Raw genomic sequence first — 116329 nt, 5'->3', positions numbered from 1 at the left:
ATACTAACACTTTTGGGTGCCACGGTATAATTCAAAACTTTTATAAATATTTAATGCGAGTAGCAACACAGTTTCGTTATATCGCTGAGTATTCTGATTAAATTTGAAATATACGAGTATATATCTTACGCTTTAGCAGAGTGGCAATTCAAAGCTGTCAGATCGCGTTTTTAATCAGAAGTTCGTTCAATTCGAGTAAAATAGATGTATACTGAATTGTTTGGAAGGGAAGAAGTGGACGTCGATCTTTCCCAGTACCCAGAAAAGAATTGTAAAAAGTTTGATGCCGATAGCTATAGTAGTGACTGAATGTATCGCGAGCAAAGACACAGACAGTCTTCTTTATATACAGGACGTACCGTAAATGTTGCGACAAACTTCTAGGGGGTAGGGCACATCATAAGGATTAAGAATTGCACAGGAACCCATGCCCGGAAATGTCAGGGGTAAGTGGTAGCAGAGGTAGAAGATGGGAAAAGAAACAAGAGTGATTAATTTGAAACAGTGATTGGACATGAATACTAATGGTGTACGACAGCTTGAATGTTACAACAGATGCTTGAAGTTTGCCCCATCAGACGCAATCATGCCTGACACCGACAGACCATTTATTGCCGGACATGTTCAAACACACCGGGAGTTTCTTTGATTGTAGCGAGTCTGGCCACGAGATCCATTTCAGACATAACAGGATCGTGATACACGACACTTTTGATGGCTTTCCTCAAAAAGAAATGAAGGCTCGATAAATCCGGTGAGCGTGGGAGCCAAGGAACTGGTCCACCACGCCCAATCCAATCCTCTATATTTTCAATGAAGAAAGTGTGTGTGTGTATGATTATGGCAAAGCCTCGAGGACTATCTGCCTAAGGCGAGGAATGCCTTCGTGGAGGACTTTCTAAGGGAAACTGGCTTGTATACACGTTACACATGGGGAAAACCACGAAAACGCCCATGTAGCCAGCCCGTTCGCGGGATTCGAACCTCGGACCGAACTACCAGTGTTCAGCGACTTTACCGCTCGGCCGCTGGTGGGCTTCAATGAAGAAAGATGAAATATATTTACTAAATCCTGTGTATAAAATACCACATTTTCTAACATACAGAATAAAATTAACTTTTAGTAGACAATTCATAACTGAGGAAATGGTGCCCCTTCGTTTCGGAAATGAAAAGTTTATCGTTCAGTTAGGAGCAAACTTGATATAAAATTGATAGATTTTTAATACTACTCCCGAGAAAAAGAAAAAGAAAGATTGCTGCGAAGAACATTTATAAAAGTAGTTTTAAGTGATGAGATGGATATTAACAGCATAGCAAATTTCTTTTTCAAAATGTCACAAAGTGAAGAATTTAAAAAAGATCAATTAAGTATATTTTAGCAATGAACCACCTCAACCTCAGGTGGTTAGTTTCTTAAGACAAAGCGATTAAAGATTTGTGAAAGTTTCAATGTAAACTGAGTCTTTTTGTGCTATACATGAGAAATAGGCAAATCATTGCATATCATTTTTTACTCTTAATTAAATAAAAATCTAATAAAGTTCCCCAATTAATACTTGAAATTTCACGAAAACTTTCAGTATCTTTAAATTGTAATTATTTAGCGCAACCTATATTACTGTTTATTTTTCAGGAATACATTAAATTTTATTACACATATCTCCAGATCCAGATCACATATCACATATATCCAGCTTTAGACATTTAAAATTAATCATTGTAAATAACTATGTAACTATTTAAGATTAATCATTGGAAATATTAAGGGTCTATACAACCCACAAGAAATTTATAAAAATAGTTAAGCGGTCAATTCATTCCAACAATAAAGAAAATTTGTTTAAAATTGGTCATATTCAGTTATAGGTGTTTTGCTTCTGATGTTAATGAGCAAGCGGAAGCACAAAAAAGTGCACTTTTATCTAATATTTTATTTAAGGAATTCATTTAAACAATAGAAATATTTTTAACTACCGACTGACCAGACGACCAATGGCTAAACCTGAGGAAATAGGATGGTTTTTCACGGATTCTATTTTTGTCTGCTGCATGAGCTGGCTAAATTGGATTTTGTCAAGTTTGTATCTTAAAGTCTAGTGTACTTGCAAAATTATGCACGTTGAAATTATTGTACACATACATAACAGAAACATAATTTAATTTTTTGCGTGTATTAAAAACAATGAAAGTAATTTACATTCAGTTTATACACACTTTTGCTTAAGAATTCTGTTGCATGTTAAAATGATTTTAAATTACTTTACTGGGAAAATATAACGAATAAAAATCTACACACTCTGAAAAGGAAAAAGTTCAAATATACATATACGACTACTTACACATAGCTTTTTAAGCAGCATATACTTCCCTTTAAGTAAATGTGTCAATATTAATTTATTAATTAAATTATTTATCTATTAAATGTGCCTGAATATGAAGAAATGTAGCTATTAAATGTAGTGTATAATGACCTTTAATTGTAAACTTAATTAAAAATATTGTTGTTAGATGCATTTATAAACTGTAAAGCAATCTAATAAAAAGGCGGGAAAGCATAGCATATGAGATGTGTACAGTTGTCAAATAGAATCTTTAGGATCTGTATAGATGAGTAGAAAGATAAGAATAAGCTTTTGGGTAAGTATTAAAAGAAGCCTTACCTTATATTTTCCTCTGCAAGTTTCAAAAAATAATAAATATTTTACATATCTCCTCCCTCAATTCTCACTGAAAGAAAATTACAGGAAAATCAGAAATCTACATCAATATTTAACACATTTAATTATTAAAATAAAATGTGCTCTAGTTTAAAAAATAAACCAAAGATAGCTTTAATCACAGAGTGAATATGACTTTTGATTTAAAACATGCCTCTAAAAAGCTAAAGATCATTTGATATTTGAGTGAAAGAACCTCTGTAAGTGGAAAAAAATAATATGCGATTTTAATGTTAATAATGCAGTGAACTTTAATTTTTATTAACTTTAATCGTTAATCAAATAAAATTAAACCAATTTACTATTACTTTTAATGTAATTAACGAACACCTTAATTTGGATTAAAAACTATATTAAGAATAGGAAAAGCAATAACCTTTAATTTCGTATAGAATATAAAATAAAATTAATGAATTTAGAAATTAAACAAATAAAATAAATTATAAAATAAGTGTTTTTATTTAAAACTCATAAATAATTATTCAACTCAAGGGAGTAATATAATTTATCATATACTTTAATGCGAACCAAATAATAAATAATTATCTTTAAGAAATTCAAAGACAATTTATAACACAAATAATGAAAGCGTTTGACAATGCAATTCGATTAAAAGATCCCATTATTTAGACGCTTATACTTTTATAAGTCGAACGTAAAATTGTGCCCACCAGCGGCCGAGCCGCTGAACACTGGTAGTTCGTTCCGGGGTTCGAGTCTCGGCGAACGGGCTGGCTGCATGGGCGTTTTCGTGGTTTTCCCCATGTGTAACGTGGATACGAGCCAGTTTCCCTTAAAAAGACCTCCACGGGGCATCCCTCCCCTTCCGTGTAGTGCCTAGGGCGGAGCACGTAATAAATAAATAAAGAACGTAAAATTGTAGATCACTGCTGAAAGAGAATTATTTAAACTTCTGTTGTGTGTAAACTGTAAACTTCTATGTGATAAATTATTTCTTTTTTAGGTTATTTAACTGATAGGTTTAAATAAAGATTTATCTAATAAAGTTTTATCAGCGTTTTTTAAAAAACTTTCATGTTTTTAATCTCAATGACACTTTATCAATCAAATTATTCAATCGAAAAAATCATTTTCAGGAATGAATAATTGCTCTTTCAACAATTCTGTTATATTAAAGATGGAAAAAATCCACATTTTTGCCAAAAAATCAGATATTACGCAAAAATTCTCATATAAACTTCATCTGAAAGATTTTTCATCTCTATCGAATGGCACAAACAGTAAAATTCTAAAAGATTTAGTTAGTTCTTTAAACGATGCTACATGCAAAAAATCTTTTCAAAATTAAATTTAAAAACATCTCAATCAAATTTTTAAAAGTCGCTTTACCAATTGTGTTTTCAACCACAATGAATGGGCGTACAAAATTTGAGCTCAGCAGCTTCATCAGGAGGCGATAGTTAAATATTCGGCGGCAGTATTTTGACCTATAATGATAAACACTGTGAAAGAGTTAAATAATAACATATTAAAACTTGGCTACTTTTTAAAATTTCTAGTAGAAAGTCGAGTAATTAATGTTAATTTTTTTTTTTTTTTTTTTTTTTTCGTGTGGCGTTGTTGTTTTGTAACTTATATCACTTGTTTGATAGTAACGCAAGAACAAGCCCACAAAGTTCATCGTGGCAAGGAGAGCAAGATTGCAACTATAGTTGAAAAGAGCCTTGAGCACCATGAAGGTGACAGTGCGACTTCGCCCAAATAAGACCCCCCCCTTTTGATCAAAAGTACCCCGGGGGGCAGGTCCGAGAGACTAGCACCCCTTTTCCCTTACCACAAACCTCTCAAGAGATTGTATTTAGAGTCCTCCCATGCTTCGAAGACACTATACATTTACAAGCATCCATGTCCTCTTCTGGATTCGAACCCTGGGCCTTCGGCACCCCAATAAGCTGCCCTAACTACTAAACCATCTGGGCGGCTTTTTTTTTTTTTTTATCATTCTTGTTTTAATAAAGAGTGGCTATTTTGATTTATTATTTTTGAATTTTTTTTTTATAACAGGCGCATTTTCTGATGTTAGGATTTAATGTCTCGTAAAAGAATATTGTGTGTCAAAATAAAACAAACAGCTTTTAAAATAAAATGCTTAAATGTATTATGTAATTAAAATGTATATAAACTTATGAAAATTTAAAAATAAAAAATGGCAAGCCAAATTGTACTGCAAATAATCTTAAACGCTAACCAGTCGTTAAGTTTCCATATTTCGAGATTAAAAAAAAAAAAGGAAATGAATGCTATATACAAAATATATAAAGACACGTCGGAAAAAGAAATACTTATTAAATTATTATTATAAGAAGACTTTTAAACTCAGTTTCTTCATAAAAAAGCGAAAAAAATAAAGAAAGAAAGGAAATGCAATTAACATTAGAAAAATCCACACGAAGAGACCGGAAAATAAAAAATGCGACGTAAGAACTTCAGACGTTACGGATGAAAAACCACAATTTCCTAGTCTGTTTAAAATCTGCAACACGTGTTTAAAAAATTCAGAACAGTTTCCCGTTAATATCTTTTTATCATTTTTGTTTTAAAAACGAGATAAAAAATTAGCTTTGTATCTGATCTGTAAAAATGTAAAGTGGTAAGAGCAAATACATTTTTAGCTTTGAAATTTTCAGATAATTTCCATCAAATGACGGGAAAAATCGAGAGACTTTCAAAAAATCAGGAAGTGCATTATAATTTTGATTTAAAAGATTTTTTTCTACTCTATCCAATGGTGTAGATGGTAAAAATCTATAAGCTTTGTTGTTTTTTTAATATTATTATTATTAAAAGATGACAGGTAATAAGAATATACCATTAAATTTTAAATCATTTAATTGGAGTTTTGAATACATCGCTTCATTTGCTTTGTAGTGCCACCCACAAACAATGTGTATGCGAAACTGAGCTTGTCAGCTTATCAAGAAATAATTTAAAACTCGATGGAAGCTTTTGATCATAACTATAAGTACTATTATTAGTTAAATAAAAGCTTATAAAATGTCTTCTTTCGCGTAGTTTGAATCCTGAAATATTACAGGAAAAAATTTACATTTACACTTATAATTTTGACGTGAGTACAAAATGTTTAACTTCGAATGTGTCAAAACATATAGATGATGGATAACTCTTAACTTAAAGATAAACCTTTGAAAGTTTTTATCAGCAAGTAAACTGGGGAGAAGATGAGTCTCATTGCGTCAAGCCTGTAAAAGAAGAGAAAATCGCTACTGCTTTTCCCTTTTTCCCTGTAAATGCTGGTATCATTAATGTTTATTCAGCCGGGCGCGACCATTGCAAAGGGCAGCGGCATGATCCGAACGCTAAAAGCGTTTTATCAAATGCACGTGCGTTGAAAATACCCCCCTTCCGTTTCAGGTGGTAGGTTTTTCTTGAGCGGGGAGGGAAGTCTTTTCCTTCTCCAGATAATGCTTATTATCCATTAAACTATATCAATATGAATTTCATTGGCCGTCTGTTAAAGACGAATAATGCCTCCTACTGCCGACTCTTCGACTTCCAGTCAACGTTCATTTGGATATAAAAAAAAGGGCTGTCGAAAAGTATATGCTAATACCCTTAAGAAAATCAGCAAAGGCGAAATTCGGAAACTAGCTCGCAGAGGAGGCGTAAAACGTATATCGGAAGGCATATATGAACTGGTAAGAAGTATTTTAAAAATTTATTTGAGCAATCTAATTCATGATTCCATTCTGTATGCAAATCATTGCAAAAGAAATACAATAAATGCATCTGATGTTGTATTTGCAATGCAAAAGAGATCCAAAACTCTTTACGGCTTTGGAGAACCACTAGAAAAGCTCCAAGGAAGAATCAACGACCCCGAAGATGATGCCGATCTGTCGGAATTTCAGGAAATTATGAATACCCTCACCGATACCGGAGAAGTTTCGGAATCTGTAACGCTGACTGTAGATTCGAGTCAAGAAACTGAAGTGGCAACAGATGCTAAAAATGTGTCAGAATTTCAGTCTATTTTAGATGACATGCCTCTTATCTTGGACTCTTTCGATTCTGATTTAACACTTTCTCCGTCTCTGCTTTGTAACACTGATGAAAATCCCTAAGGTACCACACAAGTACGTAGTTTTAAATCATTTCTTCTCGTTTAAAACTCAATTCCTGTGTCACTTAAGTTTTGCATTTGATATTTAAATGCGATTTTATATGTTCATCGGATTTGCTAATTAAGTATCACCTAATGATTTTTTTTCTTGCTTGAAAAATATAACGTGTATGTCCATTACTTTCATTTTTTTCTACGAAAATATTTAGCACAGTTTTAAAACAAAACGTCTAGTCAATTTTATAATTGATAATATATTTGTAAACTATTCACTATGTTTTATTTACAGGACCTACTAACAGAATCACTCTAAAACTGCTATCATATCGAATAAAGATTATTCGTTTATTCAACTTATTCATTCATTTACTGGACATATATTTTGTCAAAAATTTCGAATTCAAATTTCATAATTTTAAAATTTTCTGTGACTGTCTTTATTGATCTGTAATTCTATGAATCAGATCTATTAATATCAAGTTTTCCAAATACATGTATGACGTAAAGATAGTAATCGTTTAGTAAGTATTAAACATACATTGATTAGATATGTAATGTAAAATTTGGGAAAATAGATTTCAATGAGATATATAATGTAATCGTTTAACGATATACTAGTATTTAATAATATTTTAATTAGCTCAGGAGGTTCAAATTATTATTTTTTATCTTTCTTTCATGTAGCTGAGAAGAACAAATCATGTAGCATAGTTTATGAATTGTTTCTTTACAGTTTTTTATTTCTTTTATTGAAAATTAGTAATCTGAAATTCATTAGGGAGAATCTGAAGTTGACGTTAATGTTTACACGGAAATCTTTGGATGCATTTAGAGAAAAAACGGGTTTCCTCTTTTAAACAGCATTCTTAAGTCTTACTAACGCGTACAAATCTATTTGAACTTAGCAGGCTAAAATATTTTACACTAATTATACTGCTTGACTGTTAAAGCATAACTCTGCCTTAGTCGAAGTAAACAGAAGTTAACGGATTAATAGATTCTATTTTTAGAAAAGCATTTATGCATACTAAATTAGAAATGAATAGAAATATGAAAAAATGAAATATAACTGGTATAGAACTCATAATCAGTATTATGTAATTTATGTGCCTGGGGTATAGTAGATCATCTAGCAGAGAGAAACTCAGAAACCAAGGGAAAAAAAAGCATTTTGTCTGCCTCTTTTTATAGCACCTTTTCTGCCAATTCGCTTCGAAAATTGTCTTCCTTTAGGTTTTCTCTAAAACTAGGGTGCTCGCCGAAAACATCGCGGACGAATTCGTCACGGAGAAAACAACGCAAGGCGAAAACATCGGGGTACAAAATATCGCGGGAGAAAAGAAAACAAAGAGAACATCGCAATTCTAAAACATAGTGGTATAAAACATCACCGTCGAAAATAAAGCGGTTCGAAAACATCGCAGTTTTAAACGTCGTCGTCAAAAACATCGTGATCCAAAAATAAAGCACCTACAAATCATCGCATGAGGATAATATCGTAGGAATATGTTTTTCGTGCATTAAAACTTGCAAATGTACATTCGCGAGCTGGAAGCAATAAGAAATATTTTATCCTATATATTTCGCATTTTTGGATTAATTAATAACTGTTTTTTACCAGAAACGCAAGAAGGAAACGTAAGCATTCAAAACCTGGTAACGAGTAGAAAATTAATGCAATAACAGTTAACTGAATTTTTAATTCATGCACTTGACTATTAAATGTCATTATTTAATTAATTTATTTTATAAAGTTGTACTGGCTGCTTTTCATGATAAATAACCTAAAAAATGTAGAAAAAGGAAGATGACTAACTGCTTGAAGATTCAAAAATACTCTTTTACTAAAAAAGGCAGGATGGAAACTGAAGTCTTCACAACTTGAAAATGAATAGAAAAGTTATATTCTAAATATAGCAGTTAGCAAAAACTTAAATTAACCATTAAAGGCCAACTTTTAATTAATCTCTTTTACAGAGTTTTATTTGAAGTTTTTTTATGTAAAATTAGAATAAGAAGCTAAGTAACTGCATGAGGTTACCAATATCGAAACTGTATAGTTAATTATCATACAGTAAAATTATTTTCTTTCACATTTGTTTATATGATAGCCTTTTAGATATAAGGTATTTCTCCCGCCTTCTTAGCAAGCTTTCCTAGTGTAGTGGTCTGCACGCTGGGCGCGTTTTCCAGAGGTTCGTGGCTCCATTTCCGGCGAAGGCGTTGCTCATTTTTCATCTCTCCTGCTTTTAAAATGCCTAATGTCTCTACATAGTGAAATTAAGTTTTGTTTTCTTTCACTGTATCCGTCTTCTTAAAGTGTCATCAACATTTTGATGTGCAAACTACACATAAAATTTTGGATATTTGATTGGTTAATAATTTGAATCATTATAACAGACATGTCAGGGGGTAGCTATATAATAGTATTTGAGAATTGTATTTGTATTTATTGGATTATGCCAAAGCGTATTAGGACTATCTTCTCAAGGAGAGTAATGCCTTTGTAGAGAAATTTCTCCTGGCGAGCATCCGTGTATTAAAACAACTACAAAAATCTGAAGCAGCCAGTTCGTTCCATGTGTCGAACTACGCGTGTTCAGCTACTTTATTGCTCGATCGCTGATGACTATTTCAGTAAAGGAATATTAAAGGAAACTGATTCGTTTTTTCAACATTCACTTAGAAGTCTCAATTTAAAATTATATCCAAAAAATTTTCAGTTTTTTTTCTGAAGTAATCTATAATTACAGTGAGTGTAAATGAGTTAGGATTTATCTTAATATTTTAGTATCTATATTCTGCCTAAGTCTTAAATCGTCTGTTCAATTATTGCGTACAAATAAAATTCAGATTCATTAAGTGTGAAGTTTCTTTCGTTAACAAGAGTTTCTCAGCGATTAAATTTGGTAAAATCAGTAATAACTTTTAATGGAATTAAAAATTCTAGTTATTCGTATCGAAAACATTCTAAAAATAAAAACTTCGGTTCTTACCATTCTAATGAAAGCAAGGTATTTTCCAGATTTATAAACGATAATGATAATTAAATATGAAAATTTCAGTTTAATTATAAGACTGTCAAATGGATATTTAAGAAGACATCCTTAAAATTAGCAAGGACGAAAACCTGGAATCATGTAGCAACATAAAATCTTATCTCCTTAATAAAAATAATAATTTTATTAAGTATATCTCCTTAATAAAAAGTAATAGAAATTTTTAATGAAAAATTAAATATAAATAAATGATAATATAATACATTTGAAAGAAAAATAAGAGTAGAACGTTTTTTATTGTATTTAGTAAATGTTTTTTTTCGGGGGGGGCTTGGCGATTTGGCGCCGTCTCTTGTGGTCGATGGGATTTTCTGTAAGTACCGAATTTATTTTCTTAATTAAAAAAATGCTCTTTTTTTTTAAGAAAAAGAATAAAAAATTAAAAAATTTCTTTTTTTTAAAGAGGAAACCTAAATTACGTCTTGTGATCTCTTTGGTACTTTTATATTTTAGCCGCTAACATTAAAAAGTACCGGCGCCTCTTCGATTAATCGCCGAAGCTGATACCCAGCCCTAAAAGCCTTCCGCAGACGATATACTAATTACTCCAGTCAACAATTATTTCTCACTGTTTCTTACAGCATTTTATAGATTACAGCTGTTCTGCTCCAAAGTAAATAAAGCCATTCTTTTAGTTATAGCCGGGAACCACAGAACCGATTTCTACAAAGAATACTGCCTCCCCCCGAAGTTTTCAATACTGTATCTCCAAACGCTTTGATCACTGATATATAAATACATTTCATGATTTTTCCTATACTCTGTTACGAGGTAAAAGGCCCTTTTTCTTGGAAGAATGCAGAAAATTCGCTATTACCTCAAGCCATACATTTGTGTGGTGCCAGTGCAGAGGAAACTAAAACTTTTTCGAAACTCTTTAGAGCAGGAATTGCAAAAACTATATGTACGAGAAAAAGGGTAAGAAAGTTTATGCAAAAATAAAAGTGTAACTTCGTTATATTTTACTTTTCTTTGTAAAGTTTTTGCTACTTTCCTCAGTTTTCTGCTTGGTGGTTCCCCCTCCTCCGCACATCGCTAATCTGGTCATTTTATTTGACGGTGAACGTTATAGCCAAAAGCACCACTTAGCATAGAAGTGAAGCGCTTCAGGCTATTACAACAACAGAGCTTTACGTCTCGTAATTTTCTTGAGAAATTTCAGGCTTTATTTAGCTAACGGACTGTATCAATACAACTAATCGACAAATATGTGTGTGTACCATTATCGCATCACATGGCTTTTATAGTACGAATCCGAATCTTAACAAGTTGTTTCAAGTCACTGCTTCATTAATCGATAATGTCTCAGTCTTCTCAGAAATCCAACCAAGTTCGAAGTGAAACAAAGAAAGGTAGCAGAAAAACCTATTCCAGTTGTCTTTCAAAAATCAGCAAGTACAGTATACGCAGATTAGCTCGCCGTGGTGGCGTCAAGCGTATATCGGGGACAATATATGACGAGACAAGAGTTATTTTGAAATCTTTTTTAAAAAGTTTGATTAGAGATTCTATTTGCTATGCAGAATACTGTAAGAGGAAAACGGTCTTTGCTTCCGATGTCGTCTTAGCATTACGTCGTCATGGAAAAATTCTTTATGGTTTCTCGGACCCAATGGAACGATTACATGAAAGAATAAATGATCCAGAAGAAAACAACGATCTTCGAGAGCAGGAAATAAGTCGCTCTGACATCGTGAATCGTTCAAATACGTTAGTGGCCGTTCCTCCTTCCGTTTGAACCCCGATTTCGGATAGCTAAAGATGACGCAAAACTGATGTAAGTAGTCCTATGATGTAACTTTCGAAACACCCATCATGAACAGTTAAATGTATGTTAAAAACTTTACAAAATTGTTCTTGAAAAAAATTAAATTGCTCGTTCTAAATATCGAAAATTTTTGTGGTGATTCAGAATGCTGCAAGAATCAGTGTCCTAATGAAAATACTTGAAATCAAAATTAGTTTATATGAATGATTAAACTGTAAATAAATGGATCAAAGTTTTTGAAGTTCATGCTTATTTTAGCTCGTGTCTTTAGCCGGCTCTTTTTTAAAAAAATCAGATTGTATCGTTTTAGCTATTTCTCCACCTTTCTTAGGCTTTCAGTGTAATAAACTTCAGTTTTGGAATAAAATGATTAAAAGGAAGGAATACGTAAATAACGTATATGCATTTCTCGGTTTAATCCTAGTATCCGGTGCACACGGGATTTGGCTACTTTTGGCGACTTTATGATGAGCAGTAAAAACGGGACATATACGATGAGTAGTTAACGGGTCATTCAAAAAAAATATGTAGTTAAACATACTATGTATATAGTATATATACTATGTGTGTATATACATATACTATGTGTGTATAGTATATATATAGACGTTCTTTGGATCATTTTTAGTGTTGGCGATAATTTTCAAAGTCGCGCCAAGGCTGCACCGTATACTAGGATTTTACCCATTTCTCTTCTTAGGATTACAAGAATATGAATTTTTGGCTGTTTCTTTGAAAATAAAATTTCTTTTCAAACAGTTTTTTTCATTAATTTTACATAGCTTATTTTTCGCAATTTAATTGGGACTGTTTTTGTTGTTGTGAAACAAGCGCCAAATAATTTTCACTAAGAAGATACATACGTTAAATTGATATACTTCCAACATGCTTTCATCATCGTTTTATTTTAGCCATGGTAAGAATTTAAGAAATACTTTTCTTAGATTAATTATTCTCGTACACACCAAAGAAAGTACACACTTAAATTTTTTGGTGATATACTGACTCTGAAAATAAGAGCAAGTTAGAAGAGATAAGTTTATTTTAACAGTAGGTAGCGTTGGGAAATACATCTTTCTGTATAAAATTATTTGCCGCACAACGGAAAATAATCTTAAGCCCAATTATTGTAATTGCACAACATAGAACAACTTAGCATAGTTAAATCCTTTTCTCGTAAAATTCAAATTATGATGATATATTTCGTAAGAAACGTTTGGACGTCATTTCTTTAACATGTGAAAATTAATAAAATAAATAAATGTAAAATGATTTATTTCTTCTATGGATTTTTGCAAAATACATCTTAATATGAGTTAAGAAAAGGACTTGTTGAAAGAAAACTTATTGGCCTTTATTTAAGATTACGCTTGAAAAGCCTTTCTTTTACGGATATTTGTTTATTTCTTTAAATGATTTTGGCAAAGTACACGAAGTGTTATTATTTTTTAAAATAAATACATTTTCTCCCCTTTCTATCAATGGATCATAAGTTTCCCGAGGAAATACCTGCTTATTGACGAGAGTTGATGGAAAACTTATGCGAGATAATGAATTATTATGCATGCTCTGTTAACTTTTTTATAAAATGTTTTCAGAATCTTTCTGAGTAAGCTGATTCATCCAATTATCAAATGCTCGTTATATGTGTGACCCCTTTCCAAATTTAAAATTCGATTAGACAACAAATTGTATAATTGGTGAAGCAACGTATGATATTTTTTAAACTCCAACTATCATAAAGATTGTAGTTTTCCTTTCATCACCTATATTAAGTTTTTGAAATACAACTATAGCAATTTACTTCAGAAGTTGATCTAGAATAGGTATTCAGTGTTCTATAGCAACGAAACGAAATTCGACTGCATTAATTAAATTACAAGAAATCGCATGAAGGTTATATATCTAGAAGAGAGATACTTCCGTATAGGATATTTCAGAGGGTACTGGCTCTTATTGATGTTACACATGGAAAAAAACAACGAAACCACCATAAAATTACCCTATTGATCAGGATTTGAACATAAAACAATTTACTAATGTTCAATAGTTTTATGACTCAACCGCTAGTGGGTAACAAAGAGACTGAAACGCAATTTCTGATTCAATTAAACTCTCTTCAAGAATACTTTCAAAACCTAGTACGTTTTATAAATAATCATAAACAAAGTTCTGCAATTTGAGATTTTACAGGCAAATTAGATTTAAATTTTTATTAATGGACTTATTTATCGCAAAACTTTCTTTCAATCCTTTTCCTATAAATTCTGCAAATTAGATCATGCATTTTAGATTTCTTCTGACTCGTTACATTCTTCTATAAGCTTTTCTTTGTCCTCTGTTACCTGAATAAATAAATCGCTTGAACTTTCCCCTCACGAGTTTCTTTCGATATTTTGAAACTTGTTGCAGCAGCTGCCTTCATTTACTCACTATACGGTAGTTGCGTCTGGAATACATGATAACCGTTTACAAATAAAGACCGGAGTTTTACCCTTTTTCTCAGAACTTCTGGGGTAATGTTAAACATTTAAAACTTCTGTCATGTGTGAAACAATTTACAAAAAAAAAAAAAAAAAAAAAAAAAAAAAGCAGAAAATAAACCTTTATTATAAAATATTAGGTACATGTATTTTGCAACAATGACTCCATTTTCGAAATTAAATGCTAACAGGCTTCTGTATCATCTATACAATTTGCTACTATTTTTTCAGATACCAGATACAGATTAAAGATAATTATTATGTACTAAATACGGTGAAACGTAACCTTTCAAACTTTCCGTAGTCATGTATGTAATATATGATGATAAAAAACCTTTTCATTGGCAGCTTTCAACTTAAATGACAATTTAATTTACCCTTCTGGAATGGACAAGATTTGTAAAGCAGGCACAAAAGTCAGCTAAATTTTTTGTGCTGTTTCAAGAAAATTCGATTTCTTTTAAGCATTTCAAAACCAATCCCATATAAAAATTCGCTATAGAATCTTAGGTAAAACATAAATAAGGTTAATCAGTTTGTTAGTTTTACAGTTACTTTTTCATTTAAAGGGCCAGATAGTTAGTTTCAGCAAATGCTCCATGTTAGATACCTAAACTATGCTTGATATACTTCTGTAATATAAGTTAATAGAAAACAGTAATTATCCTTGATATGAAAATTAACTTAACAGCATAACTGTATATATATATTTTTACATTTCAAGAAAGAAATATGCTTGCAAGACATCAAGGGGATTATTTTTCCAATTGAGATTTCATAACGTTTAGCCTCCCTCTTTCCGTGCAAAATTACTTTAAACTGTGTGATTAGACTTCGAAGAACTTTTGATTAATTATATAAACACTTATATTATATGTATACAATGAGTGGTTCTGCGATTCTAGCACAAGAACAATAATTAAAACTATAATTAAATTTGAAATCATCACTTTGAATTATTTAAATTAAAGTTATAATGTTAAGCTGTGCAATATTATTTAAACATATAACTAAGCGTAGAAAATAATGCGCAGAAGTTATGTATATCTTTTCCATTTTTTTTAAACTGTGACTTTTCTGCTTGCATGCATGGTTCCTCTGAAAATGCCAAAACAATATTGACCAGTTTTAGAAATCTTACGAGAGTACGAAATGACAGCCTATTCATAAAATAATGAGTTATAAAGATATTAATCTTTCAAATGTGTTATAATTTTGGCATATTTGAAAAGTACCTGATCCCTTAATTATGACATATTCTGTATGATTAATTAAAATAGTTTTCATCAACATTTATTTATACATCTCGTTCCAAGCCTCTTCATTCTAATCTTAAAAAACAAAACAAGTTCTTTAAAGGCATTAACATTTTCAATCATCTGATCAATGCTGAATCATTGTTAAAGGCATTCTCCGATAGGAATGGTCCCAAATATCGATAAAATTAAATTGGACGTTTAATCTGCTGATTAAACGTCCAAGAACTAAACGTTGCATAGCAATATCGCATGTCTCATTTTGTTCATCTTTCGCACAGTTTATCGAGACGTGTACTGAAGTTTTTTCTTGAAATAACCAGATGCCATGTCTGTCTACCAGTTCTGGCTATTACATAAATGACAATCTATGCGTTCATTTTTTCATAATGGCCTTTTCTATAATGGTATAATGACATCTTAGGACAAAAGGAGAGGTAATGCAGAACCATAATTTTCCTAAGGCATACTGGGTACATATTTTGTTTTCTAATGTATTTAACAGAATATTACTGTGGTACAGAAGTCTAAAATTAGAGCGTGGAATATCGAGTTTTGGTTGGATCGTAGCAGAGCCCACACCCTTGGTGCGCCCACGTACTATATGGCGCGTATCGATGTGTACATGGACAAAGTCAAGGGAGTGTGCAATGCCACATTTGTGCAATTCAGGGATGTTTTTTTAAGTGAAAATAGGTCGATGTGTACATCGATACCGAGTTTGTGCAATTTTTTTGACTTTTTCTTTTCAAGTTGGCGATTTTGAGAAATGCGCGATGCAGTGGGTGATTCTGCACTCTCCCAGTTTGTGGCCAAGGGCGGAGGGCTCTCGTAGGATTATACCAGAGTTTTTAATAGCTCATATTACATTTTAGAATTCTGTTTTTGTATTTCTAAGTTTAGGATAATATGGTTTGACGAGACTGGTTCCGAATTAAACAAATTATGCTATTTCAGAAAATTTTAAGGTTTTATCCATCGCTATCAACTCGTCATGTTAAAACAGGACTGTATTCTATCTAGTACCTAACTATTGGTAAACAGAAATTAGCCGTAGTCATAATATTATAAACTTTTTATTCATATTTGATTGAATGTTTAATTTTCTGGGAACTCCTTTTGTAAGGATATTTTGCTAAAATTAAACTCTTTTGATGTTCCTGACACCTTATGTTTTTGAATTATTGTAGGTTACCGTATTTGACGGCATATAAGAAGCACTTTGTGTCCTAAGTTTGGTCTCAAAAAAGTTATCTGCGTCTTATACGTGAAGGACACAGGTTAACTTTCAATACTGAATGCTATTTTTAGCCCGGATAAAGGTCTAGACACACATAACTTTTTCTTCATCTACATGCGTGTGACCTTCTAAATAAGGGTACGCCTTATATGCCGTCAAATACGGTATATATCGTTTCTGCAAAACTTAGCACCCACTGATCAGTTGGTAATCTTACTAGCAAAGTTAGAAATAACATTACGTTAGGATCCGAAACATGGTGTATTTGGTGTATTTAATTATGGCAAAGCACACGAGGGCTATCTGCCTAAAGGGAGGGATGCCTTTCGTGGAGGACTTTCTAAGGGAAACTGGCTCGTATACACGTTACACATGGGGAAAACCACGAAAACGCCCATGCAGCCAGCCCGTCCGCGGGATTCGAACCTCAGACCGAACTACCAGTGTTCAGCGTCTTTACCGCTCGGCCGCTGTCCGAAACATGGTATGGACACCTTTAACACTTTCATAACATTTCTATCCAAAAGTGCTTTTCAAGAAATTATCTACTTCAGGGCTTCTTAAATTTTTTTCAGTCGCGAGCCCTTTCTATCAATGAGATTTTTTTCGCGACCACAGGATCCCATAATTTTTACGAAAATTTTCTGGGAGCCCATAAACATTGCGCAAATCCGACACACGCGTGAGTAAAACTGTCAATTTTTTTCACTTGTAATATACTATTGCAGTTGTATGTCATTAGTTTTAATTAAAATTTTTATGACATAGAACAATATGAAAATTTTAAATCCGTAACAGAAGAAATGCCAGTTTCACGTGCAAAGCAAATAAAATGAACGTCTATATTATAAAACGAATGCGTCGAAACGTTTTCCTTTTTTCTTGGTCTATATTGTCATATCTTTATCTATTTTCAGATAAATTAGGTAAAAATATTTGGTAATTGTAAAATTATTATATATATTATAAAGAAATATCAAAACTGCTAAAATTTTTGGCGACCCCTTACTTGCTTGGCATAGGAAACTGTCGTTAAAATATGTAATAAAAGCAAGTTTGGCAATGAAGTCAGGCTTATGCAAATCTGCTATGATTATGCAGGCCCGACCAAACTATGATCCTTAATCCGCATGCGGAACGTACAGCACGCTAGAATATTTCTTAAAGAAGTTTACTTTTTGTGCCTTTTAATGCTTTGTTAAGTAAAATGAAATTTCAATTCAATGCATTTTGAATTTATCTAGCTTGTAAACCATTTATAATTTCTAGGTTTGTGCAAATTCCGAATTTCATAGATCGTAGATCATTCTTCACTAATAAGTAATTCATTAGCAAAATTTGAACACTGATAATCCGCTGAACACTGATAATTTGATGTGAGTTCAAATCCCAGAAAAGGGTTCTTCGTTTTCCCCATCTGTAACGTGTATACGAGCCAGTTTCCTTAGAAAGTCCTCCACGAATGCGTCCCTTTCTGTGAGGTAGATAGTCCTCGAGTACTTTGCCATACTTAAAATAAACCAAACCAAACCCAGCGAATGGGACGGTTTCGTGGAAACTTTCGCGATTTTGCCCATGTGTAACAGGAGAACGAGCCAATTTTTCTTAAAAAATCCTCCAAGAAGGCATTTATCCCCTTTATGCAAACAGCGCTCGTATGCCTTACCATATGGGGGCCCACCAGCGGCCGAGCGGTAAAGTCGCTGAACACTGGTAGTTCGGTCCGAGGTTCGAATCCTGCGAACGGGCTGGCTGCATGGGAGTTTTCGTGGTTTTCCCCATGTGTAACGTGTATACGAGCCAGTTTCCCTTAGAAAGTCCTCCACGAAAGGCATCCCTCCCCTTAGGCAGATAGCCCTAGTGTGCTTTGCCATAATTAAATACACCACACACACCTTACCATATGGGAATTCATATGGTAAGGTGGCCAAGATTCGGTGGTTTTCGAAAACTGAAACTTTGGCGATATTTCGCAATCCGTTTTTAAAAGAAATTGAATATACACTAGAAAGAAGTACATGGATTATAGATATGCACTGTGCCACTGATTTAGGAGGGTAGTTACGTATTACCAAATCTACCTTGGCGCAGTTTGGTGATATATTGCGGAAGAAAAAGAATGATGGCTTATAATTGGGAAGAGTTATCGCACACGTATATAGTATTCGCGTATTTTACCTTTCCGTTAGTTAGTTATTCCAAAAATCATTCAATAAACGCACAGTTCAACATTTTTTTTATTGCATTTTAAGTTCTTGTTTTCGTTAGGGCAAAATATTGTACTTCTATAGAAATTTTATCTCAGTTATTTTTACTGCAAACAAATACCATAAACGCACATATTAAAATTCATTTTAAGATAATACGTATAACAGTTTGTCTAACTGTTGAAACTTTAAATGCGACAAAATGAACGCTTACGAAAAAGCAGCATGGCTTGTTAAATTGCTTACCCTTGCAGTTTAATGCATGCTTGCGATGAATTACACGTTAGCTGCCTATGATAAGCACTTATGTGTTTTCTACAGAAATGGTTAGCTTGTATTACTTTGCTTACTTTGCACAGGCAACGACGTAGTTTGTATTTCCTTGTGCTCATCCTGAGGTTCGAATCCCACGAACGGGCTGGCTGCATGGGTGTTTTCGTGGTTTTCCCCATGTGTAACGTGTAAACGAGCCAGTTTCCCTTAGAAAGTCCTCCACGAAGGCATGCCTCCCCTTAGGCAGATAGCCCTTTGTCGTAATTAAATACACCACCACACCACCTTGTGCTCATCCTTGCTATCCCTATGAGAAGATCATTAGCGTATCAGGAAGCTTTGTATATTCTGATCTCGCGAACTGTGTAAGGGCTAAATTAGAGATTAAGTTCCACAATGTGGGCCCTAAACAGCAGCCCTGAGGATATCTCTTTATGAATTTCTTACCCACTGTGCTGTTGTCTAACGTGGGCTGCATCCTGTAATTTTGTGAATAGCTTACAATTATTTCTAGAGTAATCCCAGTGCATTTGATAGTAAAGAAGCCGTTGATCATATCCTAACGTAATGTATATTTAGGCTTGTTATTGTCTGCTGGTTGATTCTTTTGTTACGTGCAATCATTTACATTAGCTCATTTAAAGTAGCTTAAAGCTACTGCCCCAGAATGAAAATTTCAAAAGAAGCTCTTTAACATATTTTTAAAGTTTACCTGCGTCACGATAACACGCCTCTTTCGAGAACTTTTCCCACGGCTGTAAACAAAAAATGAACCAGTACTTCTTAGTTGTATAGCTCACCAGCGGAAGCTGTAAAATCACTGAACACTGGTAGTTCCGTCCTGGGTTCGATTTCAGAAGAACGGGTTGGCTGCATGGGCGTTTTCGTGGTTTTCCACAAGTGTAACTTGTATAGAGTTATTTTCTCTTGTAAAGTCCTCCATGAAGGCATCCCTCCCCTTACTCAGATAGCCCTAGAATGCTTTGTCTTATCAACTAAACCAAACCAATCGTAGTTATAAAAGGATTTTTATTTCATTTCAAAACATAGCAAATTCTACTATCTCAAATGTCGTGAGGAAAGTGTCTTCTCTTCCAGCAGATTTTGTTTTTGGTTTATTTGACTATGGCAAAGCCCTCCACGGCTCTCTCTCTAAGAAGAAGAATGCCTTCGTGGAGAACTTTCTATGGGAAGCTGGCTCGTATCGATGTTATACATGGGAAAACCACGAAGATACCCATGCAGCCAGTTCGTTTACCTAGAATCGAACCTAAGTCAAATTATTAGTGCTCCGTAAGTTTGCCGCTCGACCGCTGGTGGAGCTTATTTTTCACCAAGTGTCCGTTTCCTCCCCTGAAGCACAAAGAGCTGTGAAGATTTCAAATCACAGGAATATATCAAATTTGTTTCTACGTTCTAACAAAGAAGTTTCCATTAGCCTTTTAAGACAAACCCTCTGCAATAAACTCATAAATGCATTTGGAGAAACTGCACCTGTTAATGCATACCTTAAGGGAAGGGGAGAAAACAACATCGCAATTCCGGCCGTTTCGGTTGGTTGTGGTCGTTTGAATGAAAAAGCGTCTCAGTATTTCGATCATTAAAGGGTTAAAATGGTTCGAGGAAAGGCTAATCGCTTTTTTTTAATTAATGTAAGTCATGCGGAGGCAGAGATAAATTTCGGAGATTAATGCGTTTGATATCTGATGCGAGTTTTAATACTGAGAGAAACTGTCAAACAGGATATGCCTGAGATAAAAAAAAAAAAAAAAAAATATTTAATTGATCTGCTGGGTACCAGTAGGTTATTGGCGGGATATCGTCGCGTGATGGCTACAGTACTATTGGTTAATAAACAAGACTCCAGTATTTTTATAAATTATGCTTAGTAATTTTAAACAGCTATACTCGTATATTTCTACAAATTCTTTTGGATAATATCTGTCATAAGTTTTAACTGTTCTATTAAATTTAATGCTCTTGCCTTTTGTTTTAATGACATGTTAATCTAAAATTGCAGAACTATTTTAATGCGAGATTAAGCACTTACTTACGAAATTTAGATTAAAAAAAAGACATCTATGCACATTTTAAAAAGTCATCTTCGCAATAAAAACAACTTAATGACAATAACATCGAAAACAGAAATAGCAGAAATAATCTTCTTGATGTAAATTTAAATTAAACTTATATACTAAATTAAATAATATTTAAAAAGCATAAAGTTAATAATTCAGAAAGGATTTATCGTTGCTTTCCTTAAAAAATTGAAAATATTATTTCTTAATTCTTTTATTATATAAAATGTTTTAGTTTGATCGCGCTCGGAAAGATTAAGAAATGATCGTCCTGATGTATTTTGAATGCCGATGTTAGTTTATACTCCAAAACTGCTGCTTACTTTTATATCGTTGTCAGGAATCGGCAGAAGGACTTTTAAGATTTTTTTTAACATTCGAAGCCAGAAGAATGAGTAAAGTCTCTGACACTCATCCGCTAAATGCGTCCGACTCCATGCATAGGTGACCTAGGCAGCAACTTAGGCCGTAGATGTATCAGACAGCGCCATCCAAGTTGCTCTAAAATGTGAAAAATAAATAAAAGTATATTTTGTTTTGAATCGTTGATGTTTAATTCATAGGAAACGGCAACTTAATCTAATTCCCTGGGTTTTGCAAGAAGGTAAAGCTTTGTCTGCATATAAATATATGATACGTTATTCTTCATGCAAAATATAAAAAAATAACAAATTTTGAATTGTGACATTTTTCTCCCCAACTATCGAAATGTATTTCCGTTATCACAAAGTTCAAATTTCATCCTTTTAGTACTTCAAATTCCATATGCCGCTAATTGTCGACATTATCGAGTCTTTTCCTCGAAGTGTTTCAACTCTTCAAGATAACGGACTTACGGATGTCTGATAATAAAAAAGTGTGTATCAAAATCCCGGGTACGGTACGCTGCTTGGAAGAGGACATTTGAAAGATGAAGGATAAATAAAGCTCTGCGCACGCGTATCAAAACGAAAGCAGGGGTTTATTGTTATAATGAGGCGACACATTTCTGCAACCGTCTAAAGCTCAAAAATAAACTGACGAATTCAGATTGCATTAAATAGCTAAATATATCGATTTTTATATTCTCAGCGTAGTCTTTACAAATCGAAAAACAAGTATCCATTGCCAAATCATCGTTAATTTAATGACACAACATATTTATTTTAATCTTAAAAACTCAAATTGATTTTATTACTCTTACTCTCTTACTTTTATTACTCAAATTCATTTATTACTTTGTTCTTACTGTATAATGATGTTTGAAATAGTAACGTATTTTTTCAGTAACGTATTTTTTCATTAATAATTAAAACACCTTGGTTACAACAGAAGTGGAAATCATGTGCTATCGCAAAATCAGTGCGTATGTTTTATGTGCGTATGTAAATATCCGGTATATCAGTGCGTATGAAAATATTCGGTCTGTTTGGGATAGTTCGAATTTCAGAGCAATGTCTTGGTTCAGACGATGTACCGGAAAATATCATGGAGTCTGTAATTGTTCTTGCATTTTCAAATAGTTTTTGGCATCTGTTAGTGTCATTACAGATGATCTTTCGGGGTATATTCAGTGATCAAATAATCGCTCGTTCGAGGAAATTCGTAATGCCACTAAAACTAAAATAATCGGATGTGGCTACCACAAGTTTTCCTTTTACGACACGTTAAATTATGCCCATTTTGCTGCAATTCATTTAATTTCTGTAAATTATTTTAAGCTAATTAACCGATCTCTTAAGGCAAGCTGAAAATGGCATCAAAAATTTAAATATTTTGAAATTAAATATCCTGGAGCTCAAGCATCTGAATATTTTATTTATTTTTATAACGAGCATAAATATTTCCCAAATATAAGTATATGAGCTTGAAGAGTGAATTAAAAATTATATTTCATTATTTGTTGAAAAGTAATTTATTCTTTAACTTGACATTGCATAAACAGGAATATTTTCGTCATTTAGAACACTTATGTACTTCTATATGAAGTAGGAACTATATGACTACAATTAACGATTGCGAAAAAAAATGCCGAAAAAAGACTTTTAAGCTGGGTACGCGGGTTCGGATCATAATAAGAAAGGGAGATGCCCAACAAGATGTTATAGTAGTCCCATATACAAAATTTCAACGTTCTACGTCTAATCTTCCTTGAGTTACGCGAGATGTTTATATACAAATGGGCAGTTGTTGTGAAAACATTTTTCATTCCTACACCAACAGCATTTCGTACTTAAGAAATGAACAGTGCATTTAAATTAACTACAAATTTATAAAAAACTGTATTTTTAAAATTGTGAAATTTTACAGTTTTTTATAGTATTTACTTATTATGCTATCGATCGTGAAACTCGCCAAGCAGAGCGATTTAGCGCAGTTATAGATAAGCGCCACGTAACAAAACATTCACGACATCTGCGCTTTCGTTTGATGAACCCTGATAACATTCACGACATCTGCGACATGTTTTGTTTTTATAAATAAAGATATAAATTTATTGTTTTACTATATATTTGCCTTGCATCTTGAGGAAAAAAAACATTAAAAACTTGAGACCTGCCTTCAGCATAATAGTAAATAGCGGATCATTTTCAACGTTGTGGAATTCTATCATCCAAAAATAAGATATGGTCAAGTTAATAAACACGATATGGTCAGCTGAATATAGCCTACAAAGTACTCACTAATATATATATACACTAACAGATTGTAATTGTAGCTATCCACGGAAAGTTTGTATACAGAGATTTAAACAGAGCTTCCCGTAAAATCGCAGAGACTAACAGTATAGTAGAAATCAACGAAATCTTTTCTAAGAAGGTAAAAAACGAAGTGTTCGAATACTTATTATTTATGAATATCCGAGACGTTTTCAAATCTCTGGCCTTTCATGCCCAACTTAACATTCGGAAAGATGAAAAAACAGCTGACGCTAAGTAGGCAAAATATGGCCATTGATTTATTACTGCAATTGAATGCTTAATCAATATATTGTTGTACACACAATGTTCTACGGGGTCTCCCATTAAAGAAGCCATTGCTCAAAATCAAAACGTTCCTTCCTAACACTCGTTTTCCTGCTTCTTAATCTAAATGCACCCCCTTGTAGGACCAATTTATGGTGGTCAAGTCCTTTGTAATCGAAAAATGCAATCGACCACCACCTTTGATCTCGATATCCGCGTTTTCTTGCGGATATGGGAGAAGACTGTCCTTTTCATTTGCACCTTGTCATTTGCACCTTGTCATTTTGTATCTGTGTCGTAATTAATGACGCAGGTTTTATCTCGAGCTCTTATACACTTTAAGAAATTTCTATCCTTCTTGCAGTAGTGAGCAATTCTTATTTTCTGTCTTTTTGCTGTTCTATCAAAATCTGAGGCACAGATAGAGCACAAACTTTACTCATTTTCAGCTTTTAATTAAAATTTGCTAAATCTCTCTTTGATTAATCCAAGCTTGTTTTAAAATTCTGAATTGTTACACGTCTATCTGCTTTTACCAAAGAACGAATTCTAAACACTTTCCTCATTCTTTGAAGTTGAAATGCGCCCTATTTTGGGTTCATCTTCAACGCTTTTGCGCCCGCATTTAAAGCGGTTGTGCCACTCATTTTAAAGCAAATGTTTTTGTACAATGTCTTCTCGGTAAATAAAAAATGTCTCCTGAGTTTTGAGATGGCCAGTGATAAAATAACAGTTTAAACTAGCTTTAGCAAAAGTTAAGAAATCACTCTTTCTAAACATGCATTGATTCTATCAATTTTTTATTTTATCATTTGGTATTTTAATTTGTCTGGTTACTTTATTTGCACACCTTGTATTTCATAAATCTCTATAAATGTTGTGCTTTCTGGAACATTTATCTGTCCAGGAAATGAAGACTCATTTTCATCCATGAGACTTCTGAGACTCTTATGTGATTTATGATGTATGCATTATACTATGTATGCAGAGATTAATAAGCATTGAATATGTGTTTTATCATAATGTTCCGTTATGTGGTATTCAATGTCTACATTTTTGACGTAGAAATATAGAAAGTGAATGTGTATTACAAGTTTCAGCTTTCATGTACTTAAGTATAATTTCATAATCCTAAGTATAGGCGTATATATAGTACGTGAATTTAATATAATATATATTTAATACATTATTCTATGTTCAGTATGTATAATATAATATACGAATGCATACAAAATGTTAATGACTTACAACAGATGAAAAAGACATTTTATGAGGATCACGAAGCGCGGTTTTCAGAACTATTTAGAAAATTTGTTAGCTGCTACATCAAGTCTGGAACGCAACTGATCCAACATTTAAAAGTTTTTTGCTAAAGAAGTAACAAAGCGTGATACCTACATTAAAAAAATCTGATGTATACACCACATGACGTCCTTGTACGGAATATTAAATTATACGCATTCTTTCTTGCATTTCATTTAAACTTATTGGATTGAATTAAATCTACTTCGCCGACAGCCCATAAACCACAATAGAATAAATGCATTCTTTAAAATTCACTTTGTTTACCATAGCGACACTCTGGCGCTAGGTTCACTTAACAGTATTATATTTCGTTCATATTATAACTCAGAATGCTCAAAATTTATATCATTTAAAGAATAGAATTATCTAATCGTTGCCACATGAAATTAAGCAAACAAAACAAAAAAGAAACAGTTTTTTACAGACGATTGAGTATTTCTCATTCAATTAATTCAGTTCTCACTTCGCGAGAAGGCAAAAATACATAAAAACTCAAAATAGCTATATTAAAAATTACGAAGCAAATCTTAAACACTTGAAAATTTCCTCGAAAAAATTCCAGAAAGGATTAAGCATGATTTCATTCGCAATAATAAATGAAGGCGTTATCTTTGTTGTTGCGAAGCTACGTTTTTCTAGATTGGCAACAAATCCACTAGTCTGCTGTTTCAAATGTAAACGATCAATAGCCGCCATAAAAAAGGCTTAGCGGCACTTAAACAACTTTAAAATTGTTAATAATTCTAAAAATATTGCATACACATTTACTAAAGGCATAAAACCCTTAACCGGAAGATAAAAACAACATAATTCAATCATTTTTAAAGCAAAAAATGTACAATTTACAAAATATATGAGTAAAGAAACTGAGATCACTGAGCCGGGTAACAGAGTGGATATATATATAAATATATTTATATACGTTTGGTGCGGCCGATTGCAACCAAAATACGAGGTGCACATCTACATGTTATAGCAGTCCTATATACAAAATTTCAACGTTCTGAGGCTACTCGTTTTTGAGTTATGCGAGATACGTACGTACGTACGTATGTACATACGTTCATACAGACGCCACGAAAAATTCTCTTCAAAATTCATTTTAAAGCAGTTTTATAATTTTTTTGAAGTAAAAGAGTATTTTATTCTGTCCTTACGTACAAATATCACGCAAAAACATCGTTAAATTGCATTCGATTGCAGTCAAAATGGATATTTTCGTTGAAATATGCTGCCTGAAACTTTTCGCGATTACGATACTTCCTTTTTACTTCGTACAAGGAAGTAAAAAAGCAGGAGAAGAAAGATAAATTATATATACAAACAAAACAAGAGTTTTTCATTTTTCGCATTTGATGTCGTATTCGTGAGCTACTAAAGAGACTTCATCTTTTAGAATAAGAGTTTTAGTTTTGATTTAGGGTAGAGCACTTTTAATTTCTTCCTTGATGAAATCTTCATCTATATCAAAGTAATGATTTTTAATCCTTTCAGATATTTCAGTTTTGAAATTATTGCTCTTCAAGTTTCGATATCTTCGTGTTTTCACATCCAGTTTAATTTTATCAGATATGTTTGTACATTCAGTAAGTAAACTACCTTTTCTTATTCTTCTGAATTTTACGCGCCATCTTGTATGTCTGCTTAATTGAACTAAGCGCCTTCTCTGGTTAATTGTCTGGCCTTGTCTGGTTAATTAAACCTTGTCTGGTTAATTGAACTAAGCGCTTACTTATTAGCCTTTTGAAATGCATCAAGTGCTGTAACCTTTCCTTCGTTTTTTTTTTTTTTAATTTTTTTAATTCATGATTTGAAACTTTTTAAGTGAAAGCGTCCAGTAGCAGAAAAAAAAAAATATTTGTATTATTTTTGAAAGTATGTTTTGAACTAAGTTGCACTATCAGTATACTGATTAGTGCTTCTGCCTACTGTATTGTTGAGTTCTTGTTCGAATCCCGGAGAAACGTATAATGTCTATGTGCAGCATGCAGGTTCTCAAAATTCATGGCGTGTGCAGTCCGTCAAAACTGAGAGATGGAACTTCTCTCGCGGATGTTAAACCGGTCGCCCCAGTAGTGCACCTTGGGCAAATTTTTAGCAGATGAATTGACTAAAGGACAACGGGTATTGGCTGTTATCGGCGATTGCATTAAGTTGCATGTGTCCGGCTATTTGAAACAAAAATCAACAATATTTTGAAGCAAAACAAAATTAAGTATTTCATGCAAATAATTCTACTGCCTCTAACTATACAGCCAGACGTAAATCTTTTATAAAATCTACTACCGGCTGTAACAGTTTTTTGTATTTATTTCCAGTTACAATGGATTTATAGACGGTACCAAATATCTATCGACTATAAATCTATTTTAATGGTCGTGAAGATTTCATAAAAAAGCAAAAATTCATTCACGCTATTAAAAGACGAGAACTAGCCTATAAAGCACAAGATTGAATTTTGCACAAGAAATCGCTATTTCATGTTGGAAATAGAAAGGCTAAAAATATAAAATAAAAATAAAAAGAATAAAAATTTTATAATATTTAACTTCGATAGGTCTCAGTCTTGAGTTTCTGCCTTATGTCGTTTAATAGTTTGTTACCTATGGGCTCAAATCAACAAAAGCCAATCTTACATGGCTGGGATGCTGGAAACATTTTATATGCTAGAATACAGAATTTAAAGATTTTTCCAGTATCAAAATAATATCTTTATCGAAATGAATCTTTACTACCTTCCGTCTAAATTTCAGCTGCGATATTATTGAATTCCCTGACTTTATTTTCGTGCATGAAATTCTTTCACGCTATCCAAGTAGCTCAACTGATTATTGCTACACCGCTATTCAGTGGGTATGCTAAAAACGTCAACATACATTCATAATATTTTAATTTATGCATACCATTAAAAATTCAATTTTTGCTTCTTTCTTCTGTTGAGCGTGTGTCTGGCAACAATGTTCTCGCTTTTAACCTTTGATCTCTTCTTTCTTTTTCTATAGGGTCCTACATGATCTTCCCAACATGATGCTGGATTTAGACTGGCTTGCGGATCTGGAAGTCCTGCTCAAAAGATCATTTGCAGTACTCCAATGTTCCGATATACAAATACTAAGGCACAAAGGGTGCAAATACTAGGCCATACGGTTTTCAAAATCTGGCAGAGTATTGTCTTTGGAAGTGTTCTGTGCTACGTATTGTTTGATGCAGAAGATTTTTTGTTAAAGTTTTTATCATCCATTTCGAATATATCTAATTTTTAAATTCTGTACGTGTACGCATAAATTATTGTAAATATTTTTATGGAGTACTATTTTTCAAAAAACAGCCAAAAAATTAATATTTGAAACAAACACATAAGTTTTTATTTTGCTGCATTATAATTCGCAACTAATATAGATTTTGTTCTACTTTAAAGCATCAATGAGTAGTTTGTACTTGCTTTAAAGGAATATATAATTCTTTTTCATTAAATATGATAATTAGAAATATTACCTAAATAAGATTTTTTCATGCATATTCGAACACCAAAGCAAACTGAATGAAATAAATAAAATTTGAATGGAGTTGGGGAGATAAGGTTACACAGCTGAATACATTAAACGCAATCACGAGACAGTTTTATAAATGATTTTCGAATTACTAATTACTAATACAAATACTAGGGAAACAGGACTAAATAATTTCAAATAGCTTCACTCATCACATCTAAATCTCTTCATTTCATCTCCAAAACTTTGCATATATATATAAAAACATATATATATATAATATTTACATACATATATAAAAACATATATATATATAATATTTACATACATATAAAAACACGTTTCCAAAGAATTCGGATAGCCGATCGATTGCATTATCTGTGCTCGGATAAGTCCTCTTATAAAGAAATTATACAGTATTTAGAGGAAAATCAGAAAAGGCGCACTTACTATTTTCCCTGGTAAATTCTGGGTGGATTCATAGCCTTTAGTATCAATTTTAAGTTTCAGGCTATAAGAAATCTTGAAATATTTTCCTTGCAGTCTTAGGGCTGTCATTAATGCTTAGACGTCTACTTTGTTATCTGCTCAAAATGTGTGAAATATTTCCGTAAATGTCGATGATTTAATGTTGTGTTCCGCTTTTTGCCAATGATAGCCCTTTCAAAATTATTACTCTAAAACATCCCAAGGAAATTTTTCTGTCATTTACTAGAACATTAATAGTGGAACTACAAACTTCTATATATTTTAGTTAGCCTGGACATTATAACCGCTACTTCTTTCTTTTATAAACTTCTGTGGAAGATTTTTGTCCATACTCTAGTTTCTGATAACTTTAATTTTATCGCATTAAAAGTTTTTCTGTAATCTGTAGTTACTTTGTTGAACACTTTTACTTTTGTATTAAATCTTTATTTGGGTCGCAACATTTCATTTACTGTTGTTGGACCCACCAGCGACCGAGCGGTAAAGTCGCTGAACACTGGTAGTTCGGTCCGAGGTTCGAATCCTGCCAACGGGCTGGCTGCATGTGTGTTTTCGTGGTTTTCCCCATGTGTAACGTGTATACGAGCCAGTTTCCCTTAGAAAGTCCTCCACGAAGCATCCCTCCCCTTAGGCAGATAGCCGTAGTGTGCTTTGCCATAATTAAATACACACACACATACACACATTTACTGTTGCTAATAACATTTTACATAGGTAACATTTTCTTTTACTCTTGAAATTTTTTATCCACTACAGTTCAAAAGTAATAGTTTGATGGAACATATACCACTTCATTTATATCAGTGATAGCTTTAGTTGTGAGTTCTTCAGTAGTAGTTCTCGCTTGTTCACCGCTAACAGTTACGAACATATTATGGAATTCATTTTAGCTATGAATCCATTTTCCTTGTAATGGGCTTTTAGAGGACATTTTATTTTTTATATATTTATGATTCGTATCTAATGTTATAATAAAGATTATAAAGACATTTTGTCCAATTAAAGTACAGGCCATGTTGACGAAGTTTTATAATGCGCTCTTCCTGATCAGCAGTCGCTTTTGAGGACTTTCGATTAATAGTACTTTAAATGCCCTAAGGACATTATACCCATAAGGATACTATGCGCTTGGCAAATATCTGTTCATCGTTAGGAATTAAAAGCTGGACTAGGCCGTCGCAGCGGCTTCCCTATTACCATGCCAGCTAGGCGGCAGCTAACATTCTTCACTGTCATACCCCTTCAGTATCTGGATTGGCAGTTATAGTTGCCACTGTGTATGCATCTTTTTCAGCTATAGCTTACATGTCCGGTAGTTTCACCAGTCACTCTTATACTATTCATGTTTTAATGTCTCTGCCTCTACCATGTCAGAGTCTTCTTTCTGTCTATTAACAGAACAATGGAAACTGCATGTTGCTCCCGTTGTTTCCCGTAGTTTCCCCCAGACGCAGGATAATCGATTCCGCTCTTGATTGATGTCTTATCTAAATTTCTCACTTTTGTAAAAGGCTGGTCAATGGTTGAAGAAAAATTCAGATGACAACACTTGGCAGCTAAGCTGTAATTCTGTATAGTTAATGGAAGTTGTGAAAATCATTTAATCGCATGAAGTTATTTTCTTCCAGAAATAAAGAAGTCAAAAATACTTTTTGCCGGGAAATAAAAAAATATATTGATTTTTTGATATGGGAATATCATTTTATTAAATGCTTTTTGTTGTGTCGATCTCACTTTTCTGACAGTCACGTCAGTACAAGCCCACGAAATTCACCGGGGCAAGGAGTGCAAGATTGCGCCTGTCGTTGGCAAGAGCCTTGAGCACTATACAATTTCAGTTCCGCCCCCTAATTTTGACGCACAGCAACCCGAGGGGGGACGGGTACGAGGGTCTTCCCCTCCTTCCCTACCCACAACCTCTCGAGAAGACTTTCGCCTCACCACATATTTAGAGTGCACCAATGCTGCACAGACACTATACATTTACAAACATTCGTGCCTTCTTCGGTATTTAAACCCGAACCCGGGTATGACAGTCAGCGTAGCTAACCACTATCCCCATGGGGTGGCTGAATGCTTTGGAAGAATTGATTAAAAATTTATTGTCAGCCTATGCTTCCGTATTTTGATATTATCTCTGTTTGGTCTTGTGAGAAACGTATATCGATGTGTTGTAACTTACAGCAGGATAGTCATGTTTTGCAGTATTGTTCACTGCGAGCGAAAGTACCTGGTACATTTAATCGTAGCGGGTGAACAAAGCTTAGAATTGGTAAATTAAACTGACTGGCATGTTATAGATTTTCATCATTAACGCTGAAGTTGTATTTGTATTAAAAGCAAACCTTCATCTGATCACTACTGCTGAAACTTTTGTTATCCTGCTGTGTCATTTATTTTAATTTAGTAATATATAGTTTATGAATGTAACAGAGTATCAATAAAGTTTCAGCGGCAGTAAAATGGCAATAAGATGAAATACTTATTCATTAATACGCAGCTTTTGTTGATAATATTAATATTATTTTGAAATATAATATAGAACTTTATAAAGATTAGTAATTTGTAAGTTTTTATGTTCTAAATAAAAGCAGACTTAATAAAGGAATTCTCTAAATGCACTTTTTACACTTTTATGCACTGCATTTTTTTTACACTTTTTATGCACTGAAACTAATGTGTAATAGTAAAAAAATTCTGAAATGATATATGCGTAGCAGTTTACAGCGTTTATTTCCAATTTTTGATCTTAATTAAGCTGTAAATTTATTAGAAGGAAGCAAATAATAAAAAAATAGATATGTTTGTATACTTCTTGATGAATCACATGTTTCATTCTTAGAATTCGAATTTTTGTTACATTCACATATCAGGTTTCGTTTGTTATAAAATTTAATAAAGCATTTCTCTAAAGACCGCGAAAGAAACAGATATTATTGATTATATAAATTTTCGAATCTGATTTCTTAATGAGTTCAAGTTTCAACACATGACAATGCTTAATTACAGCACCCTTTAAATGCTGAGATGCAATGTAAAAAATTTTATTTTTTAATAATTTTTAAGAAATGATTTCAAATAGCTTTAATATTGTTTCTCAAAATGAAATGAAAATCGCTGAACACTGGTAGTTCGGACCGAGGTTCGAATCCCGCGAACGGGCTAGCTGCATGGCTGTTTTCGTGGTTTTCCCCATGTGTAACGTGTATACGAGCCAGTTTCCCTTAGAAAGTCCTCCACGAAAGGCATCCCTCCCCTTAGGCAGATAGCCCTAGTGTGCTTTGCCATAATTAAATACACCACACACACCTTACCATATGGGAATTCATATGGTAAGGTGGCCAAGATTCGGTGGTTTTCGAAAACTGAAACTTTGGCGATATTTCGCAATCCGTTTTTAAAAGAAATTGAATATACACTAGAAAGAAGTACATGGATTATAGATATGCACTGTGCCACTGATTTAGGAGGGTAGTTACGTATTACCAAATCTACCTTGGCGCAGTTTGGTGATATATTGCGGAAGAAAAAGAATGATGGCTTATAATTGGGAAGAGTTATCGCACACGTATATAGTATTCGCGTATTTTACCTTTCCGTTAGTTAGTTATTCCAAAAATCATTCAATAAACGCACAGTTCAACATTTTTTTTATTGCATTTTAAGTTCTTGTTTTCGTTAGGGCAAAATATTGTACTTCTATAGAAATTTTATCTCAGTTATTTTTACTGCAAACAAATACCATAAACGCACATATTAAAATTCATTTTAAGATAATACGTATAACAGTTTGTCTAACTGTTGAAACTTTAAATGCGACAAAATGAACGCTTACGAAAAAGCAGCATGGCTTGTTAAATTGCTTACCCTTGCAGTTTAATGCATGCTTGCGATGAATTACACGTTAGCTGCCTATGATAAGCACTTATGTGTTTTCTACAGAAATGGTTAGCTTGTATTACTTTGCTTACTTTGCACAGGCAACGACGTAGTTTGTATTTCCTTGTGCTCATCCTGAGGTTCGAATCCCACGAACGGGCTGGCTGCATGGGTGTTTTCGTGGTTTTCCCCATGTGTAACGTGTAAACGAGCCAGTTTCCCTTAGAAAGTCCTCCACGAAGGCATGCCTCCCCTTAGGCAGATAGCCCTTTGTCGTAATTAAATACACCACCACACCACCTTGTGCTCATCCTTGCTATCCCTATGAGAAGATCATTAGCGTATCAGGAAGCTTTGTATATTCTGATCTCGCGAACTGTGTAAGGGCTAAATTAGAGATTAAGTTCCACAATGTGGGCCCTAAACAGCAGCCCTGAGGATATCTCTTTATGAATTTCTTACCCACTGTGCTGTTGTCTAACGTGGGCTGCATCCTGTAATTTTGTGAATAGCTTACAATTATTTCTAGAGTAATCCCAGTGCATTTGATAGTAAAGAAGCCGTTGATCATATCCTAACGTAATGTATATTTAGGCTTGTTATTGTCTGCTGGTTGATTCTTTTGTTACGTGCAATCATTTACATTAGCTCATTTAAAGTAGCTTAAAGCTACTGCCCCAGAATGAAAATTTCAAAAGAAGCTCTTTAACATATTTTTAAAGTTTACCTGCGTCACGATAACACGCCTCTTTCGAGAACTTTTCCCACGGCTGTAAACAAAAAATGAACCAGTACTTCTTAGTTGTATAGCTCACCAGCGGAAGCTGTAAAATCACTGAACACTGGTAGTTCCGTCCTGGGTTCGATTTCAGAAGAACGGGTTGGCTGCATGGGCGTTTTCGTGGTTTTCCACAAGTGTAACTTGTATAGAGTTATTTTCTCTTGTAAAGTCCTCCATGAAGGCATCCCTCCCCTTACTCAGATAGCCCTAGAATGCTTTGTCTTAATCAACTAAACCAAACCAATCGTAGTTATAAAAGGATTTTTATTTCATTTCAAAACATAGCAAATTCTACTATCTCAAATGTCGTGAGGAAAGTGTCTTCTCTTCCAGCAGATTTTGTTTTTGGTTTATTTGACTATGGCAAAGCCCTCCACGGCTCTCTCTCTAAGAAGAAGAATGCCTTCGTGGAGAACTTTCTATGGGAAGCTGGCTCGTATCGATGTTATACATGGGAAAACCACGAAGATACCCATGCAGCCAGTTCGTTTACCTAGAATCGAACCTAAGTCAAATTATTAGTGCTCCGTAAGTTTGCCGCTCGACCGCTGGTGGAGCTTATTTTTCACCAAGTGTCCGTTTCCTCCCCTGAAGCACAAAGAGCTGTGAAGATTTCAAATCACAGGAATATATCAAATTTGTTTCTACGTTCTAACAAAGAAGTTTCCATTAGCCTTTTAAGACAAACCCTCTGCAATAAACTCATAAATGCATTTGGAGAAACTGCACCTGTTAATGCATACCTTAAGGGAAGGGGAGAAAACAACATCGCAATTCCGGCCGTTTCGGTTGGTTGTGGTCGTTTGAATGAAAAAGCGTCTCAGTATTTCGATCATTAAAGGGTTAAAATGGTTCGAGGAAAGGCTAATCGCTTTTTTTTAATTAATGTAAGTCATGCGGAGGCAGAGATAAATTTCGGAGATTAATGCGTTTGATATCTGATGCGAGTTTTAATACTGAGAGAAACTGTCAAACAGGATATGCCTGAGATAAAAAAAAAAAAAAAATATTTAATTGATCTGCTGGGTACCAGTAGGTTATTGGCGGGATATCGTCGCGTGATGGCTACAGTACTATTGGTTAATAAACAAGACTCCAGTATTTTTATAAATTATGCTTAGTAATTTTAAACAGCTATACTCGTATATTTCTACAAATTCTTTTGGATAATATCTGTCATAAGTTTTAACTGTTCTATTAAATTTAATGCTCTTGCCTTTTGTTTTAATGACATGTTAATCTAAAATTGCAGAACTATTTTAATGCGAGATTAAGCACTTACTTACGAAATTTAGATTAAAAAAAAGACATCTATGCACATTTTAAAAAGTCATCTTCGCAATAAAAACAACTTAATGACAATAACATCGAAAACAGAAATAGCAGAAATAATCTTCTTGATGTAAATTTAAATTAAACTTATATACTAAATTAAATAATATTTAAAAAGCATAAAGTTAATAATTCAGAAAGGATTTATCGTTGCTTTCCTTAAAAAATTGAAAATATTATTTCTTAATTCTTTTATTATATAAAATGTTTTAGTTTGATCGCGCTCGGAAAGATTAAGAAATGATCGTCCTGATGTGTTTTGAATGCCGATGTTAGTTTATACTCCAAAACTGCTGCTTACTTTTATATCGTTGTCAGGAATCGGCAGAAGGACTTTTAAGATTTTTTTTAACATTCGAAGCCAGAAGAATGAGTAAAGTCTCTGACACTCATCCGCTAAATGCGTCCGACTCCATGCATAGGTGACCTAGGCAGCAACTTAGGCCGTAGATGTATCAGACAGCGCCATCCAAGTTGCTCTAAAATGTGAAAAATAAATAAAAGTATATTTTGTTTTGAATCGTTGATGTTTAATTCATAGGAAACGGCAACTTAATCTAATTCCCTGGGTTTTGCAAGAAGGTAAAGCTTTGTCTGCATATAAATATATGATACGTTATTCTTCATGCAAAATATAAAAAAATAACAAATTTTGAATTGTGACATTTTTCTCCCCAACTATCGAAATGTATTTCCGTTATCACAAAGTTCAAATTTCATCCTTTTAGTACTTCAAATTCCATATGCCGCTAATTGTCGACATTATCGAGTCTTTTCCTCGAAGTGTTTCAACTCTTCAAGATAACGGACTTACGGATGTCTGATAACAAAAAAGTGTGTATCAAAATCCCGGGTACGGTACGCTGCTTGGAAGAGGACATTTGAAAGATGAAGGATAAATAAAGCTCTGCGCACGCGTATCAAAACGAAAGCAGGGGTTTATTGTTATAATGAGGCGACACATTTCTGCAACCGTCTAAAGCTCAAAAATAAACTGACGAATTCAGATTGCATTAAATAGCTAAATATATCGATTTTTATATTCTCAGCGTAGTCTTTACAAATCGAAAAACAAGTATCCATTGCCAAATCATCGTTAATTTAATGACACAACATATTTATTTTAATCTTAAAATCTCAAATTGATTTTATTACTCTTACTCTCTTACTTTTATTACTCAAATTCATTTATTACTTTGTTCTTACTGTATAATGATGTTTGAAATAGTAACGTATTTTTTCAGTAACGTATTTTTTCATTAATAATTAAAACACCTTGGTTACAACAGAAGTGGAAATCATGTGCTATCGCAAAATCAGTGCGTATGTTTTATGTGCGTATGTAAATATCCGGTATATCAGTGCGTATGAAAATATTCGGTCTGTTTGGGATAGTTCGAATTTCAGAGCAATGTCTTGGTTCAGACGATGTACCGGAAAATATCATGGAGTCTGTAATTGTTCTTGCATTTTCAAATAGTTTTTGGCATCTGTTAGTGTCATTACAGATGATCTTTCGGGGTATATTCAGTGATCAAATAATCGCTCGTTCGAGGAAATTCGTAATGCCACTAAAACTAAAATAATCGGATGTGGCTACCACAAGTTTTCCTTTTACGACACGTTAAATTATGCCCATTTTGCTGCAATTCATTTAATTTCTGTAAATTATTTTAAGCTAATTAACCGATCTCTTAAGGCAAGCTGAAAATGGCATCAAAAATTTAAATATTTTGAAATTAAATATCCTGGAGCTCAAGCATCTGAATATTTTATTTATTTTTATAACGAGCATAAATATTTCCCAAATATAAGTATATGAGCTTGAAGAGTGAATTAAAAATTATATTTCATTATTTGTTGAAAAGTAATTTATTCTTTAACTTGACATTGCATAAACAGGAATATTTTCGTCATTTAGAACACTTATGTACTTCTATATGAAGTAGGAACTATATGACTACAATTAACGATTGCGAAAAAAAATGCCGAAAAAAGACTTTTAAGCTGGGTACGCGGGTTCGGATCATAATAAGAAAGGGAGATGCCCAACAAGATGTTATAGTAGTCCCATATACAAAATTTCAACGTTCTACGTCTAATCTTCCTTGAGTTACGCGAGATGTTTATATACAAATGGGCAGTTGTTGTGAAAACATTTTTCATTCCTACACCAACAGCATTTCGTACTTAAGAAATGAACAGTGCATTTAAATTAACTACAAATTTATAAAAAACTGTATTTTTAAAATTGTGAAATTTTACAGTTTTTTATAGTATTTACTTATTATGCTATCGATCGTGAAACTCGCCAAGCAGAGCGATTTAGCGCAGTTATAGATAAGCGCCACGTAACAAAACATTCACGACATCTGCGCTTTCGTTTGATGAACCCTGATAACATTCACGACATCTGCGACATGTTTTGTTTTTATAAATAAAGATATAAATTTATTGTTTTACTATATATTTGCCTTGCATCTTGAGGAAAAAAAACATTAAAAACTTGAGACCTGCCTTCAGCATAATAGTAAATAGCGGATCATTTTCAACGTTGTGGAATTCTATCATCCAAAAATAAGATATGGTCAAGTTAATAAACACGATATGGTCAGCTGAATATAGCCTACAAAGTACTCACTAATATATATATACACTAACAGATTGTAATTGTAGCTATCCACGGAAAGTTTGTATACAGAGATTTAAACAGAGCTTCCCGTAAAATCGCAGAGACTAACAGTATAGTAGAAATCAACGAAATCTTTTCTAAGAAGGTAAAAAACGAAGTGTTCGAATACTTATTGTTTATGAATATCCGAGACGTTTTCAAATCTCTGGCCTTTCATGCCCAACTTAACATTCGGAAAGATGAAAAAACAGCTGACGCTAAGTAGGCAAAATATGGCCATTGATTTATTACTGCAATTGAATGCTTAATCAATATATTGTTGTACACACAATGTTCTACGGGGTCTCCCATTAAAGAAGCCATTGCTCAAAATCAAAACGTTCCTTCCTAACACTCGTTTTCCTGCTTCTTAATCTAAATGCACCCCCTTGTAGGACCAATTTATGGTGGTCAAGTCCTTTGTAATCGAAAAATGCAATCGACCACCACCTTTGATCTCGATATCCGCGTTTTCTTGCGGATATGGGAGAAGACTGTCCTTTTCATTTGCACCTTGTCATTTGCACCTTGTCATTTTGTATCTGTGTCGTAATTAATGACGCAGGTTTTATCTCGAGCTCTTATACACTTTAAGAAATTTCTATCCTTCTTGCAGTAGTGAGCAATTCTTATTTTCTGTCTTTTTGCTGTTCTATCAAAATCTGAGGCACAGATAGAGCACAAACTTTACTCATTTTCAGCTTTTAATTAAAATTTGCTAAATCTCTCTTTGATTAATCCAAGCTTGTTTTAAAATTCTGAATTGTTACACGTCTATCTGCTTTTACCAAAGAACGAATTCTAAACACTTTCCTCATTCTTTGAAGTTGAAATGCGCCCTATTTTGGGTTCATCTTCAACGCTTTTGCGCCCGCATTTAAAGCGGTTGTGCCACTCATTTTAAAGCAAATGTTTTTGTACAATGTCTTCTCGGTAAATAAAAAATGTCTCCTGAGTTTTGAGATGGCCAGTGATAAAATAACAGTTTAAACTAGCTTTAGCAAAAGTTAAGAAATCACTCTTTCTAAACATGCATTGATTCTATCAATTTTTTATTTTATCATTTGGTATTTTAATTTGTCTGGTTACTTTATTTGCACACCTTGTATTTCATAAATCTCTATAAATGTTGTGCTTTCTGGAACATTTATCTGTCCAGGAAATGAAGACTCATTTTCATCCATGAGACTTCTGAGACTCTTATGTGATTTATGATGTATGCATTATACTATGTATGCAGAGATTAATAAGCATTGAATATGTGTTTTATCATAATGTTCCGTTATGTGGTATTCAATGTCTACATTTTTGACGTAGAAATATAGAAAGTGAATGTGTATTACAAGTTTCAGCTTTCATGTACTTAAGTATAATTTCATAATCCTAAGTATAGGCGTATATATAGTACGTGAATTTAATATAATATATATTTAATACATTATTCTATGTTCAGTATGTATAATATAATATACGAATGCATACAAAATGTTAATGACTTACAACAGATGAAAAAGACATTTTATGAGGATCACGAAGCGCGGTTTTCAGAACTATTTAGAAAATTTGTTAGCTGCTACATCAAGTCTGGAACGCAACTGATCCAACATTTAAAAGTTTTTTGCTAAAGAAGTAACAAAGCGTGATACCTACATTAAAAAAATCTGATGTATACACCACATGACGTCCTTGTACGGAATATTAAATTATACGCATTCTTTCTTGCATTTCATTTAAACTTATTGGATTGAATTAAATCTACTTCGCCGACAGCCCATAAACCACAATAGAATAAATGCATTCTTTAAAATTCACTTTGTTTACCATAGCGACACTCTGGCGCTAGGTTCACTTAACAGTATTATATTTCGTTCATATTATAACTCAGAATGCTCAAAATTTATATCATTTAAAGAATAGAATTATCTAATCGTTGCCACATGAAATTAAGCAAACAAAACAAAAAAGAAACAGTTTTTTACAGACGATTGAGTATTTCTCATTCAATTAATTCAGTTCTCACTTCGCGAGAAGGCAAAAATACATAAAAACTCAAAATAGCTATATTAAAAATTACGAAGCAAATCTTAAACACTTGAAAATTTCCTCGAAAAAATTCCAGAAAGGATTAAGCATGATTTCATTCGCAATAATAAATGAAGGCGTTATCTTTGTTGTTGCGAAGCTACGTTTTTCTAGATTGGCAACAAATCCACTAGTCTGCTGTTTCAAATGTAAACGATCAATAGCCGCCATAAAAAAGGCTTAGCGGCACTTAAACAACTTTAAAATTGTTAATAATTCTAAAAATATTGCATACACATTTACTAAAGGCATAAAACCCTTAACCGGAAGATAAAAACAACATAATTCAATCATTTTTAAAGCAAAAAATGTACAATTTACAAAATATATGAGTAAAGAAACTGAGATCACTGAGCCGGGTAACAGAGTGGATATATATATAAATATATTTATATACGTTTGGTGCGGCCGATTGCAACCAAAATACGAGGTGCACATCTACATGTTATAGCAGTCCTATATACAAAATTTCAACGTTCTGAGGCTACTCGTTTTTGAGTTATGCGAGATACGTACGTACGTACGTATGTACATACGTTCATACAGACGCCACGAAAAATTCTCTTCAAAATTCATTTTAAAGCAGTTTTATAATTTTTTTGAAGTAAAAGAGTATTTTATTCTGTCCTTACGTACAAATATCACGCAAAAACATCGTTAAATTGCATTCGATTGCAGTCAAAATGGATATTTTCGTTGAAATATGCTGCCTGAAACTTTTCGCGATTACGATACTTCCTTTTTACTTCGTACAAGGAAGTAAAAAAGCAGGAGAAGAAAGATAAATTATATATACAAACAAAACAAGAGTTTTTCATTTTTCGCATTTGATGTCGTATTCGTGAGCTACTAAAGAGACTTCATCTTTTAGAATAAGAGTTTTAGTTTTGATTTAGGGTAGAGCACTTTTAATTTCTTCCTTGATGAAATCTTCATCTATATCAAAGTAATGATTTTTAATCCTTTCAGATATTTCAGTTTTGAAATTATTGCTCTTCAAGTTTCGATATCTTCGTGTTTTCACATCCAGTTTAATTTTATCAGATATGTTTGTACATTCAGTAAGTAAACTACCTTTTCTTATTCTTCTGAATTTTACGCGCCATCTTGTATGTCTGCTTAATTGAACTAAGCGCCTTCTCTGGTTAATTGTCTGGCCTTGTCTGGTTAATTAAACCTTGTCTGGTTAATTGAACTAAGCGCTTACTTATTAGCCTTTTGAAATGCATCAAGTGCTGTAACCTTTCCTTCGTTTTTTTTTTTTTTAATTTTTTTAATTCATGATTTGAAACTTTTTAAGTGAAAGCGTCCAGTAGCAGAAAAAAAAAAATATTTGTATTATTTTTGAAAGTATGTTTTGAACTAAGTTGCACTATCAGTATACTGATTAGTGCTTCTGCCTACTGTATTGTTGAGTTCTTGTTCGAATCCCGGAGAAACGTATAATGTCTATGTGCAGCATGCAGGTTCTCAAAATTCATGGCGTGTGCAGTCCGTCAAAACTGAGAGATGGAACTTCTCTCGCGGATGTTAAACCGGTCGCCCCAGTAGTGCACCTTGGGCAAATTTTTAGCAGATGAATTGACTAAAGGACAACGGGTATTGGCTGTTATCGGCGATTGCATTAAGTTGCATGTGTCCGGCTATTTGAAACAAAAATCAACAATATTTTGAAGCAAAACAAAATTAAGTATTTCATGCAAATAATTCTACTGCCTCTAACTATACAGCCAGACGTAAATCTTTTATAAAATCTACTACCGGCTGTAACAGTTTTTTGTATTTATTTCCAGTTACAATGGATTTATAGACGGTACCAAATATCTATCGACTATAAATCTATTTTAATGGTCGTGAAGATTTCATAAAAAAGCAAAAATTCATTCACGCTATTAAAAGACGAGAACTAGCCTATAAAGCACAAGATTGAATTTTGCACAAGAAATCGCTATTTCATGTTGGAAATAGAAAGGCTAAAAATATAAAATAAAAATAAAAAGAATAAAAATTTTATAATATTTAACTTCGATAGGTCTCAGTCTTGAGTTTCTGCCTTATGTCGTTTAATAGTTTGTTACCTATGGGCTCAAATCAACAAAAGCCAATCTTACATGGCTGGGATGCTGGAAACATTTTATATGCTAGAATACAGAATTTAAAGATTTTTCCAGTATCAAAATAATATCTTTATCGAAATGAATCTTTACTACCTTCCGTCTAAATTTCAGCTGCGATATTATTGAATTCCCTGACTTTATTTTCGTGCATGAAATTCTTTCACGCTATCCAAGTAGCTCAACTGATTATTGCTACACCGCTATTCAGTGGGTATGCTAAAAACGTCAACATACATTCATAATATTTTAATTTATGCATACCATTAAAAATTCAATTTTTGCTTCTTTCTTCTGTTGAGCGTGTGTCTGGCAACAATGTTCTCGCTTTTAACCTTTGATCTCTTCTTTCTTTTTCTATAGGGTCCTACATGATCTTCCCAACATGATGCTGGATTTAGACTGGCTTGCGGATCTGGAAGTCCTGCTCAAAAGATCATTTGCAGTACTCCAATGTTCCGATATACAAATACTAAGGCACAAAGGGTGCAAATACTAGGCCATACGGTTTTCAAAATCTGGCAGAGTATTGTCTTTGGAAGTGTTCTGTGCTACGTATTGTTTGATGCAGAAGATTTTTTGTTAAAGTTTTTATCATCCATTTCGAATATATCTAATTTTTAAATTCTGTACGTGTACGCATAAATTATTGTAAATATTTTTATGGAGTACTATTTTTCAAAAAACAGCCAAAAAATTAATATTTGAAACAAACACATAAGTTTTTATTTTGCTGCATTATAATTCGCAACTAATATAGATTTTGTTCTACTTTAAAGCATCAATGAGTAGTTTGTACTTGCTTTAAAGGAATATATAATTCTTTTTCATTAAATATGATAATTAGAAATATTACCTAAATAAGATTTTTTCATGCATATTCGAACACCAAAGCAAACTGAATGAAATAAATAAAATTTGAATGGAGTTGGGGAGATAAGGTTACACAGCTGAATACATTAAACGCAATCACGAGACAGTTTTATAAATGATTTTCGAATTACTAATTACTAATACAAATACTAGGGAAACAGGACTAAATAATTTCAAATAGCTTCACTCATCACATCTAAATCTCTTCATTTCATCTCCAAAACTTTGCATATATATATAAAAACATATATATATATAATATTTACATACATATATAAAAACATATATATATATATAATATTTACATACATATAAAAACACGTTTCCAAAGAATTCGGATAGCCGATCGATTGCATTATCTGTGCTCGGATAAGTCCTCTTATAAAGAAATTATACAGTATTTAGAGGAAAATCAGAAAAGGCGCACTTACTATTTTCCCTGGTAAATTCTGGGTGGATTCATAGCCTTTAGTATCAATTTTAAGTTTCAGGCTATAAGAAATCTTGAAATATTTTCCTTGCAGTCTTAGGGCTGTCATTAATGCTTAGACGTCTACTTTGTTATCTGCTCAAAATGTGTGAAATATTTCCGTAAATGTCGATGATTTAATGTTGTGTTCCGCTTTTTGCCAATGATAGCCCTTTCAAAATTATTACTCTAAAACATCCCAAGGAAATTTTTCTGTCATTTACTAGAACATTAATAGTGGAACTACAAACTTCTATATATTTTAGTTAGCCTGGACATTATAACCGCTACTTCTTTCTTTTATAAACTTCTGTGGAAGATTTTTGTCCATACTCTAGTTTCTGATAACTTTAATTTTATCGCATTAAAAGTTTTTCTGTAATCTGTAGTTACTTTGTTGAACACTTTTACTTTTGTATTAAATCTTTATTTGGGTCGCAACATTTCATTTACTGTTGTTGGACCCACCAGCGACCGAGCGGTAAAGTCGCTGAACACTGGTAGTTCGGTCCGAGGTTCGAATCCTGCCAACGGGCTGGCTGCATGTGTGTTTTCGTGGTTTTCCCCATGTGTAACGTGTATACGAGCCAGTTTCCCTTAGAAAGTCCTCCACGAAGCATCCCTCCCCTTAGGCAGATAGCCGTAGTGTGCTTTGCCATAATTAAATACACACACACATACACACATTTACTGTTGCTAATAACATTTTACATAGGTAACATTTTCTTTTACTCTTGAAATTTTTTATCCACTACAGTTCAAAAGTAATAGTTTGATGGAACATATACCACTTCATTTATATCAGTGATAGCTTTAGTTGTGAGTTCTTCAGTAGTAGTTCTCGCTTGTTCACCGCTAACAGTTACGAACATATTATGGAATTCATTTTAGCTATGAATCCATTTTCCTTGTAATGGGCTTTTAGAGGACATTTTATTTTTTATATATTTATGATTCGTATCTAATGTTATAATAAAGATTATAAAGACATTTTGTCCAATTAAAGTACAGGCCATGTTGACGAAGTTTTATAATGCGCTCTTCCTGATCAGCAGTCGCTTTTGAGGACTTTCGATTAATAGTACTTTAAATGCCCTAAGGACATTATACCCATAAGGATACTATGCGCTTGGCAAATATCTGTTCATCGTTAGGAATTAAAAGCTGGACTAGGCCGTCGCAGCGGCTTCCCTATTACCATGCCAGCTAGGCGGCAGCTAACATTCTTCACTGTCATACCCCTTCAGTATCTGGATTGGCAGTTATAGTTGCCACTGTGTATGCATCTTTTTCAGCTATAGCTTACATGTCCGGTAGTTTCACCAGTCACTCTTATACTATTCATGTTTTAATGTCTCTGCCTCTACCATGTCAGAGTCTTCTTTCTGTCTATTAACAGAACAATGGAAACTGCATGTTGCTCCCGTTGTTTCCCGTAGTTTCCCCCAGACGCAGGATAATCGATTCCGCTCTTGATTGATGTCTTATCTAAATTTCTCACTTTTGTAAAAGGCTGGTCAATGGTTGAAGAAAAATTCAGATGACAACACTTGGCAGCTAAGCTGTAATTCTGTATAGTTAATGGAAGTTGTGAAAATCATTTAATCGCATGAAGTTATTTTCTTCCAGAAATAAAGAAGTCAAAAATACTTTTTGCCGGGAAATAAAAAAATATATTGATTTTTTGATATGGGAATATCATTTTATTAAATGCTTTTTGTTGTGTCGATCTCACTTTTCTGACAGTCACGTCAGTACAAGCCCACGAAATTCACCGGGGCAAGGAGTGCAAGATTGCGCCTGTCGTTGGCAAGAGCCTTGAGCACTATACAATTTCAGTTCCGCCCCCTAATTTTGACGCACAGCAACCCGAGGGGGGACGGGTACGAGGGTCTTCCCCTCCTTCCCTACCCACAACCTCTCGAGAAGACTTTCGCCTCACCACATATTTAGAGTGCACCAATGCTGCACAGACACTATACATTTACAAACATTCGTGCCTTCTTCGGTATTTAAACCCGAACCCGGGTATGACAGTCAGCGTAGCTAACCACTATCCCCATGGGGTGGCTGAATGCTTTGGAAGAATTGATTAAAAATTTATTGTCAGCCTATGCTTCCGTATTTTGATATTATCTCTGTTTGGTCTTGTGAGAAACGTATATCGATGTGTTGTAACTTACAGCAGGATAGTCATGTTTTGCAGTATTGTTCACTGCGAGCGAAAGTACCTGGTACATTTAATCGTAGCGGGTGAACAAAGCTTAGAATTGGTAAATTAAACTGACTGGCATGTTATAGATTTTCATCATTAACGCTGAAGTTGTATTTGTATTAAAAGCAAACCTTCATCTGATCACTACTGCTGAAACTTTTGTTATCCTGCTGTGTCATTTATTTTAATTTAGTAATATATAGTTTATGAATGTAACAGAGTATCAATAAAGTTTCAGCGGCAGTAAAATGGCAATAAGATGAAATACTTATTCATTAATACGCAGCTTTTGTTGATAATATTAATATTATTTTGAAATATAATATAGAACTTTATAAAGATTAGTAATTTGTAAGTTTTTATGTTCTAAATAAAAGCAGACTTAATAAAGGAATTCTCTAAATGCACTTTTTACACTTTTATGCACTGCATTTTTTTTACACTTTTTATGCACTGAAACTAATGTGTAATAGTAAAAAAATTCTGAAATGATATATGCGTAGCAGTTTACAGCGTTTATTTCCAATTTTTGATCTTAATTAAGCCGTAAATTTATTAGAAGGAAGCAAATAATAAAAAAATAGATATGTTTGTATACTTCTTGATGAATCACATGTTTCATTCTTAGAATTCGAATTTTTGTTACATTCACATATCAGGTTTCGTTTGTTATAAAATTTAATAAAGCATTTCTCTAAAGACCGCGAAAGAAACAGATATTATTGATTATATAAATTTTCGAATCTGATTTCTTAATGAGTTCAAGTTTCAACACATGACAATGCTTAATTACAGCACCCTTTAAATGCTGAGATGCAATGTAAAAAATTTTATTTTTTAATAATTTTTAAGAAATGATTTCAAATAGCTTTAATATTGTTTCTCAAAATGAAATGAAAATCGCTGAACACTGGTAGTTCGGACCGAGGTTCGAATCCCGCCAACGGGCTGGCTGCATGGGCCTTTTCGTGGTTTTCCCCATGTGTAACGTGTATGAGAGCCAGTTTCCCTTAGAAAGTCCTCCACGAAGGCATCCCTCTCCTTAGGCAGATAGCCCTAGTATGCTTTGCCGTATTCTCAATACACCAAAATGAAATGTGCATTTTCGTAGTATCAGACGATGTTTAGACATTTTTTAAAGTTCATCCCATTTAAATGGAGGAAAAAACATGTTTGTGATTACGGAAGTTTCCTGAAAGCACCAAATTTATCTCTTCTATAGAATTTCTGTATTTAATTAACCTATGGAAAATTTGTTACCAAGGTAAATCTTGAAACAAAAGCCCACAAGATTAGCACGCTTTATCAGGTGCGGGATGTGAAATGAAAGTGATAGATAAATTACATTGTTGTTGAGAATCACCTTTCAATCAAAATATATCTATTTATAATACTCAAATAAGTAGCAAGCTACACTGCACAAAAAATGCATTTAGTATTCAGAGGAATGGTCAGTTATTAAAATAATTTTTTAATGATTTTATCATTTTATATTTGGAGAATTTTTTAATGATGAATTAGATTAATTAAATGTTTTATCACATCATTACATTGCCATAGAAATATTTACTATTTTACTTCTAGGTTGAAATCAGAAGCCTTCATAAATTTTGTAACTTTTATTTTACACTTCAAATTTCGACGTCACAGTTTGAGCGATTGAGAATGCCATTTGGTAACTAAACATGACGGTCGTTTTGATAAGAGAGTATTAAAAAAATTCTGCGAATGCATTTTTGGTACTTCCTTAATTAATGCGGCTATCGAGGCTGAAGCTTAATTAAACTTCATTCTTAAACAAACATTTCAGATTTAGCAACAAACTTTGCTAAATCTGAAATGTGCATTTAATATAAAAGGCCTCTGTATTTGTACCAGATTTTTAAAGCCAATTATGCCAATTTTTATACAAATTTTGAAAACCTAATTTTTATCAATTAGTTTTCTATCAGGTATAATCATTTCCATTTTTCACAGAACTCTGACCAAAATTCGCTCGTCCCCACAATTTTCGCTAACATTTAAAATTGTAGCAGCAACTGCGTATGAGTCCAAAACAAAACCAAACGTTCTAAAACAATGCTTAATTCATAATAATGTTTTCATAATTTTCAGTGTCAATTTTTTGTATATTCTGAATAAAAAATACGTTAAAGACTTCTCTATTATATTCTTTTGTCATTCATGCCTACATAACTTCTTTATAAATTTCTTACTTATGCAGCACATTTTCATCGATATTAAACTGATAACGATAATGAAATTCGTGGAAAATTCCTATACTTTGGGGTAACCACAAATATAGTAAGGGACTTACTATCCAGTCTATAGTAAGAGTTGCCGGTGATCCCACCTTGTTGCACCAGTCGCATCCGCAGAATTTTGAAGGAAACCTTTATTTATTAAATGATCCCACATAATTTTTTCCGTACTTATATCGGCAGTACAAATTAACTTATTCATTTTACCGGATTAAAAACCTCCGATTTTACTGGAAGCTCTGTTTCGAACGTTACGAGTACCAACTCATAATGTTCTAATTTATTATTGTTTTATCGGCTATATCCAGTCCTTCTTTTTCCCATTCTCAGAGGTTAATCCATTTGACCTGTCGTGAATAAACCTAAATACAATCACAGATGAGATTCTACAACCCACGAACGTTTCCTTTCGAATGGATATTCTCTTGTCACAGTTTTCCCCATTGCATCAATTTTGTTTGTCCGTTTTCAAACAAAGCACCATATCTTGTCCCTTAATACTTACTTTTTTATGGTAAAATCCCTTAACTTTGAAAATAATCTTTTGCTTGCTTTTCAGTAAAACGCAAGGGCTATTTTTTCCAATGCAAGGAAATGCAATTTACCAGTAACAGTTAATTTACATCCTTGTTCATAAAACAAAAGATGGCTTGCCGAGAGCCAATCGGGATTGCATCAAACGAAAAAGCAGATATTATGAGTGTGTTGTAAAGTCATGCTTGTCCAAAACTGGCGCTAAACCACGCTGCTGGATGGCAGTTTCACGATCGACGGCTCTGGCCAAGAAAAATAACGAACAAAAAGATTTCCGTTACAGGTGAAGAAAAGCAATATTTGCTCGCCTCTTGTTATCAGAATACACTTTACATAAAAATCAAGCAAATTTTGTAAAACTTCATTGTAATAAGAGAATATTAATTCCTTTCACAATTATGAGAATCATTTAAAAATGATTTTGAATTGTAAAACATTATAAATTGAAAATGTGTACGGCCCACCAGCTATGAAATAAGAGCTCTTTTTAAGTTTTTGAAAGTGAGAAATGCTCGACTTTGGAAAATTTATCATCAGATAAGTGAAACGTACAGAGGGAAATAAATGAAGGTATGAGGCGAAAGTGAGTGAGGATTTTTAACGAAAGAAGGGGAAAAATGGCCACGTCAAGAAGCGCCTGTCGTTGAGGTCGTTTGAAAGGGTAATTCACATTTCTGATATGTCAATGCATTTTCAAAACATTTCATAATCTTTATTACACGAAATTTTCACTAAACATTTGCTCTACAAAAACCTATGCTCGCGATGCTTGCCGAAACATTAACAGATGTTTACTTTGCAATACTATGCGACAGAAAGAAGTGAGTTTTTGAAACGGATTGTCACAGGCCATGAAATGTGAATTTGCTGCGAGATACCTAAAACGGAACAACTGTCACTGGAATGGCTACATGCTGGATCCGCGAATCCCAAGAAAAAAAGGCCACCTCTTCCTTCCAGAAAAATCATGTGCACTGTGTTTTGGGACTTTTCAAGGAATTTTGTTAGCGGACTGGATGGAACGGCACACAACAATCAACTCTACAGCACACTGCGAACTTTGAAGAAATTACTACGCGCGATACTGAACAAAAGGCTTCGACTACTGACTTCTGGTATCAAGTTCGAGCATGACAATGCAATTTCCATTTGTTTTCTCACCTCATTTTCTTGCCGACCAGCACTTTGCAAGTCATGATTTAATTAGGAAGAACGTTCAGAACTGGTTCAGGTCGCAGGCGGCTGAATTCTACGAAACGGGTATGCTGTATTTAGTGCCAAGATTTAGATGCTGCATTCATTTAGTGCTACGGTATTGCAGTTAGTGCCATCTGGCTTAATTAGCATAGTGAAAGTAGTTTAAGAGTGTGTAAATTTTTCTGTAATAAAATACAAATGAAAACAAATTGCTAATACTTTTTAACACCCAAACGGTACTCACGTTTTCGATCAGCTTTTGGACTTTTGCAGAATTCGTTATAAATTATTTGAAAATTTTTAATAAGATAAAATGCTTAAATTTTCGTGTAAGAAATACATAAATTTCATTTAATTCAGAGTCTCTGCATTAAATCCAGCCTTTTGCGTTACATAACAAGTATAGTGAAATAATATTCAAAATATCAACCTAAAACTCTTTATAAATTTTATGTAATCTTACTTTAAATTGAATTTTTCAAGCTTTTTAAAATTTTATTAAAAGGAGTCACAATACAATAATCTAGCAATAATCGGGTTTTTTCCGTTACAGGATAGTACGAGCCAAATATTCTTCCAAGAAATATATACCCTTTACATTTCCAGTCAGAAAATAAACCTCATAATCGACTCGGGGCTCATTTCAACAATGTCTATGATCTGCTGCCAGCAACTAATGTGGGTCAAATGTGGTAGCCTGTTTGTATCGCATCAGCTGTAGCTATCCGGTGATATCGTTGCGAATAAGCGGGAAAAATGAACATTAATCCAATTATTTTCCATCTTATACTTTCAGTTATTTTATGCTGAAGTGCTTACAATGATTCTCCTACGATTTTAAGTACTTCTCTGCTGTTTTTAAATGAAAACAGATTGTTGTCTACACGACTAAAGAACGTCAGTTTCGTTGTCCCCCATGTGCACAGCAATACGTTTTCACTTAAAAAAATCAGAAAATTGCACCAATTCAATTGCGCATAAATTTGGCATTACAGGCATTAAATATTATTTGTATTTCTTTATTATAAAAATGTATTATATACTCAAAAAATAGATTTTTTATTACTTTTCATAAAGCTTTATGTATCGTTAGGATTGCCAAGTTTTCTAAATATAAGAAATATGTCTCATAGGTTTATTTTATTTAAAAAAATAGAATGGCATATTTTAAAAACATTTTATTGTCAATATTTATTTAAAATACAAAAACACTGTTATAAGAGATTTATTTGGATTACATCAAAGCACCTGAAAGCAACGTGCCTAAGAGGAGGGATACTTTCATCGAAAGCTTCTTAGGAAATTGGCCCCTATCCCTGCGTTACACATAAGGAAAACCAGAAAAATTCACACGCATCTAGTTCATTTGTTATGAATTCGAGATAAAGTTGATTTACCACAGTTGACGAATTTTACTACTCGGTCGCTGGTGAGCTATTTCATCATTTAAAATTAAACTGGCCGCCTTTATGGACATTTAAGGGCGTTCTGAAAAACTTAACTTAACCAAATCCGGTAGCAGCGCATAGTTTCATATTTTGAATTTTAGCATAAAATATAATTTTAATAATATTTTGAGGACATTCAATTCTGAATATTTTGGTAATCTTCTAAAAAACTGCGATAAAAACAAATAAAACGTTTAAGCATTAAAAACTCTTGCAACTAAATTTGCTAAGAAATTACTGCTGATTGTGTTGTATTCAAAATTCCATTTAGTTCCGTAAAGGTTAGCATTATTAGATGTATTCTGGAACTTTATGAATCTCACAAAATCCGTTCAGAAAAAATCATTTTTATTTCCTTGTGACAGCGACCACCGCATTAGCCTTTGATGATATTTAATGGGCACGTTAGAAAATGGATTATTTAGTTTTTACTGAATTTGAAGCTTAAGCACATTGGCTGCTGAATAATTTCTTAGCTTTAGTACGATTCACTGGATCGTTCAATAGACGTTTGCTTTCTATTCCACGTAATTTAAATTTTTGTTGAATCAACCATACCTAATTAATGTTTTCGTCTACACTATACACATCATATAAATTTTGGGCTAATCGATTGAATCCAATTAGAATTGTGTTTTTAGTCTCCATAATGTTTCGATGTTTTATTCTAAACGAATGTGTCATCATCCGGAATGATTATAAAAGAATTATTTGATGAGACTATTATCATTCAATCGATTTTATCAAAACATAAGGCTTTTAAACCAGTTATACTTTAAGTAAACATTCTATAGATTTATGAATTTAGCACGGTGTGACGTTAATACGTATCAGAAAATATTAGACGATCATTTTCAAATAGCAAATAATAAGACGCACTTTAAACTATGCAGCGATAAATGATAATTATTATTGTACTCGATGTATCTTGTTTACTAGTGTACAAAAATAATACTCCTATAGATTTATAAAATATGAATTTTAAGTACTAAATATGGTGAAATTTCATTCTTTAAGTAATACAACCATAAAATAAACATAATTTCCAATGAAGATAATGTTGTATTTTAATTTTCTGAATCTTTCGAATTGAAACGCAAATAACACAAGATGGAAAGATGATCATTTTTTGAAATGCAGGTCCTTGAAACTTTCATGAATTACTTCGCAATAAATTGAAAGTGGTATCAGTTTATAAAGTCAGATTTTTTATTTTCTATGCTTCTCATCGCTTTAAAATTAAGCCTTCTCTTCTTTCCGAAGGAAGGTTAGTTGTTTTGTGGGGTATTTTTCGTTACTTCTCTATGCTGGGTTTCCTCATGAGCTTCGTTGTCGGAAGAAAGTTGCAATTTCTGCTTCCTGCAAGAAACGAAATATATGTTAAAAGCAAATTTCACTTGGAATTTTTTATTTTACTCCATTAGGAAGTAGTTCTCACTATTAGGGAGGATATCTGTCTACAGAATGTATGAAAGTTAAGAACAGGTTTTAGCAAGAAATACTGTTACAAAAGCAGTTATGCTGTTTCATGGAGTTACACACAAGTTCTTACATTGTCAGAGGACCTACATAACTAAAGAGTATATGAGACAAATATCTTAAATCATTGCAATCTTTTCTAAAGATGAGTGAAGGAAAGACTGGACGACTTCCATTCTTCTAATCTTCATTTCGTGTCGAGTTATAGTTTACATGTTTAATTCGGGGCTAGAAGCAAAAACCAGAAATAGTTTATAAGCAAAAATTCCTTGGTAATAAATTTTGACTTCGACAGTGCTTTCGAAATAATCATCATTATAAATGCACACTGGTGGTATGCTCCGGTCTGTCGCCTACGTGAAGAAAATTATTTAAGAAACCCATTTTATTGAACACACGTGCAGTTATAATTTATCATCTTCAATTTAGATACTTTATAACCCACTAAAAACACTTATCTGCGATATTATCCCCATGCATTCATTAAATTTCTTTCTTGCTTTTGCAGTAAAAAATTGCTAATTAATACAAAAATATAAATTATTTAGCAAGATAAGATATTTCCTCGTAATTTCCTCTTTTCTTCTTGTGCTCAAAATTATTACCCGAAAGTTCACCTAAAACGCAAATCTGCGACGTTATCATCATGAAGTGATTTATAGGTACTTTACTTTTCACCATGACATTTGGTGCGACGATGTTTTAAAACCACGAAGTTGTTTCACCGGGTTTTTTTTAACTCGGTATTCTAAAACTACATTCTTCTTGCTTCATTTTTTCTCACGAGGGACGACGATGTTTTTTTGACGATGCTTTCCCTTGCGTCCTTTCTCTGCAACGTTTTCGTCTGCTATGTCTTCCGCGGGCTTCAGCTTAGAGAACGAAAAACATTCCGACTAACTACAGATATCCTACTATATTCTAACGCGTAAGAAAAAGAATTGTGTGGGTGAAACTGAAGTTGCAAACGCATAATTTCTTCAAACCAAAAAAAAAAAAAAAAAAAAAAAAAAAAAAAAAAAAAACCGTTAAATCCATCATCATAGCCATTGGGGAAAATTTTTGTTCAGTTGTCGAATCTTTCCCTAAATTTTCACAATTCTTCCTCCTTTAACATACTCATCTGATTTGGCTTTTTAACTTCCCTCACTCCCAAGTTCAAAATTCATATCAAAAGTTATCATCTAGAGGCAAGCAGGTATGTATTTTTTGACTATAAAAGTTTAAAGTGAAATTTCACGTACTAATTTGCGAGCACGAGAAGAAATGAAGAATTATGTTATTCAATATTTCATATTTTTATATTAATTAATAAATTTTTACTGTAAAAAAAGAAACAAATCATCAGCGTCGTAGACATTTATTTTCTGGTTAAAAGTTTTAAATGAACTTTTTCGTAATAATTTGTGAGCGCAAGAAGAAATGAAGAATCTTCTTATTCTATAATTCCCATTTTTATATTAATTAGTAATATTTTAGTGTAAAAGCAAGAAGGAAACTTAAGCATTTAAAATCTGGAAATTAGTAAAATTAATGCTACGTAGAGATCATAGAGTTTTAAAATTATACATCTTACTATTTCAAATCTTGATCTCTACTGTTTCATGATGCTAAACATGATCTCTATTGTTTCATGAAGATCTACTAATACATCTTTATAAAAGATTTTTATTAAATGCTCTGAACAGTCAACATCTCTGAATAATTATAATAATGAATAACTCTGAATAATTATCAACATATGTTTAAAATTCTATGAGCTACTTATAGTACATAGCGTTCACTTTTACTAATTTACAGAATTCTGCATGGTTAAAGTTCGTCTTTGCTTCCTCAGCAATAATTTATTAGCTGTACATTTCTAGCAATGCTAATGGATTATAAAGGTAATCTAGAATGATTCGACCAGTTCAACTTATTTGATATAAACTTTCATTACTTTCACAGAGCGAAAACGTTCTTACCTTGAAAACATTTCGCCTTCTTCCAAAGTGTCGGGAAGTTTCTCCCCTTTAGTTTCGGGAAGCAAAAGTAGCAGTAAACCACTAATAATAGACAAAGCTCCTGGAACCAGAAGAGGCACAAGAGGATGTGTAACATCACCCTAGAAAAGAAATTTCATCTATGTTACTCGAAAATTATTTTATCTCTTCGTATACGGGGTGAGTCAAAAATTAGTTAGTTTTAAAAGAAAAATTTTATATTTGAAAAACACTTGCGTTTTAACCAGATAGCAGGGAACTGACGACAATAATTGTGCCAGATCTCTTATATACCACACATAAATTACCCGGAAGTCCAACTGAATATTTCATGAGCTCAGTTTTGGAATTTTCGAAAAGCTGATGAAATGGGAATTTCATTCACCACTTTTGGATTCTTTGAGAAGTGGATTAACATTTTATTCTTTATGTGAATCCCAAATATCAGAAAATGTTTTTTTATGAATACGAAATTAAGACGACGAACTCAAAAGGTCGTTTATATTATAGGGACTGGAAATTTCATATTAAGGTCCATCAGTTCAGAAATTTTAATTTTTAGTTAGTTCGTAGGGCATTGTAGAAAGCGCACTCGCCTGTTTAAACATTGTTATGAAGAACTCAAACGATGTATAAAATTTTTTCATAAGGATATGATAATTGTAAAAAAATTGCTTACAGTGATTTGCGATTCATTATGCTAGAACAATACATAGCGGAAGATATCGTTTGCCCAATATAATTATATAAATGCTTATAGCGATGAAAACTGCCACTGAATTTTTTGTCTATTCACTGCTGTTTATTAACTAAAGCGAAATCCCACATGAAAGGCCATTTTTAGGGAATACTGATAATTCTGGAAGAGGTAATGAGGGAATGAAATAGTATTCCTTGCACTTGGACTGACCTTGTTCAGCATTCAGTGACTCCGTGAAATGTGCCAGAGAACACATAACTTTAGTACAAAATATAGAAAAATCTAAAGAATCATCAACTTGATTCCTTCCAATCTCATTTTCGTTTCAACTTTAGATCTAAATTTTTTAGACTCATGGTGTGCTTAATAGCTAAATTATCTAAAAGTTTATCTTGTGTGAATCAAATAAACTCTGTTGCGAATGGTGTATAGGGTACCTATTATTTTAAATAGTTATTTTTATTAGATCTCCATCATTTCTCTCTTCCATTTCCCTACCAGAATGTAAATTAATGTGGTAGTATTTATCGTGAGATTTTCGGATTGTAAGACAAAACATGTTTCTGCCTCTTGAGTTCACGTTTCTAGATTAATTGGATCATATAAGACAATATTCTTCGGTTGCATTGCAGTTGCTGATATTTAAATTATTACGCTGGTGAGATGTTTGGAGCCAACTTCACGTTAAATTATTTATGTATCCCTTGGCTACTAAGCTTAAATTTGAATATACTGTAACTTTAAACTATATAGCCGGAAGTAGTTGGCTAATTTACATGCACGATTCGTGCATTTATATTCATAATTCTGATTTAATGAAAAGATTTGACAAATCTTTTTATTTATCGAAAAGATTTGTCAAATCTTTTCGAGACTCTGTAGTTCTGTCCGGACATTGCGATAATTCCCTTAATGTCTCTTAGGAGTTTAATACTATTTTATGCTACCAAAACAAGTCAAATTTTAGGAGTTTGATCATACTGAAAGTAAATGCTATACTTACGGGATCTGCGCACCAGCTAAATGATTAAATATTGTTAAATAAAGGAAATGGACTGACCAACTGTCGGATGAAAGGTGCTCCCATTGCTCCTATTCGAGCACAGCTGGAACTTGATCCTAAACCCACATTTCGAACCACAGTTGGAAAAATCTCAGCAGTGAAAATGAAAACAATGTCAAAGGAAGCGGCATTAAAAAACTTGCCAGCCATTGCGAAGGTAATTGTTAGCCATGTCATGTCTAGAATAGATAACGAAAGACATTGTTATGCACAGCAAACTTTAATTTAAATATTTTTATTCACAGGTATGATTTGAAAATATTATTAGCTGCGCTCAAATTTCTATAACTTTATCACCCAGAATTAAGAATAGATAGGAATATTTATAGCATTTTGAGCAATAAAATTACGAAATGAAAAGAATGATATAAATAAAAAATATGATGTGGATCCCTCATGACTTCCTTGTACGGCCTATTAAATTATACACATTTGTTCTCCCCTTCATTTAAATGTATTTCCTGGAATTATTTTACTTCTTCATAGATAATCTGGAAGATACATACATCCGTAAATAAGTACTTACAGACGTCATAAAAAATTCCATTATAAATCTATTTTACAGTCCGTTTTAGAAAAAAGTATCCTTTATTTGGTCCGTGCGTACAGATGTCAGGCAAAAAAATATCGTCCAAATGAATTCGAGTATGGTCAAAATGCATATTTCCATTGGTTCTCTCTTTGTTTCCTTATAGTACTTCTTTGTACGTTGTGTTGCTGTGATCTGTCTCATTCATCTGGCATTAACTTCTGAATTTTATCCTGAGTCGGAACGCAGGATTTCTTGTTATGGGCCTAGGGCACCTTATAGGTAACTGTACGACTTTGTACAGTTTCTATTCGATTTTGGTGAATAATTTCTCAAATTCTAAGTCTAAAAGCTTATCATCCTTGTTTCCCAACCTCCAAACTATTCAAGAGAGCATTCGGTCCTCCAAGTATTTTAAGTGACACTATGCAACAAAAACACTATACACATACAAAAACATTCAGTCTGTCCCTTGGATTCTAGCTTGAGACTATAATGACAGCTAGCAACACTAGCCACTATATCAATCAGAACGACACAAAAAATTTAATGTGTGCTGATGATTAATTAGAAGAATTATCAGTAATTAAGTATATGTCTGTATGTGAAATTTAAGAAATGACTGGGCATCAGACCAATAATTCGAAATGTAGTCACTTCCAGATGAACCAGCAGTAGATTGGCAAGGTCCTTCCTAAAATGCAGTAAAGTTCATAGAACGATGAAGAAACAACTACCACTATTAACCTGAAGAAACATTATCTGTGTAAAATATAACAGGAAAATCAAAAGCTTGACATAACATCAATGACAGCATATTATTTCACAAAATTATGGAGTCGTTTATATTCGCAACAGCACAAAATTTAATTATGAAGAATCTGGAATGTTTAAACATTAATTTAAAACTTCCCTTTAAATTTAAATTGCACATTTGTAAGAATAAACTAAGAGTAAACCATTAATATTCTGTTTCACATTGATTCCTATAGAAATAAGAGTGATATAAACAAAAATATCATTAAAATAACCAAAACGTAACTTGACATAAAAGTATAACAAACAAGGATGAAAATTTTAGTGACCCCAGTATCACCTAGTCCAGCAATGTCAAAGAGTTGTTGCTACTAGAAAGGTCGGTCAAAAGGTAATGCTAGCTGCACTGTAGTTCGCAAATCGTAAGCACTAGAAAAATTAAATTTTGGAGGTAGATGCATTTGTCCTTCACAGCTTAACCTGTACCTAATTTTTATTTCCTGTTGCTGGAAGTATGCCACCTCAAATGATCAACATGATATCCTATTACGCCAATGGTGCAATGATCGAATTCCTCTACAGACCCGAGGGTAACTGAGCAACATCAAATCTCAGTAAGTGTTTCCAGTCTATGGTAAAAATACAATGAACCTAATTAATGATTGTCGATGGCTTCAAATGTTTTAATGCGGCTACTGCAACAACCAGGACCAACCACGTTCAGGTAGTCTGTAAGCCCACACAGCTAATAGAAAAACAACATTAACTCAACGATTTATCCAAAATGCATCACCACAAAACAGACCATGGAGCACACGAGTATAAACAAGTATAGCAAAGAACCTTTGTCAGTGCTTATCCAACGATTTAGATATTTGTGCAACATTTGTGCTCGTTGATTATAACAACATTATAATGACATCTGTGCTGGCTGTGTTCCATGGCTGTTGACAAGGGAAATTATGCAGATCAAAAAGAACGAGTCCGGCGATCTTCCTCAAAGCTTCCCTTGGAAAATCTAGAGTTTCTATATGGAGTCATCACGTGTAATGAAACAGGACTGGTACATTTCGATCCTGAGGGCAGAAGGTCATTGATGTTGAATGAACTGGACGTGCATTTTTATCATGGAAACACAAATGTCTAAAAACCAAATGGGTTTTTAGACTTTTTTGCTAATGAGAACTTCATTTTATTGATAGATTTAAAGGAAGCTATGAAATTATTTTATTTGCAGCACTTTGAAAGGATAGGGCTTAATTTAGGAATAAATGGCAGAAAAATGGATGAAACTGAAGTATTATTTATTTAATTAGAATCAGTTGTCTACCTAAACTAATTGTCTATTACTTTGAAAATTCCTCTTATTTCAAAATGTCACATGTAAACAAAGCTGTGGATTGAAGTATACTATGCTTTCGCGCTTTCCAAAGAGAAATATTCCTATTCTATAATTCAAAATTGTGAAAGGCATGACATTAAATATATAATAATAAACAGCCTAATATGATATTAATAAGCAACATTATCAATAGGAAAAGGAAAACCGATAGTCATTACTTCTACTTGGAAAGAACATACCGAACGAATACCCAAAAAATGGTACATACTGCTTCCACTGTTTTTAAAGTTAAATCGTTTGTATAAGAGAAAAATTCGCTGACGCAGAAATCAATTGGAAAGTCTTTAAATACATCTGTAGCAACAATAACTGAAATAATGAACCAAGTCGTACAGTTTAAAAATGCTAAAGCACATGTTCACAATTCATAAAATCCTATATGGAAATTGTTTAGCAGGACACAAATGGAAATACATTGTGACCCTTGATGAAGCATGAATTTACCTAAATGGCTGTAAAAACAGCGTCTATTTATTAACGAAAACGAAGAGAAACAGTGCATACACCTGATTCCGTTAATGCAAAGAAATTTTCAGTGAGGTGTTTATAATTGTCACAGGATTATCTTAAAATGGGAAATTAAAAAATAAGAAAAGTGGAGAAAGATGCTAATATAAACTTAAAGTACTATCAAGAGAAAGTTCTGAGAACAATATATGCAGATGAAATTCCATTTTTTATCCCTATGGAAATAATGAAACTTCATCAAAACAAAACCACAAGTCATACTTCGAAATGTACCACTACATTCATTGAAAAAAAAAAAAGACTGATATAGATACCATACACATCTTTTCAACGTACTCCAGCAAAGTTCCCAGACGCTTCCCCTATGGAATGTTGTTCCTTTGGTCTCTTAAAATGAGCTCTTTCTAAGCGGAAACCCACCATGATTGATGGACTCTGGAAAGTAGTGGAAGAGAAATGGAAATCAATACCTCTGGATATCTTACAAAAACCCTTCTATCACGGAAATCAAGATGCAGTTGTCAAAAAAAGGGCCTTTGTATCAAACATTTAAAAATTACTACTCACATTTTAAAAATTAATAAAACGGCCCCCGAAATCTTTTTGGAAATGCCTAAATATCCTCTATAGCAGGGATGGACAAGCTCCTTGATAGTCCGAGCCATTTTTCAAAATTTGAAATTTTTCGCGAGCCGCAATTAAATACGTATTTAAAAGGTATGCAAAAAAGGTATTAAACATTTCATTACATTTATTGAAAACATATAAATAAAAGAACAAAATATGTGTATTGAATTTAAATATTAAATATTAAACACATTTATTTTACTTCTCTAGATAACTCTTTAAAATTTGGTGAAAAATTGGTGAGAGCACTTCTCAGTAATTCTTTGAGATGCTGGTTAGTTAATACTGATCGGTGTTTGGATTTCACGAATTTTAAAGTGGAATAAAATGATTCACATAAGTACGTTGCTCCGAATATTGAAATAATTCGACAAGCAGCCTTTTTTAATTCAGGATACTTCGATTCTGGTACAAATTTCCAAAATTCAGTAATCGGCGTCGATTTGTATTTTAACTGTAGAGCTTGATCTTCCATCTCTATTAATTCTAATTCTCCAGATGCTTTTCGGGTCATAATTATATCGTAGATAGAAAACTCACCTTGAATCATGTTAATTTTAAGTGGATTCAGAAAAAAATCAAGAGACGATGGACGGAAATGAAATTTGTTACAACGTTTCACTTAGTCTTTCATATTTGTTGTCCGTAATTTAAAAGACATTTTGAAACACATACGGAACGATAATAATTTTTTAAATATGATAACTCAAAAACTAAAAGGGAACTAGGTACATTTATCGAGAGCCACAAATAATCCTTTAAAGAGCCGCAGGTTAGCCACCCCTGCTTAATATTATTAATACTATAAAGCTTATAGTATATAGTATTAATAAATTAGCTTATACTTTATAGTATTAATAAATTAATACTATAAAGTATTAATACTATAATATTTAAATAGAGCTTTTTGTATGTAATCGGTACAATATTAGAAAATTCTTCAGTTCCCCTATTACTTTTCTTAGAATATGTAAATTAGTTTCAATGGTTTAAGTCGGATTCTCTTTAAACTTTAGAAATTAAGTAGTAGGTGCTAACATTTAAAGCAGATAATTGAAAACTGCTTTGCAACAAAATGCCTTGGTAACAGTTACACCATGTGAAAACAATGTCGTTTGAATCCATAAAAGACATGGACGGCATAAAATAAAGAAAAAAAATATGTTTCTTTCCTCCCTTTTTAGCTTCTTTCCTTAAACAGATAGTATTTTAATTAAAGAAAATAATCAAAGATTGGTAAGAGCAATTGTTAGATTTTTTTTCGCATCTAGGGTTAATCAAATCTTTTGCATACTTCGTAAAAGGTACATCATGACATCGTTGGAGAGAGAAGACCGTAAACTGACGCTGAAAGACATCGAAAGGACGCAGAGGATCTTTATTCAAAAGGGGGCTCCAAGCGCAGCAAAACAGTTAGAAGCACTGCAATAAAGGTTATAATAGTTGAATGCGATGCAGTATATTCATGCTTAACATAAAATCGGCATTGAGCTAATGTGGAATCATAGATAATTCCTCTTGTAAGTCCACTCACAACAGCAGAATCGTTGCTGGCGGTTGGCGACGTGCTGCCAGGCGTCTTTCGAAAACGTTCTATATGTGTGCGATTGTCATGACGTGATGACCACGCATGCGCAGTTTAGGCGAACGGCCTGCAACGCCTCTCTCTCATGAGACTTACTAGAGAAGAGTAGTTAGTAGGTAGTAGCGAAGTAACGAAGGAAACGTGTTGCATGTCAGCTTGGATGCAAAATACGCAGTTATACTTCTGTGTTAATCGTTTGTACTTATTATTTTTATTTGTGTGTTAATAAAGTTTTGTGCCGTTAAAATTGCTGTTTTATGCAACGCCCACAATATGTCTACGGTAACGGTAAACCATTTTAACGTCTACGGTAGGAATTAAATACATATCCAGAATCTACACGCCCAAGAAGAAGGATATGACAGTGGTGTCAGAACAGGAGGATATGTCATTCTGCAAAGTTCACGGATAAATGCGTAAGTGAGTCTTCAGAAAGGTAAGAAATTTGTTCAATTTATTTTGTGGTAAAGTGGAATTCAAGGTTACAAAAATGGCTGAAGAGCTAACGAAATCTAAGAAAGAACGGAAAGTTATTCGTTCAGCCATTACTAAAGTAACAAATGCTATTGAATCATTAATTGCAGCCGGTAACCTTGAAGACCTTGAAGAATCTCTGGAAATTTTAAAAGTAAAAGCTATTTCTTTGAGAGCGTTAGACGAAAAAATTAAAACTTTGACTGATGTTAATGACATTGAAACCGAAGTCGAAAGTGCCTTGGAATACGAAGAAAAAATTGCGAAATGGAGCTTTAGAGGCACAAAATTATTGAAAGAAAAAAGAAATAGCAATAATTCGCTAGTTTCTAATGGTTCTTCTAATGATAGTAACAATTTATCTATTTCTGGTGTCGCTAAAAGTTCTGATTATAATGTTAAATTGCCAAAGATTATGATTGATAAATTTTATGGGAATGCTGAAATGTGGCAGACATTTTACAATTCTTTTGACACGGCAATAAATCAAAACGAAAAACTATCTAAAGTAGATAAGTTTAATTACTTGCTTAGCCTGTTAGGCGGTGCAGCTTTAAAAACAATAGAAGGCTTTTCTTTATCTCCAGAAAACTACGATGAAGCTTTTAAAATTCTCAAAGAGAGATATGGTCGAAAAGATCTTATTAATTCTTACATGCATAAACTTTTAAATTTACGGCCTGTCCGATGTTCTAATGACATTAATTCTTTGAGGGAATTATATGATACCTGCAACGTACAAATAAGGTCACTAAATTCGATAGAGGTCAAGACCGAATCGTATGGAAAGTTACTATACCCTTTGTTAATGAAATGCATACCTCAGGATATAACGCTTGATTTTGCTCGTCAAAACGCAGATGAGGAAACTTTTAATGTCGACAACCTCATGAAATTTCTAAAACGGGAAATTGAAAGTCACGAACGAACTTCATTAAATTTATTTTATTCTAAGAGTCACGCTAATTCTCTTGGAAGGCATTCTCAACCAAATGAAAAGAGAAACAACTTCCACACTCGAAATTCATTCAACGCCAACAAATTTGGCGCCAGCTATTCTCCTAACGTAAGCAAAATTGCAGTTTTTCGAACTTTCCCTTGCTTATTTTGCGAAAGCGAAAATCATGCTTCGGAAAAATGCGTTATGTCTCCGGAAGAAAGAAAAAAGAGTTCAAGGGCTTCTAATCGGTGCTTTCTTTGTTTCGAAAGGAACTGTAGAATAAAAAATTGCCCTTCTCAATTAAAATGTTCAAAATGTAATTCTAAGTATCATAATATATTGTTGCATGAAGGTAAGGAAAGGGTTGCTAAAGAAGAAATTAAGAATAGTTCTAACGCCGTAACTGCGAAGATTTCTTCTAAATATTTTACTGCGAATCAAGAAGTTAAAGAATTAATAGATGACTTGCCAACCGTTAAACTTATACGTGATGGTAAATTAATTAATGCAGTAGCAGATACAGGCACGCAATTAACCGTTGTCAAGGCCAACATTGTACCAGAAAAATACCGTACACCACATGGAAGTGTTATCCTCACGTCAGCTTTCGGACAAGCTTTGAAAGCTCCTCTCATTAACCTACCTTTAGTAATATATTCTGAAAATGATAAATTTATGTCACCTATTTTTATAACATGTGCAATGGTGGATAAGTTATGTAATGATTTACTCTTGTCGTTAAGTGCTTTTAATGAGTTAAGGGGAGATGATAAAAGAAAGTTTAATTTTGAATGTAGAAATGTAAACATTACTACTGATAGTTTCGGTGAAATGCCTTTTCATGAAACTGAAAAATTTGACAAAATACTTAACCATGATAGGGAAAACCTAATTAATGAAAAATGTAATGAAACTGTTAAGAAGATAATAGAATGTTGTGCTCTTGTATATGAAGATACAGGTAAGGATGATTCCAAAGGTAGCACGAGACACGATCAATGTGTTTCGGATTCAGAACTGTTTCGAGTGCAACAAATGAATGACCCATCTTTAACATGCTGGCAAAATGTTAAGAACGGAAGTAATAACTTTATTGTTATTGACAACTTTTTGTATCATAAAGATAAAGTTCTAGGAGAAAGAGTTTACCAGTTAGTCGTTCCCAAAGAAAGAAGAAAACAAATTTTGGACTTAGCTCATTCTAGCTTATGGGGAAGTCACCTGCGAACCAAGAAGACAGCCGAACGTTTGAGATATTCGTTCTATTGGCCTGAAATCAAGAAAGATGTTAATGAATACTGCAGTGCTTGTACTTCTTGTCAAGTTCAAGCGAAAAAGCGTCCCTTTGATGAAGTTCCGATTACGCCAGTAACATGTCCTAAAGAACCATTCCAGGTAATTAATGTGGATATCCTAGGACCTGTAGAGCCGAGCTGTAGAGGTTACAAATATATTCTGTGTGCTGTTGATCAATGTACAAGGTGGCCCGAAGCGGTGCCATTGAAGAATTTGAATGCCAAAGCAACATGCGATGCATTGTTGCAAATTTTTTCACGCACAGGAATTCCTCAGATTGTTGCTTCAGATCAAGGAACTAATTTTACTGCTTAGTTGACTCAAGAGTTTTTGAAAAGGATCGGATCTTCCCCGAGGTTCTCGACTCCTTATCATCCAAGTTCAAATGGCCTGGTAGAAAGATTTAATGCTGTTTTAAAGGGAATGATACCTCATACCATTAGAGAACATTCCAAAGATTGGGAGAAACATCTACCGTACTTACTTTGGGCTTATCGAGAAGTTCCTAATGCTACGACTGGTGTTAGTCCTTTTCAAATGCTTTATGGAAGACGTCCTAATGGCCCTTTGTCTATTTTGAAAACGTCATGGACTAATGAAACTCTTGTTCCTCATGGACAGTTAAGTTTTCAGTTACCGATTATCTGAATGATTTGAAGACGAAATTGGGAAAAGCTGCTGAATACGCAGGACTTACAGATGTTGGAAAGCAACAAGCTTATGCATTCTACCGTAACCGAAAGACTCGTTATAAAGAATTCAAGGAAGGTGACAGGGTCATAGTTTTAATACCTGATAGCCAAAACAAAGTTTATGCCAGATGGACGGGACCTGCTACGATCATCAAAAAGCATACTGATTATAGTTACATAGTACAAATGCCTGACAATTCCTCGAAGCACGTTCACGCAAACAATATACGAGAGTTCAATACCGCTGTGAATAATGTCGGTGTGATATATGATACAGATATTGATTTCGGCGAAGTTGAAAACGTTCCAAGAATTGCTCCACGGAATGCAAAAGAACACTATTCTAATGAAGAATGTGATTTTACACACCTTGAACCGCATAAGAAGAAATAACTTATGGAAATTTTTAAAATGTATAAGAACCTAAGAACTGGTATTCCGAAAATCGCCAATGTGAGAGAACAAAGCATCAAACTGAAACCTAGCAGTATGCCAAGAAAGAAGAAACCGTATCGAATATCTGAAGTTCTAAGAAATGAAGTTGATTGTCAAATAGATAAGCTTTTACAGCTAAAGCTAATCGTTGAATCAGAAAGTGAATATGTGCATCCAGTAGTTTATGTGTCAACAAAATGGAACCGAAACATTATGTGTAGACTAAAAGACTATGCTGAGTTTATTGATGACGTGACTTAAAATGACATGATTATATTTCCCAGTGAGTGAAGCATGACTGACGTTGTGAACTGAATATGAACTATAAGACATTTTGACTGTTTAGTTTGAACATTTTCTTTCAGCTAAAATGCTAAATTTTTTTTCATAACGTTATGTAATAGGTTTATAGATTTAGCTAGGGTTTGCTAAAGTATTATGTTTTATTTTAAATGATTGATTTGTATTGTCTCGTTTTATATGATAACTGCTTATATGATTATGATTATGTGAAGGATTTAAGTTTGAAAAGTTAAGTGAATGTTACATCTTTTTAAGTGAATAAGATTACTGAATTTATGTTGAAGTAATTTTAATTTAAAATGGTAAGAATTGGTTAATTAAGTTCGAAAATTTCATGAATGTTATTTTATTTTTTATGTGGATTTGACAGGTCATTAAAAGACGCAATCAAATCTTTTCGAGGGGAGGTGTCATGACGTGATGACCACGCATGCGCAGTTTAGGCGAACGGCCTGCAACGCCTCTCTCTCATGAGACTTACTACAGAAGAGTAGTTAGTACGTAGTAGCGAAGTAACGAAGGAAACGTGTTGCATGTCAGCTTGGATGCAAAATACGCAGTTATACTTGTGTGTTAATCGTTTGTACTTATTATTTTTATTTGTGTGTTAATAAAGTTTATGCTTTATGCCGTTAAAATGGCTGTTTTATGCAACGCCAACAATACGATACGTCTACGGTAGGAATTAAATACATATCCAGAATCTACACGCCCAAGAAGAAGGATATGACAGGTTCAAAGGAATGCAGGCTAGTCCCTGAGGTGAATACCTTGATGCTCCATCATTTGAGTGACACATATGACAAAGGGTAGCGTTGCCGTATGATAAGAGGAACTGAATGGTCCACTGCACCCTTAAAAGACTCATATGAGGATAAAGATTCTTGATGTAATAATCGTCATCAGGGGCTGAACAGCCTTGAAATATGTAAAGAGTTTTGTACTGTCACAAAGCATCATGTCTTCGCAGTCTTCTGTTGAAGGGATGCTAGCGATCTTCCTTTGTCTCTCCAAATGTTTAGATATCATCATATCTACAGGCATTTTCATTCCTTGTGTTCTCACATCCAGTAAATAATGTCTGCGATAGGTAGGTAGGTAGGTAAATGAGGGAAGACGGGGACACCTTGTGACTACCAGTTTTAAGTAGGTATATGTCCCTCATTCTCCACTACCTAGAGGCAGTGCTTCCCTTAGAGCATTTAACGATACCCCATCGGGAATTAACTCAGAAATGACGATTACACTTAAACTCTGACAGGTAAATGCCAAAGGCATACAAAGCGAACAGACCGCCCGCGTGCAGTCTCGTTGGTGATACGTATGATACTGTGTAGTACATATGATATTGTGTAATAGTGTCTTTCATATGTCATGGGATTTTACCTACTGTATATCATCGACTCTTTTCGGCTGCTAAACAACATACTGTAGTGGTTGCTTTTGGACGACCAATATTATACCTTCTGTTAATTAAATGGAAGAGAAAAATGCTAATGTAAAATTTTAAACGAGTCGAAAAGCAAGCTTAGATTACAATTATCTTTCCTTTTTTCTTAAACTTCAGAAAGTTATTCTCACCTTTCGAAATGCCACCTAAGCTAGTTACTTAATGCCATAATCTATTGTGAAATGTTCGGCCACTCAAGTAACACCTCATCCTTCTTTTAATTTCTAAATTATTTGACCTCGGGTAAGGTCATTCAGATACTGTCTAAAGAAGTGTCTCCTGACATTGCAACTGCAACTTGATATCGTTCAGTACGATGTACACTGTACCATAGCTTGCTCTGGAACGCTGATTGCTTTGTATCCACTTTATAGCCACATTCATGCTTTATATCCATCCTATACGCCTAGAATTCCTCATGGGTACTCTTGCCAGACGCCAAGCTTTGACTGGGACAGTCCCGGTTTTCAGACAAAATCCTGGTGTACCGGCCGGTTCACTTCACGTCCCGGTAAAAATTAAATTTGATTTTATAGATGTCTAAAAGTAACTAACTGTGAATGATTATTTAGGATAATTACTTTGGCATTTATTTTTGTACTGTATGAAAAGTGAAAACTATAGAAGAGCGACGGTCTGCTATAAAATATTTTCATCGTATCGTCTTGTCTCGGCCAATCGTGACCATGCGCGATGCGAGAGTCTCTCCGGGCGAGTCCACTATTGGGTACTAAGGGATGTAGATTCAGAGGCAGAAGAGATTTTGCTGCACGCTACACCCCCTCGTGTGCAATAACATTGGACTCGCCCACCTCGGCGCTAGCTTCTTACTATAGAGATAATTGTCAGTGTGCTAGTCTGTTTTATTTATGTTCTAAGTTAAAGTTTATACGTTTTCTGTTAAAATGCCAAAACGGTAGTGTAAATTCGTAGATTTTTTTCGGGGGGGAAGAAGGCATGCACTGTTAATCAAGACGATAGAGTTAAATGTTCACATTGTAATTCTAAGTTTTTGGTTGCTCACGGTGGTCAATCCGATATAAAAGATAATTTGCAGTCGAATAAACACAAAAACAGTTTAGCATGTGCTGCTAGTTCATCAAAACTGTCCCTTTTTTTTAAGACTGCGAGCTTTAATGACAAAGACTTAGCAGCGAAAGAGGCGACCTTTGCTTGCCACACAGCAAACCATAGCCTAAGTTTCAATTCGAATTCTTGTTCGTCAAAACTAATTTCTAAGTTTTGAGAACCTAAATTATCACTGGGAAAAACTGTGAGGCAATTGTTTTAAATGTCTTAGCTCCTTTAGCTCTAGCAGAGCTTAAAGAAGACTTGACCAAGTCAAACTACGTATCTGTAAGTATAGATGCATCAAACAGAAAGGATATAAAACTTGTGCCAATTATTGTGCTCTGCTTTAGTCCTAATTCAAGTGTGCAAGTAAAGCTGTTAGGTTTGAAATCTGTGGAGGGTGAAACATCTAAAATTCTGACAAATCACTTATTGTCTCTCCTGTTGCAAAATGACTTATTTGAACAACAAGTAGTTGGCTTTTGTGGAGATAACTTCAACACTAACTTTGGTGGTGTGAAAAGAGCAGAAAAGAACAATGTTTTCCATCGACTGAAGAATAGCCTCGGACGGGAAATCAATGGAATGGGATATGGAGCACACATTTTTCACAACTGTGTGCAAACTGCAGTAGATAGTCTCTCAATCGATACTCAGGACTTACTGGTTGAAGATTTATAAATACTTCCACATACACACAGTCCATGTAACTTAACTAAAGGAATTTTGTGAATATGCCGAGATACAGTACCGTGAACTTATTTAACACGGAAATACCCGGTTTCTATCAATCATACCCGCGCTGGAAAGAATTGTATAGATTTTTTGAATGTCTGAAAGCGTGTTTTTTAGACAAAGATATGTGCCCATCAGCAGTAAAATCTTGTTTACTGATTTAACGAGCGCCACGGAGAGCTGTTTAACAGGGCCACCCTGTTAAGGGAAAAAGATAACAGCTTTTGAGGTTTCTGAAGCTCATGAAGCTCTCAAAAGAAACCCGACAGAAGGAAAGGCTTCAATTATTATCCCTATGGGCGCGGAGAACATCTCCAGGAATCTAGATGAGCAAATCCGTAACAGTGTGAAAGAATTTGATGGCTTTTATGAAAGATGCATTGCATATTTGGACCTCTGGGAGAATAGTGTTGGAAACGCTAAACAGTTTTCATGGGTCAATCTAACTAAAACAAATGCTGTTGATTCGGAAAACGCCGAAACTTCTGCTGAAATTATTAATAGCAGCCTTCTTGATGTACCCGATATGAAAATAAAGAATGATCAGCTGTTTGGCGAAGTTGTGTTTGCTAAAGAGTATTTGCAGTCAAATTGGGAAGAGGGGCAGCAAGAAGAGACTACCAGAGATGTGATTATTTTAAGTGAAGAAAAATGGCTCTGGCTGTTTGGTCAATTCAATAAGGAGAATCACATAGCAGCCTCCATTCTGATCACGATTGTTGAGTATTCTGCTTACCTGGGACATCAGCACTAGTTGAGAGAGTATTTTCATTAATGAACAACGCTTGAACTGATGATAGGGGTTTGTGAAGGAATCTGCGGTTAAAAGCTTGATGACATATAAAATTAATACCGGATTAGTTTGCAAAGCTTTTTGCAAGAAGATTAAAACCAAAAAAGACTTTCTAAAAAAAGTCCTAGCCAATGAAAAGTACACGTAAATATCGTTCAAATTTTTATTCCTCATTCAAACTGTTTCTTCTTACTTAAGTAACTTTTAATTATTAACATATAAGAAATTTAAATTTATATTCTTGTGTCATTTATTATTACCCCTAGTTTAAGTTCCTAATCAGTAACCATTTATTCATAGCATTGAGAATAAACTACCCTCTAAATCGATCTAAAAACTCGCCAAGGGTGTGTACCCTTGAATACCCGCGACCCTTAAGGGCATTCCGGTGTCCCGGTTCAACATTTCAGAAATCTGGCAATCCTACGAATGGCGCATATATGCGCTTAGGTCAGTATATAGACTATGGGTATATCCCGATTGGTATTTCTGCCGATTTATTAGATTGCAGTATAATTAATTTCTGCATAAACGTAATACGTTGTCGAATGATTTTTTATTCCGTCCAGCGTTTACGATAAAAGTGCCAAAATTAAAGGGGATAAATAAAAGCATTTATTAATATTTCGACTTCACAATTGGATAAATTGAACCTTTTATAGAAAGAAAATTTCGGCTGCCTGCGTTCTTATAACCACACGTACAAGTTGAATTAAATGCGAAGCAAGACATTACAAATTTTATCTAAACCTCTGTTCACCGTCGTGTAGGTAATGCTACGCTAGGTATTTTATGTTGTAAACATGCTGTGCTAAAATGCAGCGGGTCCCGGACTATACCCGATTAGTTTTTGAAAGCCGTCTGGGTGTCCGGCCCTGCTGTCACCTGTGACTAAACTCTCGCAGAAATTTGTGCCTGCAAGCTAAATTTTAAAGGTTGAAAATCTAAAGCTCAGTTATGGCTGGCCCACGTTTCCTGATAATTTGAAAATGTTAACAACTAAAAGCTTATTTATCCAATGAACTAATTTGCATTCAGGTGGAAGTCGGTGAAACTAGTAGTCATAGAAAGTGAAAAATTATAAAATATCTGTGTTTTGTATTAGCTGACAAATGCTTGGCGCCAGAGCGGAATCTTGGCTAATGGCGCATGCGCCGCCGGAATTGGCGTTGAAATGTATTATGTGAGAAACTTGATTTTTGTGGTACATTGGAAGTTGCGATTCATATGTTACACTGTAAGGTGAAACCTAGCGCCAGAGAGTCGCTATGGAAAATAAATGTATTGAAACTGTGTAATGTGTGTGGTGTTATTATGATATATAGCTATCGACGGGAGAATAAGTCAATACAATCTGCGTTAATTAAAATAAAATCTTGTAGATTTTGCTTACTTTTATGTTAATATTTACAATTTATTTTTAATAACTACTAGTAACTAATTCTTGAAACCTTTGAGACTGGGATTCAATCCTAAAATAGTGCAGTCTTTCTTATTCTGTATTTATTTCTAAAACTTTGACCAAAAATTAGTAATTTTTGCGTACGTTTCTGTTTCATTACTTATTTAAACGTAACATAACATTGTTACCTTTAGGAATGAGAGATATTAGAAGCAGGCATAGACCTGAAAATAGGTTTCCTATCAAAAGGGCTTTCCGATTTCCAATAGCCCTACTAATGAAGAGAAAAATTAATCCCGACGGCACCTCCACTGCTCCAGAAATGAAGAAAGTGATGTAAGGATTGCCTCCCAAATCGTTCGTGTTCCATGAAAGAGCGTAGTAGATGTAACCTATGATAAACCTGGAAATAAAATAAGATAAAAAAAACTGACAACATGAGTTCTTATCGGAATTGTACTTTTAATATATTACGAGAATAATGCAATCCGAGATAATGTGTGACTTAATTTGACTTACTTTACCTGTACTGTACTTTATGGCTTATGCTATGATTTAAGTGCACACTATCTGTATTGTACAGTATGTATGCATTATACGTATCGCTAGACTCAGGTTAAAGCCAGCTCTTTTCCCCATCCTCAGCTCTCCCAGATGGCATTTTCACGCCTTTATTGAAACTCGGCGCACACTTTATTTCTGCTAGAATATTTTATTATACTATTACTCAAAAATATGGTCATAATTTATAAAACAAAATTATTATATCTTATATTAGTTACTCATGACAGCATTCGAAACAACCTACCTGTTCGACAAGAAGTATGGTCCTTGATCTAGGCACCCTGGTGTTACACTGCTTCTAAGTGCGACCGACACTGTGTGATTGCGCCTTTTACTGATGAAGGTAGTACAAGGTGATTATAATTGAAGTAAATCTACTCGAGCATATAGAGAAATCCTTCTGCTTGACGTACTTCGTTGAAACTTGGTTTATATGTTATATGGGCCTTTCGAAAAAGAAAATTGTAATAAAAGTCAATAATTCAAATTTCGATAATTAGATAGAGCTTTTCATGCAGTACAGGACGGGACAGGACTAAGTGTGGGAAGCACCAACACATCCCCATTGACAGAAATGGTGTCGCTCCTTCACACTAACCGTCTTGAGAAGAACACCTCCACAGGGCGTACTTACGCCATGCATTGGTTTCATGCAGTACAGCAAAACTAAATCTTAAAAAAAAACTAAATAAAATTAGGAAATCTTTATAGTTCCAGTAGTCAACTAGTATTACTGATTCAAGTTGTTTTATCAGAAGCGCAGTAATAGTTTAGCTGCATTTTCAGAATGTCAGTGTTTGGAAAGTTTGCGAAAAGGGCTTGCAGAAGAATGTTTTGAAAGTGGTGAGTACCAAATTTGAAGAAGTGGGCAATTTTAAAGGAGGATGATAGAAACACATTTCAAATGAATCTGTTGAAGAAGTCAATGTTACTACTGTAGACAAAGCATCCTGTTTCCAGTGTTCTTCGAAAAGAACAATATAAAGTGATTTTTCTGTAGTTTGGTCTACAGTACAAATATTCTGCGATCCCTTTTAAAGTGGGTATCCACAGAGGATCCACATAGTGCAAACATTGCGTCTTATTGACCCGCATGAAGGCAATGATTTCGATTGCCTCTTTTTGTTGAGAATAACCATGCATAATGCACAGCATTTGGGCATTTTGTGGTCAGATAACACACATTTTGCCCCAAAAAGGAGTGAATAGGAAAAAGGAGTGAGCCCTAAGCGTGTCGCCTAGGGTATTACAGATCCCACTGTTATTTATAAATAAGCCTCTGGATTGTGATCATGTGATTGAATGGTGTTCGTTTACTGCTGAATTCCTTTTCGGCCCCTTTTTGTTAGAGTATAGTACTCCTCAAGGTCCTAAAAGACATACTATCATGGGTGCTTATTGCAAGCTATGTAGCAATAATTCAGTCCTGTTTTACAAGAAAGAGAATGATCAAAGAATAATGTCTCTATGCAAGATATGGCAGCATACATTTTGGCAGACAAATAAAGGAATTCCTTTGTGCTCTTTGGAGATAATTGGGTAGTTTCGCGACTTTTTCCGAATGCCTGACCTCCTAATTCTCTGAGCTTGAATCGCTGTGTCTTTTGGCGAAAGAGAGCTTTTCTGAAATTCATGTTTATGTAGGAAGCATAAAGCGTCTGCTTGAATTGAAAGGCGTCGTAACATAAAATGCTGCTACAATTCCTAAATCAAAACCTTCACATTACTGTTCAGTATGTTATAACGCGTTCTGGGCACATTTCTGGCACAAATGCTGATTGGTCCAAGTGCTCAACACGAGACTAATTCCGCCAACAACACACTGAACAAATACTGGGATTAAATAATTTTTTATGCTTCCGGTTTGTATCCCTCGTTCTTTATACGGACCTTTTCAATTGGTGGTCGACGTGAAATTTGAAATGCTAATTTTTATCGCAGCTTTCTTTTCTCGTCCATAAAACTCATATACAAAGTTTCGACGAAATACATCTAACAGAATGGACTCTGAGTAGGGTGAGTTTAATTATAACCACGATGTACTTATCTCATGTGTAGGTAGTATATGAATCAATCGCATAAGAGGCTGTTATGGTTAACCTTTTAATGGTTATAATAGCATTGGGAATAATTTTCAGAATACTGATACTAAAGCACTGCATGATATTCTGAGACGCAATTGGTGCGTTTCCTCATTTAGCTCACTGCGGAAAGATTTAGAGCTCTTCTTGAAAGCCGTTTGTTTATAATGATTAGAATGGAAAATTATTGTAAAAATGCTTCTTAATAAATTTAGATATAAATGCTCATCTGTTGATTTGTCAGTACACTAATAGAAAACTAACAATTCATTCGCTTCAACTAGCATATTAAAAACTTCATTTTACAAAATGAAAAAAATCATTTATTAAATACATTCAGTTACCTTCTGATATTCCAAATGAAGTTTCATTAAATGCCTATCGATTTAGCTCCTACAATGACGGAACATTATCATTAATGTCCATAAGAAGTCAAAGATAACGAATTTAAACAATAATAATTCATATTCAGAAGTTTGAAAATTAACGTAATAACTATGTGGTTTGTCTGTGACAACCGGATTGCATTATTTTTCAAAGGATGAAAGATGAAATATGTTATAAATTAAGATTTTCAGAATGTTATCTCACCAACAAAAGTAAATTATCAGCGTGCATTTCCTCAGAGCTGGAGTCTTAAACAAGTCGAAAACTGTTGTCTTCTGCTTCTCTTCTGACTGCAACAAAGCCACAGAGAATGGAGAATAAAATAATGAAATTTCTTTTATGAAATACTGTTCCATAAACCATTTAATTTCATAAACAAAAATTCTTAAAAAATCGTTTAAAAATTTATTACAAATTATGTAAATATATTTCTAAAGAAAACATGATATAGCTTGGCAACTCTTAGGAAAGGTAGTACAAGCGGAAGGTGTTATTAAGGGAATTAACACGAAGCTTTGGCAAAATATTAAAGCTGTGCTTATTTGCAGGCTTTGGTTAAGGAACAATCCAGTATGCAGGGTCGAAGAACTCGGTAGTTTATGACAATGATTTGGAAAACTTAAGCTCTTTAGAAGAAGAATTTTATAGCACTGTGCAAGCATTCATATCCAGTCATTGATATTCCAATTACAAGGTAAAATTATTTATAAAAGAAATACAAAAAACAATAATGCAATTTAAATGTCTGATAGGATTTTAATACGTGAGTAAGAAATACCTTTCATTGGGTGATCTCGACAGACTCCTTTCTGTATATCTACTTGCTTCTTATCATCCCTTACTAACAACCTTGGAAATGTTGTTGAATAACATTTAGTTAGAAAGCAGAGCAACACTTTTGCTTCCGAAATGCGTTCATTTCAGATTGCATGTTTTAATTGCCTGCTCTGAACTGTCTCTCTGTAAGCGGTTTGCATAGATTTCATTGCGTGTAAAGTTAATGGAAGCTAATTTTCTCCAGAAAGTCTTACATAAACTCATGCCCCTAAGGCTGATAATTTTTGCAGGATTGCTCAGTATTAGTTAATTAAACTAGTGCTCTTTTTGATTGCATTCAGTAAAACAAAACTTCTAGCAGAAATGCAGGGCTCAACAGCTTTGTGTGTTAAAGTACACCTGACAATAGTTGTGGACAATAAAACTGACACTCTTGAGAATTTGCGCGTTGTCAATCACGATAATTTTCAAGAAACTTATACAATACGAGTGTCAGGATCTGCCATAGTAGAACACGTTGAAACAATTGTCTTTAATAAACCAGTATAGAAATTCACAAGATACCCAGTCATTTATTTACAGGACACATTCGCAAAGGGAGAAGTACAATGATAGCATTCCAGATGCAAACAGTTCAAGATATTATCTAGATTAACTTGACTCTCAACTGCAAACGTCAGTTTTTACAATAATCAACAATATTTAATTCTATCTTACCACAATATGGGTACAGTCTATGACTTATCAAAGGATCGAATTGATTTCTAACATGCAAAACTTATATAATCATCTTATTTGAAATTTTTATCTGGATCTTAGCTGTTGCTGCGCCCCCAAATTTTCATACTGCTTTGCTCCCATCTTAGTACAGTACGAATGTTTCTTCCCGTTAAGCAAGACTGTGTTTTTCTAATCACTTTCTCTGCATCCAACATTTGCAAATATACGATACACCGAAGCAAACTAGTACTTTAGAAGAAGGCTGGAAGAAGATAAACATTTACTCAGCGACAAAAAAGAAAGAATAATCCTAATCAATAATATGCAGATCATTTCGTTCCAGTAACTCGTATTACAATATAGATATCTAAAAATTCTGAAAGATTTGTAGTTTGTTCTGAAAGATTTGTAGTCTACAAATTAAAAATGATTCGAATTCGGAGATTATGATAATTTTAATAATTTCTTTTAGTAAAAGTGCAACAAATTTAAAACTTTATGCAGACTTTCTATCAAGTATTTATTAGAAAAACGTTAAACTGTTACTCCTATTAATTAAAAGCCAGTTTTAACAACATATTCCTATTATGCAAAATTAGCCCTGGAAACAATTCGGAAAATCACAGTACATGAATAAATCACTTTCATCTGAAATAAAGCAAAAGCAATGAAATCGATTTTAGGATAACTAAATTTCATTAGAGAAAACAGAATTGAATGCTAGCATACCTGAACTAATGTCCAAACGTTAAGTAACAAGGGAAACAATTAGCATATTGAACAAGAGGAACACATTATGTACATAATAGGTAGAGTTGAAGCAAGGCTGCTGTCTATGAGTTCAAAATTATAAAACAAGTAATAAAAGGTTTCTTAATTCAAGTGAAAAACCTTTGGAAGATAGTTACTTAGTAAGTCTAAGAAGTGCCAAGCCTGGGCAGGCTCACACTATTGAGGAGAACCTTATATTACCAACAGCTAAAGATGTCGTTTTAAGATTATTCAGCGAGAAAGCGGCTAATGAACTTTGTAGAGACATGTATTTTGTGGAAGCAGGCAAAATGGAAAATGAAAAACGCCTTCGCCGGGAATCAAACCGCAGACCTCTGGAATACGGGCCCAGCGTGCAGAACCACTACAACACGAAGGCACGTTAGGAAGGCGGAAGAAATACCTTATAATTTAATAATCCGTTATCAAATGATAGAGTAATTCCATAAAAGAAACATTTATTCAGAAAAATAAAATAGAGTGATAAATAAAATAAAATAAAATCTTTCGCATTTCAGTTGGATGGAAGTACCGATATAACAAATATTGTTCAATTATCAGTTTACATATGTTTCAAGGAAGGTAAATGAATATCCAGAGTATTTATTTTGTGAATCTCTTCATGATAGAGCAAATGCAAATGAAATTTTCAAAGTAATTGACAATTTTATTTATAAGAATGATAGTCCTTCGAATAAGTGCATAGCCGTATGCAGCGACGGAGCTCAGACTTTAACAGCAAAACATTCCGATGTTATTTCTCTAATAAACAAAATTGCATATGAAACTAAATTTACTCCCTGCCCCATTCATCAGGAAGCTTTAGCAGCCAAAAAACAATTCCTGAAAACCTGAAAATCATTTTGAATCAAGCTGTGAAAATTCTTCATTATATTAAAAGGTGAGCTTTAAATTTAAGAATTTTTAAGATTTAATGCTAAAGGTTGTGCAGTGAACATGAAACGGTTTTGTTACATTCCGAAATAAGGTACAAAACAAAGGGAAAACAATCCAGAGGCAAAGTTTTAAATCATCTTTTTTAACTTCTATCAGAAGTTCAAATCTTTCTCTGTGATTCAAAATTTGAATTGCAAAAATGTTTATTTAGTGAATTATGGTTAGTGCATTTAGCATTAACTGAAATTTTTGGAACACTAAATGAGTTAAATTTAGGATTACAAGGACAAAATGTTATTGTTTTACCATTAGAGATAAAATATATGCAATGATATAAAAAAACCTCAAGCTAATAATCAACAAATTGGATATTCTAAGCTTTTCACCACTTTTAGAAAGCTTTCTAACCGAAAATAGGTTGAAAGAAAAATTTCCATCCGACATTAAAAATCATTGTTTTTTATTGATAAATAATTTCAATATGTATTTTCCCGAGGATTATGAAAACGAAAATTGGATTAGAAAACCATTTTGTTCAAATGCTCCTGAAATTTTATGTAGAGAAGGAAAAAAGCAATTGATAGAAATTTCCTGTGATCGAAATCTAACTGAAGATTTCAAAAAAAAAAAAAAAAAAAAAAAACCTTAATTTTTAGTTGAACCGAAAAAAAAAAAAAAGAATTTAAAGGCATTTCAAATAAAGCAATTATATTTTGATTGCTTTTTTGCACAGCCGATTTGTGTGAACAAGAATTTTTTTCCATGTTATATTTGAAAAAAAAAAAAAAAAATGCAGAACAAAACGAAAAGTGTATCCTAAATTACGGTTAAAACTAAATACGATCAGGCGTAAAGAACTTGATCTCTCTTAAACAGGCCCAATTCGCACTAAATTTTAGAATTAAAATACTATAACTTAAATTTTGATAAGTAAATCAGTTACCAATTTTTAATCTAATATTTGTTTTTTATGTTTGCATACTTAATACAAGTAGCCAATAGGTTGTGCAAATGGCAATATATATTTGTGTATATACATTTATATTAATATTTCCGTTGAGAAATTGAAAAATAATCATTGTAAAATGTAGTGTTAGTACTAAACGTTTTTCAGTTTTTGTTTAGATGGTACTCGTTAATCCAAATGTTGAGAACCGTTGGTTTGGAGTCTAGAAATTGTTCGAATGTTGTCTATTTTCCTAAGGATCCCAGATCATCTCGAGGCGTTCACATATACTTGGATATCATGTCTCTTATCGATAAATTCCAAAACAGCAGAAGTTGCTTTATTTCTAAAAACCCAGAAAAATCTAAACCTACCACATTCGTATAGACACGTGAACCTATGCAGCTCCCGAACTTTAAGTACTTGATCGAATCATATTATTACGACTCAGTTATCGCTTAACAGTCACCAAAGCTATGAATGAATGAATACAAGGAAATACGTATTCAAATCAGAGCTTTCTATGGAGCAAGCCATTAATGACTTGATCTCTTCCACAAAAAATTCCCCCTTCCAAACTTCGCACTTTTGTTGATGTCAAGGGTGTAGTTTATTCACTATGACATATTAGCTTACTACAAGTTCCCACAACATCATTGCAAACTATCTCGGCAAGTTAGTATGGATCATACGACTGCGAAGTCGTATGACTATGTTGAAGCGAAGTACATGTACAGAGTTAAAATAACAGCGGCTTTTTATTTCTAGGTTAAAACTAGTTACAGGACGCAAGCTGTTTGATAATTGGCAAGAACGCTGGGCGACAACGGATATAGGAATGAGAACTTTTCGCCTGATCGCAAAGGTTAACACAGACTTAAAAGTCCCTAACTCGACTCTTAACTCATGAAAGAGCATTTTCTAGCTATATATGTATATTTAAAACAAAGTGAGTCTGGAAAGATAGAGGACGCGGATACCTGTGTATTTAAATTCGCCCTGAACGGAGCACCTGACTATACGAGTGGATGAGAACTAGCCAACTTGGATTTTCAATAATGCAAAAAAATGAATATGTTATATGCTTACTGATTACTCTGAACTGCACTGCTGTCAAATTACGCCTTTTAATGTTTATAATGCCTTTGTAACTACTCGCATTCATAACGTGTTATTCGTATTATCTCCGTATTATCTATATCTGTGCATTGCATTTAATGCTGTACAACAGTATACGGTTTTGCTTATAAATTGGCTTTCGACATCAATACTGTGAAAGAAAATGTTTGTTTCCTGTATATATTTCTATCCCTTCTTGTATTCTACTTGCAACTGCACAATGTATAAGGTATTTCTCCTGCCTTCTTAGCATGTTTTCGTACTGTAGTAATCAGACAGTCGACGCGTATTCGAGAAGTCCATGGTTCGGGTCCCGGCGAGGGCATTACTCATTTTTTTTATCTTTCTTGCTTCGAAATAACCTAATGTCTCTACAGTGGCACCCGAACTAAAGGGGTGGTGGATGATAATTCTCCACCACCAGGATTTGGCGACTGGCTCCTTTAATCCCCAGTCGCTCTTTAAAAGAGAGAGTACATAAAGTGTTTCTCCCGCCATCTTAGCATGCCTTCGAAGTTTAATGGTCAGTATGCTCGGCGCGTATTCGAGAGGTCCGTGGTTCGAGTCCCGGTGAGGGCATTGCACATTTTTCATCTCTCCTGCTTCGAAATAACCTAGTATCTCTGTACAGTGGCACCCGAACTAAAAAAAGTGGTCAATGATTATTCTTCGCCATCAGGATTTGGCGATTGGGTCCCCTAAACCCCAGTCGCTCTATAAAATACGGAGTATATAAGATATTTCTCCCGCCTTCTTAGCATATTTTCGTGGTGTAGGGGTCAGCACACTCGACGCGTATTCGAGAGGTCCGTGGTACAAGTCCCGGCAAGGGCATTGCTCATTTTTCATCTTTCTTGCTTCTTTTGTTTAACATGTCATTTACTTCAGTATCATTTACTCGATGCGTTAGTACTGCTTCTGTTACAGTCTGCTTTGCACATTCGATTATTTCTCTGCTTACATCAGTTATATCATTTGATATTTTTCGACATATTTTTATTGTACCTATTATTTTGTGCATTGCTACTTGTTAAGTTGCTTTACTTGTTAAGTTTGGAACATATTAGAATGTCTTGATGTGTGCACATATCCTGTACAATAATAGTTGTTGAACAAATCCACAGGCAACTTTTATGCCTGCCTGATCCACCACTTTGGTTTTGGCCGCAGGTTTTGTATTTAAAAGAATCTACTGCTGGTGGGGTATGTCAGCTCAGACACTGGTAAGCTGGCCAGCTAATGGAGTAAGTGGGTATTTTCTTTCAAAACTGGAGCGGAGTTGCAGAATGTAATAACATTGGGACTGTACTTGTACGATCAATTGCGAAATTTTGGTGTTCCTGTTACTTGTACCTGTACCTGCCGTACCGAAGAACTCAGGTTCGAATTCCGTAGAGGATGTGGATATTTTTAAGCGTATAGTGCCTGTGCATTCAAATATACAGCTAGCCGAAATCCTTTCGAAATGGTGGTAAGGTAAGGGAAGTGGGAGGCGCTCGGACATCTCGTCAGGGGGTTCGTTCTTGAAGTCTAAATTAGCAGGGCTTAAGCTTAACAGTTAGCAAGGCCGGCGATACCTGATATGCTTAGGAGAATGTAAAAATGTTTGCCTTCTTTCAATCTGCACCTGTTGCCTTAAACAATGCTTTTAGATTTTACAAATATTTTCATAAATATTAAAATATCATTTTCTGTACAACCTTATCAGAAGGAATGTAGACCATTTCCTTGAATCAGACATTCTTACATATAAAATAAAATAAAAGTCAAACTGCATTTTATACAGAAAAAAACAATAAATATCCTATTGTTTACCTTTGTCTTTTGGCTAAGGAATACCTCCAGGGCAGCTTTAGTTGCATTTATGTCTTTTTTATTCCTTTTGGCTGCCCGCAGCAAAATTTCCTTTGCTTTATCTATCTTGCCCTGCGCCAACAGCCAGCTTGGGGTGTCCGGAACCACCCTCGAAGATAAAAGAGCTTGAAATAATGTTGGAGAATAAAAAAAACTTAAAGAAAGGTTTCTAAATCATGGACGGTTTCAAAAAGTAAATTTAACAGCCAAAACTCTCTTTAAAAATAATAGGAGAGCGTAAACGTTTGCCGTAATAAACGTGAACCGAATAGTCGGTTGTAAACGTACAGTTCTAGCTTAAGAAATAATGGTAGGTCTTGCAATCTACGATGACTTATGCCATCTGACACTTCTAGTAAAATATACAAAGTTTAAATTTTTAATAGCTTTACTATGGAAAAGATAGCATAAGTTCAACATGATTATAAGAAACTTATTTACCACAGTGGAATTGTTCAAATAAAAATAATCCCTTTTACCGTTAATTAAAATTAGGTATCATCAACTAAAATCGGGGCTCACCAGCGGCCGAGCGGTAAAGTCGCTGAACACTAGTAGTTCGGCCCGAGGTTCGAATTCCACGAACGGGCTGGCTGCATGGGCGTTTTCGTGGTTTCCCCATGTGTTATACGAGCCAGTTTCCCTTAGAAAGTCCTCCACGAAGGCATCCCTCCTCTTAGGCAGATAGCCCTCGAGGCTTTGCCATAATCACACACAAACACACAACTAAAATCGTTGGAGCTGGATGAAGTTATGGTTAAATATCAAAAATGAGTACGCGTATATAAAATTTCAGAATACGAATATCTAAAAGATTATACATACTATTTATAAATACTGCAGTTTGGAAACCTCAGATACCTCGAATTTGTTTAAGACCTCGAAGAGATTATCATTAAAACTTCGCAAATTAAATGATACTTTTAATTAAAAGTACGAAAATCAGGCGATTTAAAAGAAACTGGATTCAGATCTGTGTATTCAAATTTCTATTTAGTACCTGAAACTGTTTGAAGCAAAGTTGTTAAGATAAACCTATTACTTAAGCACTCGTTCTCAGAAATTATAGATATAGAAATCGAAATCGAGTCAATGCCTAGGCGGCAATTAGTAGCCAACCGCTACTTTAACCGTCTCTGTTGGTAAATTGCCCTAAGGCGTTGGTACTTAAGTTTTTAATTAAGGCGATTTACGCCGCGCCAACTAGGCGAAACTTGTCAAATTTTGTGAAATGCAGGTGAAGTAGAGGGAGATGATTGGAAGGAGCCTGTCACGTGGGTGGTCACCCACCCAAGTTCAGACTCCGAGCAAAGCAGCTTACGCGTGCAATGAGAAATATTGGATATATTAATAATTATCAAGTTTTGAAACAGGTTATCCAGATTGGAATTATTAAACTAATATCGCGATCTAAATGAGACAAATGGCACAACTAAGTGCAACAGATTAGCTAAACAAAATATTCAAATTCATCCTTGCTGTAAAACACAGATTGGACAGTGGTAGTCACGTGGGGGTCACCCTCCCGTGAACTGTCCACAGCCAATGCATCTTGAAATAGTAGATATCACCAGTGAAGTCTTGGTCTGAGAAATTAAACACTAAAGTTCTTGTACAACACTGAGGCACTTGAGTTACTGAAACTATAAACTATGTACATATAGGGACGGCGGTATTTGAGCGAAGTAGCAAATGGTGAAAAACATTTTACACTAGCAATAAATAATCAGAGTTTTGAAGATCCAGGTACACGGATCATGTCCATAAGTCCACAATATTACAAATTCTCTGATATAACAATAAGGAGATTACGAAAATGACAAATATAAGATCAGTGCTTTGAAGATCCAGGTACACGGATCATGTCCATAAGTCTTATAAAGTTTCAAAGACACTGGTAAAATGACACAATAAAGATAAAATAAAGATAATAGTACTATGTACAATATATACACATTTCACCATTTGCTGTTATGGAAGATGCCTCTTGGGCGCTTTGCTGCAATTTCTATAGTAGCATCATAATTTATCAGATTACGGATATGTTCGTATTGAGAAAGTTCTATTTTAGCATAGAAATTGTGGCTCGTGGTGAGAATTTGATCAGCTATGGGTTTTATTTTTAGTTCTTTATGTAACTGCAGGTTACGTACGAACCATGGGGAGTCAACAATTTGTCTGAGTATTTTGTTCTGACCTGTAGTTTGTGTTTATAAGTCTTGTACACAGTGGCCCAGATAGGCACTGCATAAAGTAGGGTGGGTCTTATTAAGCTGGTATAGATCTTCTTCTTGAGATTGATATTTAATTTAGCATTTCTTCTTATTAAAGGGTAAAGAGACATTTTAGCAACGGTGGCTTTGCGCAAGGCCTACTCCGTGTGTTCTTTGAATAACAGCTGTGAGTCGAAGACCACTCCTAGATACTTAGTACTTGAAACAATTGCTAGGGCTTGATCATTAATTTTTATATTTACATTCACAGGAGTGAACTTCCGATGACGTCTGAAAAGGAGAATTTGGCTCTTTGACGGATTTACTTTTAATTTCCATGAATCATAATAGTGTGCTATGATATTTACTGTGCTTTCAAGTTTATCTACAACAAGCTGAGATTTTAGCGACTTGGTTAAAATTGATGTGTCGTCGGCATATTTCACTACTTTTGCATTCAAAGGAACCGGCATATCATTCGTGTAGATATTAAACAGAAGCGGTCCCAGAACGCTTCCTTGAGCCACTCCGCTTTTAATTCTTTTTCTTGAAGAGAGAGAGTCATTAATTTTTACCTGAAAGGTCCTGTTTTTAAGATAGCTTTTCATGAGCTTAATAAAACTGATGGGCAGATGAACAAGGTGCAGCTTGTAGAGGAGACCCTCATGCCACACCTTGTCAAATGCTTTTTCTAGATCTAGAAAGCAGCTGGCGATTGTGTTCTTTTTTGCGAAGGAGTCTGCAATAAATTCTGTAACGTTCAGTAGTTGGTGCACGGTACTATGACCGGCTCTAAAACCAAACTGCTCTTTAGATGTAATTTTTTTATCCTCTAGATGTTGAGTTAATCTCTTTTGGAGCACACGCTCAAATACCTTTCCCAAACTGGGGAGAAGGCTGATCGGACGGTAGGAGTTTAAGTCCTTTGGGTTTTCCCCGGCTTGACAAACGTAATTATCTGCGCGTGCTTCCACTGTTGCGGAAAGTAATTGAGCCTCATACAAGCATTGACTATGTTTGTAATGAGGACTACGTAGGTTCTTGGGAGAGCTTTGAGAACCGTATTGGTGATGCTATCGTAGCCGGGAGCTTTCCTGGACTTTAAGTTGCTAATTATATTACTTATTTCTGTTGGAGAAGTTGGGTTGAAGTGATTATTACAATTTCTGTCAGCTAGGTGGTTAATGAAATTATCGACTTCTTCATCTGTCTCATCATTATTAGAGGCATGATTGGTGAAAGTCTTTTCTAGATGCTGCGCAAGGGCTTCAGCCATGTCATGTTCAGAATAAGCAATTCCACTACTGGTGTGGAAAAATCCCCCAAATCATTTATGTATCGCCGTTAGAGGGCGCTTCGCTTCTGAAAAGGAATGTTAGTTTTTAGTTTGCGACGTAGTTAGTTAGCAGTGAACCTTCGATGCAACGAAAGTTGCTTTGTAAATAAAATGATTATTTTTGTAGATAGTTGAAATATTTCACTTCATTTAGAATTAGAACCACCTTTCGCAATATGGCGCATCGGTGCCGAGAACCTTTGGCCAATTTAGAAGTTTGTGTTTTTTAATTTTGGATATCATTTTATGCGAAGACAGCCAAGGTAAGCCTGTATTTTCTATTTTTATATAATATGGAAGATCTTATTGCTAAACTGAAATCGAAACGAAAGGTATTGAGGACCGGAGTGTCCAAGATATTAAAGAAAATTGAAACCGAACTGAATAAAGATGATAGTAGTATAAATGTAAATGTATTGGAAGAAATTTTAGACCAGGTAAACGAAAAATCAAAATCCTTGAGCAATTTAAACGCTGAAATAGAACGAGAATTAAAAGTCGGAGAAGACGAATTTGAACTTGAAATCTCATCCGCTTTGGAATATGAAGAAGACAGGGACGTTACACGATTCTTTTGGAAAGATGATCCTAATGATAACAATGAGAGTTTGAAAATCTTTAGATTTACAAGGGATTGGGACGATGAACTGCCACCTGATCTTAGTTGTAAATGGAAAGCCTGGTACGAAGAAATTGAAGAACTGAACCACCTCAGAATTCCCTGCTACTATTTAGAAGGAATATTAGATGCAGATGTGAAACAAATAGAACTCCATAGCTTTTCTGATGCTAGTTTGAAAGCTTATGGATGCGTGGTATATCTGAGAATAGTTTTGAACAATGGAACTTTTCAAACAGTTTTTGTTGCTTCCAAGAGTAGAGTTGCACCTCTGAAATCCCTTACACTTCCTAGATTGGAGCTTTTGGGTGCGCTTTTATCCGCTAGATTGAGTGATGAAATAGCAAAATCTTTAAAATACGAAGTAATCCCCTTCCACTGGACTGATTCTCAAATAACGTATTTTTGGATTCAGGGATCTCCCGAAAGATTTAAATCTTTCATCAAAAACAGAGTTTATGAAATTCAGAAACTAACTGAAAGCAATAATTGGCATTATTGCCGTGGGAAAGATAACCCCTCCGACATCATATCACGAGGAACTACTGTTGCTAATTTAAGAAATTGTTCACTTTGGTGGTTTGGACCATAATATCTGTTTATGACGTTGTTGTGAAAAGAGATGATCAACTATTGGATATAACAAAATTCAGTAATGTGCTGAAATATCTCAGAATTATGGCATGGGTTAGACGTTTCGTTGCTAAGGCAAGAAAACTGCCTGCTAATAGTGGAACATTAAGTGCCTTTGAAATTCAGGACACTGAAATTTTTTGTGTTCGTAAATCCCAGATGGATTTCTTCACACCTGAAATTAAGGCTCTTCAATCTAACAAGTCAATTTCTCCAAGCTCTGATATATTCAGCTTGGCACCGTTTCTTGATGAAAATAAAATTCTTCGAATTAAGGGAAGATTAGAAGAAACCGAATATACAGTTGACGAGAAGCATCCAGTTCTTCTTCCTAAAGATTCCAAATTTACTGAATTAATTGTAAAAAGGGAACATAATAACGTTCTGCATGCGGGAGTTGCAGCAACTTTAGCCAAACTAAGACAGAAATTTTGGATTCCTAAAGGCCGTCAATTGGTAAAGAAAGTCTTAGGGAACTGTTTAATTTGTCGGAAATACGCAGTAAAACCAGCGAAACAAATGACAGCTCAGTTACCTAAAGATCGAATTGTTGAAACTCCACCTTTCTATGTTACAGGCGTGGATTTCACAGGTCCAGTTTACATCAGGTCTGGAAACGACATTCAGAAATCATACATCGTATTGTTTACGTGCGCTGTTACACGAGCGTTACATCTAGAACTCATTTCCAACATGTCTGCAAACAAATTCATTTTGGCTCTCAGACGTTTCATTTCGAGAAGAGGAAACTGCCGCACCTTTTATTCAGATAACGCGAAAACTTTCAAATATGCTACCAAAGATTTACAGTATTTTTACAGCATAATTAAAAATACAGAGTTTCAAAATTTTCTAGCAAATGAAGGCTTGACTTGGAAATTTATCGTCGAGCTTGCTCCATGGTGGGGAGCTTTTTATGAACGCCTTATGAAAACCATAAAGGAACCGTTGAAAAAGATATTAGGCAGAGCTCAATTGAATTTTGAAGAATTTATGACTGTGTTGACAGAGGTCGAAAATATTGTGAATAAACACTTTTATTTTCTCAATGATGTGGTCGGGGAGCTTGTCTTTCTTATAATCTTTGAATTTGGTGGAATCATCAAGGGCTTTCTTAATTTTACTATTGATCTTAGTGATATTGTACTCAATGTCTACAATATCGGCAAGAGCCGGGTGTGCAGGTAATTGTTCCAGAGAATTATTGAATTTCTGCCAGTTTATAATTTTCTTTAAAGGCAAGGTCTTCTCAAAGCCATGGTAAGTAAATTTAACTGGGAGATGGTCAGAGGTTAATTGATTAATCACCTGTAGGAAAGGGATTTGCTGGATATTTTTTGTAATAACAATGTCGAGAACATCCGAGCTGCCTGTATGATGATACCTGGTAGGTTCCGTTGGTCCAAAAATTCTAAGGTCATTCGTAAGAGCATAGCTATAAAGTTTGTTGTCATTTGTGTTATTTCTTTGAGAATTCCAGCTATGATGTTTAGAATTCAGGTCCCCTGCTATAATAACAGGGTGAGTGATATTGTTAAAAATTTGCAAGTCATTGTTGGTGAGAATGTTTCTGGGGGGATTATAAGCCGAGATGATGACAATCGGCTCATTTGTGCGCGAATGCACAACGATCGCAGTGGTTTCAATGCTGCTGCTATTGGGAATATTAAACTCGTTGGCGTGCAGATGCCTTTTAATTAATATCATAGTACCGCCGCCCCTGTTATGGTCTCTGTCCGTCCTGAATGCGTTGTAACCATTGATCTTGAACTTATCATTAGGTCTGAGCCAAGTTTCATTCACTAGAAACACATCAATATTATGGCGATTAAGGAAGTTTGCAACTTCAACGTTCTTGTGGCGAATACCGTTGGCGTTAAAAAATGCGAGGTTTAAACTGCTGGGAGCAGTGAGGTGAATTCTTGAATTACTATTAATGTGGTTAAAATTCATAATTGATGCTTGATAAAAGTTCAAAGGCTTCCCAGCCGACTTGGATTTTTTCCAATATTGATTTAGATTTTAAGAATCGCTCGAAGAGATTTTTTCCTTGCAGGAATAATTTCTTCAGCCAAATTATGAAATCGGAAACGGAGCCTAAGTTCTCACTTTCGACAGCTGCATCCTGATTGGTGGATGAAGCATTCTGCTCATTAACATTTTCACTGCTATTTTGGGTTATGTTTCTTCTTGGCAGAGGTGGAAAATTTTCTAAGTTGATATCAGGGGGATTATTTTTGAAGTTTTTCTCGCTTCTTTTTGGAATTCTTTTTCTGCAATTTTTCTTTTTAAGTTATCCGGATGCATTTCGCAACCACGGTACGAACTAATGTGGAGGCCTCCGCAGAGGCAACATTTGCCGGGTAAGTTTCTGTCTTTTGTGCATGTAGTAGTAATATGGTTTTGCCCGCATTTTAAACACCTGGGCTTGTGCTTACAGTGAGCACGACTGTGGCCATACCTCTGACAGTGGTGACACTGTTTGTCTCCTGGAGTGGGTCTGAAGGGAGTAATTTTAACAGCCAAATCTAGAATATGCGTTATGCTGTATATTTTCTTGCCTTCTATGCTGCGTTTGACTTCAACCATGAAAGTGGGTAGTTTGACAATTTCATTGTCTATTTTCTTGGTAACTTGTCTTACTGTTTTAACCGGGATGTTGTTATATGTTAGTTCTTCCATAATGTCCTCGGGTTTGGTGTGAACAGATAATTTTTTGATTACAACTCTTATCGGTTTATCCTGAGGGAGAGGGAAGGTATGGTAAGGAATTTCCTTTTCGTCTAGGTATCTCGTGACTTCACGGTACTCAGTGTCCGATTTTACTTTAATGTGGATATCACCACCTTTCTGTACACATTCCATGGACATGGTAAATTGCTTAATATTATCTCTGAGGGCTTTCCAGTCCGTGACATCTGAAATAATAATCGGCGGAATTCTGTTAGCCTTTTTGTTGGGCGTAATGAAATCACCTTCATTATTAGTACAGTCTTCTTGTGAGTTTAGCGAACTAACATTTGTAGTGTCCATTTTATCATCTATTTTTAGTGAAGAGTATTTATTTTTGGTTGACGTCATTGAAGCGTTGCTGCTTTCATTAAGTGTGCGTTTGTGGTATTTTTTGGGTGTAATCCATTTTTCATTATAATTATTTATTTTGCTTATTTCCTGAATAACATTTGAAACTGGTTTGGGTTGCTTTGTAGTTTGATTAGATGTTGAATCATTGCTAGTATTAACTAACGGGATGCTACCACAGATATTTTGCATTGAATCTCCTGCAGCTTGTTTAATCGCTACACACTTCGCAAGCTCTGCATAGGCTTTTTAGAGCCATTGCTCCATTTCTGGGGTGATTTTCCGTAAGCCATTTCTAAGCGTGGTAAACGCTAAGTTAAACTCAGCCATAATCTGCCTACAATCCTCAATCGTGCCATGTTTAAAAATATTCTCAACAATATCGCGCTTATTAAGGACTGCTAAATCATTTATCTCATCCATATTTACCAAGTCAAGCTATTCTATCGATGTACAAGACAATGTCCATAATGAGAGCGTAGAAATCAAAAATATACTCACGAACTTGTCCAGATGAGCTACTCCAAGTACACCTCCCGAAAGGGACCAACGAAAAACACTTACTATTTATAAGTAAATTTCCTTCACTTCCTAAATTTTAGAATCACACTCGTAGAGCAAAATAATAATACGTACTTTATAACGACGTAACTGAAACTGTTATAGATATAGAGCATAAATTCTTATATTTAAAATAAACTATTCAGAATGATAAAAAATGTTTGCTGTGATTTTATTTCGTCACAGATGAATGTCACGTGCAGATTTGTTTTCTTGTTAATTGAAGAAAAGCTATTTAATTATTGAACACTTAACTGTGCATTAATTTCCCAGGATCGCTAGTTCACGCGGTTTACAAATAATACTTTTTTTCCAGTGATGTTACTATATGTTTTCAAGGATTTCAAAATTGAGAAATGAAAACGTTAAATACTTTAAAAGTTTTCCTCGTCGTGATTAAACAGAAATAAAGGCGTGGTTCTAGTCTATCGTTCCCAGGTGACTTAATTTCAAAATTTGTATTTATTGAAATTAAATATGCGACACCTAAATCACTTTTATTTTCTTCAGTTGAAGCGATGAAGGTAACATATAATTTTGAATATTTTGGTTATTTGCTTCAAAATTTTTCGGCTGGATGGAGAAAAGCTTATTATTTGGAGCTTTGATCTTAGAACAACAAAAGGACTTAAATTTTATGTACCCTTGCAGATATTCAAATACGAACAGGAATTTTTATTTATTTTTTCTTTGTAAAGTGTTTATCATAATTATGACTCAATAGACAAACTCTTAAATGTTTGAAATTGCCAATGCCCAATAGTAACATCGCTGTTGGTTTTCCTTGCCATTGCTTGTATTAAAAACTCTTACTTTAGAATAGATACTTCAGGGTCATTACATTTTACCTTTCTTGCCTTGTAACCGTGGTAAGGATAGTTTCGGCAGATGGCACAGTCCCCTAATTATGTATTTTCTCCTCTTGAAGAATGCTGTTGGGTTTAATATTGGAACATCTCTTTCGAAAGTGGAGTTCGCTGTGGTTACTGACTCATTACTTGTAATTCCCATGTGAGCAGAAATCCCGTTAAGATCTTTGTAAGCTTGGCATTCGTAACAGAGAACTTCGAATGCTCTGTATCACAGGATTCCTGACCTGACACAGACGATTCCCGCTAGGCTCAAGGTAGAACCTGTGTAAATGGGCTTTTACACGTCAGGATGTACTCTCATTTGTGAGAGTATTACTCCAGATTGCTGCTGCATATAAAACAATTCGTTTCGCTACTACCTTCTACCATAGCCACAGTAGCTTTCCCGAGATAACCCATCTCACCGTTGCATGTGGAGGTTATAGAACGAGTGCTACTGGTAAGAGTATTAAGCCTCACTTTTAGTGAGGAGATACGAAGCTGCCAGGAACGTCTGTTATCATATTTAATTGAAGAGTCCAGAAGTCTGAGCCCAGCGGAGATTTCGACCTGCTTCTTGCCGATCGGGTGGACTCAGACCCGAATCCTGGAATCCGAATCCGAAGGCGCATATGTTTGTACGATAATGGAGGCACTTAATATACTACCGAAACGAAAGTCCACTCGAGCGGTATGGTAGCAGGGTAAAAAGGGTGAAAGTCCTTAGGATGGTACCCCCCGCCGAGGTTTTATCCATTGGGGCGGAAATGCACAGTTACTGCAATGGGAGTACATCTGTACGAGGAATAGTGAAATTGCTGGTATCCCGTCTTCCTGTACCTATACTTGCAATAATTTGTGAAATAAAACGGCGAACGCATTGATTATTTCTGCAGTAAACTCACTCTGCATGGTCAGACAGTTAACTGTGCATTCCTTTTATAATATTTCGATAAAAAATAAATGTACGACAAATACAATAAACGTTATGGTTATGGTCATTCGTCACCTTATAATTTTCTTCCATTTTAACACTAGTCTTTATAATGAATTACCGCAATGTGTTAAAGCATGAGTAAGTAGAATTCCAAGAAACGGTGTTGTGTTCATTTAGCAGCCTGCTATTTGTAGACCTAGCAGCCCTAATGCTATAATGTTTGTATTTTTGCTTTTTTTTTTTAAATTTACCGACACATTATATACAGAAACGTGTTAATTTTGCTTTTTTTTACATTTCAGTGTGGGTAAGCTCTTGATCAAAAAACGAAAATTTGAAAATAAGTCAAGAACCTTACCAGAAAACGCAGAGAAGTCCTAACCAGGGCAATGTGATAGCAAGTTGTAACCAAAACCAATCGGGAATCAGCCAAGCTATACCTGGCAGCAGCATATACGCAATCGCCCACCCGTATTTGTAGGTCATGCCGTAAAGGGTTCTATATTCTGCGCTCACTACTTCAGAAACTGAAATCAAGAATAAATTACAAAGAAAATAGCAATAAATAATTGTAATAATTTAAGTAACTCTCAAAATTTTAAATTAGGTATTTCCGATTAGAGTTTTTGGCACATACTATATTTAATTTAAACTAAATATAATTAGGTGCACTTGTAGAATAGGACGCCTTTTCTGATTTCTGCTCTTAATTACGGAAGCCTTCTAAAACACAATACTGCTCAGTACATGTTCTTAAAATCTGCCAACTCTCAGCCTATATTAAACGCTTCCGAACAATTAAGGATATTTATTAGAAGAAAAAAAAGTGCATTCTTAAAAGAGCTTTGGCATTTTGAATCGTATCCTTTTCTATGGCAGCTTCAGACTTTTTTGGACCCAATTATTAGGAAGGTTGCATAGGGCAAACACATTGCTGCAAAGTATTTGACAAATAACTACTTTTTAAATATTAATACAAAAGCAATTTATAATATTTCTAATCTTTGTTTACTTTTGCGCTTTCTAATAAAATAAACAAATAAAAATCAATTTTATTAGATTCCGAACGACTTACCCTTCTGTTATTCGACAATATGTTTACTCCGATTTATTATGAAAACTTAGTTCTTATATATTAATATTCGTAGTGGTAAAAGTAATAATAATAATAATTTTAGTACTCGCATAACAGATGTTTTAAGTCATTCTAATTCAACAAATGATTTGATGCATTTCAGCGATTAAGCAATTTGAGCCATTTCCAGCTAGCCATTGTGCTGACTATTACTTAAAGTAACCTCTCGGCAATGCATCATCTGCAGCTTTTCAGAAATAATTTCATAACTTCATTAGTTAACATTTTGCCATAACTGCCTTAATAGTGTCGTAACTTCCACAAATACTCATCCCAATGCATCCTTTTTTCGATTGCCCAGTGTCTGTGCAGTGTGCTGTGTACTACAACAGAGCAAGTTTTACATTCTCCGGAAATATTTCTACTATAAAAACCTCAAAAGATAATTTTATGCACAAATTTCGTTGCAAAGTACCAAGTGTGTAATAAAAATTTGTTTCCGTTCACCAAGTGTGTCGCAATCATCGACATGTACAATGACAATGTACAGTGCATCTTTTGTAATGTTATATTTTCTGTTCACAAGGCAGTAGAAAAAGAGACAGTCCAAAAATATACAATGTTAATCTTTATAAATTAGGAAATATGTCAACGAAACCTACAATACTTTAATAAGCTAATATTAGTTGTCTTCTCAATTTAAAATGTATAACGTCGGTTGCTTTTATCAAAGAAAATATAGTAAAATTTTTGCTAGAAACATCTGTACTTTTTATTAGTAGGAACTCCTGAGAAAGGATTTTTTTGGCAGCTCAAACCAAAATTCAAACTCATCAGTTTAAAATCAGTTAATAGCTTATTTCACTTATAAAAAAATGTTGTTAACGAAACATGTTCCCTCTTATACTGCAGAACAGTTTCTACTTAGATTTTAGAAAACAGCGGAGCTTAGATTCTACTGGAATCAGTCCTCATGGCTATACGTTTTATTTCTGAGTTTTCATACTATCATCCATACAAATTAAGCTCACCATCTACTAAAATTATATGTCATTTATAGAATCAGCACACTTAAATCAAAGAATGATGTTCAGTAGAGCAAATTTCTAGAAATATAAAAGTGGTGCTCTTATCGGAAATTAAAATCAAAGAGTCAAAAATTCTTATTACTAGAAAATATAAATTTGACTAAAATCAAATTCGAAGAAAAATTAACGACTTCCTTATTATACTCGGGAAAACTCCTACCATATAGTAAAAATTTAAAGTATCGAAGGATTTTCAATAGAATGAATGAGAACTTTAGAATGAGACTATTAATTGCAGCATCGCTAACTAAGCAAAACATTCGGTCAACGTAATCTTAAAGGAAGATACATTGTTACATAAAGTTCAGTAAATATTCAAACAACGTTAAAATTTGGCAACGGGCTGGTACACATATCAAAGATTACACCTTTCATAATTTCTGTAATAAGATCCTTGTAATGTGATTATGAGTTTTCAACGAATTCTTTCCATAGGGCATTTTGTCACGTGAGCAAATTCATCTTCAAAATCTCTTTGCTTTCGGTTGTCTAAGCACAGCTTCACTACACTGCAATATCTTTAGAAAATAAAGTGCTTCTCTCAATATACAGTACTTCAAATTTTTTTGCACTTCCTTTCCCCCTGATAAGGAGATTTCACAGCATGTCCACACAGAATTAAATCCAGTATCGGCTTCAGAATCGGTACAATAGTGCAGATTCATTGGCTGGTAGAATGTAAGAGCGACAGTCGATGCGTTTTGAATCGGACTGCAAAACATCTAGTGTTAATCATAGTCAGGACTTTTTAAGAAATTAATTCACTGAAATTTGCAAGTGCGCCTTTCTAATCCTCAGATATTGTAAATTTATACTACGGATTATTCTGTTAGTCGTAGCTTTGCATTTGTAAGGATGCGTACACAAACACAGACCAAGAAGTCAGGCAAAGCTGTATGTAGCTGTCATATGCAATGATTGCACTGTAAATTCTTCTATATGGAAATTTTACATTATGCGTACATAAGTAGTGAAGTCCGAGGTTGCACCAGAACCAGTGTAACTGTTCAGCTGCACCTGTATTAAAATTTCAAATAGACAGAATCTGCAGGTTTTTGTGCTTTTGATGTTAACTGCCGGATAGTAAAATATTCGAGCATTTTACTCGTCATCAAACGGTAACATTCCGTAAGTCTCTCCTTCCATGGGCATGGGGCAACTTATAAGTAACAGAACACTTTTGCCCACTTTCGTCCAAATTTTGAAAGTGAATCTTTTGAGGGAGGGCACAGGCAACGGTATCCAACCCATCTTTCTTTGCCACCAAGGCCGCTCTAGGAAACTTTTAATTCGCCGTTTATTTTAAGCACCTTATATCGCAGAAACATTATACGTTTACAAGCATCCAAATCTTCTCTGGGATTCAAACCCGGGCTTGACGATACGGCAACCATCAGCCTTAAGCACTATATCAATCAGCGAATAAGTTATATGAAGAGCGTAGTGATAATATTTGAGCAAATACTTACGGTACACTATCAAATGCTGACCAGCGAAGATTCTCTGTATGCGCTTGGACAGATCGTGATTAATCGTGATCGTGATTAATCACATCGTGAAAGTGATTTTGATTGAGCCTTATTTCTTACCAAAGAAACTCGAAGAAGATATTTAATCTTTTAAATGCCTAGAATAGATCTCACTGGAATTTCTACGGTGTATTCCGTTAGCCATTTGACGTTGAGTGCCGTTCTAACATGATAACCTGCTAGCGCGTTTTAGAATGGAGATAAATAATTATTTGAAAGGAAATATACAGGCCAAATAGTCATGTCATCTGATTATCATGATAGCCAGATTTACCCCATCTGCGTTTTTTATGATGAGCAACTGAAAAGTTTGTATACAAGACGCTTGTTAATTTCGCCAGAGATCTTATCTCTAGAAGATTTCACTGCTGAAAGAATATTTCTAGTATTTAAAAGTATCTACCATAGACATTGCTCTGATGGTTTCAGGCTTCTGTTTTGACTAGCGGTCGTTCAACTGAATTACCATTGTAAATCTAGTCATGTAAAACATTTTGCTTTCTGAATATTTCCTGTGTTATAGACTCCACTTCCGCCTATGCATCATATTACAGAAAATGCTAGTTTGGTTAGGCCCTACAATTTTTTAAAGTTTCATCCATGAATTTAGAAACTTCTTGTACTTTGGAAAACCTTAAATATATCTCATCAACTCAATTGACACATAATATGTAATGCATTTAAATACAAAAGATAACAAAATAAAATTAAATAAATGCAAAACTGGTTGAAATATAAAGCAAACACATCTTCATGTCACAAAGAAAAAGAGTTAAGAAAATAAACAAATCATTGGATCAATATTTTGCGCATTTCTAATGAAGTGCTGCGAATCAGAAAAGAGCGAAAAAGTACATTAGTATAAATCATGAACTATGGCATATTTTGTAACATATCTTGTATTTTACAATCAAATGCATAGATAAGAATCAATGAAATCGGAAATTGCTATGATATTTTTATAACTTTAAAACAAATCAATTTAAAATATACTACTAGAAAAGTATCAAAATAGCAAACTAAGAAAATACGTATCAATAATGTAGCAAAATTTTCTTTTATCTAAAATACATAAAATATATTTCTTACATATGACGATGGCAATAGTGAAGAGAGATGTCATTCCCAGAGCAATAAAGAAACGAAGAATAACAAACATTAAGAAACTCTCAGACAGTAATGTCAAAAAAGCAGCTGCAAGAAACACAAAGAGACATCCGATAACCACTCGACGTCGTCCTATCCTGGTAATTGAAAATAATATTTATGTATATAATAATTTGTTTAAATGTTAAGAAATATTATTTTAATCTCACAGTATGTTATAATACTAAGTAACTCGTGAAAAAATTTTTATATAGTCTGCATTACATTTACATTGAAATGTAATGCAAGATTAAATTTGATTTGTGGCATATTAAAAGTTTATTTGATAAAAAAGAAAAAGTAAACAATAGAAAATAACATGAGAATAAAAAAGCAGAACAAATACTTCAATTTAAATTTCATATGGTTGTTAAATAATTAAATTGTATAAGGATAAGTTTGAAGACATGAAACAGAGCACGAGCTTGACCTCCAGATATTTACTTTGCTATTCTCTTCACAGTAGAACTTTAACGCGGTTAATTGAATTTCTATTCTTTTAATTAGTTTTAAATTTTTGGCATGATTTTCGATTGATTTATATTTTCAAACTGAAGTAAATTTCACATTTTTATTTGATAATTTAAAGGAAATCTCTAATTTAAAAATATATTAAACTGTTGAACTTGCTTAATTTTTACAATCAAGAATATAACAGATAAATAATTTTTAATGCTTCTTTTTTTTTCTATGAAGGCGTTACATCTCCACATGCACGATGAAACTTTCAAAAGTTAAATAGAAAGGAAAATCACTATTAAGAATATCTAGGAGAGGAATGGCAGTAGTAAATTTATTACTTTGTAATACCCTTTAAAAGTATTCATACTGTTGGGAACTGCGGGTTTATGGCTGTCTCTTTAAATAATCACCTTATATGAGCAGGAACAAATTGACAATTTATTATAAATAATAATTACACACAGCATAGTAAATAATTGTACACATCTCAAAGAGGACGCCAGTATTAAGAAGTTCCTCCTTAGCGGGTGAGAAATATTGTAAAACTTCCAAAATCACTCAAGCAGGAAACTCTAAAATGCAATTCAGTTGTAAAGTGAACCCAGAGTTAAGAACAGACTTCATATGTGCTTCTTAATTAAGACATGCTACTGAAGTTTTAGTAAAATTCATACAGTCAATTGAATTTCGAAGGGAAATAAAGTGCTTAAAAACAAACAATCTATTCCAAAAAATAGTAAAATATCATCTCTGAACGTATTTCTTGACAAAACTGAGGTACTGAGTGTAGGAGGAAGACTGCAGTTTTCTAAGTTTTCTGAATTTCAGAAACATCAGATGCTTTTGCCAAAGGTTCATCATTTCACTAATTTAGTTATTGAATATTATCATAGAAAATCCTTGCATTCTGGTGTACAGACTACATTATATTTAATAAGACAGTCATATTGGATACCGTCTGGTGAAGATCGAGTCAGAAGAGTAATAAATAAGTGCATCACTTGCTTTAGAACGAAGAATGAAACAGTAAACTAGATGATGGGTAATCTACTTAGGGACAGAGTCGTACCTTCCAGACTTTTCAAGAAGGTTGGATTAGATTTCGCAGGACCTATAATCACGAAATCTAATTTGAAAAGTTCAAAGGTGACTTTAAAGTTTTATATTGCATTATTTATCTGTTTTTGCACTAAGGTAGTGCACTTAGAAGTCGTTTCTGATTTAACAACAGAAGCATTTCTACCCTGTTTACGACGATTTATTGCCAGAAGACCCAAACCAACCGTCACCTGGAGCGACAATGTCAAGAATTTCAAAGCTGCGAGAAATATTCTTAACGCATACAATGAAATTTGCAAATCTAACCCAATTCAAGGATTTAGTGCAGAAGAAGGCATCCAATGGAAATTTATCCCACCAATTTCTCCACACTTTGGCGGACTGTGGGAAGCAAACATAAAATCAGGGAAACGGATTTTGTTAAGGGTAGCAAAATCAGCTATCATGAATTTTGAAGAGTTAACTACTTTTGTTACTCAGATAGAAGCAGTTCTGAATTATCCGCCCATTATCACCGCTTTCTTCCGATCCGAATGACTTACAGCCTTTAACTCCGAGACACTTTTTGACAGGAAATGCTATGTTATCCTTTCCTGAACCACACACTGCTTCTCATTCTCTTTCTTTTCATTCCAGGTGGGAACTAGTTCAGAGACTCGAAGCTAAATTTTGGAATCGGTGGCATTCCGAGTATCTAAAATCAACTATTGAATTGTGCTAAATGGAGCATTTCGCAGCCGAACATACAGATTGGTCAACTAGTACTGCTAAAGGACTCATACTCCAATCCTTTGCATTGGCCATTGGGTCGCATCCAACAAGCGTATCCTGGTACTGATGGTCTGGTCAGAGTAGCTGAAGTTAAGATGTCTACTGGTGTTCTTCGGCGAGCCATCAACGAAGTCATTCCGCTACCATTTAAAGACTGAATGATATGAACTTGAAAAACTTTTATATTATATATTTCATTAATTTACCAATTTAATATTTAGTGAAATTTTATTGACTTTAAATTTTATCTGAATATCTGAAAATTGAAATGCAAACTCCATGGGAGTTTAAGCGGGGAGAATGGTAAGACCCGCGTAAAGCTAGAGGGCACGGAGAGCGCCATTGGGTGTGTTAGTTGATGGAAGATGTGACGCAGTGATGATGTGAGATTTCTGAGGTTGTGATATTATTATATTTAATTAAATCAATTTATATTTTATTCATTGTTGATTTATTGAAATTTATGATTTTGATGCAATACTATGATTAATGAACCACCACACTGTTGAAAGTTGGATTACCACTGAATCTTCAAACCACTGATGCGCAAACATATTTATTTTGTTTCATAGAGTAGTGTATTATCCCATTAAGCATACAGATCAGCTATAGCTCAGATGCTTTTTCAAATAAACTGCTGTAAACTTTTTATAGCACTTTGCGTAGTGTATTAAATTTTTTGCTCAGTCTTAAAAAAATGTAGTTTATTAGAACTAGCTTATCGCGCAAAATTATGATAATTTTTTGTTACTTACCTGTCGGATATTTGTCCACTCAAACTTGATGATAGCAGAAAACCGACCATATAGGTGGTCTTGGTAATGGATATCATCCATTCGCGATCACAAACAAGATTTCACTGAAAGAAGGCAGAGATATCATGAATAAGCAGGTTGGTTTCTGAAATTCATTTAAAAAATAATTTAAGATAAAGTGAAATAAGGTCTTACTTTGTCCACGATCGTTGCTTCATAAAAGGAAAGATCATATTCCCAAGCATTGCATTTAATTGGATGTCTTTTCAAGTAAAGGGAGGAAGTAATGGAACCATTAGCATAAGAATCATTGTACATGGTGCACCTGCTGCGTTCCATGTCGCCTGTACGTGTCTTTACCAATGGCAGACTCTCGTTGATCCATTGCTCAACAGATACGTTTGCGAGGATGGCCTTCGGATGGATTAAAGATCTCAATTATTCCTTGCTTCGACAAGTACTTAAAATGAAAGCATTTTGCCGATCAATTGTATATGTATCAATATTAAACTTCCAGCTTGTAATTATGAGATAGTCAGTTGCAATAGCACATATTGTCACATTTAAATATAAATCAAAGCTGGGAAAATTTGGAATTCTTAAAACACACGGAATTTGAACGACAGATATTTTAATGCATCTTGTTCTCGATTCACCATTTTATCAAGCGTAATATCTTGTCTTTCAGATTCTAATGAAATTTATAGCATTTGGCTGCTGCTTTCTAATTAAATACCTGATATTCGACACTTTAACCTCAAACGTCACCTAAGCTGGGGTACGAGTTGTCAAATTTAGATTAAACAGACTGTGAAAGCAAGCAAAACATACAAAGAATTTACAAAATATTACTTTCGCTTTTTTTTCCTCACTACTTGGGAGTCAAATTAAAACATTACAAACAAAATCAAAGTCTCCTCCTCTTTCAATAACTTCTTGGAACGTATAGCAAATTAACTGGCCGGCAATACCATATTCCTATTTAAGGCTATATATAACGCATGCATCGGAAAACCTAATTTAAATTAAAACACAGTTACCAATTCTGCCTAATACCAAGCCCTTATTTTAAATCTAACAGGAAAAAATCGTCGGCTGTAGCGACAGCCGAACATCTCTCTACAACAAGTCGTGCGATTACGTTCTTCCTCTGAGTTCAAACTACTCCGCTTGCTAATGAAATTTATATAAATCTCTGCACTCAGCGAATATGTGACGAAACAATGCATACAGGAGAGATGTAAAATGAATTTTTAGCTATTAGTTAAATTCAAGTTAAATGGGACAAGTTTGTTTATTAAAATGAAACAGAATCATACACATTTTCCTGAAGACATATTTTTTCCTACAAGTTAAAATTCGACACAATATTTTATGCTAAAAATCTTAAATTATATTGCTCGAAATTTATTAATTTTGAGTTTAAATTTTGAATTATTTTATTTTACGTTCGGCCACATAGAAATATTCAAACATTTTAAGAAATACAGCTGGATATTAGATATTTGTTACAACGTTATTAATTCAGGCAAGCAAATGTAGAAGTGATGCGAACTGCCTAGCGTTTCGCAAATTTCACATTCAAATATTGGCTTTCATTTTAAAAAGCAATTTATTACTTGAAATAATATTTAAAACGAATTTGATTATTTATCGCTTCATAAATAATATATTAGTCTGCTTCGCATCTTTCTATATAATGAAACTACAATATTGTTTTCTCATTTATTCAAGGGGGGACATAAGACATAAATAAAAGCTTGGAATTCAATGCATTAGGATTCACCAGGAATAACAGATATCTTTGAACGGATCTAAGATAAACAAATTCAAAGATATTATAGTATAACGCCTCAATTAAAAAATTTTAGGAAGACTTTTTCAAAATCATTTCTGATGCCAGTACCCTATCAGGATAACTAGAAAAGATTTTATAGAGTAATCTTTTCAAATTGGGGTGGTATGTTAAATTCTTAATGTTATACTACCTTAATGTGCCATTTGTCATCTAAACTACTTGACTAGTGTTGCCATTATACGAAATGTAAAAGCTTAAATTTGTTGCCATTTGACAGAGCGAAAGATCTTAATTATTTTTTTCCCAAATTTTACTTATCCTATGTAGCAAATCCTATTTAGCAAAGTGTGAGATTTACAAACAAGGGACGCTTCATTAATAAAAGTTGTTTCTAACTCCATACATTGTGCACCTCAGTAGAGAATCTCTCCCGCAATTAGGTGCAGTTATTGTTTAAATGATGATATTGAATGTTACTGCTTTTGTAATAACAACACCAAAGCTTATAATAAAGACAAAATACTGAAATACACGCATGTAAAACATTTTATTTATTTTTTATTGCACCTAATTCTCATCACAAACATGTTCAGAAAACAAACATTTCAATTCACGTTTTCACTGATTGATGGAGATATATCATTAATTTCGTAAAATTATACAAATTTAAATTCTTTAAAAGGATATATGCTGGGTTGCCAAATTATTTGTAGAATTTTAAAATGCATCCAGCAAATATAGCGAAGTGCGGCTCAATGATGTAGCGAAAAGCGAAAGCTTTCGAGTTTGGCTACGGGACATGCGACACCAACTCATGAATGCCTGCAAATTTTCTTGAGCATAAGTTCAGGAAGGTGGAGTGGCATACAATTTTAATTAAAATGCCGTCTTGAAATGGGGCATAGACGAATCACAATATACACTGCAGAAAAAACACACCGTGTTTGTAAAATTAAAAAATGTTCCTTGTTCATGATGAATATAAAAAATAAAGCACAGTTAAATATAAAAAGTAGAATTAACAGTTGTATATGATTCCATTTCAAAACTGAATTCACTCAAAGAGCCAATGCCTTCCATGACTCTGTATTTTTCCCAATAGGGAATTTGTTCGTTTGAATCTCTGAACGAAAAATTTAATTTTTCTTAGGACAGAGACAGCAAGTCTTATGCAGGATTTAATGTAGTCTTAATGCAGTCCGTAAATGTCTATGATTCACTGCCATTGGTTAGACTTGTTCAGGCTGCTCAGGTTTAGCAGTATTAGCTCCCTTATTAGAGTTGAACATTTTTCATTATTTTTTCGCAGAAGTTCTGGCATTTTTTTCTGTTCTTTTTACATTTTTAGGGTACCATGAGCAGCCTCCATAGGAGGCATGTGGTCTCTTCCACAATTAATAAACTTTCCAGGAATATTTTTGCCTTTTTTATAAATAATATTCAAATGAGTTTGAGCCCATTTGAGACAGCGGGCCTTCTTCTGACAACAGAGCTTACTTTGTCCAGTTTTGGCACTGAGTTTTAGGGCGCCGGGTAGTTTTGAAAGGTTCTGTATAAAAAAATAAGTTCCTTAGGCTAGTTAAGCTATAGATTAACTTGCTTGTTTCATTGAGTTCCGCCTTTCCATTGAGACAAGGATTGAATATTCTCATATGTAGCTTTCTGAGTTGAGCATCATTTCATTCTGCATGATATTCAGCAAATCAAACTCTTGAGGTAATTCTGGCAAATTAACACTATCCCGGTCCTGAGATGAAGCCATTTTATAAAGTTCGTTAATATTATTTAATTCAAAACCTCAAATTTAAGCTCACAATTCACATTCAGAACTTTAGAACTCAGTCATTAGCTTTTATTCAAAAGTTCTTGAAATTGTTTCTTTACGTTATTTTATACCAGCATATATATTTCGAATGGCGAATTCTAGCCATTTATAGGAGGTAGGAAACTACTAAGGCCGGAAGCAGTGGTCTGTTTATTATAGGGGTACCCAATGGGTAGATCACCGTTGCCTGTTATTGAAGGGACGGACAAATTACATCCATGCCTTCTCCGAGATTTCAATCCGAGCCCTTCGGTACGACAGTCAAAGTCATTAACCACTTTCCCATCTGGGCGGCTACCAGCATATATATATATATAGAGAGAGAGAGAGAGATTCATTTTGGCAGTCTTGCCACCACGCAAAATATAAAGTTTTTAATGAAGTCACGGTGCCATGGTCTTGTTACAGAAATAGTATTTAACCCGCTTTTGGAAATTTCGACCTAATGCGTTGGCGTTTATGAAAGAAAAATATTTCTTTCGAAAATATTAATGCGTTAGCGTTTATGAAAGAAAAATATTTCTTTCGAAAATATTAATGCGCTGGCGTTTATGAAAGAAAAATATTTATTTCGCTCGCAGCAAACAAATGATTGCTATATATAACATAATTTGCTCGTGTTATTCTTGTGTGATGCTTTCAGCGTGGTCTGTTATTAAAATTTTGAACTAAAATATACTATAAGCCAAGAAATATTAATCTCTATGATAAATCCTAGGAGAAGAGTTTTTTTAGAACATCAGTTTGCTGCTATTTTTAAAAACATGTAGCATTTATGGCACATACTATATTTCAGGAAACGCTGAAGTAGAGCAAAGAATGCTTACCTCGGGAGATCTTGCACACCAATGATCTACGTTGGGAGCAAAAAATGTCATGATTAGATTATGTATGCAATGTGATGCGGCACAAAAGAAAAAGAACGTAAAGATACCAAGCTGCCAAGGACCATGACCTCCAATTATATTAGTGAAATCCTTTGGTTGCGAGGCGTTTCCCTTTTGTTTCACAAGTGCCATCCTTCAGTAACCGCTTCTTCTCGTAAGAATACAGAAACAAAGAAATTTTTTATTAATTCTTAAATTGAAGAAAAAATTAACAAGTAAAAAGGAAGAAACGAATACGCGTTATGGTACAAATGTATAAACATCATCGTACGTATTAGAATTATTGTAAGTTCATAAAAGACTTCGTCAGCCCTTTATTTTTGCAGTCGTTGGTCATAGTCTTGTATTTCTAACTATAAAAATATTTAAAATGTAGCAAATATTCCAGTTCTGGCCTTTTAAAATTTTAAAAACCGGCTTCATAAAAATTGCAAAATATAACTTTATGTGCTTCCACCAGTCTTTATTCAGTAAACGTTTATATTCATTCTAAAATATAAAACACAAAACTTTTGTCTCTTGCACAAGAAAATATTAGCTGAGAAAGGTAATATCTCAAAGTCTGTAATCATGTTAGGAACTCTACATAAATTAAAGAGAGAAGTATTTAAATCTGTATTTCAATAAAAATAAAATGTCAGATTAAGCAGATTTAGAAAGAATGAGAGAAATTTCTGATGTTCATAAATCATGTAATGAGTATTGCTATGCAGACTCTCGTAAGTATTTTCTCCATCCTTTCTGCACGCCTTCGTGGTGTAACAGTTAGCACATTCGGCGCGTATTCTAGAGGTCCAGGTTTGAATTCCGGTGAGGGCATAGCTCATTATCACGTTTTTCTGCTTCAAAATAATCTAATTACGCTGCAATGGCGCAGAACTAAAAGATAACCAAATACTGATGATGATACTTCACCACCAGTATTTGGCGATTGAGGTCCCCTAATTCGCAGTCGTCCTTTAAAAGCGGGAGTATATGCGGTCAATATATTACTACGTAACCAGAATGCTTCCTCTCCAATATGTCATCTCCGTGCGTCATCTTTGGATTTTTATTCTTCTCTAAAATTCAAGCATGCATAAACGAGAGAAATTTAGTCTACTTCGAGGAATTTAAAAATACAAACTAACTTCATGAGCCAGTGTTTGAAACATTCACTCAACACCCTACCTACATTTTATACAGGTATCTCTCGCATGATGTGCACCTGAAAGCTAGACTAAAGTGCCTTGCCCTGGGTCATTTTTAGAATAGCAATGTTTGGAATGTAACAGAGAAAGAAATGATTATTTCCATTACAAACTGATGGGGATTCGTTAGTAGTGGATTTTACCGTCGTCCTATTTTTAGGACAGTTGAAAATGCAAGGAAAATTTATCTTTTAGATAAATGTTTTTGATAATGATTTTTATTTTTATAAAAGTATGGCATATTATATCAGTAAATTTATATGTATGTTTTTCTTGGAACTAAAAATTTTAATAAACTTGTATGTTGAAAATGTAAGCAAAAACATCTGCAAAAATCCCATTTAAAAAATTAATAAGAAATATCTAACTTAATTCTAACTTGCGATAAAGAAAAATGTATAGTTAAACGATTCTTAAATAATAAATCGTCTTTTATTTGAATAAAATTAGTTCAAATATTTTATACAAAAACTATTTATGTGTGCTAGCCTATTTTTAGGACGATGAGGAAATATCGGTTAAGAATAACCATTCATTAAAATGTGAAACTGGCAAAACAAGTGCGACTATCTATAACACGAGTAAACACGGTAGATAGTTTTTCGGCAAGTGTGCAGGATGTAAACGAAAGGAAAACATTTATCTGAAAGGTAATAGAATGCACCTTTTCTGTTGTATTTAATGTTAGAGATGAGTCACTAATTCGTCTGTTAAAATTGAAGAAAATGTTTTGGTAGTTTAGATGGTATTGTTGTAAATCATTACTTCAAGAAACATTGTCTCTAAAATTGGGATGATATGAAATTTTACCAACTGGCATATACTGTGTATTTCGAAAATGGATGCAGCAACTCAGCTGCATTAAGATTCAGGATTCAGAAGAATGTCAAATTCCTTGTCATGTTTTCACTAATAATTTAAGCATATTGCTGTTGCATCTTCCTATTGTACAAGTGTATTCCTATATTCTATCAAAAATATTGATATTCCCAGAGCATGAACTCTTATTGGAGCTTATATGTATCCTTTCATGAGAAATACGTTGAAAGAAGAGGTTCGTTTACTTTTGGACACTAGAATTAAGTTTTATGGTGAGTTTTTATTGAAAACAGAGTGAAAGAAATTAAAAGACATTGTAAATTAGAACAAGTGAATCATATACCTGGATGTATGAAACCTGTAGATTTGTTATCAAGAGGTTGTCTTCCTCAACAACTCAAAATCCTGATGCTTGGAGGTTCCAGAAAGCTTGTATGATGTTCAACAAAAATAGCTTGTGATATTCTTGCCCCCGAATTAAAGAAAGTCTGAAAGGAAAATCGAAAGAAATGATAGAAGCATTTCCTCTAGCATTTTAGTTGTATTATTTTACTTTCAAGATATTCACAAGTTCTGGGAGTCAAAAAGCCTGGGAATCAAATAATCCGGGAAAAAGTTGTAAGAGGTGAAAGAGATCATGAAGTTAGTAAATTCAATGTTATCTTTGTGCGAAAAATACTTAAAAAGAAATTAAAAGGAATTATTTGGCAAAATAGGGATACTTGCATGACAGCTTTGTTTAGAAAGGAAAATTCCAAATGTTACACCTCCTTATATTCTTGCAAAAGGAAATTCTTCATGATATAAGGAAAGTAATATAAGAGCAATAATATTACTTTTTCTGCTCTTCCGATGTATTTAGTCTGAAAGAGTTTTGGAAAGGACAGCAAAAAGAGTTTGAAGACTTTTTAAGTCTAGATAGATGTTCACGGAATTCTTCAAATGAAGTCGAGAATAATGGATGAAAATAACACTGAAGAATATATGTATCCAGTTGTTCTTCCTTCTAAGCAACCTTTTGCGTAACGAATGATAGAACATAAACTATTCCTTCATAAGTATAACGAAACACTTTCATTTATTATCAATCTACGAAAAAATGTCCGGATTTCGAAACGAAATAAAATTTGAAGCTGAATTGGAGAAAGATACCGTACAAAGGTCTTCCAGAAGACTAACTAACAAAAGAAACCAAAACCTTTTTATTTTAGAACTTTTAGATATTTGGTTTTGGTTAATGTTTACAAAACTTTCTCTTTACAAAGGCTGAAAGTAGTAAAATACCAAAAGTAGTGAAATTTGGTTTTGTGTAATTCTTAACCCATGCCTATATGGATGGCGAAACACGAGTTAAGTGATTAAAGAGTTAACTTTTGGGGCAACTTCCCCTTGAAAAGATCTGTCTTCTTACTGCTCAACAATTATCCACTTTATGCAAATTAAATTAGAACTTTTTTTTTTAAATTTTTTAAAGTTTTTAAGATAAATTTTTTTATTATATTTTTTATGTATTTACATACTTGCACTCTATTTACTTATGCTTTCTGAATTTGAATGATATTGCAAATTAGTTCGCAGCAATAATTAATAATTTTATTTTGTTTGCAATTGATTTGGTTTATTCAGTTACGGCGAAGCATACTAGGGCTATCTGCCTAAGAGAAGGGATGCCTTCGTGGAGGACTTTCTAAGGGAAACTGGCTCGTATACACGTTACACGTGGGAAAAACTACGAAAACGCCCATGCAGCCAGCCGTTTGCGGAATTCGAACCTCGGCCCGAACTACCAGTGTTCAGCGACTTTACCGCTCGGCCGTTTGCAATTGAATTTACATAATTTAAAATTTTAATTTTCTATATATGAATTAGCTAATAATATTGTATTTGTTAAATATATATATAATTAAATATATAATTAAAGACATAAAGTATGAAATTTAGAACTAATACTTCATAAAGACCATAAATTGAAATTCATAATTTATACATATAATTTATTTTCTAGTAATTATTTAATATGTTATCTCCTTTGAAGTCTAAAGTTAGAATTCTATGAATTGAATTAACGCATTAGCATATTTAAAATGGAATGATTAAAATTTAAAATGGAACTAGTAAAATGAAATAGTTAAAAGCGAAAATGTAACCAACAAACTAAGTAATTATCCTGATTGGTCGGAAATTAGTTGACTTTTAAAGGGAACAAACTAACTTCTGATTAATTATCAATAATTAACAGAAGTGAAAGTGTTTCGTGATTTTTCAAGTAAGAATCAAAACTGAAAAAATTATTTAGTAACACTGATTTAAAATTATTTATAGTGCTAATTAAAAATCAATAAGCAATTGGCAGGTCTGTTAATCTTTAAATGCAATCTTCAAATCGGAATATGTAGTTCTTATAAGAGTGTGTTTAATTTTCTTACTTGAGAAAATTGCTACACGACACTTTCGCCTGTAATCATATAAAAATAATTAAAATCATGCAAAATTGTTGAAAAAATTAAAAAAGGAAAAACAAGTGTACGAATATTTTCTCAAAAGACTAAAAAGATAAAATGATAAAATGACTAAAATGATAAAATTTAATTTGCATAATATACAGTAAAGCCCAGAAAAATAATTTAATTAACTTACGTGTTTGCTAGCTGTGTATCTGTTAAAACGTTTGTTTCTGTCTTCTTACTCAGAATGGAATTTGGAATTCGAACCGGGATGGAGAATGGAGAGAAAGAGAGAGCATAGGCGGGGACGTGTTGGATGGTGACCTTCGAGAAACGAAGCCCACGTGATATAGACGCATCTGTCTTATGAAGTCACCATGAGGGAGTGCTAAGAAACCTCTCTCCTCCATTCGAAGAGAGTGAACCTACAGCGCGTGTATTTCTCAATAGAAGTTAATTTTGTTATTCCGATGTAAAGTAAATAGGAGATTATTAATTAAATAATACTACCCTGAGCATTTATTATATTTCATGCTTTAAAACTCCAAATATCTGAGTTTATTTTTTTTCTAACGCTTGATAAAAATCTTCACCTGGGTGATCAATAATTATTTATTTTATTCTCATTTTATTTTCCATAGTTGGATAAACTTTCGAACAATTCATAAAGCTTTCGAACTGCAAACAAAACATTGCTCAGTATTTTCCATTTATATATAAACATGAAAACTATGAATATAAAGAGCATTTTAGAAGAAAAAACGTTTTCTTACAGAATTTTTTAAATAGTATATAATTTTTTTCAGTATGGCAATAGAATAAAAGAACAAGCATTTTCGGTTGTTACATTTATTTTTTGAACAAAATTTAGTGTAAGAGATCTTTTATAATAAACTAAATATTAAAAAGTCATATATTATCAATTATTTATCGGTATAAGTACATTAAAGTTTACTTTTTATTGTCAGTATTGTTTTAACCTAAGTCAAATGGTGTTATGTAAATAACTCTGTTATCATAAAAACAATTATTCAACTTGCAGTGATCCATGTTCTTATAAAATGAAAACCAAAGATGTGTTTTTAAGCTTTCACAGCAAATCATTTTGCTTTTGGTCTGCCGACTGTCTTTATTAAATACTTTTTAATTAAGATATGAATTTTTACTTTTCCGCATTAATCTTTAATGAAATCTTGATATGTCCACGTTAGATTATATGAACATGATAATTAATTTCCGAGCTCTCTAGATCGAAAGTTGTGCCTGTTAACTATCTATGAGGTTTGATTCTTGGAATTTACTTATCTTCAAGGAATTTTAAAAGGGAAAAACTAATAATTATCTGAAAATATAATCATAACTTATTATACTCCTGAATCCATCTGAAACACCATATACTGTATAGCTCTTCAAAAATGTAGCATTTTGCTAACATATGAAGTAAAATATAAAAAAGTAATAGACAATTTTTAAAAATGAAATTTAAAAAAATTGTTTTATGATCAACCTGGTGTAACAATATTTTTTTTTCAAATTTTGTTTATATATTTAAAAAATATAATATTAATAACAATTTTCACAATCAGTTTGAAAATGTGCCAAAAAATGAAAGAGTAATGTGTCCCTTTAAAATATTATAAACAAACAAATTTGAATTTTTAAATAAGAAACATTATTACCTTTAAACCTGTAAAACTATAATAACAAGGGCATTAAAAAAACTCAAATAAATTAGATATTACAAATGCTATTTTAAGTTCTGTATATTTTTATGATTTTACTTTATAGTTGAGCACTGAATTTTCTACTGAACATTTAATGCTATATGATTAATATGCAATCATAATGTACAAACGGTTTTGCAATGTATGAAGCAAAATTTACTATACATTAAATAATTCTGTAGTATTATACACTTAATTAACCATCAAACTATTTACATGCAACAACATAAAAGCAACATGAAATTAGTAACAAAATTATATAATTCACTCTAAGACAAATTACAAGAAACAAAAACTTATACTGCTTATTTACATTAGCAATGAGTTCTTGTTTACTTTTACATTTTACACTAGTTATTGCTTACTTTTACATTTTACACTAATTTTTCAGTGGATATCATTTTGGCTTTAAAAACAGACATATTAAACATATCGAATATTTCATTTTTCTTAAAATATCAATGAAATCATAGTAATGAAAGCTCGCCCTGTTGTTTTTAATAAGAATGAAGTCGTTTCGTTTTATTGCGCACATCCATTTTTCTTCCAGATCTGCATAGAAAGATTCTCTGATCTGCATAGATAGATTAGGAAAAGCAAAAATATGTACTTTGGAACCAGATTTGTAAGTTCCATTACATCGCGGCACTGATGACATGAAAGACATTATACTGTTTGTGGAACAACCCACAAATTGCCAAAAATGTTAAATTTAACATATCCAACTGCAGACAAGTCACGGTATATACCAAGATTCTAAGTCAATAATTGCAGTTCAATAAACTTCTCTCGTAGCAGTGGCGACTGACAATAACCTTTGACTCAACGCTGCCCTCATCCAGAAAGGATGCAGTCCTTATGCTGGCATCACGCGCTCTACGTCACCAAGCTTGAAGGCCACGGTTGGATGCTATTTTTAGAATGCGGCAAAAAGAAGTAGAGTATGCTACAGCTGAAAGTTGTTGAGCAGAAATGTGTGTGTGTATGTATATGGGGGCGAGGTTCACTAGCCAGCTGAGCTGTAAATTCGTTGAACACTGGTAGTTCGGTCCGGGGCTCGAATCCCAGTGAAAGGAACGGCTATATAGGCGTTTTCGTGGTTTTTCCCATGTCTAAACGTATATACGAGCCTGTTTTACTCAGAATATTCGCAGATAGCCATCGAGTGCTTTGCTATAATCAAATAAACCAGACCAAACCATATATGTAACCTAAAAATTGCTATATTTCATATATACTTATAAGATGGTATGCAAAAGGTTTTGAGACCAGATAGGTCTTACGTCTAATTACCAGTTCGCTTTACATTTTCTTTTTCAATTATATATATATATGTGTGTGTGTGTGTGTGTGTGTGTGTGTGTGTGTGTAATTTAAAAACTTCTGATTGTTTCAAAACCTAACTAACCATTTGTATTGACATGATATAAATATATTTACCGTAATAAACATTGTATATTTAAGACTTTTTCTTTGATATTTTATACCTTGTTCCACATTTTGTTCCATTTGTATATATATATATATATATATACCTATATACATATAGACATATATAATCAGGAATGCCCCAAATATCGTCGACTGCATCGTGGGAAATACTGATAGGCGCCTTTTCTTTGGCGAGCAGTTCTCCAGAAAGTTATTTTTATGGTTTAGTAACACTGAATATTTGTTTACATTTAGAATATTAAAGGCGATAATGTGCACTGTTTTCGTCCTCAGGTGGATTACCTGGTTTATTTTAATTATGTATGTGGACTGCCTGCTTTTTTATTATTATTATTACTTTTTTTTTTTATGGAGAACCGACTGAATGATTGAAATTCATTCACGTAGTCTCACAACAATCCTAAATGTATGGAGCCAAAATTACTGCCTACTTCCCCACAGTTCAAATATTAAGACTTATGACAAACCCTTTAGATTGCTAAAACAGGTATGTATCTTTTATTTGAAGCAAGCAATAGGTACACGTTCGAAATATTATTATTCAAATTTTTATTACGCAATTAAACAACAATAACAGAACGAAAACCAGTGTCAAAGTTATGAAGCATTATTCCAAATTATAAAAAAGTCAAATAAAATACTGTTACGAATTTTTTATCCAGTTAGATATTTTTAGTAAAATTATAATTAAAATTGTTTAATTTTCCCGTGCAGTGCAGCACGAGACATATTTTAAAAGAAAACTGCGCCGCAAAATTAAAAATACAGGATCATGTGCATTTAACATTTAAAAAATAGGTATCTCGTAATTTATATTTAAATTGAATAAATGTTATTGACTACTATGTTAGCTGTAACCGTAATTCCACTCTTTTGCTTTCCAGAAATCTTGAGAAGCAGAAATTACTAGTATCTTGCGCGGCTGAGTTAAAAAGCTATAAAAAGCCACAGAAAGAACATGTCAACTCAGTTGTTTACTTAGTTGCTGTTATTACTGTTGATTGCTTTAGCTTTCTCTGCGCTGAGGATTGCGTTCTATTTAACATTTTAGTAGTTTTGAGTATAGCTACTGATTATATTGCGTGATATTTTGACATCGTTCGAATATCTTTGAGGAAATTGCAGACTTCTGTTATATTTCTTTTGATAAGAATTAATTTTACTAACCTTTAGTCGGACTTGTGCGTTCAATTTATTATGAATCCATACGCACGCAACACATTTTGGTGTCAGAAGTGGGATTGAATGCCAATAGCAAGAGCGATGGTGGAGCAGTTAAAACAGCCTTTGCTGCATTTAAAAAAGAAATTAGAGCTGGTCAAGATTTCGTTGAAAAAGTGATGAAACCGTCCAAGTAAAGATTGAAGCAGGTCAAGAGGAAAGCAAAAGAGAAAGTACCTGCATAATCGAAAACAAATTTGAAGCTATGAGAGATAGAATAGACGCTGTCGAAAATAAAGATAGACACATTTTTAAAAAAAAAAGCCTTCTTCTATCAAAGAACAAATATAAGGGAGCGTTTCTCCTGTGGAGCGAATCGAAGGAAGAGTTTCTGCCGTCCAACAACAAATTGAACAACAAATTGATGAAAGGGTTTCTGCGGCCGGCCAAAGAAATTCATAGCTTAAGGAATTCTTAGCGACGGCAGGGAGCAGTTCTGATGGTTTTAACTTTTTACATATGCCTGCTTGTCTCTCCCTCAAGTTATCCACATATACAAGGAAGACCTCTTGGTAAGTGTATAAGACACAATTTTCTATAGTGGCGGACGCGAATGGATGGGATTCCCAAGCTAAGGCCTGTCATATCGCCGCTTTTTTAAAGCAGACGCAACAGATATCCTACAGACTCTAATCGAAAACCAAAGAGTAGATTTCGAAGTTCTATCCGGGGCGCTGGAGCGCGAGCTTTGGGAAGAAATGTTTAAAAGATACAGTAGGCTTCAGTTAAAATCTTGTCAACAGAAGCCCACTGAAACATTCCAGGAGCTCACCACGGATGTTGAAAGGCCGTCCCACCTCGACTTTTCGGAGTGCCCGAGAGAAACAAGGGAAATCCTGTCTCTGCAGTTCTTCATCTATGGCGTTTGGAATTCGAAAATACAGAAGGCTCTACGAATAGCGGATGTCAAGCTTTTAAAAAGCGCTCTAGTGTACGCCAGAAATTCGAGGCAGCCCAGTAAGCAACTCATAGAGACCGACACCCAATCAGAGCTGCTCAAGTTCAAGAATTAGTGGATCAAATGGCTGCTCGTCTAGACGGTTTAAACAGACAACTGAATGTCTTGAGACAGAATATTAGTGACTTGAAACCGACTCTAAACTTCTAGAAACTATGGTGCTGAAGGCCAAATACGAAGAAACTGCAGAATACCCAAGGGCACGGATGTTAAGAACTCTCACAACAAGAAATAGGGAAACTAATTAGTTGCCATCTCGCGGGGCGGAGCTTGCCAGATAATGAAAAGCCCCAGTTTAAAGCGCTTCAGATTTCTGCAGTGAGTGGCGGCTATAATGGACTTTTCATAATGGGACATATTAATGGAGTTCCTTATAATATGACCTTCGACACGGGAGCCAATTTTACCATCATTCGAAAAGATTTGGCTCAACAACTGAAAGGTAGTCTCATCTGGATGCCGCCCTGTGTTACCCTCCAGACTGTTTCCTGTGATAAAATCGACATTGATGAGAAACTAAATGTTAACATCACGTTTGGAATCGCCGTCTGCCTTCACAGGGCATATGTGACAGATATTATAGATCCTTGCATACTCGGTTTCGATTTTCTAAGGAAATACAATTTTCCTTGGACTTTAAAAACAACGAACTTCATTGTGCCTCTGACGACATAACACTATTCGGAATTAATGATGAAGGCGTGAAATCTATCAACAAAAATCATAGCTTAAGGCGATATCACAATACCTGCTAGAAGAGAATTTTTACTTCCTGGATCCATAACCGAAAATAGGAATTTCTTCTGCGGCATCACAGAATATCCCAAGAACTGTAATAGCCTGAAAGGAATACTAGTAGCTTCAGCACTCGTCGACCTATCGGGGACCGTTATCTTGGTGAGAGTTGCCAATGTAACAGAGAAGTCGAGAATTATTAATAAAGATGAAGTGTTTGCAGAATATACTCTGTGACTAGCGTTAAACGAAGCAATAACACTTCAGAACGCATGTCTTCAGACAGCATTACATCGGAGTTATTGAAGAATGCACAAGTAAGCGATGAAGAGAGGAATCCTGTCGAACGTGTTATTCAAAAATTTAAAGATATTTTCTCCGGCTCGTCTTCTGACATGGGTCGAACCAGTTTGACACAACAAAGAATCGATACTGGAGACTATCCCCCAATCAAACAACATCCAAGACATCTATCAATTGCTAAACAGGAAGATGTAGGAAACCTTCTGAAAAACACTCAAGAAAGCGATGTTGTCATCGAGTCTTCAGCAAATCCATGGACATCTCTCAGCCTCGTTAGAAAGAAAGACGTTTCAACTAGATTTTGCTTTGACTATCACCGGTTGAACGAAAATATGAATAAAGACAGCTACCCTCTTCCTAGAATGAGGACATTCTAGACACTCTTTCTGGAAGCAAGTGGTTTTCGACGCTTGATCTAAAGACTGGATATTGGCAAGTAGAGATACATTTTGATCACCGAGAAAAGACTACATTTACTACCGGACAAGGACTTTGGCAGTTCGAGGTGATGCCATTTGGACTATTTAATGCACCGGTAACATTCGAATGCCTCATGGAGACTGTTTTGAAAGGTCTATCCTGCAAAGCCTGTCTGGTATACCTGGATGACATCATCATCGTCAAAACTGTTTTGAAAAACATCTAGAAGGATTAGGAAGGTGCTTAAGAAACTGAAAGAAGCCAGTCTAAAGTTGATTCCCGCTAAATATGAATTATTCAGACAGAAAGTGACTTAGCTGGGACATGTCATCTCTACCGAAGGTGCGTATACAGATTCAGAAAATGTATCAGCTGTCAAAGACTCGAAACGTCCCGAAAATGTTCATCAGCTAAGACGTTTCCTGGGCACCTACTATACGAGATTTGTGAAAGACATTCCTTCCGTCGCAAACTGACACTTCCCTCCACAAACTGACAAAAAGCAAACAAAAGTTCTTGTGGAAACAATAATGTGAGGATGCATTTAGCCACTGGAAGGAAGCTTTAATATCGGCTCCAATCCTGCCGTATCCTCAGCTCTACAAATCATTTATTCTCGACACGGATCTCAGCAAGGAGAATGTTGGTGCTGTTTTGTCCCAAGAAATAAACTGCCAAGAACATGTCGTGGCCTACTGGAGCAAATGCCTTTCAAAGCCTAGGGGAATAACTATGTCACCAGGAAAGTTTTGCTCGCCATAGTGAAATTCTCGGATGCATTAGATAAAGATTTTTGGTGTAGTAATTAAGTAAAACTATTAATTGAAGGAAATTAATAAAATACCTTCATCATGCAATTAATTATAA

At 33.9% G+C, this 116329-nt stretch overlaps 1 protein-coding gene and 1 pseudogene across 3 annotated transcripts; one reads left to right on the top strand and one right to left on the bottom strand.

The window, feature by feature from the left end:
- Nucleotides 1-5992: 5992 nt before the first annotated feature.
- LOC118192285 (histone H4-like) lies at nt 5993-32037 on the top strand. 2 transcript variants are annotated; one of them, XM_085818452.1, is made up of 2 exons: nt 5993-6397; nt 28439-32037. In XM_085818452.1, exons 1-2 carry the CDS (start codon nt 6227-6229, stop codon nt 28448-28450), a joined length of 183 nt encoding a protein of 60 aa, XP_085674578.1. In that variant the 5' UTR covers nt 5993-6226; the 3' UTR covers nt 28451-32037. The 2 variants fall into 2 exon arrangements, with proteins under 2 accessions (XP_085674578.1, XP_085674577.1); XM_085818451.1 differs by having other exon boundaries at nt 6003-6835.
- Nucleotides 32038-50982: 18945 nt separating this feature from the next.
- Nucleotides 50983-108996, bottom strand: LOC118204832 (organic cation transporter protein-like; annotated as a pseudogene). The gene is made up of 13 exons (XR_015041655.1): nt 108843-108996; nt 106549-106693; nt 104137-104344; nt 99882-100100; nt 99687-99790; nt 96583-96737; nt 92160-92328; nt 81532-81679; nt 74691-74776; nt 71643-71857; nt 56494-56675; nt 54716-54855; nt 50983-52631 (listed from the first exon to the last, which is right to left on the bottom strand). The product of XR_015041655.1 is annotated as an organic cation transporter protein-like (transcript).
- Nucleotides 108997-116329: the final 7333 nt, after the last annotated feature.

Source organism: Stegodyphus dumicola, chromosome 6 (genome assembly GCF_044657685.1).
Source record: "Stegodyphus dumicola isolate Sdum_Otavi_A_Nest chromosome 6, ASM4465768v1".
Taxonomy (NCBI): Eukaryota; Metazoa; Arthropoda; class Arachnida; order Araneae; family Eresidae; genus Stegodyphus; species Stegodyphus dumicola.
Note: the sequence above shows the minus strand (reverse complement) of the source record. Positions and strands in the feature narration are given on the sequence as shown.

What these genes read in the sequence shown, in the direction of transcription:
- LOC118192285 (XM_085818451.1), top strand. Translation starts at nt 6,227, where the DNA reads ATGCCTCCTACTGCCGACTCTTCGACTTCCAGTCAACGTTCATTTGGA.